This window comes from Abrus precatorius, unplaced genomic scaffold (genome assembly GCF_003935025.1).
Source record: "Abrus precatorius isolate BTA unplaced genomic scaffold, Abrus_2018 Scaffold11, whole genome shotgun sequence".
Lineage (NCBI taxonomy): Eukaryota > Viridiplantae > Streptophyta > Magnoliopsida > Fabales > Fabaceae > Abrus > Abrus precatorius.
Window position 1 is genome coordinate 21,451,073 of NW_020874303.1, and position 123,307 is coordinate 21,574,379.

The 123,307-nt window shown below is 31.2% G+C and overlaps 16 protein-coding genes across 25 annotated transcripts; 8 read left to right on the forward strand and 8 right to left on the reverse strand.

Annotated features, from left to right (window-relative positions):
* Positions 1-12,031: 12,031 nt before the first annotated feature.
* On the reverse strand, positions 12,032-14,552 carry LOC113856503 (uncharacterized GPI-anchored protein At4g28100-like). The gene is made up of 2 exons (XM_027488336.1): positions 13,839-14,552; positions 12,032-12,367 (listed from the first exon to the last, which is right to left on the reverse strand). The coding sequence occupies exons 1-2, from the start codon at positions 14,520-14,522 to the stop codon at positions 12,032-12,034; spliced, it is 1,020 nt and encodes a 339-aa protein (XP_027344137.1). The 5' UTR covers positions 14,523-14,552.
* Positions 14,553-25,678: 11,126 nt separating this feature from the next.
* LOC113856510 (uncharacterized protein At5g39865) lies at positions 25,679-26,629 on the reverse strand. Its single transcript, XM_027488343.1, has one exon. The coding sequence runs from the start codon at positions 26,627-26,629 to the stop codon at positions 25,679-25,681; it is 951 nt and encodes a 316-aa protein (XP_027344144.1).
* Positions 26,630-27,525: 896 nt separating this feature from the next.
* Positions 27,526-30,160, forward strand: LOC113855154 (pentatricopeptide repeat-containing protein At4g02750-like). Its single transcript, XM_027486658.1, has 2 exons — positions 27,526-29,044; positions 29,354-30,160. Exons 1-2 carry the CDS (start codon positions 27,569-27,571, stop codon positions 30,158-30,160), a joined length of 2,283 nt encoding a protein of 760 aa, XP_027342459.1. The 5' UTR covers positions 27,526-27,568.
* Positions 30,161-33,387: 3,227 nt separating this feature from the next.
* Positions 33,388-36,986, forward strand: LOC113855151 (pentatricopeptide repeat-containing protein At4g02750-like). The gene is made up of 2 exons (XM_027486653.1): positions 33,388-34,952; positions 35,595-36,986. Exons 1-2 carry the CDS (start codon positions 33,444-33,446, stop codon positions 36,399-36,401), a joined length of 2,316 nt encoding a protein of 771 aa, XP_027342454.1. The 5' UTR covers positions 33,388-33,443; the 3' UTR covers positions 36,402-36,986.
* Positions 36,987-38,023: 1,037 nt separating this feature from the next.
* On the reverse strand, positions 38,024-43,561 carry LOC113856312 (mitogen-activated protein kinase 9-like). The gene is made up of 11 exons (XM_027488086.1): positions 42,865-43,561; positions 41,720-42,128; positions 41,501-41,628; positions 41,298-41,357; positions 41,036-41,185; positions 40,664-40,819; positions 40,428-40,565; positions 40,262-40,335; positions 39,767-39,868; positions 39,005-39,215; positions 38,024-38,324 (listed from the first exon to the last, which is right to left on the reverse strand). The coding sequence occupies exons 1-11, from the start codon at positions 43,135-43,137 to the stop codon at positions 38,247-38,249; spliced, it is 1,779 nt and encodes a 592-aa protein (XP_027343887.1). The 5' UTR covers positions 43,138-43,561; the 3' UTR covers positions 38,024-38,246.
* Positions 43,562-49,178: 5,617 nt separating this feature from the next.
* Positions 49,179-52,940, forward strand: LOC113856315 (histone H1-like). The gene is made up of 4 exons (XM_027488090.1): positions 49,179-49,452; positions 49,548-50,369; positions 52,129-52,197; positions 52,286-52,940. Exons 1-4 carry the CDS (start codon positions 49,294-49,296, stop codon positions 52,547-52,549), a joined length of 1,314 nt encoding a protein of 437 aa, XP_027343891.1. The 5' UTR covers positions 49,179-49,293; the 3' UTR covers positions 52,550-52,940.
* Positions 52,941-55,109: 2,169 nt separating this feature from the next.
* On the forward strand, positions 55,110-59,004 carry LOC113856313 (histone H1-like). The gene is made up of 4 exons (XM_027488087.1): positions 55,110-55,397; positions 55,478-56,314; positions 58,229-58,297; positions 58,385-59,004. The coding sequence occupies exons 1-4, from the start codon at positions 55,242-55,244 to the stop codon at positions 58,697-58,699; spliced, it is 1,377 nt and encodes a 458-aa protein (XP_027343888.1). The 5' UTR covers positions 55,110-55,241; the 3' UTR covers positions 58,700-59,004.
* Positions 59,005-66,085: 7,081 nt separating this feature from the next.
* LOC113856314 (histone H1-like) lies at positions 66,086-70,420 on the forward strand. The gene is made up of 4 exons (XM_027488088.1): positions 66,086-66,383; positions 66,479-67,294; positions 68,083-68,151; positions 69,498-70,420. The coding sequence occupies exons 1-4, from the start codon at positions 66,219-66,221 to the stop codon at positions 69,807-69,809; spliced, it is 1,362 nt and encodes a 453-aa protein (XP_027343889.1). The 5' UTR covers positions 66,086-66,218; the 3' UTR covers positions 69,810-70,420.
* An 837-nt stretch (positions 70,421-71,257) lies between these two features.
* On the reverse strand, positions 71,258-73,443 carry LOC113855823 (two-component response regulator ARR14-like). Its single transcript, XM_027487452.1, has 5 exons — positions 73,326-73,443; positions 73,081-73,233; positions 72,625-73,005; positions 72,393-72,469; positions 71,258-71,965 (listed from the first exon to the last, which is right to left on the reverse strand). Exons 1-5 carry the CDS (start codon positions 73,441-73,443, stop codon positions 71,258-71,260), a joined length of 1,437 nt encoding a protein of 478 aa, XP_027343253.1.
* A 7,160-nt stretch (positions 73,444-80,603) lies between these two features.
* LOC113853633 (probable serine/threonine-protein kinase SIS8) lies at positions 80,604-90,017 on the forward strand. Of its 3 annotated transcripts, XM_027484116.1 has the most exons (14): positions 80,604-80,613; positions 81,520-81,968; positions 83,645-84,079; positions 84,324-84,427; positions 84,885-86,143; positions 86,285-86,325; positions 86,634-86,702; positions 86,972-87,072; positions 87,712-87,790; positions 87,889-87,987; positions 88,074-88,142; positions 88,543-88,592; positions 88,847-89,023; positions 89,445-90,017. In XM_027484116.1, exons 1-14 carry the CDS (start codon positions 80,604-80,606, stop codon positions 89,575-89,577), a joined length of 3,075 nt encoding a protein of 1,024 aa, XP_027339917.1. In that variant the 3' UTR covers positions 89,578-90,017. The 3 variants fall into 3 exon arrangements, with proteins under 3 accessions (XP_027339917.1, XP_027339916.1, XP_027339918.1); XM_027484115.1 differs by lacking the exon at positions 80,604-80,613 and having other exon boundaries at positions 80,765-81,968; XM_027484117.1 differs by lacking the exon at positions 80,604-80,613 and having other exon boundaries at positions 81,870-81,968; positions 83,626-84,079.
* A 935-nt stretch (positions 90,018-90,952) lies between these two features.
* Positions 90,953-92,888, forward strand: LOC113854174 (peptidyl-prolyl cis-trans isomerase FKBP17-2, chloroplastic). The gene is made up of 3 exons (XM_027485060.1): positions 90,953-91,384; positions 91,832-91,876; positions 91,968-92,888. The coding sequence occupies exons 1-3, from the start codon at positions 90,999-91,001 to the stop codon at positions 92,320-92,322; spliced, it is 786 nt and encodes a 261-aa protein (XP_027340861.1). The 5' UTR covers positions 90,953-90,998; the 3' UTR covers positions 92,323-92,888.
* Positions 91,057-100,898, forward strand: LOC113854172. Of its 7 annotated transcripts, none has more exons than XR_003502740.1 (12): positions 91,057-91,073; positions 96,421-96,512; positions 96,598-96,667; positions 96,798-96,865; positions 96,960-97,021; positions 97,923-98,004; positions 98,119-98,352; positions 99,418-99,546; positions 99,629-99,690; positions 99,771-99,884; positions 100,503-100,613; positions 100,695-100,871. XR_003502740.1 is itself a non-coding variant. In XM_027485056.1 (11 exons), exons 2-11 carry the CDS (start codon positions 96,462-96,464, stop codon positions 100,464-100,466), a joined length of 882 nt encoding a protein of 293 aa, XP_027340857.1. In that variant the 5' UTR covers positions 91,057-91,073; positions 96,421-96,461; the 3' UTR covers positions 100,467-100,874. The 7 variants fall into 7 exon arrangements, 4 of the variants coding, with proteins under 4 accessions (XP_027340857.1, XP_027340859.1, XP_027340858.1 ...); XR_003502738.1 differs by having other exon boundaries at positions 100,497-100,613; positions 100,695-100,870; XM_027485056.1 differs by having other exon boundaries at positions 100,457-100,874.
* On the reverse strand, positions 92,932-93,659 carry LOC113855824 (two-component response regulator ORR21-like). The gene is made up of 3 exons (XM_027487454.1): positions 93,533-93,659; positions 93,308-93,447; positions 92,932-93,252 (listed from the first exon to the last, which is right to left on the reverse strand). Exons 1-3 carry the CDS (start codon positions 93,657-93,659, stop codon positions 92,932-92,934), a joined length of 588 nt encoding a protein of 195 aa, XP_027343255.1.
* A 728-nt stretch (positions 100,899-101,626) lies between the features above and the next one.
* Positions 101,627-105,570, reverse strand: LOC113856229 (putative pentatricopeptide repeat-containing protein At1g12700, mitochondrial). The gene is made up of 2 exons (XM_027487963.1): positions 103,301-105,570; positions 101,627-102,545 (listed from the first exon to the last, which is right to left on the reverse strand). Exons 1-2 carry the CDS (start codon positions 105,360-105,362, stop codon positions 102,499-102,501), a joined length of 2,109 nt encoding a protein of 702 aa, XP_027343764.1. The 5' UTR covers positions 105,363-105,570; the 3' UTR covers positions 101,627-102,498.
* A 513-nt stretch (positions 105,571-106,083) lies between these two features.
* On the reverse strand, positions 106,084-112,753 carry LOC113853757 (golgin candidate 2). Of its 2 annotated transcripts, none has more exons than XM_027484351.1 (10): positions 112,472-112,753; positions 111,162-112,259; positions 110,552-110,662; positions 110,345-110,404; positions 109,789-109,846; positions 109,125-109,177; positions 108,531-108,620; positions 107,659-107,784; positions 107,265-107,312; positions 106,084-107,182 (listed from the first exon to the last, which is right to left on the reverse strand). In XM_027484351.1, the coding sequence occupies exons 1-10, from the start codon at positions 112,523-112,525 to the stop codon at positions 106,811-106,813; spliced, it is 2,070 nt and encodes a 689-aa protein (XP_027340152.1). In that variant the 5' UTR covers positions 112,526-112,753; the 3' UTR covers positions 106,084-106,810. The 2 variants fall into 2 exon arrangements, with proteins under 2 accessions (XP_027340152.1, XP_027340151.1); XM_027484350.1 differs by having other exon boundaries at positions 106,238-107,185.
* Positions 112,754-113,453: 700 nt separating this feature from the next.
* LOC113853993 (ras-related protein RABA6b-like) lies at positions 113,454-116,629 on the reverse strand. Its single transcript, XM_027484764.1, has 2 exons — positions 116,230-116,629; positions 113,454-114,102 (listed from the first exon to the last, which is right to left on the reverse strand). The coding sequence occupies exons 1-2, from the start codon at positions 116,445-116,447 to the stop codon at positions 113,673-113,675; spliced, it is 648 nt and encodes a 215-aa protein (XP_027340565.1). The 5' UTR covers positions 116,448-116,629; the 3' UTR covers positions 113,454-113,672.
* Between the last annotated feature and the right edge of the window lie 6,678 nt (positions 116,630-123,307).

Below are 123,307 nucleotides of genomic sequence, written 5' to 3' on the forward strand. Positions count from 1 at the left end.
AATTTTTGAATATTTTAATATTTAATGTTATTAATTAAAATCTATATTTTTAATAAAAAATTATATATAATGTGTTATACGCATACAAAAATATTAAAGTTTCAAATACTTATTTTTTATATGAAAAAGTAAAATATAAAGATATAAAAAACTGACCGTAGAAATAAATTGGTCAAAATGAAAACTAAGTCAATATTTAAGAAAGTATTTAATAATCTAGTAACAGCAATAAAATTAATTTAATCCTTTCTATGACATTTAATTTGCTGTAGTAAATTTATTTTAACATTATTTATTAAGTATTAGGATTTATTAAATTGCATATAAGTTTCATTAAACAGGAAGTAAAATTTACCTAGTTTTATAATTTTATTAAATTGTTTAAATTTTAAAAGCAATTATAAGGTTTTTTTCTTTTTCTATTTTCTCTACTCCTCTGTCCTAACTGGACTCAGTAATTAAATATTAGAAAAAGGAAAAAAAAAAAAAAAAAAAAAAAAAGAGTTTCATCAACAATAACGAAGTTCAACTGCGAGAAGAAGGGTAGAAAGAGCCCAGTAATAATAGCAAATTCTGACTAAGGGAGAAGAGGATATAGAAGACTTTACCGTTGTCCTAAAAAATTAGATGATAAATTAACAAAAAGACAATTTTGTTTAATTATGAAACTAGGAAAACTAAAATTGTGTAATTAAAATTAAGAGATTAAATTCGAACAAATATTATATTAAAAAACAAAAATATATATTAAGCATATTATATCTTGAATGTTAGTAATATATTTTTTTAACACACTTTTTACTGTTTAACTAAAAATTATTAAAAAAATTTAAAATATATAAAAAATTAATTACAAGTGAAAAAAAGTAAGAGATAAATATTAATTTAGAATGAAAAATAATAAAATTTATCGTATCATCAATACTTTTTAACCGACAGTTAGATGTCTGTCGAAATAAATATTTTGAAGAGTGTATTATTATTCATTATATTTTTACATTGAGGAACAATTCATTTAATGATATATATTAAAAATATATTTTTCATGTTTAATTTTACATTATTTTAATTAAAAAGGAGATATTTTTTAATTTGTTTATAAAAATAAGTAAAAAATTATAAAGGCTTAATTGATTTTTTTTTTAATTTGATTGAGTTCTTTTGACTTTTAAATTGTTCATATTTAATCCTTTATTAATATTTTTTCTATTTAAAATACTTAAATAAATTTTTTACTCAAAATATTTAAAAATTGAATTGATAAAATTATTGTTTATTCAAAATTAACCAAACAAAATATCATGTTTTATTTATTATTTTGTTAGTTTCTTAATTTAATTCTAATCTCACATCATGTAAAACTTTTAAAATTTATCAATTGTTCTTTTTATATTTTAAAATTTATATGGTTATTTTATTTTTAATTTTAATATTTAAAAATATTGAATAAAAATAAAAAAAATCAAGAGTTTTGAATAAAAAATCAATAGAAAACTAAATTTTTATAGTTTAAGACTTTGTTTGAATTTCATATTAAGAAAAGAGAAGTTAATGATAACTACTATTTATTTTAAAATTAATTAAATATGAGGGAAAAAGTTACGAGGTTTTTCTAAATTTTTAAAACATTCATAGCCTTATTTATTTTTAGTTTCCTCCTTTTGGAAGTTTTAATAATTCATACAATAAGGTTTATTAGTTATATTTCTATTTGATAGATTAAATATTTAGAATAATTTACAGTTGGAATAATAAGAAAATAATATATATATATATATATATATAATTATAGTTTTTATAATGAAATTTTTTTTAAAGTTATAAAAATTAGAAATATTAATTTTTAAAGAGAAAAAAAATTAATTTCTTTATTTTTTAAAAAAATAAAAAAATATATGAATAAAAATATAAAATGATAATAATGTTATTTACATGTTAAATTTTCCTTTGCCCTTCTCTCTCACTAGTAAGGAAGGAGTTTACCTTTCAATTCCTAAACCATTCAAATTCTTTTTTTTTTTTTTTTAAAAATTATAATTTTTTATTTAACTAGTTAAAAAAATTTGAAGAACTAAAATCGATAGAACCCAATCTAATCAAACAAGAGTATAATTAAAGTAAATTAAAACATCAAATGTAAAAATGATATTTTAAAATAGAGATAAACTTCAACCATTAAAAATGCATTTAATATAAAAATTATGTTAAAAACACTAATAATGTAAATGTAAATATTTATTAAACTGTTGTTTTATTATTGATTGTCATATTAACAAGAAAAATAATTTTTATAATTATTAATTTTAAAATTATAGTGGTAATGTATTCTGATTGATCGATAGTACAAATATTTTTATATTTATAATATGTTAAAATTAAACTCTTTAGTATATTTTATTTTAATTTAAGAATAATTTATGCTCTTAAAATAAATTTTTGAAGTAAATTTTATAATTACATGTATGAATAAATTTTCATCTAATAAAATCTTGTTTTGGAAAAATTTTAATTAAACATTTACTTGATATCTCATAAAACTAAAATGTCATGCCTTATGGAAGTAGTGGTATTTTTTTTTTAAGTTATTACACACGAAATTTAAACATAATTTTGTTATAGTAAATTTGTATAATTTTTTTTTGAAAGAATGAAAACTGACTACTGATTGAATAGATTTATATTCAATTGCTTAAAAAATTTAAACACTTCATTATACGGTAAATAAGTGAATTTTAAAGATAGACTTTTTTTTCATCAATTATAACTGGAGATCATTAGTTAAAAGCTTAATTATATTTTTTATTTTTATAAATATGAAACATTTTGCAATAAATCTTTATAAAAAAATTTATTAAAATTTAGTCTTTAGAAAGTTAAAAAATTAGGATTTAGTTTCTGCTGTCAACTTTTTTCTGTTAAGTGATGAGTTGGTCGACAAAATGTCAGCTCACGCCTACATTGTGACACATAGCATGCCACATTATTTAATTTTTTATTATTTAAAATTATATAATTACAAATAATTAAGTTTCTAAACATATTTTACATAATTACAAAAAAACTCTTTTAACTTTTTTTCTTTATTCTCCGTAGCCCCTCCCCATAACCCTTTCCTCCACCCTCACTCCTTCCCCCTCCCCACTCTCACCCATATTCAGACCACTTATTTTAAAACTTTATAATGTTTTAAATTAATTTTTTATCACTTAACATAAAACCTTCATACAACTCCTCAATATCTAAAACAAACAAAATTTTAATAAAAAAAAAGTGAGGAACAAGTTGAGAATGAAGATGATTGAGGAAAGGGAAAAAATTAGGAGTGAGATATGGGAAAGAATAAGAGTAAAATAATAGGAAAGGAGTTAAGGTGGAGGGAAGAGGAAGGGGTGAGGGTGTGGGTGTGGAGAGAGAGAGGGGAAATGGTGCAGATGGGGTAAGAGTGTGGGTGTTATAGGAAGAGGACTGTGTGAAAAAGGAAAGAAATGGTGCAAATGTGAGTGGAGGTATGGGTGTTAGAGAAAAATAGATAGTGCATATATGGGTGAGAGTGTGGTATTGGAGGAAGAAAGGGGGAATGAACTGGGTGGGGGAGAGGGGTGGTGCAGATAGGAGATTGGGAAGGAGATGGTGCAGACTAGAGACTAGAAGTGTATAGGAGAGAGAGGTGGAGCAGGTGGGGGTGTGAGGAAGATGAAGAGATGGAGGTAGGAAAAAAAGAAAGGGAGAAGAAGGGGAGTAGTGGTGTGAAGAGGGAGAAGGTGAGAGAGTGGAGGTGGAGGGAAGGGGAGGGGCAGGGGTAGGAATGAAGTATAGGTAAAAAAGTGTGAAAAAAAAAAGAGAGAGAAATTTTTTTTATACAATTATATAAAATAGATTCATAAACTTATTTATAAATCTTAATTTTAAATAAAATAAATAAATAACGTGACGTACCACGTAGAGTGTGCTGAACTAGTTCTCTAACTTAACACACAACAAAGTAAAGGTTAATAAAAATGACTAAATTTTAATTTTTTAACATTTCAGAAATTAAATTCTAACAAAATTTTTATTGAGACTTATCACAAAATGATTAATATTTATATGGATCAAAAATTTAATTAAGCCTTAATTAAATCAAAATAATTTTATATAAATTATTTTATATATTTGATGATAATTTTGTTTAGAACTTCGATACGTTTTATATTCTTTATAAAAAGTTATTACATTTAAAATTAATCTCTAAAAATAACTTATTTTAAAATATATATTTAATATTTCTTAAATCTATCTTGCTGTTCTTGAAAATAAAAGAAACGGTGTTTTAACCTCTATTTCATTTAATATAATTTTTTACAGTGATGTAACTGAAATGTAGTTCATTTAATGATATAATAAAGAAATTTTTCATTTAAAAAATAACTTTAAATTTTTATAACTATATGTCTTTGTCTAATTTTTCCCTTTATTTTTCTATATTTTTATTTAATATATATATATATATATATATATATATATATATATATTTCAACCACAAATAGTTTTATTTAAAAAATAACTTTAAATTTTTATAACTGTATGTCTTTGTCTTTAATTTTTTCCTTTATATATTTTTTTAAACCACAAATATTCTCTGTCGTTGAACTTAAGTAAAACAATTATATTTGACAAAAAAAAAATAGTATTTAATATAACTATTTTAGTTATAACTTGAATTTAAAATTTAAAATTACACTAAAATATTAATCAATTAATCTACGTGTTGAGTAGTATTAATATCCATTAAAAACTTCTAAAAATTATAATACAAAAATAACATAATTTTATACTTTTCATAATGAAATAAAAAATCTTTTCATTTCATTTCTTAATTTAAAGATAAAATATAACAATATAAAATATCAAATGTAGAAATAATATTTTAAAACCTTAACTCTATTAAAAAGTTTTGTCCTTTTGTCCTCATATCTTCAATGGGGGTGAGTGGTTGGTATTAATAGGAAGGAGATGAAGTTTTGAGTATATAAGAAGATGAAGATAAAAATGAGAAGGAAGAAAAAAAAGGTGTCAAAAACAATATCAGAGATCTGAGAAAAAAGATAATGAATAATAATACACATTACACATGATACAAAACGATAAAACTTTCTAATGAGTTAGAGTCTTAAATGGAAAATGACATGTTTGAAACTTTTTTAAAAGTTAGAAGATTAAAATGAAACAAAAAAAGTTAGAAGACGAAAGTAAATTTTACTTTAAAGTTAAGGGACAAAAAAAGTAATTTTGTCTATTTTAATGGAGATAAGTGCAAATATGGATATCTAAATACTCATCCCTCTCCATACTCACACTTGTGTGTGTCTATATAAATATATATTTTACTACTTATGTGAAATTATATAAATAAATTTTTCTTCGTAAATAATTATATATGACATTGATTTATCTTTTGTATGATATATAACATTAATAATTCATTGATTTATTATGCTTTTACACCTTTATTATTATTTAAAGGAATAAATGTCAAACATCAGTCATCTTCATAAATTTAGGTTTTATTTTCTTTATTTTTTTATTATATTTTTTTGTAGAATGTGTGTTTAAAATGTAAACGATTTTCTATTTATACAACACTACTAAAATACTCTATTAATATTGACTTCTATTTTTTTTTTTTATATTTTTAGTATAATTTTTAATAACAAACCTTATTATATAAATATTAAAGGAAGTCACCAAGTGAATACCAATATTTGATTTTAAAATATAATACTAACGTGTATTGTGAAAAAAGAGAATTTCTTCACAAAGTATATCGCATAAAAAAAATTATGCTTTTTTCTTCTTTCAAATATTAATTTTAATTTTAATTTATATATTATTCTGTAATAGACGACAGAAAGTCATGAAATAAAATAACTGAAAATTCATGAAAACAATAACTCAACTCATTTTTAGTTTTTTAGAAAGTTTTTATGAAATTTTAATCAAAATAAATATTTTATAATTTATTTCATATAATTTCATGTCATATGTTTTTTATTCAAAACTTTTTGTTGGCCATAAATATTGTGTATTTTTTAATAGACAAAATTTTTATTTTGAGTAATATCATCTTTTAATTTATAATTTTTATTTTCAATTTTTTTCTATATAAACTTAGAGATTGAGAAATTTAATATAAATAATTACGTTACTGAAAATATAAGAATAGATATATAAAGATATAAAAATTTATCTAATAAAAAACAAATATTTACATCACATATAAATAATTATTTTATAAGATTAACACAAAAATATATTTACTAATAAAATAATATATAATTTTTTTTATTTTAATAAAACATTTTATTTATTATTATTTATATCATTTAACTAGACAAATACAATTTAATTATTACATGATTGATATGAGATAAATTTTTTAAAAATTTATTTATATATGACACACATACAAATTATTTTTCACACAAATATTTTTAAAAAAAAAATTATATTAATAATTAAATCATAAAATGAATAATAAATAATCAGTATATTGTAAATATTTTATAAATTTTATAATCACCTAATATTAACTAGGTTTATTATTTATTAATAATATTTTATTTTTATTTTTATATTTAAATTTAAATAATATTTTTCTATACAACATATATCTTAGAATCACAACTATAATCTATTAAATTTAAATAATATTATTTTTTTATCTTTTTTTACATTTAAATAAATTTTTAAAAAAATATAAAATATAAAAAATATTTTTTATTTTTTATTTTTGCTTATTTTTTACTTGTTAAATATTTTTTTTTGGATAAAAGTGTATAATCTTTTGATATACATTTATATTTTTTTCATTACAAGATATGATTATAACCATTTATCTTTTATTCAAATTCTTTTTTTAAATTTATATACATTATAAATATTTAATTCATTAAAAAATTTTTTAAATAAATTTTTATTTTTGACAAAATACATTTGTGTAGTGCACGTGTTAAAAATATTAGTATTAATATATATAATTAATTATTAATTATATTATATTATTTCAATTCAATCTTTTTTTTTATTTTAGATTCAAAAATTAAAATGAAAATAATGTATTATATGTCAACTCTTTCTTATCGTTTAGTACTCACTCACCCATTGTACATATATATGTTGTCATTACCCATTGAGTGTTATCATGGTTTGATTAGATCCCACACAAGACAAGGTAATTGCAGGCAAATTATTTATGTATTTAATTTCACTTATAGTTTCTAAGTACTTTAGTTTATAAAATTATATTAAGATACACTTAATAGTTGTGATATTTAAATATTTATTTTTTATCTGTACTTTAATTTTATTCATCAACTATACATTAAATTTTTATATTATTATAATATTTATGTGAAGTTTTATAAACATATTTTTCTTCATAAATATTTTTTTTAAACAAGTCTAGGTACAAGTATGCAAATACTGAAATAGTATGTATATGAGGATTAAAGTTATTACTCACAAAAATATGAGACTTGATACATGTATTATTTTAAAATACAAATATGAAAATGAATATTACCTTACTCAAACCTTATTCATTATCATTCATATGTGAAAGTTTTTAAAAGAAATTGAATTATAATATTTATAATTATTTAAAAATATATAATTATCAACATTTATATTTTAATTTAATAACTATTTATATATTTTAATAAATTATTTTATCAAAAACTTTTAATATAATTAATTAATTTATCAACTTTCAATTTTTAATCATCTTTTAAACTTTACACTACTCTTTCAACTTTTAGTTAATACATTTATTTATTATTGTTGTCGAAAAATGATTTTTTTTGTGGGCTAACTAACGGACTTACAGCCCATTGTTAAACAAACTTTAAATTTATTTTGAGCGTTAGCGCAAAAGATGAAGATAGAAGTCAAAACTGAAAAACATTTTTTTTCAAATTTGATTATTTAATAATATTTCTTCTTTCAAAATAAATTTAAAAAAAAGTAACGTTTATTTCATTTACAGCACATTTAGATCTTTTGAAGTTTATAATTTTCAAGATGCAAATATCTTGGGCTCCTTAATTTGTTAAACACTTAGCAAGGCATCTTTGGCAGATAGAAAAATGTTAACTGCACAATAAATTTGTATAATTTTGGTTATAAAATTTTAAAGAATTAATAAGAAAAGGAAAGAGAGAAGAGAAAGTAATGTGCCAGGAAGAGATAGGAAAAAAAATATTATAAAAATGTGTTCTAAAAATATTTTCATTCCAAATAAATTATTCTTTTTGCTGCAATATATAATATTATAGGTAGAGATGAGAACTGGACTCTGATTAGATGGATATTTTTAAAAGAACAATAGATAAAATCTTTATTTATAAATATAATTTTAGTTCATTGAAAGTGCAAATTTTTTTACAGTTAATCAATCAAAATATATTATAAATATAAATTTTATATTAATTACTATAAAAGTTAATGATTCTTTATATAAAAATTTAGAATTAAATAATAGTGTTGAAAAAATATTTATATAATTAATGTATTTAAATTAAAGTCTTTATTACTAAATAAAGACTAAACCTTGATTAAGAGGATTAGAAAAAAATTGTATATAAATTAATTATTTTAGGAGTAATTGTGAAGAGAAAAGATAAATATTTAATAATGTTTTTATATTTAATCAACAATTAAATTCATTAAAAAGCATGATTTGATATTTTAATAAAATATAATTGATACAATTATTTTATATATTTTGTCGTGTGTATTTAACGCATAAATTAAAAATATTAAATATATACTTTTAACACTTGTAATTGCTTAAAAAAATTAAATAAATATTTTTTTAAATATTATAAATATTTAAAAATAAATAAATTTATATTGTTTCCTTCACCTACACATTTGATTCTAATAAATAAAATTGTTAATAAATTTTGATTATAATAAAAGCAAAAAATATCAAATATTAAACATTATCTTATTATGATAAATTTCATAATTACACTTTAAATTATAATAATATATTTCAAAGTTAGAAAAATATCACTTGTAACTAATCATGAATTATTGTAAATTCTTTTAACTCACCTTTATTTTTATCTTTATACATAACTTCTTTTTTAATTTTGATTTCTACACATAAAACATTTTTGTACTATTGTTTCAATAATTAATATTATTTTAATTTTAATTAAAATATATTTTTTATTTCTATAAAATTTTCTATGTTTATAGTTAGTTCTTAATTTTTTATTAGAATTTAATTCTTAACAAATTAAGTAAATAACAAAATTTTTCCTTAACATTTATTTTCTTCCTTAGTGTTCATTTGAGGGTACTGATTCTATGTAATTTTGATGTAAATTATATAATATGCACAGTGTATTTTTATTTAAGCTGAAATTTCAGCTCTCTTTCACTCCCTCCCTCTCTTGTACTTCTATCCACCCTTTCTCTCCCTTCTCCACCCACTTTCCCTTCCCTTTTCAAGCAAAATTTACTTATTTCTTTTGGGTAATTTTTTTGTATTAAACAAAATTGAGTATATCCTCTCACTCTTCCTTTCCTTCCTAAACAAAAATTTCTTATTTTACTTAAGTGAATTTTTAGGATTAAGTAAAAATAACTTTTTTTTTTTACTTATTTTGCTTAAACAAATCTTGATTTGTTTAAATAAAAATGCATTCAAAATTGCAGTACTGCAAAAAATAACTTCTGCTTTCCTCTCTCTCCCCTTCTCAAGCAAATTTTTTTTACTTTCGTAAAATGATTTTTTTAAAATTGAATAAAAATTAATTTTTTACTTATTTTATTTAAGCAAATTTAAATTTATTTAAATAAAAATGTATTGTAAGTTGTAATTTGTGCCAAAATTAGAGATAATTTGTATCCTTTATTTAATTAATAGATTTCTAAAATATTAATAAGTGTCTTTTTAATTCATGCCTATTTGTTGAGTTAAATAAAAGAGTTTCAAGATAACATTCTCACATGTGAAATACTTAATATATCATTATTTTAATTAACACAATTAATTTTTTAAAATTATATCTCTCATTTACTTTTATTGATTTGCTATAAGATACATGATTTACTTTTTTACTTACTTAATTTTTTAATAAATAATATTAATACTTTTTTAGGAATTAATTTAAAATGCAACAACTTTTACAGGGCTTAAAACTTTTTATTTCAAAATTTTTTCAATTATGTATGCTAATTAGGACAAAAGTCTACCATATGACAACACTTAAAAATTTATTCTTAGTTAACTTAACACTTAACTGATAAAAATTAACTTTAGAGACTAATATTTTTCTTTTCTAATTTACTAGAAATTAAATTTTAATAATTTTAAATATAATTTTTTTTTATGAAAGTCATTTAATTTTTGTTATAAAGACTAAACATCATTTAAACTATATTTAAGAAAATTGAGAATTTAAAATCATGTAATGGTGTGTGAACAATATATATATCAACAAAAGCAAGTATCTAAATTTAATAATTTTTTGTTAAAAAATTCTTATATTAAAAATGAAAAAGTGTAATTAAATATAATTTTCAATAATTTTTATTATTATTAATTACTTAAATTCAATTTAAAGACTTAACATTAAAATTATTCTAATATAAAATCACGTTGAAATAAATATGCTATTATTATTGATTTATCATATAACAAAGCTTCAATGAATTTGTAATAGGCAATATTTAGTTCACCAAAGTCCATGGCAAAGAAATGGAATTAGGTCATTTCACAAACAAAAATTTAATTTAAAAATTATTTTATGGTTTTTATTTAATCATTTATTGCCACATTATTTAATTTGTTTGTACTTTTTTAAAATAAAAATATTTTTTAAAAATATGTTAAAAAGGTTATAATAATTATATAAGTATTTTTAACAACTAAAAACCTAAAATACTCGCAAGAAATTGCACCATTTTTAATAAAGTATACCCAAACTCCTAAAAAAGTTGTAAAAGATTGCACCATTTTTAAAAAATATTTACATAGTAAAATTCATTAAATAATAAGTATGATAATTTTTTCTTATCTTTATTCAAAATAAACTAAAGGTCATAGATCGGCCAAAACCATTTTCTACGCAACTTGTTGATTGGCCAAAGGCAATAAAATGGACCCCAATTTCCCAAACTTATCATCTCTGGCTAGGACCTGTTTTGCAGCATTCTTTCTCAAAAGAACCTTTTCTTTGCTCGCCTTGAACGGCATTCGAATTTCAAGCACAAATTGTGAATCACCAAATATTCAACTAAAAATGATCTAAAAAGCTTTCATAATAATTGGCATGCAATTGTTACAAGATACTAGTAATTGTTTCGGTATTGTAATTGGTAGTCTGAAAAATTCGTTAGGTTGGTGGTTTTGGGCTTTGGCTTTTGAATGGTAAATTGCTTAATACACATACCAACTAGCTCATGTTTTTCCATTAAGCTAAAGTTTGGGTATAATTTAAGATTTTACTTTAAATACACTATCATTGTAAAAAATTATATCACACTATTTTAATTTAACAAAATATGGCTTTTTTCCAACATTAACTAAATGAAAATATTTTTAAAGATTAATACCACGATAAGATCTTACCCTTCTGCCGTTTTCCAATTTGTCCGTGTTGAACTTGGGATTCGTTCTTGTCCTTGGCATAGTTGAGACGACAAATCACTTACCACAGTGAATTGACAATAGAAGACATGAGCATTGTGGTGAAGAAGTAAACGTTCCATAAATGATAAATCACCCGTGAAAAATACAACTGTCTAAATATAATGCCACAACAATGAGTGAAGATACATCCAATTTTGTCCCTTCAAAACGAAGCACTGGTCGCTATTAGCACATGGCCACGCAGGCCCACCAAAATAAAACCATTAGGAATTTTGAATCAAACACAATTTCAATTGATACCTAAGAAAAATTACATTCCTAATAAGAGCAAAGATTAAGATTTACAAATGCCATGTTGGAGATCAATCTTTTTTGTTCACATTGGAGTTAGGTGGATAGTACTATGAAATGCATGCCTAGTATCAAATATAAAAATAACAAATGAAGAAAAATTGGTGCTTGTAGCTTGGTTGATGAAGATTGATCTGACATTTCGGAGGAATCAACGGCAAGAGGCATTCCATCACTGTTTAATGTGCATGATTGTGGGTCAGACCCATCAGTGCTTAACATCAAAGCACGAAGAACCCCAGAAACTGTGTGAATGTAAGCTCTCCGATTCTTAGCCAAAAGCCATGTCAAGCCCATGAGTTCACAGTCTTTGTTATGGATCTTGGTGGTCCTATCTTCTGATTTGCTTGAATTTGAAGGCTTCTTTCTAAGCTGTATAGAACCAATATTTTTTTCAATTAAAATTTTTAATACCATCTTTATTCATATATTCATGTGTGTGTAAGGGGTCTTATTTTCTAATGTGCAACAATTTTTTTTTCTTTTTCACATTAACAACTTTAACCCTACAATTCAGCATGTAACACTTGCTTATTTTTAACCATCTACCACTAAAGTCATTCTTACATAAACGCCACATCATTAAGCATAAGCAGGTTTGGTGCATCTAGATTTGTTAAATTGCACTCTTGATTGGTGCAACATTCACTCAGAAAAATGGTCAATCTGCACATCGAGGCTGTTTATTACCAAAAGAACGCCTAGGATAAGTTTCAACTAACTAATTATTCGGCTTGGAAAGGTGTATGAGTTTTGGTTAGAAAATAGATGGGGTTGTGAAGATTATAATAGTGGGACATTATGCTATGATTAATTTATTTTGTGTGAAGCAATACTCAGAATAATATCTTCAAATGCAACAAGCAACATTTAGAACACGCTGAAGAGCCCAACAATTTTCAAATAATAAATTTAAGATTCTTAAAAAATGCGTGGATTTTTTTTACATGGAAATAGGCACAATCGACAGCAATTTTACAGACTGTGAACTATAAATCAGAAACAGGAACGATAAATCCAAATATGAAAATAGATATTATATCATATAATGCCAATGACTATGAGTTAAGTAGCAAGATGTGGATCAAACTCGTGTCAGGCAATGTGTGAATAGAATAGTTAAGAAGACTCAGAGGGATAATCAGACATCGGTTTTACTCCTTCACAGTCAATTTACAAGGTAGCAGCAAGTGACAGGCAAAAATAATGGATTAAATGTACAACTATGTCACTGCAAACCATCATTAATGAATGAGTTTGTTGCATTTAAGACATAAAACTTTTGTCGTAAACAATAGCTTATTTTACGCATGACATAACTATTTTACTTATATAGTTATCAACCAAGGTTATCAAGGGTGGGGAGGAGGAGAACTAGCAAAAAAGGACTAGTGCCAACAAAAATTGCTTAACACCAAGAATCTACAAACTTCTATTTATTTTGACGACAATGTAGTGACATTGCATGTGCTTAATCTATTATTATAGGCACGCATGATATAGATTTTTTAAGGACCTTGATTTGAAGACATCCAAATCATTTGACTAAACTGTAGCACTAATGGTTCTGTTAACGTTCGTAAACTACATATAAAATTAAAGGCGCGTAAAGGATAGTGCCAAAGCTGACAGCAACCACTATCCCAAGTAAAGGAAGGCAAAGAGATAACTTTCCCAATCACAAGGCATATTTAGATTGAAGATTTCATGAAGATGAAATCTTGATCAACTTGATCTTCTTCAATTTTGAATAAAGATTCGTCAAATTCCAAACAAACAAGTACTAAACAATGCTAAAAAAAAGAACAGCAAAACAAAATGAGAAGAGAGAAGAACAACTTACCAAGTAGAGACTACGCAAGCATTTGGAACATCCTCCGAGACCCGGAAATTTGTTGACATTGGTGCTGCTACTCAAGCAATTTCTCTCCAATCTCTTCACACTTTCACCCTCAACAAGATTCCCACTTGGAGTAAATGAAAATGATTCAGGACAGGTCAATGGATGCAGCCTAATGCCACAGTAGCAATACACCACATCACAGGTCTCATTTGGTTGAACAAGCTGAATTCCTTTCAGTTTCAAAGCCTTTCCCAAGTCACTCACACAGTTTTCAGAGTCATCAGGGAGCAAGGGCATGTCATAGGATGAGGCATGGCTTTGTGAAGCATGTTTCAGTCCACCACTAAGAGCAGTGGCAGAGTAAGCAGAATAGAGCCATGCAGCAAGCACAGGACAACATCTGCTACGGTGGAGCTCTTTATCTGCACCATCTTTGTTGGACCCACATGCACTCTTTATCCCTTCATAGTGTTCATCTGAGAGGCTCAGAGGACACCCTTCAGTATCAGCTTGTTCTGGGAATGCTGGGATTGTTCCTGTTGAAGATGGGTTTGGGATGATTGGTTGAACTGTTGCTGCTGCTGCATCTGGGTCTGGGAGAGCCAGATAGCATGGAAGGAGAGTGCACAAGAACAAAAGGGTCTTGAAAAATGGTAAATTTGGAGGTAGCAGTGTAAATATCATAGTGAGTTTAAGAGGGTTTAATGTAAAACTCTGTGGTGAAGGGAAAGGAGGAAGGTGGGAGTGATGGGGTAATGTTTATCTCAGTTTCTTTCTCCCAACAAAAAAGAAGAGAATATTGGGATGGTATGGGCGTGTTAGACTCTGTTGGGTCAGAGCTCACAACCAAGGAAAGGGAAAGGGAAAGAGAAAGGGAAATGAAGGGCAAAAGTGTGGTGGGGTTGAGCTAAGTTTGGCAGTATGCTACCTCGTTTAGATATAAGCTCAGTGTGCTTATGCCACCTCTATAAAGTTTCAGACAGTTATTAGTAAATAGCTTCATGATGAAATCATTCCTGGAATAAATAAATTTGATTGAGATTGAGGGTGTAGGTTGGTTGGTGCGTTTCATCTTTTTAGAATTTTCACTATGGTGGTAACTTTCTACCTTTTTTTTCTTCCCTTTTTTCTGTCAGTTTCCGAAATCTATCAATTTTTGTTGCCATCACTCATCAGGTATTTTACTATCATCATGTATAAACGTAAGTTTGCCAACAATAAGGTAATATTTTACACCATCTTGCATAACCTAGAATTACAATTATCCATGGTTTAACTATTTCCACCAGTGATTTTGTTGTAATATTCCTTCTCCAGATCCTTGCTTGAAGTCCTACACATAATAATGGGAAGAAATTGTGTACCGTGACTAATTGACTATCGTCCACCCATTTTCTTGTTAGTATCTAGGAGCTGGTAGTACATTTTGGAATGTTTGTGTCGTTAGTAGTGTCATGCTCTCCAAGCCTTGACAATAACTTGTGTTTCCTTGTGACAAATTATTCGAAGGGGACAAAGTTAAACAAAATACAGTTTTAGAATACAGTCTTATACAGCTGCGATTAGGTTATGAATTATTGAAGTTTCATGGTAATAGTTGTTATATTCGGAAGATAATAAACAAAAATTAACTTGAGACCAGTCAATGCTCAAGAACTAAATCAATTGAAATCAATTTTTAGAGTTATGGTGATAAAAATAATAATTTACTTGTAATTGTTATGAAAGTGTTTACATGAGGAGGGGATTGTCAATTCCCAACTCACGAGCTTGAGTAATGGGCCTTTTTCTCTTTTTTCCCCTCACCATTATGTCTTGGTCTCTTGGAACAAAAGTGGGGATATGGTAGCATATCACATCACATGGCCTTATTACATATTTTATATTGTAATTTTTTTTTTTGAATCAAATTCTGCTCCAATGCTTGTCAATAAAGCTAGTTGTTTATTTGAATTGAAAAAGACACGACTGTCTGATGTTTGCTTCTTTATGCATATCGAAAATGTAACAAGGGAAATTCCAGCTGCTAGTTTTTCATATCTCCCCTGTGAATTTTATTGTATCAAATTCAAGGTAATTTTCAAATTACTCTTTTTTTAAAGTTCATATACACCTCCTATTTTATTAATACTTATATAACTCTGCAATTTACATTTACTAATTTGTATATGTCAGCTTAATGTTAGTGTATTATAATTGTTTTACCCTGCTTTTGGGTCTACGTTTTGCAAAAGGTTGTTTATACATGAGCCTCTATCTAGTTGGTGATAAACAGCACTTCTCCCTAATCACTTGAAATAGCGGAAAAAGAAAAAGAAAATCTTACTAATATGTGTTTTAAGAATATCAATTAAGAAACTAATAATTTTTTTAATAAATTAAAATGGTACCTTAAAAATTATGATAAAATATATTAATACTGTTTTTAATAAAAATTTGTCACTTTTAAATCCTTAAGTAGTATCTTAAGAGTAGTAGTTAGCAGAAGAAAAAACATGTTATGAACCTGCCTGATCAACTAAGTTAAGCAATCCCATGGAACTTTGAAAAATCTTTGTAATATAGTAATAATAATCCTCAAATCATAGAATTTAGTAGCTGTGTGTGTGCTCGCTAATTTCAATCATGAAATCGTGAGAATTTCCAATATCCATGAAACTGTAAGGCTTAGATTGATTCTTAAGTTCCAATTTAGTAAATGTTCGTCTGTCCTAAAATATTTTATGCTTTTGAGTTTCTCGGATGCATATATAATTGTGTCCCCACCCACACAACCTGTAAAATATTTGACATCTGTAACTTCAAAAAGACGAAAGTGTTTTTGACTGTTTTCTCCACAGCTCAAACCTCATTCAACCATTTATTCATAAATAGAATTGTGCCATTTCCCTTCTGTAATCTAATCACTTTTCTAAATCCTAATTGCTTCACAACCAAAAAGTGACAAAAAGAAAAGCCAGCTGTTGCCATTGCGTTATCTTATATTCATTATGGGCTTTGCCATGAGCTTTTTGGTTTGTTTCTCTCTTTCTTGTTTTTTCTTTGGTCTTCTAGTTTCTGCCTTTAATCCTCTCTTCTTATACAAACATATATAATATCTCTTATGATCTTCTTTGGTTTTGGTATTTGTTTTATCATTTTTTCATATTACTCATTATATAAAAAAAAATATTAATAATAATCGTTATATGTCAATATGACTTTCTATTTGTCACTTTATCGTTGCATGTCAAATTAGATGTGATGTGATAAATTTGGTAAAATGTACAAAATAAAAGGAAAGAAGATGGATCTTCAACAATATAAACAGTAAAGGGATGTGATACCGAATTCAACTACCCAATGATGAAACATTTTTAAGCTAGAATTTTCCTACAACACGAAATGTGCTGCGAACCTAAAATATTTTAAGTATAATCTTCTTACTAACCCACTAATGCTCGGTGAAATTTTCTTTTCTCTGTCGCAGGCTTTGTAGTGTCTAAAAGCTGCTAAGGAACTCATGGTAGCAAAGCAAAAGGCCTGATTTTCTTTCTCATTATGAAACTTTTATTTCATCTACCAGTTAGTGGTTTCCTCATGTGAACACCTTTACCGCATATTCAGCATAAAAGTTTTTTTTTTATTTTGTTTTCATATTGGATCCTGGTGTTGTTATTACTAGTACTAGTATACAAATATGATACCTGTTTTATGTTCAAGTTTATTCATATTTTTGGGTCGGTGTTGTGAGAGAAGGTTAGCAAAGCAAGGGATTTATTTTAAGTTAAACAGTTTGATTTTACAAAGGCATTGATGTAATGAGAAGATCTTTCATGAATCTAATTTGTTTTAAAATATGAAAGGTACCACCCATAGAGTGAAATACAACATTGTAATGTTAGACTAAGCCTGAAACCACAAAACAGAAGGGAATGTCAATTTCCCTCCCTTGGACAACTCATACCACTCGTTGTAGCAAAATGCTGTCTTCTTTATTGCAGAAAGTTGATTAATGATTAACTTTTGTTGGCTTTGGAAGCCAACAGCTGAAGTGGCGTAGTTAGTGCAATTTTAGAAATGTTTGCTACTTTTGCAACATTGATATAAGGGAGAAAATACTAAAAGAGTAGAAAATATATAATCTCAGCTTAGGTGAAGGTCAAAATAAGTCTTTATAAAAACAAAATCAATATAAAAATAAATATTTTTTTTTTCATTAAGTTAAAAATAATTTATTCAATAATATATATATATATATATATATATATATATATTCTTTTATAACAACTTACTTAAAAGTTTATCTAAATTTAATTATGATCAACTCTCAGCTGGTGCTTCTCTTGTCTTTTTTTTTTTCTTACTCTTCAATCATATCAATGAAGTTTGAAAAACTTGAATAACTTTCCTAAGACCAACAAACCTAACGCAATACCGTGGTAGTTACACAATTTAACCCCAATATAGAGATCTTGAGAGCACCTTACTAGGGAATGAAGGAAAAAGGAATGGGCAGTCTCAATCCCAACCTCCACATAAAACATTCATTGTACTCCATTGACTTCTCTTCAGTAATATTAATTATGTTAACTAAATGAGGGTCAATTCTCTTCAGTAATATTGATCAACCACCAAAACTGAGTTTTTGGGCCAACTACCAAATTTGTGTTTGAAGAGAAGTAGTAAGTTGATGAACAGAATGCTACTACCTTTTTTCACTACCTTAGTTGTGTAATCACACGATTTTTAAATTAGCAATAATGACGCTTTTATTTAGCAACTTTTAATCATTCCTAGTTGCACTACTACTTGTCTATCTTTTGTTTATAAATTTATTCAATGTCTTTTGCGTCTACAATGGTGGAATGTTATTGTGATCCCCTGAGTTTTTATTCTCAACTATATTTATGTCTTAGCATAACTTCTTTCTGGGAAATCATTAACCTAAGCATGATATCTTTTTATAAAGATTGACATAATAAATTTAGTGAGACTAATTACAAACCCAAGTAATCATTCATCAATGAAATGAAAATATGATCTATAAGTATAATAAAATTCTTTTGTTATGTTTTGAGTGATTTTTGTGAAAGAGAAAGTTATGTCATTTAACACATTTACCTGTTTTTTTTTATCATTTACTTATTTACTGTATATAAGTATTAAAAAATATTACATGAATAATGTATTGTGTATGCCTAAAGATCAAGGCCAAAGAAATCTAATGCGAAGTTCCCAGAAGTATCCACCGACTTAAAACCAAAATTATAGTCTTGTTGACTAAATTAAGTCTAATTAAATAATATTTTCATTAATTTAGTTAGTTTGAAATATATTGTTAGTTAATGAACTTGTATATACATATGTATGTATTTGTATTTTAGAAAATAAAATTATTGTAATTAATGATTTATAACTTAAATTATTTTATAATGTTATGATCAAATATTTAATTTTTAATTATATTTATTACATATTGGATATTCTATTACATATTGGACTGTGTGGTCCAGGGATTTTGCCTAGTTTTGTTTCTCTGGGCCTTTTAGCCCCTTTTTGCAGCAAAAAAATTAATATTATGTAGTGTTTAAAAAATAATAACAATCAAATCTAATGCAATCAGCAAAATATCGGATGGAATGCCTTTTATGTTTTTAACCGTTTGTTTTTACATTTTTGCTTGAATACTTTCCAAGGAATGATAATCAAATTGTATTATTGATTATTTATTAATTTTTGATATTCTTGGATAAAAGTATGTTAATTAATTTGAAATTTTCTTAAGAAAGACGACAGGTTTATAAATAACTCAAATGTAAAATTTAAATTTTCTTCTATTGTAGTAATTTCCTGCAGGATCACTATTCGTTTTTGTAACTACAGGGTAAGCAAATTGTACAAGATTATAACTTGTATTTATCTCCTTTGGAGGATCAACAAGATTATAATGTGCCGGGTCCCTGTAAACATTGTATTTACCCAACCCCTGCCCAACAATGAAGAAGTTGTGACCATGAACATGAATTGGATGGTTCTCCACTTTAAGGAAACCAGTACCTGGTATCTCCAAATTGTGCCACAAGGTAATGCTAAAGTTTTGTACCAAATTTTGTGTACAGTGCATTTAAATAATGTTTTTTAAAAAATCATTTAGTAAAATGGATAAATTCAATAGTGTCCTAATAATATTAAGTAAAAATAACAGACATTACACACAAAAACATGAGATTGTGCAAGTGACCCACCCTTCTTCAACAGTTAATAGTTCACTCCGAATGAAAAATGCGTTGAGCCAATTGTCTTTTGCCCAGAGAAGAATAGAAAAGAACGTTGTCAAATAAGCTGAAGAGACCTTGAATAACTAAAAATATCAAGAATAATAGTCATTGAGATATCAAGTGCGTAACAAATCAAGGATTATATATGTAAGAAGCTTCAAGTCTTAAATTGCTCGGATCAGGCCCACGTTGTAAAATCCTAATAATAATATCCAGGTCAAAGGTATCACCTATACTATTTCAAGAACCATTGTCAATATCAGCTTTGCCCACCAAGTTCTATAGTGGGGGGGCATGGTGCTTTAATAATGGGTTAGATCATCCAACAAATTGAAGAAATGCCCGTTTTGTCAATCAACAATATGTTTTCTTGTCAATACTCCCACTCCCCAACAAAAAAGAGAACAGAACAACCTTAATTGATAGACCAATATTTGATACGATGTTACGGGAATTGCTAGAAGTGACTTCACAAAGCGTCCAAGACATGGAGTAATATCGAAGAGGGGAAGATTCATCAATGACTGGCCTGGAAAATGAAAAACTTCTCTATTTCCTAAGCTAATTTAAATTCACAGATACATTATCGCATAGTTCATGAGTGTTTTATGTTTGAAAAAAATAAGAATCCACATTTCACAGTATTCAATCTAAGATTGCTTTAAAAAGCCAGCAATCACTCATAATACTTCATAATTTTTGTCCTATATACTGTCAAATTAAGAAAATATTTGGCCAAGAGCTGTGTGTCCTTCTCATTCAGATTGCTCATATAAATACAGTAATATTACAAGCTGTAACGTTGATTTCAGCCCAATAAATCAGCTAAACTACCATATATACATTTATAGCTAATTATGTTAAATAAAAGAATAACCGTTACAAATAATTGTGCAATCAATCCCATACAATTCTGTTTTCCATTAATTCCCATTAATTCCGTTGACATCCCCCCTCAAATTGATGCTGGTAAATCTACAAGCATCAATTTGCCAAGTAGAAAATTGTGTCGTTGACGTGTCAAGGATTTAGTGAAAATGTCAGCGATTTGAACAGATGTTGAGACATGTGGTAGATTGATGACTCTTCGATCATAAGCTTCTCGAATAGAGTGGCAATCAACCCCGATGTGTTTCGTCTGTTCATGGTAAACTGGGTTTGCTGCAATCTGTATGGCACTGGTGTTGTCAGCATGCAATGGAGTTGGTTGTTCTTGAGAGAATCCAAGCTCTGTAAGAAGACCACGCAGCCATATAATTTCAGAACAAGCGGCAGACATTGCGCGATATTCTGCTTCAGTGGATGCCTTTGAGACTGAATCTTGTTTCTTACATTTCCATGAAATAGGAGCATTTCCTAAAAACATACACCAGCCGGTAGTAGATTTTCGGGTGTCTGGACATCCAGCCCAATCAGCATCACTATATGCTTGGAGTTGCATTGATGAACCAGTAGGAAAAAATAAACCACGCTTTGGAGTGCCAAGGAGATATCTAACGATTCGTTGTGTTGCTGAAAGATGGAAATGTCGTGGAGATTGCATGAACTTGCTTACTGTATGGACAGCAAAAGAAATATCGGGACGAGTGATAGTTACATAGATGAGACTTCCCACCAGCTTGCGATATTGAGTGGGATCATCTAGAAGGTCACCTTCATCTCGTCTATATTTAACATTAACTTCTATGGGAGTGTCAACAGGGGTTGTATTTGTGAGTCCAGCTAGCTGGACCAAGTCTTGAATATACTTTTGCTGATTTAGAAAAATGCCTTCATGATGATAATGCACCTCTAAACCCAAAAAATAAGTGAGTTGGCCTAACTCTTTCATATGGAAAGTTGAATGCAGTAGGTGTTTGATTCTTGAGATAGCATCTTGATCGGAGCCAGTTACCACAATGTCATCCACATAAACGAGAAGAACCACAATTCCTTGAGGAGTCCTTTGTAGGAAAAGAGATGGATCATACTGACTTTGAGTGAATTCAAAACCAAGTAATGTCGATCGAAACTTTTCAAACCATACTCTTGGTGCCTGTTTCAATCCATATAAAGATCGTTTTAGTTTGCAAACAGTATTAGGCGAAGGTGTAGGCATACCATTAGGAAGTTTGATGTAAACTTCCTCCTGAAGATCACCGTGAAGGAATGCGTTTTTTACATCCATTTGATGTAGCTGCCAAGATTGTGATGCAGCAAGAGCAAGAATAGTGCGCACAGTTGTCATCTTGGCGACTGGGGCAAACGTCTCATCATAGTCTAGTCCATACTCTTGCTTATTTCCAAGCACAACTAGACGAGCCTTATAACGATCTATAGAGCCATCCGAACGCAACTTTATAGAGAACACAAACTTGCTTCCCAAAGGTTTAATAGATGATGGACATGGGACTATGTCCCATGTTTGATTTTCTTCCAAGGCGAGAAGTTCAGCTTCAATAGCTCGCTGCCAACATTCATTCTCCATGGCCTGTTTATAAGATGAAGGAATAGGAATAGAAGATAACGATGCTGTCATGGAAGTGATATACCTTTCTGGGGGCTTACGAACGCGTGAGCTGCGTCGTAGAGGAGCCGATTCTGGTTCTAGTTCTTCTACTGGACCAGCAGCCAAGGAATCATCCATGAGAGTCAATTGGTTGAATGTGAGTGGTAGTACTACGTCTTTTGTATGTCAAGAGAGGTTTAGGAGATTGTTGACCTGCATGAGAGTTGGAAAACAATGGCAAAACAGAAATCGGAGAAGCAACATGATCATGATGTGATGCGAAAAAATATGTATGTTCTTGGAAGATGACATTTCTAGATACCCGAATTCTACGAAGGTTAGGATCATAACATAGAAAGCCCTTTTGATGAGGAGAATATCCAAGAAAAGCACATTGAACAAATTATGCAGTGAGCTTGGTGTGTTCTTGTGGAGGAAGATGGACATAACACACACAACCGAAGATACGAAGAGTGGAGTAATTTGGTGGGTGACCATGTAACCGAGTGAATGGAGATTCATTACCTAATGATGGAGATGGCATTTTATTTATAAGATGGACTGCAGTGGAAAGGGCTTCACACCAAAAACGTGAAGGCACATGAGACTCCAATAAAAGGGTGCGAACAACATCTAGCAAATGGCGATTTTTTCTTTCCGCTACCCCATTTTGTTGTGGAGTTGAGGGGCATGACCTGTGAGATAAAATGCCATTGGATTGCAAAAATTCCTGAAATGAGTGTGACATGTATTCACCTCCATTATCAGAGCGAAATATTTTTATTTTTGATGAAAATTGGGTCTGAACATAAGCATGAAAATTTTTGAAAGTGGAAAAAACTTCATCTTTTGATCGCAAAAAATAGACCCAGGTGAAACGACTATAATCATCAATAAAAGTTACAAAATATTTGTAATTAGCATGAGATATAACTGGTGCCACCTCCCAAACATCACTATGGATGATATCAAAAGGTTGTGTTGTATGAGACTGATGAGTTGGAAAAGGCAGAATTTTACTCTTACCAAGCTTACAAGGAATACAATCAAAATGAACAACATTAAGAGATGGAGTGTGTTTATTTCCAAGAAAACCAGATTTTAGCAAGTCATGAAGTACATTTGCATTTGGATGTCCAAGACGCTTATGCCACACTTGGTAATCAACAAAGGCAGAATTACAAGAAACTAAAGGCAAAGAAAGACTTGGAGGTAATGAGAAACGGATTGGGAAAAGATGTCCAACTTTAGGCCCCTTCGCGATGATCTTCCCTGAGTGTTGATCCTGCACAAGACAACCAGACTGTGAGAATTGTACTTGACAATCATTTTCGACTAATTGACCAACTGAAATTAGATTACTAGTGAGGCCAGGAGAGACAAAAACATCTGTGAGAGATGAAGAAATATCACCCGTGGCTGTGATAGGCAATTGATTTCCATCAGCGGTATGTATGTTGAGAGTGCCCAAATATTTTTTCACATTTGTAAGAAATTGAGCATTGTTGGTCATGTGGTTGGAAGCCCCCGAATCAAAGTACCAAGATGAAGAGGATTTACCTGAGATTCCTAAAGCAGAGAATGCTGAAATAATCATCTGTTGAACCATTTCAGGAGTCACCGTTGAAGTAGTAGCAAGAGGATTTGGTTGAACTGGTACTGCATTGACTGAATTGTCAGGAATAGATGAATCAATTGCGGCGGTAAAGGCTGTGACATTTCGCTTTGGTGGCCTTATTGTGCATTCCTTAAGAATATGTCCATGCTTTTTGCAGTAGTTGCAGAATTTTTTTTGGGCAATTGGAAACATAATGTCCAAATTGCTTGCAACAAAAACATTGAACAACACTCATGTCATGACTTCTTGACTTCCCTCGTGCCACATATGCCATTGGAACAGTAGATGATTTTTGATCTGCAATGATGGACTGTGTATGGAGGCGTTGTTCTTCACGTAACAGATCATTGAAACACGCATCCAAAGATGGTACAGGGTCACGATGCATGAGATTAGACCAAATACCTTCAAAGTCAGATCTCAATTTCATAAGAAATTGATCTCGTTTAGTCGTTTCATAAATAGTTTGTACTGAACTTAGACCTTCAGAAGTTAAGTCTGCATAAACTATATCAGTGTACTCAGCCCAAAGATTCATGAATTGAGAGTAAAAATCAGAGATGGAGAGACTATCCTGTTGAAAGGAAGCTATGTCGTGCTCAAGCTGGAATCGTCGTGCAGTGTTCTTTTGACTGTAGACTTTTTTTAAGTAATTCCACATTTTGGCTGCTGTCTTGTAAGGACGAAGATTCAAAACAATGTTGGGGTCAACAGAACTAAGGACCCAGGCCATGACCTGAGCATCTTTGACTACCCACTTGGCATGTTCAACCTTATCTTTGTCTTTGTCAGGGATTGGAGTGTTGCCATCAACATGACCCCACAAATCTTTTCCTGTAACGAATATCTTGAAATGGAATGACCAAGCTGAGTAGTTTTTACCGTTAAGGCGAACTAACAGGACATCGTGCTTTTCGATAGACATGGAACTAGAGTAATCTGGACTGGGAAGCAAATGACTGAGAAATAGAAGTGAAAAAAAAAACCGAGAACGTAGGCGAGGTTCTTGGATCGTAACCTAAGCTGATACCATGTCAAATTAAGAAAATATTTGGCCAAGAGCTGTGTGTCCTTCTCATTCAGATTGCTCATATAAATACAGTAATATTACAAGCTGTAACGTTGATTTCAGCCCAATAAATCAGCTAAACTCCCATATATACATTTATAGCTAATTATGTTAAATAAAAGAATAACCGTTACAAATAATTGTGCAATCAATCCCATCCAATTCTGTTTTCCATTAATTCCCATTAATTCCGTTGACATATACGTCATCTAATAACCAAAGATAAAAAAAAGAAACACTAAAGCAAGATTGCTAGTAACCAATGCAGATATAAGAAAGAAGGAGGAAGATCTGTTTGTAGCTTCACTTTAAAAATGGTGAATTGGGGGACATCACCATCACCATGACTATTACAAGAGGGGACAAAGCCCATATGAACACATTATTATTATAGTAACAAACTAATCAGCTACAAACTGGACACAGCACTAACCCATTCTCATTACAATCAGTGCACTTCACCACAACTGTCCTTCCCTGTTTGCAAGGAGCAGAAACGTCTTCCTTAACAACCACCACCATCTTACAACTCCCACTACAATTAAAACAAGGCAAAAACCTCATATCCCCACAACCCTCACAAACAGACCCAACTTTCTTCCTCGGCAACCCTTCAAGCAGGTCTCCCAAAAGACCCTCTTCCGCAACCTTCAACATCTCCTCAGCCCCACCAATGTAAAAACCCTTCACGAACACTCTCGGAGGCACCATCGCCTCTCTCTCCTTCCCCTTCAACAATGTCCTTAGCTCCTCCCTGAACCCGCTATCCATTGACACGTCACGCTCGCAGATCAGCACCCCGAAACCCTCGAACGCCGCTCTCACGCCGTTGCAGGCCTCGAAGGTTCTCCGAACCCCACGCAACGTCGTCGTATAGATGACCACTCTGTTGTCTCCGTTTGGAGGACATATCCTCTCGAAACGTTCGGAAAGCGACGGTTTTGCTGAACCGGGTTTGTTCAAAACTCTGGACCCGGTTGGAGGAGCGAACCGGTTTAGGTTTGGGTTAGTGTTTTCTTTGTCGGTGGTGATGATGAGGGGTTTGGGAGGAGGGAGGGGAGAGAAGCGGAAGCTGTCAGCGTCGAGGCCTGACATGAGTTCCCAGGAGTTGATGACTTCAGGTTCGGAGCGGATGGGTCGTGGCAGGGACATAGGTTCGGAGAGCGGGGTGGGGAAGATGGAGCCGAGGGTGAAGCGAGGGGGAGGGGTGGAAGGGGTGGTTGAGTGTGGAGGGTCGAGTGTGAGGAGACCATAGGTGGTGGATGTGAGAGAAACTATGTGGTGGCCGAGTGCTGAACTACCCAGTTGGGTGAAGTCTTCGTCTTGGTTTAGCAGGTTGGAAGAGACGCAACCCATGGCTCTTTCTCTCTCAAGTTTGAATGTTGGGGAAAGAGAAAAAGAGTGAGTGCAGTTTGTAGGTGATGATGACAGAGGAATGAAACTGATTAGGTTAATTGTATGTATTGTAAGAACTAAGGAGTAGTTGTCTTTTTAGTTTGAATGGGATTTGGTCCTTTGTCGGATTCAATTTTCAAAATGGAAGTGGAGCGCTAAAATTTAATGACTTGGGAATGTGGAGTTTCATTATTTAAATTCCTCATTCCCTCTCTCCTTCTCCTTTTCCATCGTCCTTGTGAATTGTGCTATTGGCCTCATTCACAAATTCAATCTTACACGAACACCTTTTCAGCATCATTTCAATTTTGTGAATTATGTTATATAAATAACATTTCACATTTGGATATGTTACCCAACTTCAACTGAAGATATAAACAAATCAACTTACGTAGATTTAAAATGAATGACCTGACTTGGCATGTGTGTAAATCTGATTGGTTTGTAGTTAAACTATGAAAATTTATTATGCACAAAATAATAATAATAAAATTTGACTTACAAATTATGCTAATCAGTATTTTTAATTTCTTAAACTTCATTACACTGGGGTAACGCAGAACTAAACATAGCCTCCTCTGTTTACAACATAGATACATTATCATGATTTTGTAAATTTAATTTAAAATTTAACTAAATTTTAGTTTAAATTAAAATTGTTTGTATTTAGCTTGATATGAAAATTTTAATCCAACGTTCAGATCTATTTTAATTAAACTAAACATACATTTTTGTTTAATTTAGATTTATTTAAAACGTGAAATAATTATCAATAATTTGAACTATTTATTCAATTTGATAGATAGATTTTTGTAATTTCAGGGTGCAGTGAATATGCTGCTAAACTTGGAAGAAGGTGGTGGCTGGTGCATCCACAGTTCAACAAAATATGAGTGACACATGCAAACGATGCGCGGCAAGTATAATCTGAGACGGTTACGCAGCAGCAGCTTCCCAATCCCAATCGCAACCACTTATTCAACATTGTCATCCCCGACAACCCAAATCAAAGACCCACACATTGTGAAATGCACCAAAGCCATCTCTACCCACATGCGCAATGGCCACTGTCACTTGGCTCTCCGTCTCTTCGACGCCATGCCTCTTCGAAACTCTGCCTCCTACAACGCCATGATATCTGGCTACTTGAGGAACGCCAAGTTCTCCCTTGCACGGGACCTGTTTGACAAAATGCCTGACAGTGAAAGGGACTTGTTCTCCTGGAATCTAATGCTTACTGGGTATGTCAGGAACCGCAGACTCCGTGAGGCACGCATGTTGTTTGATTCAATGCCTGAAAAGGATGTTGTTTCCTGGAATGCCATGTTGTCTGGGTATGTCCGGAGTGGCTGCGTTCATGAGGCAATGGAAGTTTTTGATACCATGCCTCATAAGGATTCCATCTCTTGGAATGGGTTGCTCGCGGCATATGTTCGGAGTGGGAGACTTGAGGACGCTCGTCGCTTGTTTGAGTCCAGATCGGAATGGGAATTGATTTCTTGGAATTGTTTGATGGGTGGATATGTGAAGAAAAGGATGTTAGATGATGCTAGGCGGCTTTTTGACCAAATACCCGTTAGGGATGTAATTTCCTGGAATACCATGATTTCGGGTTATGCGCAGGATGGAGATTTGTCGCAGGCTAGGAGGTTGTTTGAGGAGTCTCCAGTAAGGGATGGCTTCACATGGACAGCAATTGTGTATGCATATGTACAGAATGGGATGTTGGATGAAGCGAGAACAATTTTTTGTGAAATGCCAACAAAAAGAGAGATATCATACAATGTGATGATTGCCGGTTATGTGCAATACAAGAAAATCGATATGGCAAGGGAGTTGTTTGAGGCAATGCCTTGTCAGAATATAGATTCATGGAATATAATGATAAGTGGCTATGGTCAGAACGGTGATATAGCTCAGGCTAGGAACTTGTTTGATAAGATGCCTCAGCGTGATTCTGTATCTTGGGCGGCTATTATTGCTGGTTATGCTCAGACTGGTCACTATGAAGAAGCTATGAACATGCTTGTGGAGATGAAACGAGATGGAGAAAATTTAAATCGATCTGCCTTTTGTTGTGCTTTGAGCACGTGTGCTGATATTGCTGCCTTGGAGTTAGGAAAACAAGTTCATGGGCAGGTGGTGAAGACAGGGTATGAGAATGGGTGTTTAGTGGGGAATGCACTTGTTGGAATGTATGGTAAATGTGGCAGCATAGATGAAGCTTATGATGTGTTTGAAGGAATACAACATAAAGATGTCATCTCTTGGAACACAATGTTAGCTGGTTATGCAAGGCATGGATTTGGCAGACAGGCTTTAATGGTGTTCGAGTCAATGATGAAAGCAGGTGTTAAACCCGATGACATTACCATGGTACATATTTTATGCATTTCTGACAAGTTACAGTGTTTTCCTCATCTATTTGGTATTTTCATTTCTAAAGTTATCCCCACCTTTCAGTTAAGTTTTCTTTCCACAGGTGCAAATGAGTTAATAATTGCTTTATGTGGTTTCCTGCTTGTAAACAACTATGATAACAACCATAAAGCATTGGCCAGTAAACTAGGAATGACTCAATGAGGCATTAATAATATTATTGTTTTATCTAGAATACAGCAGCATGACTTGACTCTTCTCTACTAGCAAAACATTCTGCTTATTCTTCTTTTAATAATGTTTCAGGCTGGTGTGCTGTCGGCTTGTAGTCATACTGGCTTGACAAACAAGGGAACTGAATATTTCCTTTCAATGCATAAAGATTATGGTATAACACCAAATTCAAAACATTATACTTGCATGATTGATCTTCTTGGCAGAGCCGGACGCCTAGAAGAAGCACACAACTTAATAAGAAACATGCCTTTTGAGCCAGATGCAGCAACATGGGGAGCTCTACTAGGTGCAAGCCGGGTTCATGGCAATACTGAACTGGGTGAGAAGGCTGCTGAGATGGTTTTTGAGATGGAACCTCATAACCCAGGAATGTATATCCTTCTTTCAAATTTATATGCAGCTTCTGGTAGATGGGTTGATGTTGGTAAGATGAGATTAAAAATGAGGGAAGTTGGTGTTCAGAAAATACCCGGATATAGTTGGGTTGAGGTACAAAACAAGATTCATACATTCACAGTTGGGGATCATTTTCACCCAGAAATAGGTAAAATATATGCCTTCTTAGAAGATTTAAATCTAAAAATGAAGCGTGAGGGGTATGTTTCTTCAACAAAGTCGGTTTTGCATGATGTGGAAGAGGAAGAGAAGGAGCATATGCTCAAGTATCACAGTGAGAAATTAGCTGTAGCATTTGGAATCCTGACTATACCAGCTGGCAGACCAATACGTGTCATGCAAAACTTACGTGTGTGTGAGGACTGTCATAACGCCATCAAACACATATCTAAGATTGTTGGAAGGTTGATAATTTTAAGGGATTCTTATCGCTTTCACCACTTCAGTGACGGTGTTTGTTCTTGTGGGGATTATTGGTAATGATGGAGAATTGTGGTGAAAAATCAACATAATTTTAAGTATAAATTGTACCCTCCCTTAGGATGAGTAAGTAGAAACTATTTTATCGTGACAGATACATAATCATTAAAAAAAATTAAAATTGATAAAATTCTTATTTAAAATAATTTAAAGCAAAGTGTACTATTCTCCTTGATGAATGTTCAAATAAATAATTATACTTTATTTCAAATTTTTCACTTTTTTCCTTGAGAGATAAAAATGTCTTATACTTTAATCTTTTAAAACGTACTCGAATCTCGTAACGGCGACAATTTCTATTCACACTTTTCCTCTCTTTGCTACTCTTAATTTTGAAGAGCAAAACTTAATTTAAATTACTTATAGTTTTATCACTAAGTTTTCAAATCAAATGACGAAATAAATCTTTTTAAAAATATTAAATTTATTTTTTGTTAAAAGTATATATTCAAATTAGGGAAAAAAAAACATCCATTCATTTTTTTTATTCAAGAACTTCATGATTAGATACGTAATAAATTTAATCAAAGTTTTTTTTTATTTTTTCTAATTTTGAAACTTTATTAACTTTATTAGGGGAAAATGAAGTTTTAAGCACAGAAATTATTGACTTTGAGACTAACTAAAATTTTTATTTCATAATTTAAAATACTAAAATTTATAGTATGGGTTTAAAATTAGTTGTTAATAATGAAGAGAGGAGATAGCAAGAGAGAAAAAATGTTAAGGAAAATTTAAGACATTAAGTGCATGTTTTAATTAACTTTTTCAAAAGAAAATAATTATTTATTTTTGTATTCTTGTGTTATAAAAAATATTAGTTTTATTTTTTAAACAATTAAAATAAAAAAGAAAGTTCCTCACTCCTCTAGTCCTCTTATTTAACACGTTTTAGGCAGCATATTTTTTAGTGGGTCCCTTCACCCTATTTTCTTTCTCCTTATATTTTTATTAAAGGCGAAGAATCAATCTAAATCATTTTAAACTACTAAATAAATTCAACAAAAATAAAAAATCAAATAAATTGTTAATCAGAATAGTTAAAGAGCATAAAGTTATTATTTCCTCTTACAATTTGGTTTAATTTCGACTCTCATCTTCAAAATCAAATTGAACCACAAGCATTCTAATTTTATATTAATTTGTTGCTTATATCCTTATATAAACACTAATCTAAAATATACTTTATTAAATATATTTGTATTTTATTTTATTTTATGATTTGTAATTTAAAGTAAGTTGAAATTTATAATCATATTTAACACTTATAACAAGTTTTTTTTTTCATTTTTATTATATATTTAACTTTTTATTTAATAAGCTTTATCTCTTAAATGAAATATTAGCTACTACAATAATTTATATACTAATTTGAGACTCATACTCTAATTAATAAAAAATTATTTATGTATTAACCAAAAAATAAAAATTATCTCTTAAAAGTTTAAAAAATAAAAAAAATCCAATTTAAATAGGAAAATATTAATTTAAATTAATTTAATGTTAATATTATTCTCAAACCAATTCAAACTGAACCACATATTTTATTTATAATTGGTTCAAATAATTTTTCTTTTTTTAGACTACGAATTTATAACTAACTTAGCAATAGAAAAATACTGTCTTCTTTTTGTTTATTTTATCATTATGTATTTTAATGAATAGGCTAAATAAGTAAATACATAATTTTATTTTTAAATTAGTGATCTCTATTAAATTAATTCTTTAATATTTATGTACAATGAGAATTCAAGAAAGTCCAATAAAGATTTGAAGGTGTTAAAAGAACTTTAAAAACTAACATCAAGAATAAAATAAAAAAGATAATTATTGTTATATTTAAATATAAAATTATTTTAAAATTAAAATAAATAAAGATATTACTCAATAAAAATATAAAATATTATTATAATAAATTGAATTAGATTTGAATTAATTTAATCATTATTATCTTTTATTAATAAAGAGTCATGTTGATTGTGACTTACTTGTCTTTTCTTTTTGTAAAAAAACTTGTGTTTTATTGCATTCAAATATTTTTGGACTTTAGACGGCCTTATTAAAATAAAAACAATTCATTTAGTGTGTATGCTCAAGACTAAAGTTAGCATGAAGTTCATTTTAGTTATAATAATAAAATATTATTATTTTTTTATTATATATACAGTATTTTGATGTAATAGTTTATTTAACAAAGGTTCTTGATTAACTTAAAAACTTGTTATCATAATAAAGATTGAAAAAATAAAAAACATCTTTCACAATTTAATCTAAATTATTCTTTATTATATGATTATTATAAATAGAATATTAATAATTCAGATAGATTAATATATATGTAATAATATTTATTGGATAAATATTAATATATCGTATTTATTAATTTATAATTGATGCATATATGGATGTGGTTATTGAACTAACTCAAACTAAATTTTTATTATTATTAATATTATTTTATATTATCAATAAAAAATTCTTTAAAAAAATATAAAATTTCTTTTAACTTAAGATTATTTGAAATAATCAACAAGTCATGTGTTATATTTTAAATCTAGACACAACCAGATAATTATAAAATAGTAGAGCAAATGAGCTGACACAAAAAGGAGATCAGTGTCGATATAAATAGATGTGAAGTCTTCAAATTATTAAAAAAAAAATTTATAACCTGAGAAATTATTATTTTATTAAGAGACCAAAACCACAGTTTAAATAAAAATAATCTCTATCAATTTATCTACATGCTTGATAATTTTAAATATGTCAAGTTGATAATAAACTAATTAGATTTAAAATAAAAATTATGATAAATATGACCTCAATTTTGTTTTACTTCATGTTATAATGATTAATTTAACATAAAATTATTAAATTCCAAAACTAAATTATATACACAAAAATTTCCAAAAATTAAATGAACACAATATTTTTTTTAGACAAAATTACATATTTACTAAAACTAATTTTAAAGGATTTTTTTTTCATGCCCACTTTTTATTATATTTTTTTCATTTTTAACCTTTTAATCACAATATTTATTCCTTGTTTACTTGGTAAAATAATCACTATTGATTATAAATGAAGATGGTAGCAGCACAAAGATTAACTAAACCAGTACTGCACTGGTCGTATTCCTTTCATGTATCATTATTTTCATCTTTAAAATACGGTCTTAAATTATATTCAAATACAATTTATACTCACTAATTTGAATAAGTTGACGCTGAAGACAGCACAATAAGAAAGTCGAAACACAATGTTTGTATAGTGGTGGTTGTTGATGATCACATTCAATATAATGCACAGGAACTATGTTGTGAGACACTTGCGTACGTGCAACTCACATTCTGTGTGTATGAGTAAGAGTAGGAGTAGGAAACCAAGCAAAAGAAGCCACTCTGCATCTTCCAACAACTCCGTGAAATTCGAAGACCCTGACATTGTGACATGGAACAAAGCCATTTCCACCCACATGCACAATGGCCATTATCAGTCTGCTCTTCGTGTCTTCAACTCTATGCCTCGTCGGAACTCTGTTTCCTACAACACCATGATATCTGGGTACTTGAGGAACGCCAAATTCACCCTTGCAAGGGATCTGTTTGATAGAATGCCTGAAAGGGACTTGTTTTCCTGGAATGTTATGCTTACTGGGTATGTCAGGAACTGCAGACTCGGCGATGCCCGCAAGTTGTTTGCTTTAATGCCTGAGAAGGACGTTGTTTCCTGGAATGCCATGTTATCTGGGTATGCGCAGAATGGGTTTGTTGGTGAGGCAAGGGAGGTTTTTGATAAGATGCCTCATAAGAATTCCATCTCCTGGAATGGGCTGCTTGCAGCGTATGTTCAGAATGGGAGGCTTGAGGAAGCTCGTAGCTTGTTTGAGTCCAAATTGGACTGGGAACTGATTTCTTGGAATTGTTTGATGGGTGGGTATGTGAAGAGGAAGATGTTAGGTAATGCTAGGAAGCTTTTTGATCAAATGCCTGTTAGGGATGTAATCTCCTGGAACACTATGATTTCGGGTTATGCCCAGAATGGAGATTTGTCGCAGGCTAGGAAGTTGTTCGATGAGTCTCCGGTGAGGGATGTTTTCACATGGACAGCAATGGTGTCTGGATATGTTCAGAATGGAGCATTGGATGAAGCCGGAAAGGTTTTTTATGAAATGCCTGTAAAAAATGAAATTTCTTACAATGCAATGCTTGCAGGCTATGTCCAACACAAGAAAATGGAGATGGCTAGGGAGTTGTTTGAGGCAATGCCTTGTCGGAATATAGCTTCATGGAATACCATGATTACCGGCTATGGTCAGAATGGAGGTATAGCTCAAGCTAGGAAGTTGTTTGATCTGATGCCTCAGCGAGATTGTGTATCTTGGGCGGCTATTATTGCTGGTTATGCTCAGAATGGTCATTATGAAGAGGCTCTAAACATGTTTGTGGAGATGAAACGGGACGGAGAAAGTTCAAATAGGTCTACTTTTAGTTGTGCATTGAGCACATGTGCTGATATTGCAGCCTTGGAGTTAGGGAAACAAGTTCATGGGCAGGTGGTGAAGACAGGATTTGAGACTGGGAGTTTCGTGGGAAATGCACTTGTTGCGATGTATTTTAAATGTGGAAGCACAGGTGAAGCAAATGATGTGTTTGAAGGAATAGAGGAGAAAGATATTGTCTCTTGGAACACAATGATAGCTGGTTATGCCAGGCATGGATTTGGCAGGCTGGCTTTAGTGGTGTTTGAGTCAATGAAGAAAGCAGGTGTTAAACCCGATGAGATTACTATGGTAGACATTCTGTACATTTCATATGCATTTAGATATTTAGAGCTTATCATTTGCATGAATTTCTACTATTTCATCCAGTTGTGTGGAAGTTTGAACCAATATCATCACCACTTTATATTTACTTAATTACAGTTTCATTTATAAATGGCCACTTTACAACTTAGTCAGAATTGAAAAAATTCTTGATTAATATGACTAATCATCTCCCGTGGAAATGCCTAGTTGGTATTATAGTGCATGCACAATATGGAGCCTGAGTCCTGTCACAATATAATTTCTATGAACAGAATAAAGTTTATTGTTTTCCTGTTATATTGTTACTTTCATCGTGGACTCCTGATACTTTAATTTTTGTTGTTACTTTGTCATTTGTCCATGAAGAAATTGACACTGCTGCAATATATAGTGTTAATGTTCTTGACCTTAATAATTGGATAGGGTCAGATAGGTGGTCCCAGCCCTTATAGAAGTTTCCCTTTCCTCTGTCATGTAAACAAGCCTGATAACAATCATCTAGCACTGAGAAATGAACTAAAAATGACCTGTTAATGTTGTTTCATCAACAAATCAGTGGTAGAATGCCTATTTTTTCCCTTTTCTACGTGTTATAACTTTCTGCTTGTTCTTCTAATCATATTTCAGGTTGGCGTTTTGTCTGCGTGTAGTCATTCTGGCTTGATAGACAGGGGAACTGAATACTTCTATTCAATGAATAGGGATTACGGTGTGACGCTAACTTCGAAACATTATACTTGCATGATTGATCTTCTAGGAAGAGCTGGTCGCCTGGAAGAAGCAGATAACTTAATGAGAAACATGTCTTTTCAGCCAGGTGCTGCATCATGGGGAGCACTGCTAGGTGCAAGCCGGATTCATGGAAATACTGAACTAGGTGAGAAGGCTGCTGAGATGGTTTTTAAGATGGAACCTCATAACTCAGGGATGTATGTCCTTCTTTCAAATCTATATGCAGCTTCAGGCAGGTGGGTCGATGTTGGCAAGATGAGATCAAAAATGAAGGATGTTGGTGTGCAGAAAGTAACTGGGTATAGTTGGGTTGAGGTACAAAACAAGATTCATACGTTTGCAGTCGCAGATTGTTTCCATCCGGAAAAGCATAGAATATATGCCTTCTTAGAAGAGCTAGATCTAAAAATGAGGCGCGAGGGATATATTTCTTCAACAAAGTTGGTTTTGCATGATGTGGAAGAGGAAGAAAAGGAGCATATGCTCAAGTATCACAGTGAGAAATTAGCTGTAGCGTTTGGAATTCTGACTATACCGCCTGGCAGACCAATCCGTGTCATGAAAAACTTGCGTGTTTGTCATGACTGTCATAATGCCATCAAGTACATATCCAAGATTGTTGGAAGGCTGATTATCTTAAGGGATTCTCACCGCTTTCACCACTTCAATAATGGTGTTTGTTCCTGTGGGGATTATTGGTAAGAATGGAAAGACGTGGTGAAACTTGATTAGTTGCAATATTTGGGTCTACTTTTATGTGATCGAAGAAGTGTTAAGAGCAGTGATAAGCTCATTTATGATTGCCATGCTCGTTATGGAATCAGTATCCACGTGAAGGAATAGAACGACAAAGTTATCAGAAAATATTAATTACTGAGACTTTTTCAGTCACAAAGTATCATCGTCTGATGAAAGTTGGAATCCGGCATCTCCTTGAATTACATCACAGAGAAGTTAATAGAATTGCATCATGTATGACATGCAAAGAATAAATCCAAGGGTAAGCTGACACCTAGTGGAATACCCTTCATAATACAAGCAACTTGTCGAAGTATGGGTACCTAAGAAGTAAATCTGATCGCGACAGCAACTACTTGTTTACATGGGTTGCCACTTACTTCCCACCCCCACCTCGTCCAAAAAGAAAACTATAATAAATATAAACCCACACCTTGTGCGGCAAATTTAAAAGTTGGTAGATTTTATTTAGTTGGGTTTTGTTTTTTGGTGTACAGCAATGATATCTTCTAGCTAACAGTCACATACAGATCACAAAAGTGGCTTTATCTCTTCTAACCAGGCATTTTTCAAATTTTCATATATGCGGCCAAAAAATTATTTAAATTTGCAAAGCATGTGACTTGAAAACTTCTTTGAGTTATTGGATTTATGCAACAAGTAAAATAGGGTGTCCTTTAGGAGTTAAGGTGAAATACTTTAACAGCACACAGTGCCATGTACCCAAAAAAATATATATTCAGCCTAGTAAACACCAGTTCGCCTAGTCCCATGGTCAAACATACCAACTTGTATTTGCCATCGTTTTAGTTATGTATTTCACAAATTCATGTAAGCCTGAGCTTAATTAGGCCAACTCATAAATTCATTTACCCATCTAGACTATTGGCTACTTGGCATATTAACCCAATGAAGTGAAACATGCCTAGGATATTAAGTGGATCATCTTCGGCCGACTCTTTCCTATGAAGATCACCAATTTTCTATGCAAATAAAGACATAACATTAATTAGTGGCAACTAATAATAGGAAACATTCTTACCCAGTGCCATAATAATAATAATTATAGTTGATAAGTGATATAACATATAAATCAAAAGAGAAGTATTCATTTATTTTAGTAGATACTAATGAAATAGGTATAAAACAAATGGACCAATCATATTAGGTAAAATAATCAACAATGCAAAAGAGAAAAGGTGTAATCCAAAAAAAATAATCTCAACTACCAATGATACATTGAAAAATGTTAAAGTGAGTGAAACTAATTTTGGTGTCATCCAAATGAGCCCTACCGTGGATGGCACAACACGCAATTTTTGAGAATTATTTGTACAAAATAGTTCTTTGTTATTAAAAAAACACATACTAATCATATTTCTCAATATGTGTGTACCTTAAACACACTTCAAAAAGAACAATGAGCATAAGCACATGACTAACCATGAGAACCATGTAGCATGGACCCTGTCGCTGTGTTAACCCATTCCCAACCAATACCGGCAGAGCAGCACCCAAAACTACTTGTTGTGGTTAAAACATAAAATTAATAATAAAAAGCTAGAACAGTAAAGAAACTACCGTAACTGAAATCGTTCATTCGTGTTGCTTCATTATAAATTATAAGTAGTATACATTGCGTTTCGGTACACAAATTAATGCTTAATTACAAAACTTACAGCAGTAATACAAAACAGCATTAGCAGTTCATGACTATGGAGTCCTAGATTACGCTTCTACCACTAACAACGTAAAGGATTTCCATGTAGTTCTTCAAACCACCGGCTCTTTCCCTTATCGGAAAGGAAGCTACATCAAAGCATTCAGAGCAGCAACCTCATCTGTTAATTCATCCACTGTCTCCTCATTCACCTCCGCAATTGACTCCTGCTAGTGCAAAAGCAATAATAATATGACAAATGTATATATTCTTTTTAGTTCAAATTTGAATGTAAACACCAGAAATCGTTATAAGATAGATGTGTGATGTTCTTGCTCAGATAGTTTACCAACATCGGCATTGAATAAGCCCGAAAGATATGTGAGGTTTAAACAAGTAGCAAAAGATAGAGAATGATGTTATGTAAGGTTTCATTTTCGCTATATACATGAATTCTAAATATCAAGAAATGTAAGATGTCAAAAAAGCACTAGAGGTGGCAGCAAAATAGGTTACTCCGCATAGAGCCGGCCCACTTCAGGGTCTATCGGGCTGGGCCAAAAAAACTTCACTCCTTTTTCAGGCCTAAACAGTACAGCCTAAGCCCTATTTTAGCAAGCTTATTCAGGCCAGCCTATTTTGCTGACTGACTTAGCAGAACACCGAAACTCAAAATGATTTATCTTTCAACATTCTTTACCATATTTATTAGGCCTCACGAAATAATGTGGATTCCACTTATTAAATGAGTCTCACTCATTATTTCATAAGTTCCAATAAATTTTAACTAATAACAGATAATGTGTTGGAAAGAGGAGGTCAGATAGTGTGTTGCAAACCCCTCTCTTCTAATTATTTCAAAACCTCTAGCTAAGAGCCATACAAGTGAAAAGGTATAGTAAGCTACCTCTGGATCTTTATTTCGTTTCACTTCTATACACTTGGAGGCACTGATACTGGCACTCTTCAACAAGCTACGTGCACTACAGTTTGGTTTTGAGGTTCCATTTTGCGCATCTGTTACTTCAGACCCTGGAGGACTTTGAAGATTTGATCCAGTCGGCCTTTCAAAATCGTTATTTTGATTATTTTCATCCTTGGGAGCACAAACTCGTTCTCTGCAAGAAGTGAAATTTCAATGGTCAAATGCATATGACAGTACCACACAAAAGGTTCACAAGCTTGTCTGCCAACCAACCTGTCTGTCAACACACATTAATAATCTGAATTTAAATTTAAAACCCATCAGGTAATGTTTGGCTAACTTTTCCTGAATTTATATGTTACTATAAAGTTTAAAGTTTATAAATAAGAGAATGAGAAGTAGAACCCAGAAGCTCCAAAAACAAACTTTCTTAATAGCTTCTTTTCATTAAGCTATCTTTATTAAAAACATACTTTTTAAAAGCCCCTTTTTTAAAAATCTATTTGGCCCAATTTTTCCTTTTAAAGAAAAGAGAAGTCCAGAATAAGTTGAGCTAAACATTACCTGAGAGTAATTACAACATATAAAACAAATTAAATCTTCAGAAGAACACGACAAGAGTAGTTGTTCAATGTGCAAGTTGGCAATCCAGTATTTGAACAGGTTCACCAAGTTTGGACCGAGAAAATAATTCTGAAAACACTAGGAACTGCTTAGAGAACCAAATGTTTAACCAACATTTACCTAGGTAAGGAAGCATGCTGTCTCTGCAACGGAGTACTTCGTTCACCTTTGCCATAATGCTCTTCAAGATGTGCAAACTGTCGCTTGAACCGATCAACCCCACTATGCAACAAGATAACAAAGAATTACCAACTAATAACTTAAACATGTAAACTTAATTTTCAAATTGTGCACATTCCATATTAGAGCACCAACAAAAATTTATTCACAAGGAATTATGATTTAAAAAGTATGCCAAGTAAAATAAGCATGCTGGTGCTGTGTTAATTGAAATTCTAGCTCGGTATGGATATTTGCAAGAATCTCAGTGCAAGTGTGCAACAGCAATAAATGCATGCAGGGGCTCCTAATAACATTTATAAAGTTAGGTACAGTGAAAATTATACAGCAATGAAAGACTATGCCTAGTCCCCTGTGACAGGACAGGTGGTCAATGGATGCTTTGGTACATGCATCAAGCCTTCAATAAAATGTCAAGCATACTAAAGCATCTACCTTGGATACATGAAGTTAGTTTGCTCTCCACCACGAAGATATTCTTGGAGCATCTGAGGATGATACTCCAAAATCTGTTCAGATTAAAATAGTCAAATAATTATTATCACAGCACAAAGAAGACAATAAATTGACGCAAGAGTGACTGATAAATGTATGATCATGCCTCTTGATAAATCAACTCTCTAACATCATCCTTGGTCAATTTCCTTCTCTCAAACTCAAACTCAAGTTTTGAAATGGGTTGAGTGGATGGTTCCCGGTCCACGTTCGCCAAACCATGGAAGTAAGGATCAGCTAACGCCTGAGACCAAAAGCATAAGACACGATGAAATACCCTCTTAGGTAATTGTCAATGAAACTTCCCCTTAGACAATGATATTTAGGTGATAGGAGATCAACCTCTTCAGCTGTTGGACGGTCTTTAGGATCAAATGCAAGTAGGCGCTCCAGCAGATGAAGAGCCAACGGATCTGCATTTGGAAATTTTTGGGACAATGGAACTGGTTGCTTTTTTCGCATGTTATTAAGATACCTTCTAGCTTTCTCGTTTCGAATCTGTAAAATTAAGATTAAGAATTTATATAATAGAGGACAGGGGAGAGGAAGAAAAATTAAGCCCGAATGGTATTTATTACAATACACCACAAAGTGTATCTTAGAAACACAAAAATGGAAGAATTTTTAAAAATAAAATGCTAGAAATTTAGAACTACTCTTATTGCAGGATGTATTGGTTTCAGAAAACTGCAAATTAGATTTTGATAAACTAACCCTCGAAATTGACTCAGGAGGAGGAGTGCCAAGCAAATCAGTCATGAGGTCCAATTGGTGCACAACATTTTTCCCAGGAAATAATGGCTTCCCAGTGAGCATTTCTGCAAATATGCATCCAATGCTCCAAATATCAATTGCAGGGGTATACTGCAAAAGACAGATTTGAAAATTACATGCATATTTCAATACATCAAGCGTGTTCAACTTATAATCATACACAAGCCAAGAGAAGATGTTGTTAAGAGAAGAATAGGCTTACTTTTGAGAAAAAAGAACCGCATAGTTCAGGTGCACGGTACCACCGAGTTGCAACATAATCCTTAGTTAAAGTAGTAGGTAAACTGAGTCAGCAAGAGGTTTAGAGAGATACCCAGATTGCAATTTACTACTGAAAATCTTAAAAAGTTGGCACAGAATTGATAAATGCAATAGTTCAACATGGTTATGCAAGGGAGCACTCACAGTCCAGAATATAGCCGATGGAGCATCATTAAATGAAACTCGAGCAAGTCCAAAATCACATATCTTCAATTTGCAATCAGCATTAGCAAGAATATTTTTTGGCTTCAAATCACGATGAAACACATTTGCTGCAAAAGAAAAAAGGAAAAAAAAAAACACTATATTAAATTAATATTGCTATCTGAAAAGGTCAAGGATCTGGTCATAAGGATACCATACCTGTATGTATATATTTCAAGCCCCGGAGAAGTTGGTACAAGAAAAATTGGTGGTGCTCCGGAGTAAGATCATCATTTGCCTTAATTACTTGATGAAGGTCAGATTCCATCAACTCAAACACGACATAGATATCCCTGAACTCTCTCCGAGATGGAGGAAGCATAATATGCTTAATTTCTACAATATCAGGATGTCTGAGCAACCGCAAGAGTTTAATTTCTCTAAGGATCCGAGTGGCATCCGATACATGTTCAAAAACATCATTAATTTTCTTGATTGCAACCTTTTCACCAGTATGAGTGTCAATGGCAGAACCCACAACACCATAACTTCCTTTTCCAACAACTTCTTGGATCTGGTATTGACTTGCCTCCCCATACTCTGTAAAAAACTCTGTTTCTGGTGCACCCTTGTTCGATAACCAGAAACAATTATATAATATTGTTGGAAACAGAATTTGAATACTGTAACTTAAGCAAATCTCTTCATTTGACCTACTGCAATTTCTATGGTGGCAATGTATGAAATTCACATAAATTGACAATGCCAAAAAAATCAGTACTTCGCAGAAAACACACAATTAAACTAGTGCTTTAAGAAAAGTGGCTGGGAAAGGAAAGAATCAAAAAGGGTCGTGATTGACATCAATAAATTTCAACGATCATGGTATTAAATGTTACATTTTCCCATAATTTTTTTTCAAATTTGATTCCTTAACATATGTCCTCACACCACTGGTTAGCAATCTCCAGATCAAAAATCCTTTGCATCAGGCAATTGCCGACTGCTAGGTGTCTTCTCCAGCAATGAAAGTAATTACAATCTCTACTCTCACATAAAAAAAAAAACAACAGAGCACGTAATTTCCATTCATCTCCCTAACATTTCTTCCCCTTTCCCATATTCCTAGACAAAACTTGAAACGTAACCATAAGCCATGATTTTTAGAGAGAGAAAGAGATAGGAACGCCAATACAACCAAATCGATCCAGCAAACGATAAACACAAATAACAATGAGACAAAAAGAGAAAAAAACGAAACTTGGGCAGTACCCAACAAGGCAAAGAATAAAACAAAAGAGAACAGAAGCAGATCGCATAAAAAGAAAAATATATTGGGAGATGGGGTGAAGAAAAAAAAAAACCTTTTTGTGAGAATCCATGAAAGAAGGTCTGAAGAGGGCTTGCGTGGGGACTTTGATGGGCTTCAAGGAAGAGAAATCAAAATCAAAATCAAAATCTTGTTGAACAGTAAGGTCTGTTTGGCGATCCTGGTCGGGAACCGAGGCTAATTGCGCGCGCAAATCTCTCACGTAAACGCGGCTATTATTGGCATTGCTGTGGTCTTCAGCAGAAGCAGAAGCGCGTCGTTGAAACAAGCGTCGAATCCCTTCCACGAGTGTTCCTCCACCACCCATGTAGATAGATCATAGATTTACTATTTCACTCTTTCTTCGCCTTTGACTCAATCCCAGCATCGCATTCCCCTCTCCTCCTTTTCTATTTATTTATTACCCCTTTCTTTACTCTCTCTCTCTTACTGGAAATGAATACACTTTATTGTTTCTCTTTCTTCTTTTTTTATTTATCTTTCACTGCCCCAATGATGCGAAAAACAGAGAAATAGATATCGCAGCTTTTGCTATGGACGTAGCTCGGATTCATATTTGTATGCATATGTTAGCATCATGTTGTGTTATTTGGTTTTGGGTGCAAGCTTGAATCTTGCTGTGCCGTGAGTGTGATTGAGCTGTTAGTGACTAATAACTATGGATTTCGATTCTCTTTGATGAATGATGATTGCGTACGCGGTTCTTTCTTATGATTGTTCATGCATAATTTCAAAGGTTAATTATAAATCCTTCTACTTTTATATTTTTTAATTATTAAATCAAAATATTAACTGTTTTTTATTTTAAGATAATAAGTGTGTGTTTGTGGTGTATCTATAGATACATAAAAAAGAAAAATTAGTATTTTCACGTTGTGTCTTCATGTACACATAAGAAAAACCTCATAGTTAGTTATTAAAATATAATATTAATTATATTAGTTAATAAGAGATAAAACTGTTTTTATAAATCATAAATATACAAATAATTTTCAAATTAACTTTTAAATGTGTATTCATTGAGATGGGAAGTTTTGAAATTATTTTTTTATGTAAATTATTTAAAAATAATATATACCAAAATATAATCTTTTAAATAAATTATAAAATATAAAATTCAAAAATCACTAAATGGTAATTCAGAGATAAAATAATGAAAAGTTACATAGTATAAAATTTGCAAATGACAATTTTAAAAAATTAAAATTTGTCAACAATAATTTTTCAAACAAAAATCAAATATTACCAATAGTGATTTTTAAAAAATAAAATACCAAAAAACGTTATTAACAATTTTTTGTTAAAAATGATCATTGAAGATTTTTAAAAAATTTCTATATTCTTGTAATTTTTTCTTAAAACATCATATTTGTGTAATTATTTTTCTAATATAAGAAAAGCAAGTTATTTGACCTACCTTGATAAATAAATAAATAATATATATATAGACCGCGTGTGTATAACCTGTTTTATGAAAATGATATGTACTCACTTCTCTGCTTTTTGTTGGCTGTTTTTTCCTTGTCTCTTTTTACTAGACTTTTATGCCATGGTGGTATGTATTTTATTTTTTTATCTTGAAAATATGATTTATTTAAATTATTTGAAAACGGAATTGTTTATTTATGATTGTCTTATTAAATTCTGAATTATAATAAACTATTAACTATCTAATAATTGCACAAAGGAATTAATATATATATATATATATATATATATATTAAAATCAAGTGCTAATAAATCAAATAACTTGATTATATAACATGCTGAAAATATATAATAATATATATATATATATATATATATATATATACTTAAATAGAAAGAAAAATAGGAAAAGAAAAACATATGTTTAAAAATTTAATGTAACATGCTTGACAGATGGTGTCTGCTATAAAAATAAAATAAAATAAAATAAAAAGGCTTTGTCAGCAGCCGAACACAGAATACAATTATTGAGCACATTTCAACAACCTCCAATCACATTTTGCAACGTAACCCAACCTGAAAAAGTTTGACATTTCTAAATAGCTTTTGTCATGTGAAAGCTATTATTAATATGCAATGTAAAAACTAGGGAAAAAAATTGCTTCACATTTTTTCAAGACATATGCATATCGTTCATGAAAAAAAATAATAACATATAATAAAATAAGAGTTTTATTTATGCCCAAAAAATAATAACATATAATATAATAATAACACATATTGCATAAGCAATCAGAGCCAAGTCATTTATGCCCAAAATATAAAACTGAACCTTTCCTTTGACACGAAAGCCTCTCCACAACTTTATTTTAACATATAATATGTTATTAAAAAATATAAATAATGTTAAATGTTTGATAATTATTTACAAATGTTCAAAGTATACAAAATTTTATATGCGATGTAATTATACAAATAATATTACACGGTTCAGCATTTAAACTAGTGTGTTTTATATTTTATAAAAAAATTCGAGTAAAAATTATTGATTGTATTTTATTTAAATAATGTATATATATATATATATATATATATATTCTTATCAATTTTAACTTTTAAAGTTTAAACATTTAAAAATCAAATCTTTATTTAAAAAAATATTTAATATAATTTTACATTTTCAATTATGAATACTTCATTTAACATATATTATATGTCATCTCATACTAACATATGTATGTTAAAAATAACTAGTTTTGTTAATTATTATAATAAAATAAACTAGTCTTAGAATACTTCAATAAAAAATGAAGTTATGGCAATAGTTTGGTAAAAAGTTAATCCAGTTAAATTGGTTAAAGATATTTTCAATGAATAAGGATACTATTAAAAAAAGTAATAAACATTTTATTGATATTTTATAGTGACAAATAATTTATTATTGAATATATAGACTATCAGATAAATAATTATTTTAATATAATATATAATTTTAAATTTTAAGTTTAAATAATATAATTACATTGAATATTTAGACAAATAATATTGTGATTTATAATAATTCAATTTGAGTTGAATAGGATTGTTTGTTTTTATGTATAATATAAAAAAATGCCAAATAATAAATTGCAAATAAAAAGTGTTTAAAGGACATTTATATAAAATAGATAGAATAGTGCTTTATTTTTTTAAAAAAATTAAATATTTTTGAGTCCAGTCACACTAACTTAAATTAACAAAATTATAAGAATTATGCTTAATAATTTTAAAATAACCGAAGGTATATTACCAAAAAAAACAAGTAGTCTACCTATCATTAATTTATTTAATATCGAGAAATAACTTCTATTTGGATAAGGAATTTTAATAAAACCAATCTACTTGGTTATCAAATAAGTTAAGAGGAGCAAGTCAATAAAACTGACACTTAACGTAAAATTTACTTACTTTAAATATAAATCTTATTAAACTTAGTTTATTTAACATTGCTTACAACTTTTATAATAAAAAAATTATCAATATTTTTTAATTTTAAATATAAGAAATAAAGTTTAATTTTGGAAATATTAATTACTAATTCTTTATACCATTATTTATTATAAGATTTGTGTTTATAAAACACACATTCTTTATTTATAAAAGTGTATTTATTAATTTAACATATAATACATTAACTTGATCATTTAATATTATATGCATTTTAAAATAAAATATAAATTCATAACATGTAATTATTTTTTATTAATTTTAATTATTATATCCATTTCTTATAAAATGACTAAATATAATAACTTATTGCATGACTTGCATGAAGACATCAAGTTTGATAATCTAAATTAAAAGTTCTATATAAAAGGCCATTATAAAGCTTTAAAAGAATATTTTATATTTAATTTTTAAAAATACATGTGTACAATACTACATCTAACTTGTAAATTTCTTGTTAGTTGATGAGGCATAACAATATAATGTACAATTTATCATTTTTAAAGTGAAATGGTTGACAATTTGATTGTGTAGGTAAAGATCTAGTATTTCCTGAATCTTTATTAGTAACAAAGTGAAAAAAATAGATTAATCATTCCATTTCCATTCTAATGGATTGAGACAAAGAACTAATGTCCCCTTCCATTGTCTACAGTTAAAATACCAATAAATTACCATATAGTAACTATGTTTGACTATAACATAGCAACACTATTTCCTTCTCTTAGTGATGGTTTCGTGTAATTTCATCTATCATAACTGATCCAGAACTAGCATACTGCATACAAACAAAGGTGGTGACTAGAATAAATCCATTCAAGAGTCTGCTTCTACAATGATATATTTTGTAATCCTTTGTGACCGCTAAGTTATAATTCACAGTATACACTGCAAGTTTCGTTGGTTAATGCTGAGTTAAAAGATAATTTGATAATTTTAAAAAAAATCACAATTAAATGACATGAATTTATTCTTATTTATTTGAATATCAAACAAGAGTAATTGAATTAATGAATTTGAAGGAAGAAAGTATTTTTTTGAGAAAAAAAATAGTTATTTGGATTAAGAAATATAAAGAAAAACAAAGAAAAATCATGCATTATTCTCATCTATTTGTAGAAAAAATTATTTTAACATAGAGACACTTTTTTTTTTATATTTAAACATAAGTTATATTTATTTTAATTAAAACAAACAAATTTTAATTGAAAAATATTGGTTTTCAAATTAATTAATGTGACTGCATCATATAACTTTAGCAGCAACTTATAGATCACAATGATCTCAAAAATCTCTAAATATAATTTTAATGGCGTGTTTATAAATAACCACCCAACAAGCAAGAAAAAAAAAAAAAAACACAACACATTGGATAAAATTGTCAATAGATAGTTGAATAAGTAATTTTTCCTTTTTCTTCACGTAAAGGAGATATTACATTCTATACAGGTCCTACTATTAATTTTACATGATTCTTAAACTCTAAATGAGAACATAATTTTTTTAAAAAAATTAGAAATAATTATTTGAAAAAATATTTTTTTTATTTCTTATCTAATTTAATTAATATTCGACTGGAGTCATATATGTAGATGTAATAGTTAAATATGCAGTAAGAGATTTTTTAAAAATACACTTTATTTACTTATTAGTTCTTGTTATATGTTACCACCCCACAGGCCCCAACAAATTAATTTGTAACGGTCTAATTTTTTATGTTACTGTTTACGTGACAAATGCAATTGAAAATTGTTTGGTCCTTTTCATTAGCTAAGAAGACCCAATCTCTTCCCAAAGCATGCTGCAGACTGATACACCCATTCACAGACTTCCTTGCCAGAAGATTTTAATAATAAATAATGTCAATAAGTATAAAATGACAGAATTTATGTCTTTTTTTAATATATTTATACAGTACAAGTCAGTATAATTTTTAATGAAATTTAATTTCAATGAAATAAGCAGATCGCATAACATTTTAACTCTCTAACAAGGTGACATTACATTTAAAAAGCAAAAATACAACAGCATTTTGCACTCTTAGCAACATTCCAACAAACAGCGTATAAATTACCATGCTTCAGTGTTGTTTATTGATCCAATCCAAAATTCCAACAGGGAACTCTAGTAATTTCATAAGACAACAACGATAGTAAACATTATTTAGTAGACATGTCTCTGTACTGTGTCTTGCGGGACCATTTCAAATAATTCCAACATATGCACCACCACTAGTTTGAAAAAAAAGAGCGGGAGAGGGAGAGGTTGGGGTCTGTTTAAATTTTAAAATTTGTTCTCGTGAACTAAAATTTTGAATATTTCATTGATGTTCTTGCCCTCGCTTTAATTCATTAAAACCTCCAACCACACAGATACTTCTATTCATTTATGATGATAAGAGAAGGATATATTTTTTAAATCTTACTTGAACTTGCATAAATACACACACACACACTAATCTAGCTATAAGAAATTTTTTAAAAATTTAACTAAAATAAATAAAACAAAAAACACTTTATCTTATAATATTAAAAATAAAATGATATTTAAAATAAATTAAATTAGGCTAAATATTTTAAAAAATCAATTATTTCTCAATAATTAAAGTGAATTGTCATTAAAATAAATTTAAATCATTAAAATAATTAAAATGTAAGTGTAAATTAATTAAAATTAAATATTTTCGATTAAAAAACAACAAACAAATTTTAAATTCCTTGTTTATACTAAAAACATTAACAAAGTTTCTATAAAACTGAAAAATTTTCCTTTCGGACAACTGAATTGAACAAGAAAACTAACCGGCAGAAAGCATGAACAGTGAACACAAGGAGTTTTTCGGGCCAACCCGCGGGTCCTAACCCGACCCACATCGAACTAGCCCGTAAGTTACTCCCTTCTTTTTATAAAAAGGAAAAAGCACTTATTAGAATTATGACCTAACCCCCTTTTTCTCACTCTATCTCTCTCTTCCTTCACTTGGTTCAGTAATATCTATCTCTTTCTCTCTCTCAATCCATTTCTCTAATTTCGAATCTACCCTCTCACCATGGACCCAACTTGGATCTCTCCTCCACCTCCTGCTCCGCCTGCTCCTCCGGCGATCTCTGCCAGCGTCCCCTTCACCCTCGAAGCAAACAATCACATGCCCCCCCTGGCCGACAACGCCACCGAAAACCCCAACCCCAACCATCCATCGTATGACGAGGTAAGATGTGAAGTGAATCAGTTGCTAAATTATGTTGTGTGGGAAGAACAAGTTAGAGTAAATATTAACATGCAGTGAATGGGTTTGTGTGACAGATGATACACGCAGCATTAGGGGCCCTGAAAGAGAAGGATGGGTCGAGCAAGAGAGCAATAGGAAAATACATAGAGCAAACATACAAAGACCTTCCACCCACTCACTCAGCTTTGTTGACTCACCACCTCAACCGCTTGAAGGCTTCTGGACACCTCGTTATGGTCAAAAAATCATACAAACTTCCTGGATCTCATCCCTCCCAACCTTCTTCTCCCCAAACTCAAAGGCCACGCGGTCGACCCCCCAAGCCCAAACTCCCAACCCAGCCCCAATCCCAGCCCACCGAACCAGTCTGGGCCGCCCTAGGCCTTTCCGACGACCCTGCAGCTCAATCCGCCAAAAGAGGCCCTGGTCGTCCTCGAAAAATTGGAGCTCTGCCTGTGGGCTCTCCCGTCCCTGGCAGGAGAGGCCGCCCTCCTGGCTCTGGGAGATCTAAGTTGCCCAAGAGGCCCGGCCGTCCTCCCAAGCCCAAATCCGTCTCCGCCTTCTCCAGTGGGCTCAAGCGGCGTCCAGGCCGCCCGCCCAAAATCCAGTCAAACCTAACCGTCATCCCCTTCGCTGCTCCTGTTTCTTCTGTCACCGCCGGCCTCCCCACAGTACCGCCAGCTATTCCATCTGCTTCTGTACCCAATGGGTCTCCCAGACCCAGAGGGCGACCCAGGAAGAATGCTGCTGTTGTCGGAGTTATGTCACTGAGTACTGTCGGTGCTGCACCCCGCGGTCGCGGCCGCGGCCGCGGACGTGGACGCAAGGTCTTGCCGGTGATGAGGCAGGGCCGTCCTCCGAAGCTTGCTGTGGGAAGGCCGGTGGGCCGCCCTAAGGTGATAGTCTTTGGTGCATACTTATATTATGCTTCGAAGTTTTAACCTTTTTGGTTATGCTGTCAGTTTTTCTTAAACTTCCAACTTAAGCATAGCCGCATTTTTTGTAGCCGGATAAGCTTATGTATTCTACTTTTTTTTTTTTTTTTGGTGTGTGTGTGTGTGTGGATACTTTAAGTACGAAGTAGATTGAGTGATTAACTGTCTATAGTAAATCTCATCTACGTTGACTTTTCTGAAGTAACTCTTTTGGAAACATTTATCTGCCAATAAAAAATGTGGAGGGTTAGTCTCTATTTTTGCTGTAGGTAAGCTGAGACTAGTTTTTTGTTGTTTATACGAAGCAAGCAGTAAGGGAAAAACATAATCTGTATTATTTTGAATAAACAGAATTTTATTTTTGTACAATTCATATGTGATATCTTCTGCTATCACCTTTGTTTTTTGAAAGTATTTTTGAGATATGCATGCGAATTTAAGTCAGTGAAAGAGATAATTTTACAATGTCTTATGTCGTTGAGTTCAATTTAAGTGATTTTATGGTTTTGTTTTTGTTTAGTTGAATTAAATTTGCCTTGGAGAAAAGGTGATTTTGCTGCCACTAGCATCGGTTATTTTTGAAGTAAAAATTAGTTCAATTCAAGTGATTTTTATGGTTTTGTTTTTGTTTAGTTGAATTAAATTTGCCTTGGAGAAAAGGTGATTTTGCTGCCACTAGCATCCGTTATTTTTGAAGTACAAAATTATGTTTGAAGTAAATGGAGTAGACGCATGTTAATTTTAGTGAGTATTTATTTTAGGTTTTGTAGCACTGATTTTAATAAAATTAAGTTTGAACCATCGAACATGATTAAAGATGCATGCCTAAACTAAATTAATCCAAGTTATATATTTTACAAACAAGTATGTGTCAGGATGTGTGAAATTGATTTTGGCAGTAAACCAAACTAGCCCTTAATATTTATTAAATTTATATCTCCAAACTGATTTTTATTTTCCAAACAAAATTATTTCTTGTTAAGAATTTTTAAATGTTATTTCCTAGTATAATTAATTATATGAAAGTAATTTTACTAAAATCTAAATCAACCAAACCCTTTTTCTGACTAATATAACACTACCAATTATAATATTTCTGCACCCATTTTCTCTTTCATTGTATTTACATCTGCTTTTTCTTTCGTTCTTTTCTTTTCTTATGCACCACAATTGTACTTTCCTTTTTTACCTCTTTTCTCTCATTTTCCTTCATCTATTTCACACCCTAGCATAGGGGTGGGAACATATCATTACTCATAACAGTACTACATCATTGATCTCTCTCTCTCCCCTGGGTGAGTGCCTTTTTACATTTTCTAACATAAAAGTTTCTATTTCTAATTCCTTAACCACTGTTCTAATGGCAGTGGTTAGCATTTTCCTAAATGAAAATATCTTTTTGTAATGTCTCCTGAGAATGTGTGAATTTTATGTTTGGTTCGAGAGTTGACTATTAGAATGAGTATAACCCTGGACTGAGTTAGCTAAAATTATAATTATAATCCAGGCCTAGAAGATGAGAGGATTATGCAGTTTGATTGAATAAGAAATTTGGACAGCTACTGATCTATGTCAATATTTTCATGTTATTTTTAGATATAGTTTGATCTCAGTATTATGAATTTCAATTACTTTACTGCTGTTGTTTCAATTACCTTTTTTCCACTTCATGGAAATTGCTCTTATTTGCATATTGCATTGCTTGGTGTTTGTGGAATAGGGAGCAACAGATGCTATCACAGCACAGAAGGCTGCTAATGAAGAGCTAAGGGGGAAACTTGAACACTTTGTAAGTTGACATAATCTCCCATTTGAATGTTCAATTGTTTATTATATTTCCAAGAAATTATATTTGATTGGTTGATTCTTTATTGCAGCAATCTAAAGTGAAGGAATCTCTTGGTGTGCTTAAGCCTTATTTTAACCATGAAAGTCCAGTCACTGCAATTGCAGCAATTCAAGATTTGGAAGTACTGGCAACTATGGACCTTAAAGCACCATTAGCTGATGAAACTCAGCAACTTCAGCAGTCCCCACAGCAAATGCCACAGCCACAGATGTATGAACAGCAATATCCCCAGATATCTACTCAGCCACAGCTACAGCAATTTTTCCAACCACATACATCAGCCCTGAGCTAGAGGGAATTTTATGGACCAGAATTTGATGGAGAACCACTTGTACAAGTGTTTTTAACAAGGCTCAAGAGGTAAAAGATCTGTAAAGGGCGTAGGAAGTAGCTGTACTGATTTTTCTGTGAGTGAAATGACTGTGTCCATGTTAGTTTGCTGTTGTGCACCTTTAGTTTGACCCCTCAAGTATTTACTTGAATATAACTAGTAGGTACTGATGATTCAGTTGTTATTCAAGAAATATTTATTCGAATTTTACAGCTTACTGTAATCACATTAATGTGTATGTTGGTCTCATTTAAGCTTATTATTCTTTCTATCTGTCTCCCCGTCGTTTGGGGTCTTATTTTTTAAGTAGTTATTGCCTGCTATTTCTAATGATTGTGTGGTTGTACTTGTATGAACTTTATTTAGTTTCTCCGCATATATTTTCTCAATTCTTTCTGCCCTCTCCTTATTGCTCTTGGAGAGGGTCGAGGGAACCAATAATTCAGAGGAATTTCTCATATGTGAAGATTCCTATAAATTTCAATCGGATTAAATGAGCCATTATGAAAGTAAACTTTTGCCCGGAGTTTTATTTATATTTTCATATATATTTTCTCATTACTTTGCAGTTTTGTTAAGTTATGGTTGGATGATTAATTTCTCAATTTTAAAAAATATGAAAGCAATCAATGTTTAAAGTAGGAGTAAAGCGTGATAGTAGATATAAGTAATAAATACAAAAAGTTAAGTATAATAGAGAGAATTTTAAATTTTTAAAAGAAGTTATTTGAAATTTTTTATATTTGATATAAAATTATTTAATTAAATTTTTTTGGTATGTTGAAATTACTCTTTCTTCATATCTTACATGAATTGTAGAAATTTTAAAATGTCCTATAACAGCATTTCTCCAATTATGTGATTTTAAGTGATCGGTATTCTATTTGTAGGCTTTTGAAATGTTTATGTTAAAACGCCTTCATGTTTTAAGTTTAAAGTGTATTGGGATGTACTGTGCATCGAGAGCAATACAATGATTCTCTAGCCTCGTGTAAGATAATATGACCTGAAGGAAAAGATATATGATTTGAACATAATTACACAATTTAACAAATGCCATGATTATATAATTTTTTAGAGGCAATTTTTAATTAGATTTTAGAGGAGTCTATCTTTATTTTTCATTGGTGTCACGAATAAATTTTGTTTCTTAATTATTATGATTTTTTAATTTTTTTTATAAAAAATAAAAGACTAAATCATCAAGAACAAATAAAGTAATTAAATTAGTTATATTTTATATAAATATAAATTTTATTTCAAGAATATCTATAATATTAAATGGTATATTTGGTAATTTATATATTTAATGATACTAATAAAAGAAGGGTATAAAAAAAAATTAGCAATTAATATATTTTGAATCTATTATTTGTTCCTTATAATAATAATCAAGAAAATGTTTTATTTTATTTCTTATAAAAAAACTAAAGATAATATATACTAAATTGTTGATTTGATTGCAAGAATTATCTAAATATTTTATATATATATTGGTCACGCCCATACATATATTAAACATGATTTTTAATTGGTCTAACATGGGATTTCTTATATATTTATGGTTGTGATGCTACTTAAGGTTAATCAAGACATTTTTTTATTTAATTAATATAATTTTTAAAACTATTTCTTTTACTACTATTATCATCATGATAGATGTAAGTAAGATTACTTGGATACTTTTAAAGTGAGATTCTTATCTCCATGTTAGATGTAAACAAAATTATATGAGAGGCTGGTTAGTGACATGAATTAAAAAATATTTAAATTTTAAAAAATTAATTTGAGCAATATAATATATTTTAAAAACTAAAATGAATGCTTAATTTTTTTTATTTATGCATATAAGCATATTTATTTTTTCTTATTTTTTTTAAAATAATATACTTTTTGTTATACTTTTATCTCATTTTTTTTTCTATTTTATCTTCCATTCAAACATTTAGGGAAGGTTAAAAATGTGTAACAACTATTATATATTGAAAATTGAGTTTAAATTGTATTTTTTATTTCATTTTATTGACCAAAGTTTATATTGAAGATTCAACTTTGAATTCTTTTGATATTAATTAAATTTAAACTTTAATTAAAATAAAAGAAAAATAAATTTAAACTTTAAATTTAATTATTTTTGTTATTTAAAATTTTTTAATCTAAAAGTTTAAGTTAAAGTAAATAAAATTGTTAATTTTATTTTAAATGGAAAAAATTGAAATTGAAATTGAAATTTTTATTATAAAAATTAAGAGGTACCATACATTAAAATGCGTCATGTAGGAGACATGTCAGTTTGTATTGCATCGTGTTTGTTACATTTATTCATCACTATTAAATTAACCAATTTTAATAATTATTTTTTAAGTAATATTATTTTAAAACTGCATTATCCGAAAAAAAGAAGAAGGCAAGTGATAAAACAACATCAACGGTGGAGAATTGCCCTAATAGCTGACATCATACTCGCTAGGATAGTCCCCTTAGTTTACAAGAAAGAGAAAACATATGCGAGTTATGACCTAACCCCCTTTCTTTCTCTCTCTGCTTTCACTGCACTTCTTCAGTAACATCTATCTATTTCTCTATCGTCAATCTATTTCTCAAATTTCGAATCTAACCTCTCTCTCTCTCTCTCTCTCTCTCTCTAATAACCATGGACCCAACTTGGATCTCTCCTCCCCCTCCTCCTCCTCCGGCGATTCCCACCAGCGTTCCCTTCACCGTGGAACCAAACAATCACATGCCCTCCGTCGCTGACAACGTCAACGAAAATCCCAACCCGAACCCCAACCACCCACCTTACGAAGAGGTAAGATGTGATGTGGATCAGTTACTAAATTAATTGAGGGAAGTGAATACTAACATGCAGTGAATGAGTTTATGTGACAGATGATACAGGCAGCAATAGGGGCATTGAAGGAGAAGGATGGGTCGAGCAAGAGAGCAATAGGGAAATACATAGAGCAAACATACAAAGACCTGCCACCAACTCACACAGCTCTGTTGACTCACCACCTCAACCGCTTAAAGGCAGAAGGGAACCTCGTTATGGTCAAAAAATCATACAAACTTCCTGGATCTCACCCCGACCAACCTTCCTCTCCCCAAACCCAGAGGCCCCGCGGTCGACCCCCCAAGCCCAAACTCCCAATCCAGCCCCAATCTCAGCCCACCGAACCAGTCTGGGCGGCTCTCGGCCTCTCCGACGACCCTGCAGCTCAATCCGCCAAAAGGGGCCCCGGTCGTCCTCGAAAAATTGGACCTCTGCCTGTGGGCTCCCCCGTCCCCGGCAGGAGAGGCCGCCCTCCTGGCTCTGGGAGATCTAAATTGCCCAAGAGGCCCGGCCGTCCTCCCAAGCCCAAATCCGTCTCCGCCTTCTCCAATGGGCTCAAGCGGCGTCCGGGCCGCCCGCCCAAAACCCAATCAAACCTGACCGTCATCCCCTTCGCCGCTCCTGTTCCTTCTGTGACTGCCAGCCTTCCCACAGTGCCGCCAGCTGTTCCATCTGCTTCAGTACCCAATGGGTCTCCCAGGCCCAGAGGGCGACCCAGGAAGAATGCCGCTGATGTGGGAGTTCCGGCACTGAATACCGTTGGTGTTGCACCCCGTGGTCGTGGCCGCGGACGGGGACGCAAGGTCTTGCCGGGGATGAGACAGGGTCCTCCTCAGAAGCTCGCCGTGGGAAGGCCCAAGAACCCTGCAGGAAGGCCCGTTGGACGCCCAAAGGTGATACTTACTGCTACATAGTAACATCAGTCTTATGCTATGAGTTTTCTATTTTTATGCTTCCACGTTAAGCATGGGCGCATTTACATTAGGTTGATGATGAGTTTATATATTGTACTTTTTTTTTGGTGTTAAAGTACGAACTAGATTGAATGATTGATGGCCTACAGTAAACCTAATCTTCGTTGACTTTTTTGAAATAATCCTTTTGGAAACATTTTGCCTGCTAATGAAAAATGTAGAGGGCAGGATTGGTCATTTGGTCTCTATTTTTGCAATAGATAAACGGGGACCAGAAACTAATTTTTTATATTTTATTTGATGCTAGCTGAAAGGGGAAGACATAATTCGTATTATTTTGGATCTTTTTTTCATAGTTTGGATTTTACATTGTTCTCACCTCCCCCGTGGACCATTTGAATAACAAAATGCTATTTTATTTTATTTTTAACAATTCCTGTGTGGTAACTATCACCTTTGTTTGGGGGAAGTATTTTTTATGTGTACAGAAGATGTAAAAAGTATTTGAGTGAGTGAAAGAAATAATTTTACAATGTCGCGTGTTTTCTTTATACCGTGAAACTTGTTTTGAGTTCAACTTAAGTGATTAGTACTTTTTTTTTTTTTTTGGTTTTGTTTTATTTGCCTTGTAGAAAAGATGATTTTGGTGCCACTACAATAATTTGTTTTGGAAGTGAAATTTTTTAAGTTCTTACTTTCATCAAAATTATGTTTGTAGTAAATGGAGTAGATGCATGTTACTTTTAATGGCTATTTATTTTAGGTTTTTATAGCTCTGATTTTAATAAAATTTTTACTACAATTTGAACCATAGAATATGATTTTACATTGAAATCCTTGTTAGTTAGTAAACCATACTAGGCCTTATTAATTATTACAGTTACTATGCTGCTTATAATACCATCTTGGGGATTTTATCAGTCTTTTTTATAAGACACCTTCCAAGTTATTGCTTGCATTGATTATTTTTTCACCTCAACAACCTTAGATAAGACAAAGTAATTAATTATGTGTAAAGAGAGTTTTTTTGGGTCTCAATAATTTTAAGGATGGATTTGTAAAAGGCACCAAAATTGTTGATAAATTTCATGCCATTAATGAAAATACCCAGTTTTCTAAATTCTTGTGAAGTAGTTAAAAGGTCTTATATTTAAAACCAGAGGTTGGATATCTCAAAACTGATTTTTATTTTTCAAAACAAAATTAATTCTTGTTAAGAATTTTGAAATTTTTTTTTCCTAATATATTTATATGAATCAATTTTTTAACACCAAATCTTCTAAATGTAATTTTATTAATATCTAAAATATAAAACCCCCTTTTTTCTGATGAATATAACATTACTAATAATAATATTCTCATATCCACTTTCTCTTACATTCCATTTTCATTCACTTTTTCTTCTCTCTTTTTCTTCTTTTCCTATTACACATCCATCACATCTCTAGTTTGTTCTTTCCTTTTTCTTTACTTATTTGTCACTTCCCTACATCCATTTCAGACCTTTTCATGGGGTGTAAAAATATCCTTACTCATACACTACAGCATCATTGCTCTCTCTGTGTCTCAGAGAAGGGGGAGGAACACCTGGGCTGGGAGGGTATAATACATGAAAATATCTTTTCATAATGTCTCCTGAAAAATTGTGAATTTTATGTTTGATATGAGAGTTTACTATTAGGATAAATATAACATTCTAACAAAGCAAAAGATAAGAATTATCAGTATTTTTTATGATATTTTTTAAATATATTTTGATCTCAGTTTACTTAATGAAATTATTTCTGATATGACTTCAAATTACTTAACTGGTGTTGCTTGGATTGCCCTTTTTATCTCTTCATGGAAATTGCTCTTATTTCCTTATTGAATTCCTTTGTATTTGTGGAATAGGGAGCGACAGCTGCTATCACTGTACAAAAGGCTGCTAATGAAGAGATAAGGCGGAAACTCGAACACTTTGTAAGTTGAAATAATGTTCTGTTTGCATGTTCAGTTGTTAATTGTATTTCCAAGAAATTATATTTGATGTGTTGATTTATACTACAGCAATCCAAAGTGAAGGAATCTCTTGGTGTGCTTAAGCCTTATTTTAACCATGAGAGTCCAGTCACTGCAATTGCAGCAATCCAAGATTTGGAAGTACTGGCAACTTTGGACCTTAAAGCACCATTGGGGGATGAAAGTCAGCAACTTCAGCAGTTCCCACAGCAGCTTCCACCACAGCAGCAGCAATTGGCGCCTCAGCAATTGCCGCCACAGCAGCTGCCACAGACACAGATGTACGAACAGCAATATCCCCAGATATCTACTCAGCCTCAGCTGCAGCAATTTTTTCAACCACATACATCAGCCCCGAGCTAGGGTGAATTTATACTGGCCTGGATTTGATGGAGAACCACTTGTACAAGTGTTTTTAACAAGGCAAAAGAGGTAAAAGATCTGTAAAGAGGTAGGAAGTAGCTGTACTGATTTTTCTGTGAGTGAAATGACTCTGTCAATGTTAGTTTGTTGTTGTGCACTTTTAGTTTGACCCCTCAAGTATTTTACTTGAATATAACTAGTGGGTACTAATGATTCTGTTTTCATTCAAACAATATTTATTCGACTTTTACAGCTTACTGTAGTCACATTAATGTGTATGTCATTTAAGCTTGTTATTCTCTCTATCTGTCCTACCCTCGGTCGTTGTCTTATTTTTTGAAGTATTTATTGCTTTCTATTTCCCATATTGTGCTGTTTTACTTAACTTCATTTAGTTTTGTCATTTTATATTTTCTAAAGCTGTTCGATAGGTTTGGGAGAAGCAGTGATCCAGGGTAGTTCTTAAATGTGAAGATTCCTAAAAATGTCATTCAGATTATGTGATCAGTTTCAAAGGGAACTTTTGCCTTGATTTTTTTCATTACTGTTTATAGTTTCTCTTTTACCTTCAGTATAATATTACCCAAATTCTGTGAGTTTAGCGATTAATTTTTTATTTTCCTGTGATGTGGTGTTTAAATTGAAAAATAGAACAAGCGATCAGTATTCCATTAAATGCAACTGTATACGGAGGAGTCTGAAATGTTTTTGTAAAGAGCTAAGCAAAACTGTCAATTCCAAATGTTCGTGTTTTTTTTTATTCTTCGTTGAGATGCAGCCTAGGATACTGCTTTAGAGAGAGGGTAGAACACTGTTTTTGAAGTGCAGTGGAATGTACTTCACTCACTTATTTGGTAGTTCTTATGTGTGGGCATCAAAGGGTCTTCGATCTAACGATTCTCTGGCTTTGATAAAGCTAATATTACTTGTTGAACATTATTCTAAAACAAGTTAAAAATGCTACTTGGTAGTTTTTAAGAGGCAACTTTTAACGAGTTTCCAGAAGAAAGTGTGTATTTTTATTTTACATTCTTTGCTACCATGAATGACTTTTATGCTTAATTACTGCTATCCCTTGACTAATTTTATTGGTTTATTAAGTTAAGATATATTAAAATAAAGTTTGCCAATATTGCCCAAACATTTCTGCTTGAAGGTTGCTTTAAGCATATCGTAGCAAGCAAAAGAATATTAACATGTGACAATGTCTCAGATTATATGATCATTTAACAATAATTTTAAAAAATATAAAAACTACAGAAAATAATTTTATAAAGATTAAAATTAAAATATAATATATTTTAAAAAACTAAAACTCTAATTTAAAACTTAAAAGCAAATACATGTGCATATTTATATTTTATTTTAAAATTATATATATATATATATATATATATATATATACACACTTATCTATATAATAAAAATATTTTAATTTAACTTTATAATCATGAAACATAAAATAATAAGAAATTTCTATAAATGTAAGCATAAGTATTTTTAAAAATCTAAAAATTTATATATAATAATAATAATAAATGTACTGGGAAAGGAATCAACTCGATTCCATCCTCAGGAAAAAGAAACCGAATACCTACTCGGCATTCTAGACTGGATACCCCTCGTTAGGATTAAAAGGTAAATAATCCAATCAAAGATAATCAAAATACTATGGGCCTCAATATAAAAGTTGACTCAGGCCCATTAACCCAATAGAATGTCTATAAAAAGAAGGTAAGAAATACAGGTAAGGGATTGACTTTCCATCATTAAATAACATTTATTGCTCAGAACCAAATCCTGACTTTACCATCGGAGTGCTTTTTGCAGGTATTCTCCCTATCCGCCAATCAACAGAAGGACGCCTGATTAGAGGTTTGAAGACAGTTGTTTCCTAAGAAGGAACAATAAATAATAACTTTATCTCTAAAATTTATAATACAATTAAAAAAACTAAATAAAAATCAAATTAATTAAAGTATAGTTCACAAATAATTCGTATAACTTTAATTTTAAAAAGTTCATGTGAATTATGTTTCATTTATTAGATAAAAGACCTTTACTTACAACTTACAATAAAGACATTGATTTTAAGAGCAAGTAAAGAATAGATAAAAATAATAATGACATTTAAACTTTTTCATTCAATACAAATTTAGCATTGCAATCATGCTACTAACTAAATAGGAAAATGAATAAAATCCAACATCTAAACTAGTAAAAAAAACGTTTAACTATAGAACTCAAAAATACTATTTAAAACACAATCATTTCGACGTATGAATTCATGATGGTATAAAAAATGGGAACCAAGACATTAGGTAAAGCAGGATATCATAAACAATACGGACGAGGGGCAGTATTTTATTCCTTACATCCAAATGTCTCTGTTTTATTGTTAGTGAGTGATGGTTTAGTCACAACATGTCATTATGTCTCTTTGTTTGTGCTTTTACAATACTTGTTTCTCAGATAATGTCAACCCATAGTGAGAATTGCATAAATACGTAGTAAACAAAATGGGAGGAAATAGCTGAATACTCAATTTTATTAGAGTTCTTCAAAAATAAATTTTAAAATTAAAAATTAATTATAATGATTTAATTTAACAGGAAGTTAAGAAAGTAGATAAAAAACTAATTTAAAATTTAAATTTAAAATCAGATTTAAAAATGTCAAAGTAATTTGTAGATTTTTAAGAAAATAGATAAAAAAAATTGATTATTGATTATTAGAGAGTAAGAAAGTTTTTACTAAAATAAATAAATAATTACATATTAAATGTTATTTAGAGTTTCAAAAAATACTTAAAAATAGAAAGCTTAAATCTACTAAAACAAAAAAGAGATAACTGAGACCTCTTTGAAAGAGAATTAAAACCTCTTTGAGAGAGAGTTTTAGAGAAAACTTGAAAAATAAAAGAAGGAGATGAGATCAGAGAAAGCTTAACAACATAAACATTCTAAAGCACATCTCAAAGTCAATTATAGAGAACAAATAGAGATTCAACTGTGAGGAGAAAAAAAAAACTTTCATCAAGTAAATGTTCTCCTTTTTATTTCTTGGTTTATTTTTCATTATTCCTTTTATTTAATAAAGATTCTCCTTCTTTATTTATTTCTCATCTTCCCTATATTTATTAAGGATTCTTCTTTTTTTATTTATTTATTTTGTATGTTCTTCTCTTATCATGATCTAACATTTTTTACAAGTTTAATAAATAAATAAATGAAAAGAGAAAATTCAATAATTTTTTAAAATTTTTTTATAAATTCTAATCAATTTTCTAACCCTAAATTTCTTCTCCCTCAATCAAATCCTGGAAAATAAAATTCAAATCAATGAAAATTTATTTTTTTCTAGCCCTAAGTATTCCCTTTCTTGCAAACCCTAAAAAGAATTAATTTTTTCTAACTCTAAATTTTTTTGCAAACCCTAAAAATAATATTTTTTTAACTTCAAAATCATTCGATTTTTTACAAACTCTAACATAAACTATTTCTTTAACCCTAGCAATTTTATAAATTATAAAAATTTAATTTTTTCAAATCTTAAAAATTCTTTCCTTCCATAAAATCTAAAATTCCTAATTTCTTTACAAATCCTAACCTAAAAAAAAATTAATTTTGAAATCAAATAAAAGTTATTTCCTCATCATTTTTTTTTGCTCTTGTATTTGTTTATTTATTTTATATGTCTCTTATTTATTCCTTTTTTACATGCAAAAATTCCATATTAATAGGTATATCGATTTTTTGTTATCTAATTTTTTTTTTTGAATCCACGAAACGACTAAGCGATTTTAATAAAGTAATGGATCTACCATTAAAGTTGCTTAGATCGTAAGGTTTATTGAGTAGCAATGTGCTAACCTGTGCAGAATCAAGTTTTTCAAACAAAAAAAATCTTTAAAATTTATCCAAAACTCAATTTTCAAAAAAGAACTAGCAATAACTTTTATTCTTTCTTTGTATAAGGAAAATACGTAGAAACGGAAACCTAACCTATCAAATCTAATCTTTTAAAAAAAAAATTCCTGTTCAAAATATTTTTAAAATTTTAAACTAAAAGTAATTTTAAGCATATTTTCTTTATAAAAAATAAAAAAACAAATATTTTATTTTATTTCATAAAAAATAAAAAAGTAAAGTGTGAAGATAAGTTCTCTTTTTTAAAATATATTTCTTCAATACAAAAATAAAAAAAAAATATTTTTATAAATAACATTCCTTTAATTGAAATAATTTTTTTATTGTGTTTTTTTATTTTAAAAAATAAAATTAAAATCTTTGAAAAATTATAAAAATTTGAAATAAGTCTAGAAAATAATAATAACAAATTTAAAAATAGTAAAAAATATTAATTATTTTCTTTTAGAGTAAAATAAATATTTTTAAAGTTAGAATAATTTTTGCATAATTTATTAAAAAGTAATCATTTTAATTAAGTGTTCTGAGCTTAAATTTAGTTTTAAAGATTTTTTTAAAGTTTTTAAATATTTTCTTTAATAAAGTTTAGTGTCGACTTCCTATTATCAATTTGTTTAAAATTGATTGTAATAATTTTTTTTTTTGTACACGATTGCTGTTCCGTTGTTACTCTGATTCCGACATCAATTTTCTAACTTTTGTTTCTTTGTTTTACTAAGTAAAATAAGGGTATCAAAAAAATTCTGTATACATATTCTAACATTTTTATATAATGTTTTTAGGGGGAGGGCATTGCTACCCATTTGATTAAAAGGAATTGTCCTTGTTTGAAAAAATATAATATAATAGAATAGAATAAAATATTATTTTAGGTATATATGATGTTTGGTACTTATAAAACTAAATAAAATTCTTTATATTACTTTGTGTTCAGTGTTTATTATATAAATTTAATGAAATATATCGATACTATATAAGTTTTTTCTACTGATATTTAACCACAGTATGCATTACTATGCACAGACGCAGGAATATCCTATATAATGTTTAATTGGAATTTTTAAAATTAAATTGCAACACTTTTTATAAGCACGAATGATGAATTTTAAATTTTTTAAAAATATTTATCTAATAATATCTTTTGATGTATGAAAAATATAATAATTGATGTAAAAATACATTAAAAATTATCTGTGATCGTAAAGGGTTGAATTTTTTTTTTACTGTATTATTATATGTTAGACTATCTTGTAAAATAGTAAACAATAGATTGTAAAGTAAAACACAATAAAGGGATGAGAATTGTAAAAATAAAAATATTAAAATAAATGAGTGATGATATAAAAAAAGCAAAACAACAATAGATTTTGGTTCGAGTTTTGGAGGGGCAACCTTGTGAATGGTTTGTGAGTGAGTGATTTCCCTAACTCTTTCGCTGAACATAACAAACATTCTTAGCGAAATGAATGATCGCAACCTTGGGAATATCCCGCGTTTCCATCCTCATACTCATGTCATGTTATCAGAAAGATGCATTCTTGCCACGTGTTGTGACAATCATTTAGCTGTAGACTTGTTGTTTTCCATGTCTTCTTTTAGTTCTTGTTTTTCTTTCCTCAACCACAAAAAAATACCATAGCTTTGGCAACTGTTTATACCCATCTCTGAGTGGACTTTGTTACTTTTAAGTAGGGATAGTAATGGGTATTTTATCCTTTGGTTGCCCTAAAAATATTTGCCATGATAGGAAAATTATCTTTTCAATGGGTTTGAGTTTGAGCACGAGTATGAGCGAATGTCCACCAAATTGTATAGATATAGATATTATAATATCTATAATTATTTATTTGCATCCTTTGTAAATATAAAATATAAAATTTACATTTCTTATTTATTGTTATATTTTTACTTTTTACATTAATTAAATTTCAAATAAAAAACATTTGAATAAGAAATGTAAATGATAATGAAATTTTGAATACTCTAAAATCTACCTGCTGTTATTTCTACCTTATGCTAGAGCTCAGAAAATGGGCGTATCTAATGTGTCTCAATTCCAAGTAGGACTGAATAATCAAATGTGACAACTGTACCCTAAACCATATGTAAGGAAAAAGGTTACTTTTTACGTTCCTTTTTTGCCAATGACACCATCTATATTAATTTTTTTGCATTTTTTCTGTCAAAAGCATCCCTTAATCTTGTTTCTCGCATTATATTCATGAGATTATCGTCAATGTCTGTATTTACTTGCTTATTTCCCTTTCATTCTTAATTTCTTGCATCAACTTTAGCATATTAATATTATTTCTATTGAAGTCACCACGTTCAATCAACTATGGCTCTCTTTGGGGCTGATTTTTCACTCTTCTTTCCCTTTTCTTTTTACTTTGTACACCCTCTATGATAATATGACCATACAAAATCTTGTATAGGAATAAAAATTACTCATCAATAGTAAGGTCGTAAAGGATAAATACAATGAAGATGCTTGAGTAAACTCCCAAATTGATACTGAAGATGTTTACAGTACCAAAGCTATAAAACCAACCAACCAAATGCAATTTCATAAATTTCAGAACAATGGTAAAAAGAAAAAAGAAAACCCCAAATAAAAACCTCAAAATTGAGACAAGTGAGAACGCATGTTTTATTTTATATAAATGGACACTCGGGTTTCCTCTTTACCAGTTTGTTTCCTTCTTGTTAGTTCGAATTCGATACCATTGAATTTTAATTATTTGATTCTTTCCAACCTTGCAAAACCACTTATTGCACTTCCCAGATAAAGGGTTCGCAAGTTTTAATAATGGAAAGGGTGAGAGAGATAAGAAGGAAGCATAGTCGAAAATAAGGGAAGAAGACGATGAAAATGGACACACATATTTAGAAAATTGTTTAATTGGAAGAAGATGAAACTTTCTTTTCTAAAATTATAATTAGAGATATTTTTAAAACAAAATTACCATAAAATAAAAATAGTAGTGTAAAAAGCAATTCCCTCTTATAAGTATTTAAAGTTAAACTAAATCGTTTTAAAACTATTATATTATATTTATAAATAAAAAAAAATCATTCTCTTAATTTTATCATAATATTTTATAAACATAAGATACACCCCTTTTATTTACTATAAATTTTCACTTTGTTTAATCAAATATTATTCTTTATTAAAAAATAAATTCATAATTGTTTAACATTTTTATCAACATATTTTTTTCTTCTTCATCAAATATACTTTGATTAAACTACTTTTTATTTTACGTTTAAATTAAATTAAAACTCATAAAAATAAAACTTTAAAAAATTTATGAAAAATTATAAATCATGCAATAAAATATCTTAATTTAATATTCCACTTAAAACAAAGATCGAGATAAATTTTGAAGTAAAAATTGATCTGAAACGGAAGTTCGAACAGCCCCAAGTCACTCCCCTTTTGTCTTTCGAGATGGAAAAACGCTTACGAGTTATGACCTAACCCCTCTTTCTCTCTCTCTCTCTCTTCCCTCACTTCCTCAGTAATATCTATCTCTTTCTCTCTCTCATCAATCTATTTATCAAATTTCGAATCTACTCACTCTCACACCATGGACCCAACTTGGATCTCTCCTCCGCCACCTCCGCCACCTCCGCCTGCTCCTCCGTCAATCTCCGCCAGCGTCCCCTTCACCCTGGAAGCAGACAATCACATGCCTCCCGTCGCCGACAACGCCAACGAAAACCCCAATCCGAACCATCCATCGTATGACGAGGTAAGCTGTGATGCGGATCAGTTGTGAAATTGTGCTGTGTGGAAGAACGAGGTAACAGTAAATACTAACATGCAGTGAATGAGTTTATGTGACAGATGATACAGGCAGCAATAGGGGCATTGAAGGAGAAGGATGGGTCGAGCAAGAGAGCAATAGGGAAATACATAGAGCAAACATACAAAGACCTGCCACCAACTCACACAGCTCTGTTGACTCACCACCTCAACCGCTTAAAGGCAGAAGGGAACCTCGTTATGGTCAAAAAATCATACAAACTTCCTGGATCTCACCCCGACCAACCTTCCTCTCCCCAAACCCAGAGGCCCCGCGGTCGACCCCCCAAGCCCAAACTCCCAATCCAGCCCCAATCTCAGCCCACCGAACCAGTCTGGGCGGCTCTCGGCCTCTCCGACGACCCTGCAGCTCAATCCGCCAAAAGGGGCCCCGGTCGTCCTCGAAAAATTGGACCTCTGCCTGTGGGCTCCCCCGTCCCCGGCAGGAGAGGCCGCCCTCCTGGCTCTGGGAGATCTAAATTGCCCAAGAGGCCCGGCCGTCCTCCCAAGCCCAAATCCGTCTCCGCCTTCTCCAATGGGCTCAAGCGGCGTCCGGGCCGCCCGCCCAAAACCCAATCAAACCTGACCGTCATCCCCTTCGCCGCTCCTGTTCCTTCTGTGACTGCCAGCCTTCCCACAGTGCCGCCAGCTGTTCCATCTGCTTCAGTACCCAATGGGTCTCCCAGGCCCAGAGGGCGACCCAGGAAGAATGCCGCTGATGTGGGAGTTCCGGCACTGAATACCGTTGGTGTTGCACCCCGTGGTCGTGGCCGCGGACGGGGACGCAAGGTCTTGCCGGGGATGAGACAGGGTCCTCCTCAGAAGCTCGCCGTGGGAAGGCCCGTTGGCCGCCCTAAGGTGATACTTATTGCTACATAATAATATCTTTGAAGTTTGAAATGCTAACCTTTTGGTTATGTAATCAATTTTTCTTGTTCTTCAGAGTTAAATAAACATAACAACATTTAAGTTAGTCGTTAGCTTGATAAACATTTTTTTTAAAAATAAATATATTTTCAAAATAAATATCTAAAATGATAAATTAACATAAAAATATATTAAAGATGAATTTATCATTATAAAAGATATATAATTTTTTAAATTCAAATTGAAAAATATGTTCCCTCATCCTAAAAATCGATCTCTCAAACAATCTCTTCCGAATTAGATTGAATGATTGATTGCTTATATTCGTTAACTTTTTCGATATAACTTTTTTGTAAAAGTTTACCTGCCAATGAAAAATATAGAGCAGGATTAGTCTCTATTCTTGCATTAGGTAAGCTGAAAAGAGAAAATAAATCTTTCATAGTTTATACTAAGCAAGCAGAGAGGGAAATAAATAATTTTTATTAGAATGAATATAACATTCTGCCTCAGCGAAAGATAAGGATTATCATCCAGACGCAGACTTCTGTGTGAGAGGATTATGTAGTTTAATTAAATAGGAAATATGGACAGCTACGAGTTCTATATAAATAATTTTATTTTATTTTTAAATATATTTTGATCTCATTATACTTAATATCATCATTTGTGTGCTATGAATTTAAATTACTTTACTTTTGTTGCTTAGATTACTTGTTTTTCACTTCATGAAAATTCCTCTTATTTGCATATTGCATTGCTTCGATTTGGTGGAACAGGGAGCGACAGCTGCTATCACAGCACAAAAGGCTGCTAATGAAGAGCTTAGGATGAAACTTGAACACTTTGTAAGTTGAAATAATCTTCCATTTGAATGTTCAATTATTTATTGTATTTCAAGAAAGATTTTAAATACTATTATAGAGCCTATATGTAATTCGTTTTTTTGTTTTGGTCCCTGTACAAAAATGTTTATAAATAAGTCCTTGAATAAAAATATTTTAAAAAGTCTCTAATGCTTGCCTCTGTTATAAAACCGTTATTTCATTTCCAAATATTTTTTATTTTGATTCCTACACATAATACAATTTTTTCATTGTGATTATTATATATAACACATTTTTTATTCTAGTTTTTATAAAAAATCAATTATCAGAATCGAAATAAAAATTGTGTTTTATAAAGGAGACAAAATGGAAAGAATTTTTTTTTATATAGAAGTAAAAAAATGTTACGACAATTCGTGATAGATTATAAAAATGATTTAATGATTTTAAACAATATCGTTATAGTCTAATATGATTATGAAAATTATTATGAGATAGTTTGAGACTTGGGTAAAAAAATATTTTACTTTTACGGATCACGAAAGATTATCAAAAGGATGTGAATTGATTTTCAAGTATTGAAGTCATTTTTTTTAACTTAAAGAGTAGTGATTATTTTCTTTTCAGTTTTGTTTCAATCACTTATAAGCTAAAATTTATAACTAAATTTGCATATACTTTTAAGAATAATTACTGTGAATTGCTTATTTTATGAATAAAATTTAAATACTGTCATTAAATGCGGGTAGAATTAAAATTAAAATGTTTTCTCAATAATCAATATAATAATGTTAAAAGTTAATACTAATTTCAGAGATAAATCTTTAATTTTAGTTGGAGAAAAGTATCAAAAACTGCATATAAGTTTTATTTTCAAACAATCTCTTAAATGTTTTTTAACAAAATTTGCAAACAATAACTTCTATTAGCATTGTCCATAACAACATTAATCTACATTTACATCATGGAAAGTTAGCATATAACCTTTTGTAACTTGACATAAATCATTACTAATCCCTTTTAACTTGTTTCAATGGTTAGTTTTATTTTAGTTTCTATACTCCGCACTTTTATTTGTTCACTTTAGTACATAAGTTGTTTTTATATGTAACATATTCTTTTACTTTGATCCTTATAATTTATTTATTTTCGTATGAAGACTAGAATAAAGAATGTGTTATGCATAAAAACTATAATAAAAATATGTTATATATAGCAATTATTTTGAAAATGTTTTTTCATTTGAATACTAATTTACAAACTCTTTTGTATGTGATCCAAATAAAAAACGGATTTAGTACAGAGACTAAAATAGTTTCTAGACTTTTCTAAGAAATTGTATTTGATGCGATGATCTTTTATTACAGCAATCAAAAGTGAAGGAATCTCTTGGTGTGCTTAAGCCTTATTTTAACCATGAGAGTCCAGTCACTGCAATTGCAGCAATCCAAGATTTGGAAGTACTGGCAACTTTGGACCTTAAAGCACCGTTGGGGGATGAAAGTCAGCAACTTCAGCAGTTCCCACAGCAGCTTCCACCACAGCAGCAGCTGCCACCTCAGCCATTGCCGCCACAGCAGCTGCCACAGACACAGATGTATGAACAGCAATATCCCCAGATATCTACTCAGCCTCAGCTGCAGCAATTTTTTCAACCACATACATCAGCCCCGAGCTAGGGTGAATTTATACTGGCCTGGATTTGATGGAGAACCACTTGTACAAGTGTTTTTAACAAGGCAAAAAAGGTAAAAGATCTGTAAAGAGGGTAGGAAGTAGCTGTACTGATTTTTCTGGGAGTGAAATGACCGTGTCAATGTTAGTTTGTTGTTGTGCTCTTTTAGTTTGACCCCCAAGTATTTTACTTGAATATAACTAGTGGGTACTGATGATTCTGTTGTCATTCAAGTATTATTTAATCGACTTTTACAGCTTACTGTAGTCACCGTAATGTGTACGTTGATCTCATTTAAGCTTGTTATCTCTATCTGTCTCTCCCTCCCTTCCTGTCTTAAGTTTTAAGTAGTTATTGCTTGCTATTTCTAGTGATTGTGCAGTGTATGAACTTTATTTAGTTTCTGCCCGAGCCTTATTGCTGTTGTATGGGTTTGAGAGAACCAATGATCCAGAGGAATTCTCATATGTGAAGATTCCTATTTATGACATCCAAATTCAACGATCCATTGCCAAAGGAAACTTTTGGTTAGAGTTTTGCGTCACTGTTTATAGTTTCTCTTTTACCTTCTGTATAGTAATTTCCCCAATTATGTGATTTTAGCTATTAAAGTTTTATTTTCCTATAATGTGTTGTTTAAGTTGAAATATAGAACAAGCGATCGGTATTCGATTCGCAGAATATAAATAGATTAAAGATGCGTTGGGAAGAGAGTTTATTAAAGAAAAAAGTAATTTTTACAATTTTAAAACTTTGTCGATAAGTTTTTTTATCCAACTTTTTAAATTAAGTTTCTTTTTAATCTAATCTATGGTAATAAGTTTAACTTTCTGGTATAAACTTATAATGCAGTACCAACTTATTGAAACATGTATTTCTACTGTTTATACAAATCAAAGCAAAACAAAATTCATTAATATAAAATATTAAACTTAATATTATACTCTCTTTATTCCTTTTTATAAGAAATAAAATAATTTTTTTGTCCTAATTATATAAAATTAAGATATATTAATTGTAAAATAAATTATACCCCTATTTTATGATTAAATATATGTTTATTAAGCCGTGACTACAGTAGTTATTTTATTTAATATTGTGAATATATTTAAAATAAAATTTATATTTATAAAATATAACATGCACAAAAAAAACTCAAGAAAAAAAAATTCTATTATTTATCTAATTATAAAACATTATTTCAAAAATAAAAATCAATATTTAATTAAATATTAAATAAGGATAAAATATATGAACGGTGAATGTGCCCCACAGTTTGGGAAGGGTAAAAGTAACCTTTCATGGTTGTGCAACGTTATAAGACACACGTCTATGGTCCAAGTAGGAAGGGCACTAAATGTCTCTTCAAAGAGATGGGCAGCAGAACATTCACCTTCTTAGCCCAGTCTTTGGAAAATATTTTCGTCAGACTCTTGAGGACCGAATCTAGAATCACAAGGAACCTGGTGAACGAATAGTAGGAAAACATCTCATAGCACCCCTTGTCAAAATTGCATTTCGACGACGATGAGAAATGGAAGGTAGGGTATCAGTAGTAACAACGCAATCATAGAAAATGCTGTTTTCAGCACCTTGAACACCACCAAGTGAACTGCTAGGTTGAGGTTGATGTGATAGTATTAGAGTGTTTCGTTCAAAGTTGCAATTATGGATAGCAGGGCTTCTAGAAACCGTCATGGGAGGGGGTTGAATATGGACACGATGATGTAAGAGTGATAGTTGATTCCGTTGCCTTTGATCTTGCAATAATGTGTCAAAGTTTCCTACTAAATTATCAATTGTATTAGATGGAGGCCAAGTTGTTGAATCATGGTCTAAAGGCCTGGCAATGTTAAGAGGAGCATGAGCATATGCTATATTGGACTGGTTGGACCATCTTCTGAGTGCATTCTGGGCCTCTACTGGCATCATGTTGGGAGGAAGGTTTAGCAGTGTTTCATAGGGAAGATTAACAGCAGCAGCCAAAGCTTGAAAGTCATCAGCATTGGTTTCTGTAGAACTACGAACGCTGTTTGGCATTGGCGTCTCTCGTGGGACTTCAGCATTGGTTTCTGTAGAACTAGGAACAGTGTTTGGCACTGACATCTCGTTTTGTTGCTGTGTAACTTCATTTTTCCTTTTCAAATGAAGTCTATATTTCTGTCAATCAAGGGTAACAATATTAACTACTGTTTAAGCCACACAACAAAACAATTCTGTTTATATACAATACATGTTGCCAAACAAGCTCAACACGTTTTTATTCATGCTTCTTTTCAAATTTCAATTAAATATGAAAATTTAATGCTTTTTTCAAATTTAAATTTAAGGTCTCTTTTGATGATATTACCTTATAAGAAAAAAATAATTATCATATTTGAAGTGAATGGTTTTTTTAATGTAGAAAAGGTACTTCTAATAAATGTTTATTAAAAATTGTAACGTTTAATGTTGTAAACGTATTGGATCTTCCGATTTCTTGTTATTCCCAGTAAAAATTGACTTTATATAAATTCTTATGATGACTCACCTTAAAAAATCATACAATAAATGCAAGAACATAACTCAAATGCATAAAGGATCGAACCTGCAAATGACTAGCAACATTCTCTCTTGTCAGATTAGGGATATTCATCAATTCAAGAATTCTCTTTGGGACAGCTTCTGAAAAAACAAGGAAGAAGAAATCGATATATGATTAAAATATTAATAAATTTTAGTGTGTGATTATATATCAATACCACCAAAGAAGTATTAGTCATTGGATGAATAAAGAAAAGCATATAGAAAAGAGAAACAAAGTTGTTGAAGAATCATACTGTCAGCCCCAAGTTGGTTCACAACATCAATAAAATGATTATGCAATGTTGATGTCCACACTAGACGGGGCCTCCTTCGTGGAGGTTGATAATTATTTTCCGATTCATCAGCTTCGTTTGAATTGCTATTTCTTTGGACTCCTTCCGTTGCATTGATAACAGAAGAATTCACTTCCGAATCACCATTCCTCTGATTTTGGCCATTATTGTTATCCAAACTGCCAAGATTATCTTGTTTTTTTTTATCATTCAAAACTTTCTTTGCAACATGCAACCAGATATCCCTAATTTGCTCCGGACGCAGTGGTTTAGTCCAAAAATCACAAGCCCCGTCATTAATTGACTTTAATTTCGCACTTGCATCATTATCATCTGACATCACTGCAAATTGCACATCATTAACAACACAAGTCTAAAACTTACACAATAATTAATTCAACAAGTTTAGTTTCATACTAATGACAGGAACGTCGATATCTTGGCAAACATGGCGAAGAAATTCGTAGCTATCCATATTTGGCATATGAACATCAATGAGTATGATATCAAAACACCCTTTTCTTTCATGAACAAGATTCAAAGCAAGTGAACTGTCGGAGCATGTGATGACTGAAACATATAAATACAATCATTACCAAAAAACAAAATTATATCTTTTTCTAATAAAAATAAAATAGGATATACTTGACCTCGAAAATTACAATCAATGCACACTTGCTTGATGCTTTCAAGGACATCGATGTCATGGTCAATGGCAAGGATCCTGAGACCTGCTTGTAACGTAGAAGAAGTCACGTCTCCATTGGAAGAGTTGGCCATCGTGAGAGAAGCAAGCAATTGAGTGAGGAATGTAGTCTTGTTAAGGTTTGATGTGTTTCTGTTTAAACCGTGCAGTTTAGTGTTTCTATTTAAAAGGGAGATGAAGTGTGGTTTCTATATTTAAATTAGGCTTTGTTTGAGAATTTCGACAAAAAGGATTTGAAAAGGGTTGGAAAAGAGAAGAAAAAGTAGGAAGAAACTGATTAAATCATTATCTTATTGTTTAATATTGAGAGAAGATGAGAGAATTTAATTATATAGATTATATTTTATATCTTTTATTTATATTTTTTATTTTTATAAAAAATAAAAAAAATATTTTTATTTTTCTAAAAATTAATTATTTTAAAATTATTATTTTTATTTTTTATGATTTTTTTAAAAATCATTTAGAAAATTAATATTTTTTTAAAAAATTATAATTTTATTTATGAAAGAGTACTAAAGTGAGAAAGAGAAAATTTTCAAAATCTAAGAACTCAAAAAACAGGGATCACGAAGATTTTGGAGGATTTAGAAAAATTTTAAATTTTTTTTTCCTAATCAAACAACTCTCAACTAATGATTAATCACTCTTAATTACTTCTTTCTCTTCTTCTCTCCTCCTAAACACTTCCAAATATAATCTTAGTATTATTGAATTTAAATAAAATATATTTGTAAAGATTTCTTTTACGGTCATTTAATTATGAATATCATAAAATTAAATATTATTAAAATTTAAAATAATTACTTTAAAATTTGTATTTAACATATTTTTTAATTAATTGGAAGTATAAAAAAATATATTAAAATTACGTTGAATAATACTTTCTCATCAATTTTATAGTTTAACATTGCTTTAATTTTTTATTTATGCGAATCTGGAAATCTATGTTTTTCGAGTGTAGTCTATCAAATTTGCTACACGGCACAAAATTAGTTCAGCCTTTCAGAGTAGTCTATCAGTAATTTTATTTTTTTATCATTAAAAAAAATAAATATATAATAATAAAAGAATAGTTTATTAAATTACACAATAAATTTTGTTGCATGTAAAATAACTTCATTCAAAAATTTTTTAAAAAAGTTTATTTTTATTCTTAATTTTTTAGATATTTAAATTTTGATGTTTCTGTTTAGAAAGACTGTTACAAGCCAATTTCAGAACATGCGGTTTAAAATTTTTAAAATTTTTTTAAATTTAAATTACAGTTTTAATATTTAAAAAATTTAAAAAACTAAACTAAAAAAATCTGAAATTTAAGGATATGTTTGTTTTTAATTTTTAAAAGAGTTTTCTCCTCTTAAAAACTAAAAATACATGTATTTTTTTTAAAAAAAATTGAATTTGAACTTTAACCTATCTAAAAAACTAAAAACTGAAATTTAAATTTTACTCGATCTACAAAACTAAAATCTGAAATTCTATTTTAAATTTAAATTCAAAACTAAATTTTAGTTTTTCTTGCAAAACTAAAAATTAAAATTCAACTTTGAATTTAAAATTTAAAGTTTAATCAATATAAAAAACTAAAAAACTGAAATTCAAATTTGAATTTAAATTTAAAATTTAAAGTTAAAACTTTAACTGATGTAAAAAGTTAAAAACTAAAATTCAAATTTTGTTTGCTATTTAAATAACCTAGATTAGAAATTTAGGAAGCCAAATACTTAGAGAATTTATCTTAAAAAAGGAAACTAAAGAAGAAAAAACTTTATTAAAATAGAGAAAATATAAATCACTTTCACTATTCATCTTAACCTATCAATTCGTACATTGATTAGTTTCTTTTAAGATATGACTAAGTTTGATAAAACTAATATTTTTTAAATGAAATTCAAATTTTAATTAATGTAAAATTTAAATTTTAAATTTAAACTTTAATATTAAAAAATAATATTAATCAAATATTTGAAACATATTCCCTTAATTTTATAATTTAATGTTTTCTTTAGTTTTCAATGAACGGGTGTTTTGCCAAACTTGCAAGTTTATGTTTTTTTAGTTTACTTTATCAAAGTTGTTTACAGGTAAAAATTTAGTTTACTACTTACTACTTCCTAGATTAATCTATCAATTAGTTGAATATTTATTATTAAAAAATATTAAAATAAAGTAACATGTTTACTAATTAAAATTGGTTTGAGTAACAAATGATTTCGCTTAAGGTAAGTTTCGAGTTTAATTTTTTTTGTGTATGTAAAAATTTTTTAATAATAAACTTAGGTTATATCAAGATTAAATTGAATTGAATTTAAATTTTTTTAAAAATTAATTAATTAAATAAGTCAAATTTAAATTTAAAAAAATTAATTTAGTTTGATAAAATAGTCTATTTAAAATTTATAATAAAATGTTAAATAATTTTATATAAAATTTATAATATAATATAATATTAAATAAATTAAAATTTAAAATAAATAAATTTTTAAACTAAAAATCTTAATTATTTTTGTTGAAATTAAATAGTGCTCCTAATACATGCCCTAAAAAAAAAATAAAATACTACCGTTGCTTAATCTATTTTACAATGTTGATCTGCATTTATATTTATCTTAAGTTTATTGATTTATTTGTTTAAACTAAGTATGTTGATATTTCTTAGATTTTTATCATTTTATCTTATGATTTAGTACATTAATGTTAGTTTTTTCAAGAAGTGTTCTCTTTTGATGTTTTGTAGCAGAGGATTTACTTCAATTTTATTTGTAATTCTTTGTTATCCCTAATAAACTTTTACTCGTTTAATCACTTGTAAAGTTAAGATAAACTAAAATAAAGTTTTTAAATATGGCCCAAACATATATTAAATGGGAATTTTAATTAGTCTGACCATGAAAATTTTCTTAGCAGACTTGAAGGTTGCAATCATCGGAAGCAAAAGAATGTTAAGCTTCCATTACATTATTATTGCGTTAAACTAGAATTTGGAATTAAAATATATTTCTGAATTAATATATTAATTTAATTATAGATTCATAATAATTAACATTATACAAAGTTTAAAATACAGTAAAATAATATTCATCTAACAAAGTTAAGCTTAATGACAATACTGTGAAATCAAATTTATTAATAATTAACTCTCTTAAAAGGACTATATATATACATATATATTATCTACATAAAATTCATCATTTACTCTGTTTCAAAGTTTATCTCCATAATTTTTATTGTTTAAAAAGCTTTTCTCAGCCATTACTATCGAAATTACAAGTGTCAAAACAACACTTGAAAAAAATACAGCTTTTTATGACAAAAAAATATAAATAAATTCATATGATGATTGTCTAAACAATTCCAAAAAAATAAAAAATTAAACATAACACTTAACACCAAAAAGATGTTTACTAATAAAATATTTTTACCTCGTAAAAATTATTAAAAATTTAAAGAGCGTGAGAATAGATAAAAAGAAAAAACGACAGCAAAGATGAAAAATGACATTTAAACTTTCTGTTTCTTCTTCAAAGACTCAACAAATTATTTGTTAATCCAATACAAACTAAGTGTTGCAATCATGCTACAAAATAAATAGGAAAATACGTAAAATCCAACAACATAATTAGCAGAAAAATGTTTAACTATAAACTCAAAAATACTATTTTGTTTATGCTTTCAGAATGCTTCTGAGAGAGAGGGCTTAGTTAAGTAAATTTGAGTGGTAACTCTCCATGTTTAAAAGTAATTTAAATATTCTAGTCTACGTAGAACAGGAGCTAGTAAGTTAAAAAATAATTTCTTAAATTATAAATATTTATAAAAAAATATTGTGGTGTTTAAAAGTTAAAAAGATATTTTTTGCAAGTTTTAATAAAAACATTTTAGTAAAAATTTTATAGTTTAGTTTTTATTTCTATCATGTTTAACAGCTCAAATGGACACTTGGAGATTAGTTTCTTTCTTCTGGGTGGGAAAAAAAGAAGAAGAGAATTTACACCAAAAATATATTTATATAATAATTTAGTAAATATGTGTACATTTTACTTAACAATTCGGTGCATTGCATAGTGGTTAATATGGTTTAAGAACAATTGTGGTTAGAGTTAATTGGAGTAGAAAATTGACAATGACCAACATCCAACTTCATTAAAGAATTACCAATATTTTATTATTCATGTCCTTTATTAAATTGAAGGCAATATGTATTAATTTGAATGAAAATAAAGTTAGAAAGGTAAAATTTGAATAAAGAACTAAAAGAATTAATAGCCCATAGGCATAGGTGAACATATTTTATGGTTGAAAAGACATGAAACTTTAGAAAATAAATTATAGAATGTACGAATAGAATTTGCACAATGGTTGCTTTCTTCTAGGTCTATGTTTATGGACAAAGTGCTTGAATTTGCACAAAATTCTAGCATGTTGTGTTGTTCACGCAAATCACAGTTGGCTTGAAAAGAACATGTATCATGACAAGGCCATGCAATGGGATTTCCACCAAAAGGAAACTACATAAAATACTTCAGTAGGAAAGTTTTCATAGAAACTACTAGTAGATTGTGACTAATAACATCAATGGTAGGGCAACAAAACCATATATTATTCATTATTCTTAGCAAATTTGCTTTCCTTCTTGTTTCATCATCTCATCAACTATCACATTAAATTAACTATTTTATTGTATTTCTTGTGATATTAATTTAAAAAATAAACACAACATATTCATTCATAATTTTATAATTTTGAGTATATTATCATGTCTTTAAATTTATTTAACTTACCAATGAAAGTTGATTCGAATAACAATCAGCTTAATATTATATAGTATGCATATTGATTATACATATATTTAAATAACCTTATCTTGTATTTAAAAATTTTGTTAACAAAGAATTTTTAATATTATGACGAAATGTGCCTTCCAATTCAAATATTGCTTGAACTGGGAAAAGAAAGGTTTCCAAATTAAGTTTGGCAGCTGTGGCCAAATTTGACTTTTGAAAAATTTTGAAATTTGATTTCAATTGGCATAGATACTTTTTCCACGTCATCGTTATTTTTGATGGAATTAAATAATTATTTTGATTAAAAAATAGTGAAATAAGAGGATGAGAAGCCCCGAAGAACCCTATTAATTAGGGCACCGCAAGAAAGAGAAAGGAGAAAAGGATAATCCTTATGCATTGGCGTTATCCTGTCCCAATCATCCACTTTTCCAACTCACCCTCATTTGGAAGAAAATAGGGCATCGTACCCAACCCACATTTGGTTAAGATTCAATAATTTGTAAACTCAGTTTTTATTAAGTCAATGTTTTAAAATATATTATAAATTATTTGAATTTATTTAAATTTATACATTTGTGAAGAATTTTTAGAAATATAATTGCATTTTGCAATAATATAATATAATAAAATAAAATAATATATAATTAAAAATCAATTTATATTAATATAAGTTTCACTTACTCTTATATTATTTAATATTATCCACTTAATTCAAGAATATAATATTTTAAATAATTAAAAAAATTTAACACCGTAGTAGGCATATTTCTTTTAAAGATGAATATTCAAATTACTCCTTAAAAAATGTTGGAGACACTTTGATCTAAGTAACTATTTTAATTTATATTTTTTTGCTAATAACTATTTTAATTTCTAACAATTGTAAAGAGGAGATACTTTAATTCTTATATTTATAAAAAATACTAAAAGATCTTACATTTATATTTTTGAGAAATTATTTAATGACTTATTTAGAAACTAAATTAAGCTGAGTAATTTTTTTTAAAACTAGATTGAGTATTTATTTTTTTAGGAAAAAAACCCCACAATCTATTAATGTACTATAAATAACATTAAATTAAAATATTTAAAAAAGTGAAAGATGGAGAACAGAATAAAAGTTAAAATTTGAATACAAGTTTTAAATTTTTTTAATTAAAATTCAAATATTTCTTTGATAATTAATTATAATACTAAATATTACTCTTTACATATTAGAATAAAGTTTTTATTTTAATTAAAAGATAAATACTAAAAAATATTTAACAGACTGAACTTATGTTTTATCTTAAAATTAACGTCATTATTGACAATGAGTAACGACTTTGGACTATACATTGAGGAAGTTTTTAGCCAATAGAATCAGTAGTCAACAATAAAGTAGCAATAAATGTTGAATACCAAAATAAGAGCCTACCTCTACTTTCATGACTTTTTTTTCTTTCTTCTACCCCATTCATTTTATTTTAGATTCTGATAACAAGTATTTAAAACAATATTTATCTTTAGATTATTTTATAACCTTTTAGCTTATTAAATAAACACATATTGAATTATCTTATTTTTTATATACCATTTAAGATTTTAGAACGCAAGTTAAGAAACATTTTTTTTTCTTTGACAATAGAATAGTTTTAGTTGTTTTTTTTAATAAAATTAATTAATAATTATTAATGTATATAAGATAATAAATAAGTGAGATATTAATTACTAACATATTAGGCAAAAGATAAAATAAAAATTTAATTAATAATTTTTATGGAATTTATTAATGGTTTTCTTGTTTTTAACAAAAGATTTAAATTTTTAAAAATATAAACAATTAAATAAAATTAAAATAAATAATATTTAAAAAATAAAACTACATAAACAAATAAAATGTTCAATGCACAAGAAGTTATATAATATAATAAGAATAAAACTAAATCTTAAAAGCATTTTCATTAAATATTTTCATTAGAAAATGATGAGTCAAATTTAATACATGAAAATAATTAAAGGGAGATTAAACTAACACAATGTACATTTTGTTTAAGCTAAATTGACATGTATTTATCTTGAATAAGCAAACCTGCTTGTGTCCAGAGAAACGGTACTCACGCTGGAAAATATGATTCTATATCTCTGTTGGAACAAGAAAGATATATTTAAACAATCAAAATCATATTGTGTAAAAGCATGAATGGTGACTAATAGCTAAAGTTGAAATAGTACCAACTCTAGTCTAGTCGACTCTCCACCATAAAACAATGATGCAATATTTTAACCTATCATATTGTGTAGCACTAGCAGTGCAGCACACATAATTTGATGAAAAAGGGAAAAAAGAAGGGTAATAATGGGATACCGTTATCCGCGAGTAGTATTGAACTGAAATGAAGCATTAAAAGGTGGGAACAGAGTGCGGGCTACTCAAGGAGAGATGAGATGAGGCTGCACATGAAATGAAAGTGAGTTTTTTGCCACTTCCACTTCAAACCCATTTGTCTTTTAGTTGCAATTCACAAAGGACAAAGATTGGGTTTGCTTGAAATAGTAAAAGGTAGAAGCTCCAAGCAACCATTTTTTTTTCCAACTTGTTCATTTCTATATGCCATTTCTGATCAGTTCAGTATCACCACAAACACGAAACTCATGCCACCATCACCACTTCCATTTGGGACTCCTCAAAACACACACAAACATAGAGATAAAGAGGAAGAAAGAAGATGAAGAAAGAAAAACCAAGTTGGTTGCGTTTCCAAGTCCCACCCCCACCAAGTTCACCTTTTTTTTTTTTCTCTTTGGGACTGTGAAATCCTTCTGACCCTCTCTCTACTCAAGTGGGTCATGCTTGTGGCCCCTACCCTCTCCCACTTGCTCTTAGTCTCTGCTGTCTTAGCTTCTGTCCTTTAATGTTCTCTTCAGAACTCTCTTGTCTCTTCCATTTTAGTGCTCAGCTTCCTCCCATTTACAGAAAGAAAGATCCATTCTTTCTTCATATGGGTGCTCAGTGATTTTGGTTTCTCTTGTTTCCTAAAGGTGATGAATGGTATTAAACTTCTGTTTGTGTTCTATTATGATGTTTTTAGTGTTGTCTGCTCAATAGGAGACTGCTCAATTTCAATTCAGGCATCTGGATCACCTTGATTTGGAAACTTGTTAAGATTGTTGATTGAAATGGCTTATATACACTATTTGGATTTGATTGTTTTGGTTTATGGGTTTAGGAGCTGTTTTCAGAAAAGGGGTTTCTTGAATTAGTTTATAGCTACCTATCAGTACCATTCATTCTCTGAGACTGAGATTCATGCTTGGTCCAAGAACCCAATGGAGAGCTTTCCACTTCTTTAGCATTCGGTACTCTTGCTTAGTGAAAAGATATGAAGAACATTCTTAAGAAGCTTCATATCATGTCTAATCAATCGGAAGATGCACAAGGGGCTACTTCATCAAGGAGCAACAAGTCTAGTGATGGCTCATCTTCATCCCCTACCCCAAAGAGGCTTTCTAGTTGGTTGCATTCAGTTTCTAACAGGCAGAGTCCCAGTCCTCCATCTCCCAACCTGGCAAGAGGAGAAAGAATGGAGCCATCTGATTCAGTGAGCAGTGGTGGTTTAGATATTGTCTCTGATTATGCTAGGCGTGATTCGGGGTCTAGCACTTCCAGGGATCCTGAAGTGGAAGAAGAATATCAGATACAACTGGCTTTAGAGCTGAGCGCTAAAGAGGATCCTGAAGCTGTGCAAATTGAAGCTGTTAAGCAGATCAGTTTGGGATCTTGTGACCCTGATAGTACACCAGCTGAAGTTGTGGCCTACCAATACTGGGTAAGTCACTTTGTTACTCCATTGACTTAAGGTTGAAGTCACCTTCTTCTTGTCATATGTACGATGGTGCTACCAGAACAAAAGGCTTAAAGAATTTTGAAAAGAATTTCTGATACAGAGATGGTGCTTCATTTTCATAATCTGATTCATGGAATTGTATTAAGTGATCAAGAAGAGAAGGGAGGGGGATTATGGAAGGAAAGGATCTGGGACTCTCTATATTGCATTTGACCTCACTCGTGTTTTTTTCCCCTATAACCTTTCTAATCTATGTGAAATGAGACGGACATCAAATCATGTTCATTGGTAGAATTTTGTCATTGTTAAATATATCAATAACATTCTGAATGGCGTTGGAAATTTCAATATCACTTGGCATATTTGCTCATAGAAGGTGATGTTTTATAATCGCTATGACATCAGTCCTACCACCTATATTGAAAAGGGATGCTGAAGTTGCAATTTGGAGGCATTAAATACTTGCATTTTGGACTTATAGGATGTACTTCTTGGAATGATGTGAACATCTGTTGATATCTTAGTTTGAGATATAGGAAACTTACTTCAGAGTTAATGATCCATTATAGATTCAGATTATTCGCTTTTAATCTTGGACTTGATGATAATTATGTTGTTAAAGACATCGATATCTATCCTTATTTTTAAGTGCTTTATCTTTGATATTATATCTTGATTATTGATATTTTTACGTAAGATTGTGTATCTAATTAGGATATGTATAGGATTTCTATTTATCTCTGATTTTAACCATCTATGGGTGATAAATACCCTTTAGGTGCCTGATGTAATATTGACTTTTGCATAATTGATAATTGATATTTACTTTATTAATAGAACATTTGATATATATGTCGTATGAACACTCTGCTCTAGTGGAGTACTTAGTTTAGTACTCCTGTTTTATTTATCAGGGGAGTGCCTTGTCAAGGTGAGAGTACCTTGCTAAGAAGAGTCCTCTTGGATTGTCCTACAATCAGTTAAGATTGCATTTCAGCACTCGGATCAAAATTTGCTCTGGTTTTAAGCATTAGGTCTTTGTTCATTGCCTTAAATGTTGTTTTACATCAAGGATGGCCTTCCGTTGAGATTTTGCAATTGCTTTGATATATCATGTTTTTCAGAATATGAATGTCATCTATTCAGATTTGAATTAGTCCAAAGACATACTTTCACCATTCAACTTTTTTATTTTCAATTGTTTTGTCATGCATATTGTTAGTTTATGACGTGGCTACCTAGTATGGTTTTCTGCTCTGATTTCCTCAAAGTCTACAGTTGTTGTGGATTATTATTTAACCTCATTATACGATCTATAGTTATGGGCTTGCAATCTTTGTTATGGAAATAATTCTGGATAGTCTGTGTTTGCCTTTTAATGTTTGGTGTCAAATGCAGTTTTTGGTTCTTCACGTTAGGAGGATTAGAATTCACTTAGATTGCTCTGTGTTGTTTGGATTGTCTCAAGTGATCCATATGTTGAATGGTTCTGTCATAAAATGACTGATTCCTTTATGTCACTTTCTTTTGACACATTTGAAAGATAGACGACCAGAATGCTAACTCCTTCCTTGATGTCAACTTGGTTACTTAACTGTATTTTGTCCAATTTTCCTTTCTAACTTATCTCATATCGTAGATTTATCCGTGCTTCACAGAATTACAATGCTCTTGGTTATGATGACAAAATCTCAGACGGTTTCTATGATCTGTATGGGATCTCCACTGAGTCAACTCCTGCAATGCCTTCTCTTCTAGATCTGCAAGGAACACCAATCTCAGATGGTGTCACATGGGAAGCAGTCTTAGTCAATAGGGCTGGCGATTCCAATTTGTTGAAACTTGAACAAAAAGTCCTAGAGATGGCAGTCAATTCAAGAAAGGATTTTGAATTAGTTGTAGATAGTAACTTGGTACACAAGCTTGCAATAATAGTGTCTGACTATATGGGTGGATCAGTTGAAGATCCTGAAAGCATGTCAAGAGCATGGAGGAGTCTTAGTTACAGTCTAAAAGCAACACTCGGTAGCATGGTTTTGCCACTTGGTTCACTGACCATTGGATTGGCTCGGCATCGTGCACTTTTATTTAAGGTGCTGATCTTGACATTTTCTTTTTCAGTTTGCATTTCATTGAAGAATGGTCCCATTTATTGGCTGATGTAAGCCTAATAACATTAATTATGGTTAGATTTACACCCAAACAAAATTCTTTGATAATATTAAGACAATGTGCAGTCAGGAGTTGGGACCACAATATACTATGAAATTTTCATTATACTCTTTTAGAAACTTCCATGATTCATGTAATAAAATCATTTGTTCTGTATTAATGTAGGTTTTGGCTGATAGTCTGGGCATCCCATGTCGATTGGTAAAAGGACTACAATATATAGGTTCTGATGATGTGGCAATGAACTTTGTCAAAACTGATGATGGAAGGTAATTGCTATTAAAGTTGTATTTTGGTGGAATATAGGAACATGGGATGAATGATTTAGTTCAAATATTGGTCTCTACAATATGGCTGCGTATATCTATCTACCCTGCATTGGGCAGCACTTTTATAGTTCTCCCCTTGTGGACATTAAAACAAACTTTTTATGCACATATCAATCAATAGCCTTGCTTGTTTTCTATCGTCAATGCTCAGTTTGAGTAGAATGTGTGTGAAATCTTGTTAATGCTTCTTTTGTCTTGTACTATTCCAGACTTGAAGATTTAATTTTATCTTGGTTTGCCTTTCCTGTTGTAGCATTTTGTTCATATTTTCAGTTAATCATTTAATATCTTTTATGGCTGAATGTTGTCTCATTCTCTATGTAACTTTCTTTAGTGGCAGTTGAAAATTCTTGATTGTTATTATGTATCTATAAGTTTTGATTGATATGAATGTCAGGGAATACATTGTTGACCTAATGGCAGCTCCTGGAACACTTATTCCATCTGATGCAACTGGATCACATTCACACATTGAGTGTGATGAATCTTCCTTTGTAGCCAGTCCTTCGTCAAGAGAGCTGGATTCGTCTCATATTGCATCATTCAGTAGTGGGGTTGGAAGTTCATCTGAAGAAACTTCAGACCACGGAACTCCAGATAAAGGAAACATATCAAAACGTTTTGCTCATGCAGGGAAAGAATCTGATGTAAGCAGGCTTGTTACAGGCAAGGAAGAATTAAAAAAACCATCAAATGAATTCGAAAATACCCCCTATGGAGATAGGATCACGGTGAGGGAATCACCTAGCAGACCTAATTATCCATATATGCATGGAAGATCTCCTTCTTGGACTGAAGGTATCAGTTCTCCTGCAGTGCGTAGAATGAAAGTCAAAGATGTTTTCCAATATATGATTGATGCTGCTAAGGAGAACCCTAACTTGGCTCAAAAACTTCATGATGTTTTACTTGAAAGTGGTGTTGTTGCTCCTCCTAACTTATTTTCTGAAATTTATCATAACCAGTTAAGTACCTCAACTGAGGTCAATTTTCCAATTGAACAAAAGAACGGAAATAAACAGGGAAGTATACAGCAAGAAACTAAAGCTGATGACAATCTTGGCCCCTCTCGATTTTTGCCTCCTTTGCCTCACTACAGAGTTCCTCCCAAAGCAAATCCTAGCAGTCACCTGGAGCATTCCAAGACTGTAGAAGGCTTAGGAATTGACCTTCCTCTTGATACAGGGGAAGCTGTGGTACAGCACATAACGTCTTTGGCAGAAGCAACTCAAGTAAAGTATGGGAAAAATGTCCCAGTTGCTGCAGCTGCAGCAGCAGCTGCTGCTGTTGTTGCATCTTCTATGGTAGTTGCTGTGGCAAAGTCAAGCACTGACTCAAATCTTGAAATTCCTGTAGCAGCAGCTGCTACTGCTACTGCTACTGCTGCAGCTGCAGCAGTTGTAGCAACAACTGCTGCTGTCAGTAAGCAGTATGAGCAGGGCAGTCGAAGTGATGGAGATACAGAGGGTGCTGGTTATGAGCCAAAGGGTAGTGGTGACGGAGATCATAATGCTTTAGGAGAAAACTCAGAGGGTGAAAGAAAATCTGATAGATCTGTAAGTAATGATAGTTCAAAATCTGATTCTGCGCTAGACGATGTTGCTGAGTATGACATTCCATGGGAGGAAATTGCGATGGGTGAGCGTATCGGACTTGGTATTAACTGTACATTGTTCTTTGAGAGTCATTTAAATTATTCTCTTAGAGGGTGCTGTTATGTATAGCAGCACTTCTTTTTCATCTGGTGTTATGTAGAAAAACTCAATGGCAATTTTGTGGCCTCTTTTTGGCATGCAGGATCATATGGGGAAGTTTACCGTGGTGAATGGCATGGAACCGTGAGTTTCTTATCTTCATGAACCTAATTGATTGCATTTTTTTTATCATACTGCATACATTTTGTATCTTTTATTTATTTAATCATTTTTGTTTGAAATGAAATTGTGAATTTTGTAAGGCTTTTCATGGCTACAATTGCACCTTTGTGTATGGAAGTGTGACAGATTATAAAATGTAATTTGTTACCTTACGTGACTGCTACTCATTTATGTTGTCACTTGTCAATGTTTATATGGGTGGTTTCCTATTATGTTGCAGAATATAGGGTTTATATATTTACAGCATGTTTCTGCTCTTTGCTTTGTAGGAAGTTGCTGTGAAGAGGTTTCTAGATCAAGATATCTCTGGGGAATCACTTGAAGAATTCAAAAGTGAGGTACAGGCCACCTCTACTACCCCTTGGTTTTTTCTTTGGCATTGAGAGAAAAGATTATATCTAGGCCTGGTTATGTGATAAGGAAGATCAATAGAGGCTTCAGTGTCTTAGTGGGATAAGTCGATCAAATGGAAGATAGTTTGTTTACTTCTTCAGACATTATGTAATATTGGTTGTTTTTGTTGTCCCATCATCTCATTTACTTATCTAAATGGTTCCCTGTAAAATGATGGAAGTGCTTATTTAATTTATGATATAATTTGCAATAGGTCCAAATAATGAAAAGACTGAGGCATCCAAATGTTGTTCTCTTCATGGGAGCTGTAACTCGACCTCCGAATCTTTCAATTGTTACTGAATTTCTTCCTAGGTAACTTGAGTTTCTTCATTTCCTGAGCTTCATGAGACTGATTATTGCGGGTTTGTAATTTTTTGAAAGTTGATACTTGCTTGCACTGCCAATATAATTAATGAAAAATACAGATAGTTTCTATTGTTCTATTAGTCAAAAAGGATAATGCTACATCTATCAAAATTGCTTTCTGAATTTCTTTACTGAATAATGTGGCATATGCCGTGAGAAGGAGAAAATATGTATTGGAAGGTAAAAACCACTAAGATTTCTTTTTGGTGAAATAGGATTGAATTTGTATTTATACCTATCTTCTCTATATTTCTTAGATTACATATAAAGCTATAGTAGTACCCTTAAATACATTTAGTATATCATTTTCATAAAAAAAATATGATTGTGCTTCATTCCATGTGTTAATTGATAAATGCTATGAACCGAATCTGTAGGCATGTATTTGCAAATGTACAATATACAAGTTGTTGACTTAAACCAAACTGTTTACTGATGCTTGTCAGATACTTAGATTAATAACTTAGAAAGTCAGAAATTTTAGATAACCATACTCAAGAGAATATATTTTATTTGATTAGTGTCTTTTTGGAGAACATTAAAGTTTGATTCTTTGCATACTGAGATATAGATAATCTTTTGCAGAGGGAGTTTGTATAGATTAATTCATCGACCTAACAATCAATTAGATGAGCGAAGACGGTTGAGGATGGCCCTTGATGCTGTAGGGGATTTATTAAGTCAATGCAGCTTCATTCACCAAATTATTGCTGTAATGATCAGTGAATCTCATGATATAACTTGTCTCTTTTGACTATTCAGGCTCGAGGAATGAACTATCTGCACAACTGCACTCCAGTGATAGTGCATCGTGATTTGAAGTCCCCAAATCTTCTTGTTGACAAAAACTGGGTTGTAAAGGTGCAAATTGAATCTTGTGATTAATGTTCTTTGATTGTGTTTACTGCTATTTTTTTTAAATGTTATCACTTTTTCTTGTTCAACAGGTATGTGATTTTGGTTTATCGCGAATGAAGAATAGTACATTCCTTTCTTCCAGATCGACAGCAGGAACAGTAAGCTATCATGATTTTTATTTCCTTAGTCCAACAACTACTGTATTGTCTGTCCCCTTTTATCTATTTATTCTTTCATTCTCTTGTTTGATTGTTTATGCTGTTACATATTTTAAATGAACGCATGCTAATATATAAATGTTCACACACAAATTCAGACACATGGTATATCTTTTAACAAGAAGCTCTTTTGGAGAGGCCAAGAATTTTCTTCCCTGTAAATTTTGAAACTACTTCCTGTTACCTTTTGTGTTTTGTGGTTTCTAAGCTCTTAATTTGGGCAATATTTATGACATCCATTTTTTGCATTGTCATTCTGTTATTTGTATTAATGAAAGGCAACTTAAAACTCATTGGAATTGGATATATTAGAACTTACTTCATTTTGTGTATGTTTCAGGCTGAGTGGATGGCTCCAGAAGTGTTGAGAAGTGAACTTTCAGATGAAAAGTAAGCTTTGCTATTCTTGATATTTGTTATTTTTCTTTAGGAACAGGAAGGTGTTGTGAACCCAAAAAAAAAAAATGCTTGTTTATTTACCAAATCCTCCGGAATCTATAGTCTTAGGGAAAACAATAATTTTTCTTTTCATGTGTAATATTGTTCTCTGGCTTCCTTATCTCAAATCTATCTTCTGTTTGGCTTTTCTACTTTTTAAAACTCAATACTTTTATGATAGTAATAAGTTGTGATTCATTGTCTAGGTGTGATGTTTATAGCTACGGGGTCATATTATGGGAGCTCTCAACTTTGCAGCAACCCTGGGGAGGAATGAATCCTATGCAAGTTGTTGGAGCTGTGGGTTTCCAACATCGCCGTCTTGACATTCCAGATAATATGGACCCTGCTATTGCAGATATTATCAGACAATGCTGGCAGACGTGAGTATAATTTTTAGACATTTTGTGCATCCATTTTGAACTGTGACTCAAATATGTTATACTCTTCTATTGAACCAGATAGAGTACTCTGGTATATTGCTATTGTTGCCACAATTTTGAGAAATTGTTCTTCTCATTCTGTTCAAGCTGTTTGATGTTCTACAACTGTAAGGTGCATTTCTTAGTAAGTTATGTGGTGTAACAGTTGGAGATGTAATATGATTCATAATGTTTCTTTACAAATAGATGCAGAGCTTATGCATGCAATCTTTTAAGGGGTATAAACATGCTTTTATGTCTTTGGATACATGAATTTGCAATGATGTATCTCTCTTAGTTATTGCATGTAATAAATATATCCTTGTGAGAGAATTTATTCAATAAGATGTTTGACTAGATATGTTACTTTTTTTAATTATAGAGATCCAAAGTTGAGACCTACATTTGCTGAAATCATGGCTGCTCTGAAGCCATTGCAGAAGCCAATTACCGGCTCTCAAGTGCATAGAACAAGTTTTCAGTTATCAAGAGTTGCTGAAGATCCTGCAGGCTAGGAGACAATTATACAGCTAACAAGTTTTTTTCTCCCTTTTTTATTTTACTGCTAAAAAATGTGAGGGCAAGTTGTAGAGTATTTACCATTTGGGATTGATAAAAGTGATTGGTTGAAGACCATCAGCTAACTTACATTCTCATTCAAGGTTTTCACTCCTATTCCTTCCCTTTCTTTGTTTACGTCTGTTTCCTTGTCTCTTTTGTAATCTACAGTGTATCCATTGTCAGACTGCACCATTTGTTTGTACAAAATTCTTTGGAAAATGTTGTAATCAGCATCTAAATTTTGTTGTGCCTTAGTAGTTTTGGAAAATTGCAGCTGTAACTTGTGCTGAAGAAATGATTAATTATAAGTGAAACTAGCTTTCTGCTGTAATTATTGACCATGTGAATTGAGTAAATTGTGTTAAATATTCTAAATTCAGTTGCTTTGTGCTAGCAGATCACTCTGGGACTTGCACACTGTTATAGGAAAAATGTTATTTTATTTTCTGCTGGGTTGGCAATTCCATTATGGTTAATGTATTTTAGGGGTTGTATGGCTTACAGTTTGCGAAGATAATGTAAGGTAGTAACACATGAATAAGTGACATGAAATCAAACCACTTTCCATGTGCCAAAAATGAGCCTTGATCATTTAGATGAAATGATCATCTAAAGATAGTGCAACATCATAGGAGTTATATTCGACTGAAGTATCACTTTGCCTTCTGGTAATACTGGTTATTCCATTAAAAAATATACACTCCTATTCTTGTTTATTTATTTATTCAGAGAGAAAATAAGTTACATAAAAAATGAAATTTAATTAGTTTATTATAATTATTTAACAAGCCTTTTGACTTACCCTTTATTACATTATCTCTCTTTGAACTTTGGACTAGTTAAATATTTTATTATTATACTTAAAATTTTTATATGAATAAAATAACCATGATTTATATTATTTTAAATTTTTATATGAAGAGATAAACTGAAGTATATATATTTTTTCTTTTAATTTGCTGAAGACCACGTAAAAACAAGTATCTCTACAACTAACATTGCTTGGAAAAAGTTATATATAGATCTTATTCGGGAATAGCAAGGGGTATTCCAATCTCCTGACATGAAGTACGTACATTTACAATTACTCGGTTGCAAGAAGCTTTTACCTTCTTTTTTTTTTTTCAAAGAAAGAAAGAAAGAAACGTGCCCTATGTTTAATAGAAAAGCAGAGAATCAACTCTCATAATTTATGTGCAACATCTGAGGTTTTCGAGTTATTATCAACAGTGAAACGTGGAACTAAAGGCTAAGATGGAACCACTACATGGGCACCTCACACAAAGGATAAGGTGGGGACTAGACCCTAACTGGACCATGTAAGATATTTCTTTTTTACCTTTGTATCTAAACCAACCTTCTAGTCATCCTCAACATGGCTACTTTCTTTGGTTCCCCACCAATTTTCTCCCTCCCACTTACGAGAACTCATCACATTTCTTCATCATCACAAACACCACCACCAACACCTTCACCAACTCCTCCCTCACAGTCTCAGCCCCCGACTTCATCTCCACAGCTAAGAACAACAAATTTGAATGAGGAATCAGTGCAAGTGTCTACTGAAGCACAGCAACAGAAGCCCATCAAACCTGTCACTTCATCAACTAAGGTTGAATCCACAGATTGGATTGCCACTTCTTTGACCAGACGGTTTGGACTAGGAGCTGGTCTTGCATGGGTTGGCTTTCTTGCATTTGGTGTCATCTCAGAACAAATTAAGACCCGCTTTGAGGTTTCTCAGCAAGAGGCAAATACAAGGTCCGTGTTCCAAGTGTCTCACAAACATGTGTGCTTTTATTTGTTTCATCCTTGGAAAATTTTTTAAGTTACTGTAACATGTTAGGAATAAGAGCCTACATATTTCTTCTTGTAAGTTACTTACTCATGTCTCGTTTTAGATGCCGCTTAATACTAATGTGCATATTTTAAAAAAATGATTAATTTTATCAATTACTTTAGCAAAATAAATTAATTTTATTAAATGTTGTTTAAGTTATTACACTAGTTAGTTGGTATTAATAAGAATGTTATTGAAAAAGTAGTTAGTATATATTCTAAAGTGATAAATAATTCAAGAATAAAAAGTGTTAAAATGAAATTTAATCTGAGCGAGGGTATAAGAAAGTTGACAATCCGCTTAACATTCATCAAAATTATATGAGTTAATCCTTTTAGTGATGGCTGATGGCATTCTTGTCTTCATAGGAACGTTGAGAAAGAGGAAGAGGTGGTGCTTCCTAATGGCATAAGGTTCATTATCTTTCACACTGTTACAAGCTATGATAATTTTATACAGTAATATGATTCATCTTGTGACCTCACAAAATGTCTTGAATTACAGGTACTATGAGTTGAAAGTTGGAGGTGGCGCTTCGCCAAGGCCAGGTGATTTGGTTGTGATTGATATTATGGGAAAAATTGAAAGCACTGGAGAAGTGTTTGTGGACACATTTGAGGGTGACAAGAAACCATTGGCTCTAGTAATGGGGTCAAGGCCATATAGTAAAGGAGTGTGTGAAGGGATAGAACATGTACTAAAAACCATGAAAGCTGGAGGCAAGAGGAAGGTAATTGTCCCTCCTCAATTGGGGTTTAGAGAGAATGGTGCTGATTTAGGCACTGGTGTGCAAATTCCTCCACTTGCAACACTAGAATACATTGTAGAAGTTGAAAAAGTCTCCATTGCACCCGCTTAATGATTCAATGCAAGCATGTAAATTATGGCCAAATCAAGTTTTCCTTTAGTCCTAAGCATTGTTGATAGTTCCTTATAATCCAATAATGCATGGTGCTGAGCATGTATCATGTAAAGTTATCCATTTCTTTTCTCATTCTTTTTTATGGGATTGAAAGGTAATTTACATTTTAACTATCAATAACTGAATTTTGGAGGCCATGATGGGGCTTTATCTTTTACTTGACTCAGACACTCTAAATTTCATCACATCTTGTTATGTTCAACTTGTATCGAACTTCTTGTTACTCCTATGCATGCAGAATTTGAGTTTTATATTCAAATAATAGTATCTCGGCTTGTATCTGCCAAGTTGGTTCACAACATAAACAAATTGATCATGCAATTGTGATGTCCACAGTACACGGGGCCTCCTTGGTGGAGGATGATAATTATTCTCTGTGAAAGACTATAAAACAGAATGAGAAAACATGGTGTATTGTATATTGAATTGTATATGTACACTTACAACAGAGAGATTTATAACAAAAGGAAATGGAAAAAACTAACAGAATTGATACATTTCATCCTAAAACTTCAGCAAAAACTAACAGAATTGATACATTTCATCCTAACTCTCTGATTCATCAGCTTCGTTTAAATTGCTATTTGTTTGGACTCCTTCTGTTGCATCGATCACATAAGAATTCACTTCAGAATCGTTATTCCTTTTATTTTGGTCATTGTTATTTTCCAGACTGCCAAGATTCGTTTGTTCTTTTTTATCATTCAAAACTTTCCTTGCAACATGCCGCCAGATATTCTTAATTTGCTCCTCACGCAGTGGTTTAATCCAAAAATCACAAGCCCCGTCATTAATTGACTCTAATACCACATTTGGATCATCATTATCGGACATCACTGCAAATTGCACATCATTACTAACACAAATCTAAAACATACACAAATTAGTTGAAAAAGTTTAGTTTCATACTAATAAAAGGAACATCGATGTCTTGGAAAGCATGGCGAAGAAATTCGTAGCCATCCGTATTTGACATACGAACATCAATGAGTATGATATCAAAACTCAATCTTCCGTCATTAACAAGATTCAAAGCAAATGTACAATCGTTGCATGCGGTGACTGAAACATAAAAATACAATCGTTAACAAAAAAGATTATATCTTTCTTTAGCTAAAATATTATAAATAAAATAGTTATACTTGACCTTGATAGTTATTCTCCATACACATTTGCTCGATGCTTTGAAGGACTTTGATGTCTTCGTCAATGGCAAAGACACTGATACCTGCTGGGAACATAGAAGAAAGCACGTCGTTGGAAGAGATAGCCATGGTGAGAGAACCAAGAAAGCGTAAAGAACTGAACCAAGATTTGTCGTTTATTCTAAAGTCAATTATTAGTATATGTATAGATTTTACGAACTGTTGATTAGTTAAAAATATGAACTATATTTGTTTCTTTCTCCTTCTAGAAACTAAGTAACTCACCTCTACCCATGAGTGATGAATTTTATGAGATAAACAAATAAATATAGTTATATAGGTAATGAGTAAATGTGTCACTAACATTAATATCACAACAAATGTAAGGTATATTTTTTTTATTAATATATATTTATATATTTTAATGAGACATTAACCTTGTCAATAATTATTTTTATTAACTTTAGTCTTAAGCAAACTTAGTCCTAAAAAAATAAATATTATTTTAAAAATATAATATATTTATTAATAAAATCTTATTATTATTACTTAGTCCTAAAAAGTTGAGTTTAATAAAACTATAAAGAAAAGTTTTAAATTTTTAATTATTTGCTATACTCTTATGTGTTTATTATAGTTTTATTTCAAATGATATTTATTTAAAATATTTGCTTTTCTATTAACTAAACTAATATTTTAGAGACATTTCATAAATTTTAATTAACTTTTTGATATTATAATTTACTTTTCTTTTTAACAATTTTCTAATTATCAAGTTATTTATCAATTAATTTCTATGGAACATTGAGAATTTATTTTTCTAAAAATAGTTTTTAAAATTAAAAGTTGCAAATATATATCCGCATTACTATATTTCTGTTTACGATAAAAAATGACAGTTTTGTAAACAAATAATCCAAGAACAATATGGAAACTGAATTACCAATCTGGGGACTGAATTATGTTCTCTTTGAGTTTTTTTAAGTGTGTTGTTAACGTAACAGTAAAATAGACATTTCAGAATAAATAGTTTAGCAAGAATAGTGAATATGAAACGCGTAAAACTGAATCACAACGTAGAAGTTTTTTGCAAAAAGTGCTAAATAGGAAACAAATTGCAGAAACAAGAACTATATTTTGCGTACAAGAAAATAAGCAAAAGGAATATAAATTAAAATACGGAAGGATAAACGTGTACAAATGTAAACGTACGACTCTTCATAACCACAAACAGCGGCCACCATGAGTCTCCTTGTAGCTGATGTTTGGCGCGGTACAGGATTTCAGCGTACAGAGAATTTTAGGTGCGGTGTCAGGGTGCAAAAAGTCATCCTTTGTAAAATGACGCTTTGGAATATTTATAGGCAATAAGACCACCACCGTTCTCCTCCTTTTGCGGACACTTCTTAGTAACTACTTTCAATTGTTGATGCCTATTATCCACGATTGCTTGTGATCGTGCTGTTGGTTGGGGCTTCTTTCGTAACCGCTATCGCACACGATCTCCTTTGCATAGTGGTAAATGTTGATGACTGCTGGTAACTGCTTTTGGATTTTGCAATGACTTATCCTATCAAGACTTTTGTTTTTCTATCTTTCGAGTGTTTCTAGGAGAAATCTAAGAGGCTCATTTAGTGTTATGGCCTTAAAAAAAAAATTTCTTGACTTCTCTTTTCGACTAATTCTGGAGTTTTGAGAGCTTGTCTTGGTCTTATGGATTTAAAATATTTTCTTTGCTCATTTATGTTTTTAGAGCAATTCTGGAGTTTTGAGAGTTTGTCTTGGTCTTATAGACTTAGAATATTTTCTTTACTCATTTCTGTTTTTCGAGCAATTCTGGAAGGACTCTGGAACTCAATTAGACTGGCAGACTTAGAATATTTTCTGACCATTTCCTGTTTTTCGAGCAGTTTTGGGTGTTAAGGACTTGGAAACTCCTTAAAACTCCTCGAAAAGCCCATCAGTTTTCTAGACTTAGAATACTTTTTGACTATTTCTTGATTTTTGAGCAGTTTTTGATGTCAGGGACTTGGAAACTCCTCAAAATTCTTTGAAAAGTCCATAAGTTTTGTGGACTTAAAATATTTTCTTATCAGTCCTATTTTTCAAGTAATTTTGGGTGTCAGTAACTTGGAAACTCCTCAAAAAAAGCCTTTAATTTTGTGGATTTAGAATATTCTTTTGTCAGTCCTATTTTTTGAGCAATTTTAGAGAAAAATCAACGAGGTGACAAAAACTTCTAAAATAACTCGAAATGTGTCCTTTTTGGTATGAATCAATAAGGTCTTGAATAACTTTCCAATACTCTTCAAGCTTAGATCTATTTTTAGGTTCCTTCTTGATTCTCAACATTTTGTCGAAATGTAGCTTCTTTTTATATAATTTTTAACTTAGAAAATTTTCCTTACTCTAAACAATTTTAAAAGAATAATTAATTTTTACTAATTATAGTTTTTTTTTTCAAAACAATACATGAGAAATATTCTTATATTTATCTATAATTGCTCAACTATGCTGAAATACAAAGATAGCTTTGAAATACATTTTTTAATATATATTTTTAGTATGTCCTTTTTAAGGACTGAAATTTCATTAAAAATATAATTTTAATCGATGATAAAAATATATATTCAATAATCTATATTAATGTGTTTGTACTATATTTTAATTAAAAAATTATAATTATATGTTAAAAACTAATTAGTTGTGGATGAAGCAGTTAATGAGTAGTGTTTGACTGTTCTAAACAAGTCGCGCGGGCACCCCGTAACCATACATACATTCCATAAAGTGTATGGATAATGGTTGGGTTGTGTCGTGCATTCAACGTTACCAAGTAAAACGATTAGTCGTATATACGTCTTTGAATTCCATTTTGAACGCACTCTCTTCTTCTTCTTCTTCTTCTTCTGTTACACAAAACTGCAAAGTATGGGTACTGTCATCGATTCCCATTTCTTAGCCCTCACCGCCATTGTCACTGTAATCAATCTCCTTCACTTATATTACTTTTCCATTCATATATTATTCATCCCAAACATCATACTCATTATTTTCAATTTTGCAGATTGCCTATCAGTTTCTGTTTTTCGTCGTCACTGCGCTCCTCAAATTCGACAAAGTCACTGATTTTGCTGGTATTGCATTCTTCACCTAACTTCACTTTTAAATTATATACATGTAGTATTAAGGAAACTAGTAGTAATCTATTATGTTAATAAACAAATGGTCATTAAAAACATTCTTCTATGCCTTTTATCTTTGAAGGAAGTACAAATTTCATTATAATTGCTGTATTGACCCTCGTGCTCAAAGGTGCTTGGCATTTTCGACAGGTAACATTAACATTGCATTCTCTTTTTTATGTATTTGGAAGTTGGAACATAGTTTTTAACCCTCGCTAATGGTAAATAAAATCACTGTTTTCAGATAATTCTGACTTTGTTTGTTGTATTATGGGGACTTCGTCTCGCGCTTTTCCTCTTATTCAGGTATGAATATGATCTGGGATATATTGCTGCAGCTATAAATAAAAACCGAATAGTGCTGCCTTGGGTGGTTTTCGTGTGATTTAAATCTGAAAACTATGGAGCTTGATGAACTTGTGATGGTAGTAACGGTATAGATTATAGCTTTTCACAAAGTATGTGATTGATTTCATTAAACTCGACGGTATAATTACAAGTTATAACCCCCCTTGTCCCATCTCCCAACCATGTATCTCGTACCATTGGGACCAATATCATTCCAAGTCCTTTTTTCTTTTTATTTAATACCTTTACTTTACTTTGCCAGACCCTGTATATTTGATCTTCAACTTTAGCGGAGTTGCTTGCTTCTCACGGCTACACATTTGTCTCTGTTGCATATCCCCTTTTTTCATATGTTTGAATTGAACGGATTATTTTCTCTTTTGCAGTCTTTACCCTTTTTTTTTAATCTTCTTTCTTTTGAATAAAATTGCTTATTATTTATATTTTACAACTTCAGAGCATGTAAATCAGTTGATTTGGGGCTGCTCTAGTTTAACCTGAGTTCTTGAGTTCATGTATCATATGTAGGTGCGTTAAAAACTCGAAAGGAAAGTTTTGTTGTCCATAGTGGTATCCAAAAATATCATAGATCTAGAAAAAAATTGCTTATTCTTTAGAAAATATATTTCCTATTACAAGTTTTAGTACTGGGAATAAGAAAAATAAAAATAATCTATGATATGATTGTCCTAGGTTGTTAAAAAAAATTCTTAATTTTTACTGTAAACATGTCAGTTCTTCCCATTTTTCATGCTCATCATAAGCCTTCAACATTAGCATGCAACTTAATATCAAGACTATTTCATAGTGACTTTGTGAATGTCTTCTAGTTGATCTAATTTCTGGATATGCTTGTCAGGATTTTGCAGTGGGGAGAGGACCGACGCTTTGATGAAATGCGCAATAATTTGGGCAAATTGGCAATATTTTGGACATTTCAGGTTTCTTAGATTTTTATCATTTTCTTTTATGATTTAGTAAACTGATCTTGGTTTTTATGAGAAGTGTTCTCTTTTGATGTTTTGTAGTAGAGGATTTACTTCAATTTTTTGTAGGCTGTCTGGGTGTGGACTGTGAGTTTACCTGTTACAGTGGTTAATGCAAGCAACAGAAATCCTTTTCTGGAGGTTGTGGATATAATAGGGTGGATTTTGTGGTCTGTGGGTTTTATTGTTGAAGGTACAGCAGATCAACAAAAGCTGCGCTACAAAAAATCTTCAGGAAATAGAGGGAGGTGGTGTGACGTCGGACTTTGGAAATATTCTCGTCATCCTAACTATTTTGGTGAGGTTAGTGCTGTTATTGCTTTCAAATGAAAAATATTTTGGATTTGAAGGTTGTTCGGAAGAGCTTATACAAAACTTAGTTCAATTCATGGATACGGCTAGTGACCTTCCTATAAACTCTTTTTAACTTATTTTAATAAATTTTTTTGTGAAGCTTATCAAAAAAATCATTTTTAACACTTATTATAGTAAATTACATGGTTAAGCTTATGATATAAGTTCTTATATGATACCCTTAGTAAATAAGTGCTTAATTTAGTTTTGTACTCAAATACACTCTGGGTACAGCAACAGCAGCAGCTGGATGTCTTTCTTTGTGGTTCTATAGTTCTGTGAAAATCCTTTGTTTATGTTAAGTATAGTATCTTCATGAGATTAAAATTTCTTGTTATATTGTCTTTTCTTAAGCAAAGATCTGTTTTAAACATTGATTTGCCTTTTTTTTTTCTCATTTATGTTGGTTTATATGATTTGGGATCAGGTCCTGTTTTGGTTGCCCTTTAAAAATCTTGCCCCAAACATTGCATTTGAACTAGTACTATCATTTTTTTTCCCTTTGACTGGGGCGTGGACATATTATAGAGATGAGTGAGGAGTTTTTACTGTTCAGTAGAAGAGGTGAGATAAATCTACTTTGACACTTAGGGGCTAGTTGAGTAATCTCTTTGTTTTGGGGCGGAATAAAAAAAAAACACTTGGAGGAAATCCTTTAAAAGATAACAAGAAAATAAAATAATAATAATGAGAATTTAAACGAATACCCTTGTACAGGTTCGAGTTAAATGCATACACAAATTATTTGGACAAATCACTAAATAATGACTTTCTATGTTGTATAATAATTGCCGGCAAAATGTGGATATGGTTGCATGCAGGGATTTGTCAAAATAAGCTGATTATTTACATTCCTGCTTCTTTTATAAGATAAAGTGATTTCACCCCCCTTTCTGGTGCCCAGCTAACGTTTATGGCTAGTCTAATTGGGGTTTCAATGCTCTCATAATGTTTCTTCTTTTATTAAAAAACTAATGTAAAAAATTAATGGAATTTGATGAATGCTTAACTTAGATATTGCTTTGGTGGGGAATTTTTGTGGCATCTACACCTGTACTGAAGGGTGCTGAATGGCTGGTAATAACTGGACCAATCTTTCTCACCTTGTTGCTTCTTTTTGTCAGTGGCATTCCACTGCTTGAGGTTTGCTCCTTACCTCAGATTTGATAACAAAAAATGTGCTGTAATTTTGTGGTTTTCCTGACGAATTGTATAATGGAGACAGGATTCAGCAGATAAGAAGTTTGGCAATGTGGATGGATATAGGGTGTACAAAAAGAGAACCAGGTTAATTTACCTCTCCATGTTATTATTTGTTTTCAGTGTGACGTCATTAAGGAGAAATAACTAAGTCAAATCGTTTTCAGCCCTTTAATCCCGTTGCCACCATCAGTCTATGGGAACTTGCCTGCATGGTTCAAAACTATTCTCTTCGAGTTTCCAATCTACAGTCGTAATCTTCCACAAGAACAATCAAACTGGTGAGAAGTGATTTTAATTCAACTTGATTTTTTTTTTGTGTGCGCGAAATTTTATAGGAATTAATATTCAAAATTGTGTTAATGACTTATCAAGTACCGTTTGTTTGAAAGAAGAATGAGATTGTTTGCACCTTGAAGTTGATTCATGACTGTTATGTGGATTAGAATATCATATGCCATAGATATACTGGAAGCATAAATTATGTCATTTAGAACAAGACGATTATGTTTTAAACTTGTTGGTTATTGCATCCTAATGTCTTGGACCTACAACTAAATGCTGAAGTTGACCCTGCAGACCATCGTAAAATCTGGTAGTTAATTTAACATTACCCCACAATGATGTTGAGAGCCTTACAATCATGTCGCAAGCTTCTGCTCTGCATAGACAATCTTAAATCACATACTTGTATTTTTTGGGGTTAAATTATAAACTTGGCTCAGAGCCTTGTATCTCTAAAAATCCAAGTGTCGGACTAATACATCAAGGAATTGCTATAGAAGTGTCAGATTTGTTGTCGCTGAATGCCTCGGAATGCTTTAAATTTCCTTATTGCATCGCTGCATTGTAGGTTGACGTAAACGGTATTAAATTATTTACTATTGCGCAAGGTGTAGAGTAAGCAGTGAGAAACGCAGTGATGCTCTGAAAATTGGCTAGCAATCGGTTTCTGAATTTGTTTGATTCCTATCTTACGTCAGACCAGAATTTGCAGCAGCCATCGTCATCTACCTTTGTTAGGGATGTGGCCTTCTAATGTTGTTGCAGGTTTCCTTCTAGTTTTTCATTCTTTTTAAAGTTTGCCGTTCTCTTTTATTTATGTATAATGTACATACTAAATATTTTGTGCAAGTACATACTGTGTTTCTCATTTAATTTCTTCAATTTCAACTATCATTTTGGACTTGCAGCATGCTGACGTCGGCAGATATTGAACCCAAATATTTTGCCAAGGCATGCTAATATTGTATGCTTTAGCAAATATCATTTTTAATACAATTTAGTTATAAACTCACAGGACGCTTCTGTCTCGTGCATGTGCTGAGGAAATCAGTCATCGAGCATCTATATATATATATATATATCAATATAATCACTGAAAATTAGACATGAAAGTGGTCTCTTAAGTGTGCTTTTTAAATGGAATAAACAGCAAATTTTAATTTTTATGATGTTAAAGTATCATTCAAGGGCTAACTTGATATAGTAATAATCTTTTTGTACCAAAAAGTGTTTTGAAACGGGGATCAAAATTAAGGTTACTCATTAATCTCCATTTCTTATTGGAAATTTGAGCGATCAAATTTTGGGGTCATTTTCTCTTTCATAGAAAATCATTGTAGGGATTTTCTCTTCACGAAGAATCATGTGTCTACATAGCCATACATGCTCACAGAATTGTATCGTGAAAGAACTTTAATATTTAACAAGGAAAATGGACATTTCACGTTTATTTATTTGGCATTCAAACTATAAGAACGTATAAAATGACACTACTAAATATGTAAATCACCGAGCGTATGACCCACAACATCCATAAAAGTTATTACTGCAGAACACAAGATGTGAAACTGAAATTTCTTTTACAACAGATCTATAATTCATTCATATATGCTTAGGCAGCACAGCGGCACAAACTATGACCCTGAGTATGCTACGCATATAAAATAAATGAAGTATAAACTTCACAGCCATGCTCTCGAAATACTATGCTACAATTATTTACTAGAGTAGCATTGCAGATGAATCAAATTTATTGTCTAGTTCTCAACTTTTCCATGGTCTACTATAATTTTATTCCTGGTTGTCTTAACATTAGAAAGACAGATAAACGACAACCAGGCCTTAACCTATTACATAGGATTAGTTATATGAATCATATGATTGCCATAATGTTCTATTGTGAATCATGTTCATAGACAAACCATTGAGTTCTAAATTCTTTTCTTCATGGTTGTTCCGGTAGTTTTTTGGGCCTCCTTCAATCTCTAGTGATAGTACTACCCTCCATCTGATCTATGATCCTAATTCAGTTCCACTAGTTTTCACCAAACAGCCCATGCAGCATATATCGTGACACTGGCTTTTGGAGTTGCTTAGTAAGCACACGTCCATGACCAAGGTAAAAAAGATTGGGGCTCACAATTGGCCTTTGATATATTCCTATAGTTATATGAAAATCTGTAGGGACCCTTCTTTTATGTTCTCAAGCTAGTTGCAACCTTGACTGGTCGAATATAGGCAGTGTGTACCTTCTCTACGGCCTTTCACAATACCTTTCTTGGCACCCTATTGTATGCCTTTTCCAAATTAAAGAACACCTATGGTTAGGAGTTCAGTTTTTTAGTTGGAATAGAATAGGCTAGTCTGGAGAGTAAGGTATCTCGAATTACCTCAGGTTATTGGAATCTTGTAACAATTCTTCCTATTCCTAATCTGTACCACCTTGGTGTAGCATTGGGAATTAGGTTCAGTAATAAAGAAACATTCTTTCATATTCAGTTTAACATTTGGTTCTATCACGATATCACTCTCCATCAATCAATGTGACAAGTATGTTGAACCCATATACACCCTACTCACATATCTCTGACAGAGTCCACAACCACAAGGCTATGCACTGAATCTCCACGAGCTCCAAGGATGAGAAATCAAGCAATCTGATAAATGAAGTACAAGATTGTCAAAATATTGGTAATAAGAAACTCACAACCCCAAGAACTAAACAGCCATTCTTCTCTGATACCACTGAGGTTTTAACAATTGCAAATGAAATATATAACAAACATGCAATGAGGGGCTCAAGATTCATCATTTAATCAAATATTGTGGCAAAAAAAAAGCAAATGGAAAAAAATGCATGGTAGAGAGATCATGGAAAAAAATGGAAGCAGGGAGAAAGGCAGGATTGGCAGGGAAGGAAACAGCATAGGGTTGGTGTTGTTGACTCCAACCGACTGTCGCCTGTACAAACATTGAAAGTATGCAGTCTTCTAGCATAATTGCTAAGGAATTCACAGTCCAGACAACCACACATGCCCTGCTTGCTGTATGCAGTAGAACAAGAACAGCAAGTTTAGCGGTCACAGATTCCCTCAATGTTCATCAATCTGCCAGGGTTTTTCATTGTTAAAAGGTTTTCCATTTAAATGCTAAAATCCAAGAACTCAAGTACTCATCAATTTGACAACTAGTCAGATTGCAGAATGACCAAGGAGCTAAGAGTTAATGCATGGCAAGTTTTTAAAATCAACCAGCAACAGTGACAATGACACAGTACATTCATGCCTACACACACATTTATATATATTGTTATTTTACCCAATTTCTCTGACACAAGAAATACACATTTTCTAGGCATTTATAGAGTGAAAGATAACATAAGATAATAAAAAAAAAGGAACTGACTACTGACCTTGTTTCACATTTACTAGACCTCTTGCAATCATTTCTTGCCGAAGATTCTCTGCTTTATCGGTCTCATTTCTTTCAAGGAGAGCACCAATAATTGTTTCAAAAGTTACGGCATCTGGGGGGCAATCATTGTCATCCATTTTTGAAAGCAAGGCTATAGCTTCATCAAAAGAGCCATCTTTACAAAGTGCATTGATCATAATGGTATATGTTTGGACATTTGGACAACAGCCATGTATCAAAAGATGTTGAAGAGCTTTTTCTGCAATCTTTAATTTTTCACCTTTGCAGGCATCGTACATGTAAAAGTCAGACCAAATTCTTTGGACAATTTGTTGAAATAATGAGATTGCCTCGTCAAAATGTTGGGTTTTGAAAAAAGCATCTAACAAAATATTGCAAGTGACTACATCAGGGGGTTGACCTCTCTCATGCATTTCATCAATAAGCTCCTGGACATGTGATATTCTCCCTAATTTGCATAAGCCATCAATAAGAGAATTATAAGTAGCAATGGAAGGTACTAAATTTTTACGAGGTATCTCTTCAAAAAGAATCATGGCTTCATCTACCATGTCAATGTTGCAGTAACCATTAATCAAGACATTATAATTTAAGACATCAGGCTCCAAGCCTCTTTTGACCATCTTGTTGAGTAATTCTTTTGCCTCACTAACATTATCGCTTAAACAATACCCTTCCATCAACGCACTATAAGTAACAACATCAGGTTTATCCCCCCTTTTCATCATCGTAGCAAACAAACCTAGAGCTTCTATAATCCTTCGTTCTTTACATAACGCATTTAACAAAATATTGCAAGTGACTACATCAGGGGGTTGACCTCTCTCATGCATTTCATCAATAAGCTCCTGCACATGTGATATTCTCCCTAATTTGCATAAGCCATCAATAAGAGAATTATAAGTAGCAATGGAAGGTACTAAATTTTTACGAAGTATCTCTTCAAAAAGAATCATGGCTTCATCTATCATGTCAATCTTGCAATAACCATTAATCAAGACATTATAATTTAAGACATCAGGCTCCAAGCCTCTTTTGACCATCTTGTTGAGTAATTCTTTTGCCTCACTAACATTATCGCTTAAACAATACCCTTCCATCAACGCATTGTAAGTAACAACATTAGGTTTATCCCCCCTTTTCATCATCGTAGCAAAGAAACCTTGAGCTTCTATAATCCTTCCTTCTTTACATAACGCTTCAACCAATATACTAAAGGTATAAACATCAGGATTAATGTTTTGCCACGCCATCATAGTCAGCAATCGAGTTGCCTCATGCCATTGACCCACACTACAACAACCACAGATCAGAGAATTGTAGGTGACAACATCAACCAAAATTCCCCTGGCAGTGATCTGAGAAAACAAACCAAGCGCAACAGCAACAAGTCTATCTTTACAAAGACCATCAAGAACCGTACTATACATCACTAGATTAGGCCTAACCAAATCTTTCTCCATCTTATGTAGCAACTGAAGTGCAGCCCTTGTTTGTCCACTTTTACACAACCCATTAATCAAAATCCCATATGTAAACTCATCCAAAAGATACCCTTTTTCCATTAGTTCATGATTAAAGGTGAGAGCTTTAGAGATCATACCATTGATACATAAACCATTGATAAGAGTATTGAAAGTTACCATATTGGGTTGATAACCCATCTTGAGAATAGTTCCCAAAAGAGAAAAGGCAAAAGAAACGTGACCCTTATGGCAATAACAATTGATCAAGATGCTTAAGGTAGCAATGGAAGGGGTGATTCCTCTAAAGTGAAGTAGCCTAAAGAGTGAAATAGCAGTGGGAAAGTGTCCCATTTTGACAATGGCTCCCAAAACCTTGTCAAATTCAAAAATGGGTGGGGGAGGGCGCGCGCGAACCATGCGATTGAAGGAAGCAACGGCGTCATCTACATTATCAAAATTTGGGGGAAATCGGCGTTGCAAAAAACCAAAGAGCCTCACGTGTGGAGAAAAAGGGAAAGAAATGAGTATGAGAAAACGAGGGAATTTTGGGATGACATACCTTCCATTCAGCATCCTATCAATACAATGCACAGTGATTTTTAAAAAATGCTTTTGGGTTTGGATGTTTGTTCACTCTGCAAACCAACAACCCTCTGCCGCTGCGGAACCCTGCCGTCAGCCGCTATTCTTCCGGCGGAATGTTCCGAATACTATCAAGTTTTTCATTTTTCTTTCTCCTTTACCTTTTTCCTTGTGCACCCTTCGCAATTCCCTTCAATTTGGAAAAGGATGATAATAATAAAGTGCTTATATAAATTTTCATAAATTAGAATTTCTTTATAAATTTTATTAAATAAACTCAAAAAATATTATAAAATCATAAGTCATTTTTACAAATTTAAATGATTTTTTAAATGTCACCGTAATCTTAATTTTTTTTTGCAAGTTAAATTAATTAAACTAAGTTTTAATTTAACTTTCAAATTAATTATTTATATTACATATTACTTACTTATGATTTAATACATTCTCATCTTGTTCTCCTAATGTTATTAATTTTTACACGTTGCTATCTTAAAAGGATGTGTTTGAATATATAATTTATGTATGCATTTATTTAATAAACTTTTATTATTTGAGTTACGATATAAATTTGATTATAAATTTATTAAAATAAATTAAAAAAATCATTTTAATAAGCATATAAAATTTATTGAAATAAAATAAAAAGGCTTATAATATTGATATAAATTTGCGTAAGCTTTTCTAAACATATCTTAAATAAACACATGCTATGAATACTTGGGAGAGTTTCATTCTAATTAGGACGACAGCTCATCCTTGTTGCCAACTCGACAGCTTTGGAGTTACAAAAAATGTATACAGCGGACCCAGGCAACTTGATTAATGGAACTAAATCTACGTGACATCACACGAATAGAAAATAAAATCCAAGAGGTTACAAGTCTAGATTATGTTATAATCATGCTATGTCATCTAGTAAGTGGTTCCAATCCATTATATAATTGAATAAATATTTATTCATACTTGTATATACCAAAATACTTGTATATACAAATAAAAAATGATTTTTTTTCTACAAATTCAAGAGATAATAACTCGACACTGCACGCAGCATCTTTGGCTATTAATGCTAAGGTCACAACAGAGAACTCACAACCAAGCCTCTTCCACTCCCTCATCGACTTCAGGCTCATTCCGTGAACATATCTGTTGCTACACTGTACATGCAAAATACTGCTACTAAATCCCTACGAAAAATTTTCATCATTGTCAATACAAATAGCAGGGCATTGCTCCTCTCATGGAGTTCCTCGTTCCAAAGCAAAGTTTCACGATGTCAAAGAGTCGTAATTCATCGAAATAGGAAGACTCGATCACGTATTTTTCTAGTCATGGCGTGGTACCGGCATTCCTACATGTCCACAGCGGGAGCTTGATGTATTGATGGCCTCCTAAAAGCTGCGGTGATCGACAAGTAAAGAGTTATCACAACACAATCATACTCCACCAGTGTTATTAATGTTCTCCAATGAGATCACGGCACCAGATCTTCCCTCATTTGATGGACCAGAATGTGATATTAGAATATAAATCACCCAGAAATGAAGGCAAACAAGATATATCAAAGCCCATACTTTTGCCGTTGAGTTTCTTTTCAAAAAAAGTGCACCAGTCACAAAAATATAATCTAATTGTTGAAGCAATGATCCCAGCTGTCTCTTGCCAGAATGAATTCTGGCTTTTAGCATAGGCTTCAACTTTGAATTTGAGAGCTCCCACAATCCTGATTCTATGTCACTTGATGAGGAGGCAGGATTCATATTTGTTGCACCCGATGGCATATTCTCATCCAGCAGCCTTGATACAGCCTGCTGAAATGATTATGAACATTGAAAATCAAGTATATCATGATTCCAACAATTAGTATGATGGGCTCAGAAGAAAGCATACCTCAATTCTGAATATAAGACTTGCCTTCTCAGAAGAGAGTGATTCAACCTGTTGACAAGCAGAATAAATTGTTTGAATATAGGTAGGGGTCAGAAACTAGGAAGTCCCAATTCTTTCACCCCCCCCCCCCCCCCAAAAAAAAAAAAACCCAACCCTGTATTTGAATGAATTTTGGAAAAAACTTTGTTTGCATTCTTAAACTGATGAATTCTGAAAATCAGATCCAGTAAATTTGTTGCTTGTTTTGGTTTGACTGCACAAGAGGATGTTTTAACAAACTGCTAATGAGTTTAGTCAACTGTTGAACTGATCAGACTGGCTGGTTCAGTCTGAATTTAAAACCCTGATCCATAAGCATACACATTAAAGCCAACTGGATGTATGAAAGACACACCTTGGCTTGTTTCTGTATTAAATGATCAGTCATTTGATGAAGCCTTCGTTTGAGCTCAATTTCAATTTCTGTTGGCTCTTCAATCTCTTTCTTTGACATTTCAATGTCAGCTTCAAGCTTCCTTGACTATAATGTACACATCAAATAATTTCACAGAAAAAGTAAATCACATTAACTTGACATGCCCAATGCAAGACTTAAATCAAAATAGAGTTAAGCAAGCACCAGTGATGCAGGTATAGAGAAGTTTTTAATTTAATTATGATATCAAGACATTTTTATATTTTAAAATCAAATTTGAATGGAAACTGACTTAAAAATTTGCAATTAATTTAAAATTAATAATTTCAAATCGTTCCTTAAAACTAGGAAATATGTCCAAGAGTTTGGCCAAGGTAATTGATTTTAAATAAATAAAATGATTTCTGCCCACTTTCAATTATTTAAGTAAAACATTTCAATTTTTGAAAAAGTAAAAATGGACACCAAATGGGTAAAATAGTATTACATAACTGGAGGCATAGTCGAGTAAATTTTAAAAGCAAGAAAAAGGACATAGACAATGCAAAAATTCCACAACTTGGAATACAATATCATGGAGAAATTGGAATATATAAATCACAAGTATAATTAATTAGGAAACTTGTTTTGATTCTTCCGGTACTTCCTTTCTATAAAACATAATTTGACAAGAAAAATCCCTATTTAATTAATATAAAGAAAGAAAGAGACACCAAACTTCTAGATAGAAAACTCTAGGCATTACTAAAAATCACGATTCATGAAATGCATGGCATCTGTAACATCGTAGCTCTTCAAGGGAAAAGATGCAAATATATATCAGTACAATAATTTAAACTTTAAAACCTTACCTTTTCCTGCAATTGTACAACTTTATCATTAATTAAGGAGTGCTCTGCCTCAAGGATTTCTCGTTCAAACTCAACACCTTTTGAAGCTAGCTACAACATCAGCATAGATAAACAGATGTTAATTTTGGAGTATAGAACTCAATTGAGATTTAAGTCTAGCTTCCTTGTAAACTGCATCAGTTAGATGTAGATAAAGCTGTTCATGCAGCCGTGACTTTCTGTTAGCTGTCACAGGATGTGACAGTCATAACAGAATACTTGTTACCTTTCTGTTAATAGATCTGAGTAGTCAGCTGCCTATATGTAGTTGTTTGCCATGAACACTTTGTAATTTTTCATAGAATTATGTATTCATTTTACACTGAATAATATTTTCTGTTTTCTCTCTACCTTTCTCTCTCTTCTTTCTAAATCTTCAATAGTGAAGAATATCCAACTAAAAGACAGTGACCATAGAAGTTTAAAAGGGGAGTATAAAATAAAACAGAATGAAGATACCAGATACTCCCTCTTAAAATCTCCCACTCAAGAAAAAAAAAAAAAAAAAACAAAAATATTTGTATACCAGTTTTAGCAAATAATAATATAACTTACTTGATGTTGTGAAGGTCCAGTTTGATGAGGATTCTTCATGCTCCTTCTGAGTTCTACAAAAGGTAAAAGGATCAACCTATTAACTGATTAGCTCATTTCAACATAATTACTTACAACTATTCCTGGTCACTAAATATAACCCAATTGCAACATTACATAATAATTTAATTTTCAATGATGAATGAAAATCATAGCTATCATTGGCCAGGAAATGCAGAAATAAAGCCAGTACTGCTACATATTCTTCATCAGAGATATTATCGGGAAAGAGAAAGGGACATCTTGGTTGACAAGGTTTCTGAAATCCCTACAGCAGCTTAGCACCATTTTGCTCCAAAATCAAACCTAAAATGTCCTTTGATCACGTACTGACCACCTATTCTCTCCAAAACATTTTATAGCTTTAAATCATGAATATTCACCAGTCTCTTTGTAATTGAGTATACCCAAATTAATCATTAATTCACTATGTATATGCTGTTCAACGAGATTGAAATTTATCCCACTAGTCTTTTGCCATTTTTTTAAAAATATTCATAGATTAATCTTTAAGGTTTTTGTATAAACCTAGGTAGTCAATGAGTCCCGTGTAAAGACATTATTATCTGTTGGAATGAAATAATGTATCTAACAGTGAGTCAACAACTTTGCGAAGGAGTAGTACCTTCATGAACCAACTCTTTTGATGCAATTTGCTGTTTGAGTTCTGCTACTTGTTTAACCTGTTCAAAAACATATTAGAGTTAACACACAATAACTTAGTAGTCTTTTTGTCCAGATACGAGGATGACCCAAGGATGAAGGAAGCATGGAAATTGGAGCAAAGAATGTGATTTGGTTAATTCAATTTTCACACAAGGGAAGGGACTCATTCTAATTGTTCCAAAAAGCTACACTTGTAATCACAACATCTTTATGAAATTGATGGGTCAATTCACTTTAGTTTTTCAATTCAGTTCAAGCACTATTTGGAGATTTTTCTAGATACTGTTGGAGTCAATAACCAAGACATTGGCCCTTATTAGCTACATTATGATGTTAGAATGGTCATATTAATTATCTTATCAATTATGTTGTTGCTAATTTTAGGAAATCATAAATTGCCACAAAATTAGGACTAAGTCCAAATCCTTGAGATACGTAACAGCAACTGGCAGGCAAGTTTATTTTCCTATAGATCATGTGAAGTGGAGGGAAGTCATCTAAGCATCTAAACATACCTCTACTTCAAGATTCCACTGCACAGCTGCGAGGGATCTTGCAAGTTCAGCATTGACAGTCTGCAATCAGTACAGAATTATCAACAAGTTTATCTAGATATATTTGCAGAACCTAAACATAATAAATTATTTACAGAAAGGGGTAGAAAGTTATACAATCATATATTTAGTATAAACAAATGTCTTGAATAAGTTAAATCAACAAACCTCCAGTTTAGCTAAGCGTGCAAGAACTTCCATTCTAGTATTATTATGTTTCTGCTTTTCTAACTCAACAGCTTCCATTGTTTCCATCATAGTGCTCTGAAGCTGTGAAGCCTGAAGGAAGGAACAAAGAGGATCAGATAAATAATCAACAGATCACTAACATTAAGTTCCATCCAGAACAGTCATCTATCCAAAAGTTAACTTTGAAGCAATTTCAGATCATTAGAAGAAACTCCTATACTATCGTAGCATTAGGTCAAAGGGTTAGAACAAAACGGAACATATTTAAATACAAAACAGAACCGGACATTAGATTATAAATAGTGGTATATTTGATTCCACTAAAAGGGTGAAACCAAGAGGAAGAACTCAGAAAATAAACATTTCATTCTGCTATGTCAGCATGATAAATACTACCTATAGAACTTGAAAAGACATCTTATTTTTCCCACCAAATCATGAAGAACATCAAGCAGGAAGAAATATTCCAAAAATTTGTCCAACATTATCCATATCCTACACTAGACATCATGTTGACCATAACCAGCACACCACAGCAGTGAAAAAAGTGAACATAAAAGATCAGTTCTAATAATTGTCATGATGCTACCTCTTGTGCTTGTTGTTTAGCTCGTTCCTCAAGTATTTTCTCTAGACTTTGTTTCTCCCCCTCTAATTTGGCAACCATATTCTCCCTTTCCTTGATAGCGTTTATTGCTTTAGCTGCTGCTTTCTCAGCCAGAATCCTTTCCCTCCTCTTTCTCCTTTCCTCCCTCTCACGTTCACTTTCAGAATCAGATGTTGAACCAGAATCAGTATCTGAAACAGAACTTCCATCACTTGCAATGGAAGAACCCCTTGTCAAATTTTCAGATGTTGAATTTCCAGAGACTGAATTAAGCTCATCCTTCCCTTTTATTGCACCTCTCAATTGACTGCCTACAACATCAACTGAAATCTTAGCTTCTTGCACCTTATCAACCCCCAATGCTGGCATCGTTTCTGCAGCCAAAGTTTTTTCACCTTCCTGCGAGGATTCTGGTGGAGAAACGTCCCTATAATTAAAACGTTGCTCATTTACTTCATCTTCCCTTTCGTTCACAAGCTTCTCAGAACTGTTCTTACCAGCATCCTCTAGTCCTTTAACCAATTTACCGTCAGTCCCTGATTCTACAGTCAAATTCCTCTCTGTGGAACCAGAAGAGGTAGATTTCTTCCCATCATTACTGGTTTTCCCACTCAATTTAACTTCTTTGACAGAGCCTGACCTCTGCAACGACCTCGGACCATTGTTACCACTTTTAGAATTCCTCTTTACATCCGAAACCAATAACCCCGAAGCCAAACCCTTTTGTTTCCTGCTATTTTTGCTTAAACTACGAGCTGCAGGCACCCCGTTACCATGATTTCCCCCAGAAGCGGAAGCTATAGATTGATTAGGTGAACTAAGGAGTTCAGTCCAATCTTCATCTGTGAGGGTAGGGCTAGATTTGGGAGATAATTTAGGTGCAGTTGCAGTAGCTTTAAGCACACTAAAACTGGGATCACTGCGCAATTTTCCCTGATAATCATTGTTCTCCGAGGGTTTCCTCTTCAATTGATCTTTCAGAGACACACCGCTTCCAGATTTCACAGGAGCATCAATGCTGGGTTCCTCGGACCGAAGCCTCTCGTTCTTGCGAAGCGATTCAGCTGCTTGCTGATCGATCTGAACCGTCCGTTACGCAATTGCCAGGGAAAAAAACAAATAGCATCCATAAATTACATAGAGAACTAAAAATATAAATATAATCATGCCGTAAATTAAAATTAACGATGATAATTACAATTTACAGCTCCTATGGTTAGGGATCCAGAAAAACCGAAAATGAATTCAACAATGGGAAAAAAAATGGGAAGCATTTTTATAGTTGGACTTGCCTGGTGGAGAATGTTCTCTGCGGCTTTGAGTTTGGAGGAGATCCAATTCGCCATGGCTTTCAGAAGATGAGATGTGGCGTGAAAAGATTATCACAGAGCCACAATTAGCGCGTGTATTGCAAAACGCAGCGTTTTAAGGAAGTTATGCGCGTGCATAAAAGAAGATAGAAGAAGACGTTGATGATGATTTTAGAGACAGATCCATGATAGTGAAGAAGAAGAAGAAGAATGGCATTAAAGCTTTTAGGACTTGGGAAGAAGATCGAGAGTAAAAGTTAGAGTGACACACGGGTCGTGAAACGTGTCTCTTGGGCCAATCAATGTTGAGTGGATCACACTGCTTCGCTTTGGGTCCCACTCGCCGTTACCCAATGATTTTGCCCTGACAACTACCCAACTACCTAACAGGCTTCAACGCCTTTTGAGCCCAGTGGGTTGTGATGTCCAATACAAGCCCATGGGCTTGCACAAAATTTTGTTGCTATATATGGTCTTCCATATGTAAAAACATTAATTTTATATACTTAAATTCAGTATTAAAATTTGAGATTAAAAAAATTAATTTATATATATTCTTTAATAAAAATTGCCCCTTTTTTACCTGAAATGATGTTTCTTCTACAAATTGAAGAGTTCTCGTGTAAATGCTGGCGAAGCATAAAGGCCAAATTTGATTTCCAGATTTCCTCCATTTCTTATTATAAAATGGGTGTCAATTTAATCATTATAAAATTATAATTAAATTGATTCAATACAAATGCAAGTCACATCTTTTCTTGATTTGGAGAGGAGCATGATCCCATTTTCCTAAAATCTTATGCCCCAAAAAAGCGTCTTAAAATACGATTTATTTGATCAAAAACTAATTTGAATTTCAAAGGTGTATTATTGTAATCTAACAACTGGGTGTCCTTGCATAATCCAATAAATGGGTTTCGAAATGTTTCTTAATGTAGCAAAATTAGTAATACTAATCATCTACCTGCAAAGAGTTTATATAATCTATGTATAATATTAAAATCAACATTTACATTCTACCAGTGAGTCATCACTTGTATTGTTTAAAAATTAACTCCATCGTCACCATGTAACAAATAAAATAAGGGGAGAAAAAAATAAGTAAAGTGGAGAAAATTGGAAGAATCGATCACTCAAAGATTCTCACAAAATCCCAAATTTTCCCCCACAAAAGCTCCCATATTCAACAGCAAGTACTAGGTTGTTTAGTCGCAGTAACTTCATCAGTAATATGGATCTCTTTGCCACTCAAAACATTGATGGGTTTCTCATCCATTTTGGCTTCCAAATTTTTCTGGCTTGTCATGTCATAAATCTTTTTGATCATTTGTAGGAACACTTCCTCAACGTTCAGATTCTTCAAAGCAGAGGTTTCCATGAAACACAATCCTTCTGTTTCTGCAAACCCTTTTCCTTCTTCTTTCTCAACTTCCCTTGATTGACCCAGATCACATTTGTTTCCCACTAGAATAACCACCATGTCTTGCCCTCCAAACTCTCTAAGCTCCAGTAACCATTTGCTTACATTCTCATAACTTGATCTCATGGTTATGTCATACACTAGCAATGCCCCTAAGGCTCCTCGGTAGTATGAACTTGTGATAGCTCTAAACCTGCCACAAAATTTCTTTTAGAGTGAACATATAAGATCAAGAGGATCAAACTATAAATTAGGAGTTCTTACCTTTACATAACACAAAATTATAGGTATATTCACTTTTAGAACAATACTTTCCCATTAAAAAAAGGGTAATGTAATTATATTTTTTTAGGATATATATATATATATTTCTTTACTTACCACATAAGAGTCCTTGCATGCCTATTAAACTTCAAACGAGAGTTTTTTGAGAGATTTCTTTACTTAAAATATCTTAAACAAATTTAGAACAAGATTTTCTAACTTAGATACATCTGATATATTGTTCACACACTAATGTGGGACTTAAATTTAAATATGTATATACTATTTGTATACATTCCCATGCATGATTTTGCTCTGTATCGGGGGTTTGCTGAACTGTCACATGGGCTTTTTTTCTTTTCCACACACGAATTTGTATGTATCCCCTAAGCCCACATAAAAGTTATAGTTTAGGTGAAAAACACTTCACGTAAATGAGTAATGCACATCTATATCTCCTTGAAGTGCCTAAGAATTGTTATATGATTAGAAATAAGAAAATGTTTGGTTATGTGGTTGGCCACCAAAACCTTCATCACCTCACATGCATTTCTCCACCCGACTCATTGATTGTCAATTTGCTTTTATGCTCTTTCTCTCAATCACTTTCATATTTTCTTTCTCTAACATAAGCTGAACAAGTCCACGTCCCGGACCCGCCTCGCCTAATAGTTACGCTATTTAGATTGCATTGCATCATGGAAACAAATGTAGAAGAAAAAAGAAAAGAAAAGAAAAGAAAACTTGGTTTCTACACTTACCCAACCGAGAGTGACCCTTTTTGAACTCATTTTCCATTCACATCATTAAAATCAATAAATGGAACATAGTACAGTAACATATTCATTATGAAAATGCAAGGAAAATAAAACTATAAAGGAAAAAGGGTAATAAAAAATAAAGAAATTGGAAATTGTGCGCATGGAACCCAAAGGCAAAAAATCGTGAAATTCTTTTAATGGGATGGCAAACAAAAGGACTTCACGTGAGAGACAATGTCATTATTCAAATTTCAAATCTATTGAAATTTCCCTTTAAATTGGAAAGAAAGAAAAAGTTACATGAAGCACCCATGGAAAAGGAGGAAATTACGGCGAGGTTCCAATAAAGCACTAACCTTAGAAGGAAGACAATGCTTGGATTTGTAATGAGATACTCTGCATTCATTTTCGTGAACAAGTTTTATGTATCAAAACCACAAATCCAAATCCGAGCATGGAATTCAATTCATGATAATCCTAGTGTCTTCAGGGTCCCACTAAATGAATTCTAGTTATACTTTTCCATTTTCTTATCCCCACGTAATTAAACTAGCACTCAATTTGTAATTAGCAGTCATGACTTTTTTTAATCCTCAAATTCAATAGATCATCACGGATGAACAGTGCATTAGAAAAATGCTAAAATAGTTTCCCTCCCCTTTATGTGTTTTTCTTTACTTTAGTCAATAAACAAGCGCAAACCCCAGAACTAAGCTTGCTTACTTAACACAACTACAGCTTGAAGTGGGACAACATGTTTGCATGCGCAGAGTAGATAATAAGGGAAGAAAACCAAAAACTGACTAGTCTAATATGAGTCAAATTTGTTGAATTCATATTAAAATCTTCTAGACTGAGAAAAGTAACAAACACCGTGGACACCCACTTTGAAATTGAATCCCCAGATAGAAAAGCCTTAATCTTTCATTAAAACATGAGAACAAAGACACTTCAAGAGAAATAATCAGGTAGGAAATAGGACAAGTCCTATGGTGGCATGATCTCATCTACCATGCAACTGAATTCTGATCTGAAACTCAAAAAAAAAAAAAAATTAACGTTGCTACGGGTTAATGAATTTCGCGCATCCTTGAAACAAAACGGGTATGATCAAAACATTAAAATAAATAAATTTAAAAACAATGATCACACATAGACTAACAAAACAAAGGAACAAACAAGAGAAAACGAATAAATAAATAAAGTTGAAAGTGATGACCAATTAAAGGGAAAAAAGAGACTCATTCATTGGAAGTGATGTAAAAAGAAACAAAGAGGAATAACGAGTTACCAACCTTTCTTGGCCGGCAGTGTCCCATATCTGAGCTTTGATGAGTTTGTCTCCAACCTTGATGTTGCGGTAAGCGAATTCCACTCCTATGGTGGGTTTGGAATCCAAGCGAAATTCATCTTTTGCAAACCTTGAGAGTAGATTTGATTTCCCAACTCCAGAGTCTCCAATCAGTACAGCCTTGAAGAGATAATCACACTCTTCATCAAATGCATCAGCCATAAATATGAGCTTTCTCTGTTAATCTCCACCTTCACCTCTAAGGCCTTTTTCCTAATACCCAAGGAGAATAAATTCAAAGGGAACAAAACTAATGCGGAAATGAAAAATCTTAACGATAAAGAAATGCTGATCATAAGCTATACGGTGAAGGAAGAAAGGTAAAATAGGATGTGCAAGGTCATGATCATATTTATACAGTGTTAGAATTTATTATATTAAAACAAAGGGGGCACCATATGGTATTAACTTTGGAGGGTGTTGAGTAATTACATGTGAAACCATAGAAAAAGACATGATGGACAATCCTTGATGTTGTCTAGACCTGTGGATGTAATTAACCGACTGGAAGAGCCAACCATGGTTTTGCCTCCATCTTCAAAGAAGGTCCAATGGCATTGTTCCACCTGTCCCTTTCCAATTTTTCAATTGAAAAGTTGGCATTTTCATGCTTATGTGGCCTTCCATGATTGGCAAACACTACTTTGTGCACATCACTCAACAGATTGGTTATCAAATGACATTGTTTACATCATAATCATCTCATCTCATCTCAGGGTGGTTAAAAAATTGTACAAGGGTAATGATTCCGAATTATATGTATCTCATCTTTGGGAAAAAAGAGTTTTACTAGTGATCATAATTGTTTGAGGTTAGTTGCTGCTGTAATCATCAAATTGATGAAAGTGGGTTTGGCAAAAAAACCTATATCTTTGTATAACAGTTAACTACCCAAGAGGACTTGATTACTATCGATCCTTTTCTCCAACTTTAGGCTATATTCTTGGTTGACTGGATTATCAGATTATTTTGCTGTCCTATTTTAGGAAAGTTATGTTTGTAATTTTTCTAAACAAACAAGGAGAAGATAATAGAATTTTAAATCAATATCTCACTTTCTATATATATGTATAAGAATGGCATGAATTAATATATCATAACATCTTTATAAGATTGATATATTAAAAAATTATTACTATCAAATTCAACATAATTTAATCCTTTGAATTTTACAATTTTGAATAATATTAATGAAGAATATGAGCGTGCATGTGCGTCAACTGATAGACATCTAATTAACCTTGTATAATAAGTATATGAGAAAACATTGTACTTAATTCTTCAAAAAATTAAAAGCGTTTTTAAGTACAACTTTTAAAGATTTGAGCTGTTAAATTAATTTTTAAATTATTATGACGCTAGTCTTTTAAAATATTTGTCATTGAATTAGATTTTTTATCACTTCTTTAATTCTCAAAGATTTAATATGTGATGAAATTGAATTCTTTTTTGACCACTTTAGTCAATTTTAAGTCTAACATTGTAATATTTTATATTTATAAATGACTATTTTAAATAAACATTTATTTATAAACTATCTTAATAATAAAATCTTTAAAAGACTAATATAAATGATAGTTTAATGTTCTTAAAAATAATTTAATGACATTTTCATAGAAGACTAATTTAAGTTTTCCCCTAATATTTCATTGCATGTAATTGATCACCCTACCACTAGCATGACTTTGTAAACAATAAATTTATTAATGAGAGAACGTTGATTAAATCTATTTGATTCATATAAATTACAATAATATTAAGAATGTTTATTTATTTGATTGTAGTATATATCATAAGAAAATCAATATTGTACCAAAGTAAGTATTTAAAATATTTATTTAAAGATAATACATGTTATAACTTTATTATTATTATCATTATTATTATTTATGCTAGAATAAGATTTAGGACCTTCAATTATAGTTATGGGCACTAAATTATAACCACTGTTTTCAATAATGTCTAATTATTATTATTAAAGGCTTTTTACTTAACTATTTTTGTATTGCTGTAACTCACTAACTCGAACCTTATTTATTATTAGTACAATGACTGGCATGTTTTTAGGATGGCAACATTGACGAGGAGTAGTATACCACAAGTAAATATTTAACTACAAAATCATTGAATGATCCTAGTTAAACGGACATGTTCTTTTGTGTAATGGTCATGATAAAATTAAAAAAATTAATTTTTTATTCCATCATGAAAACAGTGCTTTTTATGAAACTAAAAAGGTGAAAAAAGTGAAAAAGTATATTTTTTTTTATTCATTTGATTTAATTTGAATTTGACCCAGATCGTACACTTGGATGTGTTGAGTGATAGATAAGTTTATTACAGAAATTTTTTTGCATACATACAGATTCAGACTCAATACTTTACTTAAGTGGTATTGAGACGCTTAACACTCAGACCAACCTTTATTGATAGAAAGTATTGTTTTTATGTAGATAAAATAGTAATTAACATATATTTTTAATAATTTTGATATAATAAAGGTAAATTAGTTAGATTAGGAATTTTACATATGTAGAATATATGTGATTTAGAGATTAACTCCGAACATGTTTAAAAAAATTCTAAAGTTACAACTATTTATAATTTCAAATTTTTTTTTTTAATTTTCTAGCTATTTTCATGGTTTTTTTGGGGGGAGCTATTTTCATGGTTCAAGTGTCTATATTTTCAAGAAAAAAAAAATCCACGTTCCCTACATTATTCCAAAGGATCTTGTGGAGCAGGGCCTGGACTAAGAGAAGTTGTGGATCGGCAATTATCCCGACAATGACTCGTTAAATTTGGGCTCATATTTATGGGCATTAAATTGAAGACTCTGGACTTTTCAGAAACAGGCCTAAAGATATTTACTTATTAATAATTGGATTGGGTCTTTTTGGAGGTATTGATTTTTTTTCGCTGGAGGTTTAATTAAAGGTAATTTTTATGGTGACGGTAAGATTAACAAACAGAACGTTTAATATAATTTTTTATGTGAATTAATTAATATCGTTAATATTATATTAAATATATAAATGGATAATAAAGTAAGTAATTTATTTTTAAACTGTAAAATATTTTTTAATTTTTAAAATAATTATAATAATTATAATTATACGATAACGAACACTTAAAATACAAGCATTCTTTCTTTTTCAATAAACAAAATTTATATGACACTTCCATATCAATTGATCCTATTCATTGCCTCCTTCTCTGTACATGTAAGGGAGTATGTCAAGGGAAAGTGTTAAAAAAGGTTGTCTTGATTAGAGAATTATAACATGACACTTAAAATTGAATCAAACCATTCTTATTACAATTCACTTCAATTTTAGGATTAAAACTCAATTAAATCATGGCTATAATATATTTATATATTTTTATTACATTTTCATATACAAATTAATTTTTTCTCTTAAATCTTATATTACTTTATTTATTTTAGATTTTTACACTTGTTTTTTAATTGATTATCTCTTATATATCATTTGTGATAGTAAATAAATTATTAATTTATTAAGTTTAAGATATCATAAGATAATTTTTTATTTTAAAATATTTTCAAATTTAATCATATTTATTTAAAATAAAATTTTGTGGACTCTTTTTTTTTTTTTCTTCTAAATATCAAAGTTTAGAAATTCTCAAGGTGGAAACAGATTCAAATAGGAATCAACTAGAAAAGAAAAAACATCTATTAATAATATTCAACAGCATAATTCATATGATACCATTAGGACTGAACAAAACTCGGATGAGAGTCAAAGTTATAAAACATTCTATAACTTAAATAAAATGGTATTTTCAAAAGTTCAAAAAAATAAAAGGTGCATGCAGAATATATCCAAGAGAGCTGGATCAAGATTCGAAACAAGATTTGAACCAATCTTGGCCATGAAATCGGACATTCTATCTTGATTCAAGTATATATTTGAAAGAGCAAGATTCCAACAAAAATTAAGAGTTATGTGAATCGCCACACGGTACACCTGAATTCAAAAATGTTAATTCAAACCAAAATTCAACATTAAATCAAGACAACCTTCAAAAGACAATGTAAAGAACTGATCAGATTTTAAAATTCCCAGACAAAACTTATCCAAACTTTCCTGTATATTCTAGCAAGTAAAATAATGATAGGAGGAGTTTACACTCCTTGGAATTTTTCAAACCATTTTATCTTTGAAAAGTAAAATCATATCAAAGGACATTACTTCAAACTAATATCTTCTCTTTGATATATTAGAGATATGTGGCAATTGCCAAAGTATGCATCATTAATGTTTTTCTCCCCTGATTAATAGTAAATTATATGCCAGTTTTAGAGCTGATGATCCTTTTAGAATGGAATAGTAAAAAACGTTAGCATCACATTGATGCTCCAATTGAGTGTTAAAGGGATAATACCAACAAAGACAATCATAGAGATCCTGCCTGTGGAACCCACGCTAGAATTAATTCATAATGCAAAAGATCATTGCAAGTAGCAGAAGAAAATGAAACATTGAAAGTCATGTCAGTTTGTAAGGTAATATCATATTAAAGAATTCTACAATGTTAAGCTAATGCTCAATAAAATTATTAGTTATTATCAGTTGTCTAGAATCTAAAGTAGATTAAAAAAAAGGTTTGCAGGTTGAGTTTTTTGTTATTTACATAAATAATTAAAAATAATGATGAGAAAACATAATAGAACAACAAAATTAATTCAATTGCAGTTTAATGAGCAAACACACTTAACCCTGTTTCCCTTAAATCTCCAGGCAAGCAGAATTAGCATGCATATGAGAAACACAAGCTCATAGCACAAAAGAAGCCCAATGTAAGACCCTACTTATCATAAATTTTTACAATAAATTTTCCTCCATCAAATCCTTCATTTTATACCTCCATTGACTCTTTGTATATCATTTTAATTCATACAGATAATTGTAAATATTTATTATATAATTATCACTTTTTAGCTCTTAAATATGAAGGTAAAAGAATTAAATGCAGATTCGCTCCACTTAACGTGGGAACTAAATGTCCAATTTTATTTTTGTTTAAGTGAAAATACAAAATTAGTTTGAACACATTTTTTTTAGCTTTAATAAATCTACAAGATTCGCTTTAGAGAATTATTTTGGTTTAAGCAAATTTTACGTCTTTTTTCTTCTCTTTCTTTTTGTGTCTAACATTCTCTTTTCAATCTCCATATTTAATCTTCTTTAACTTTCATACTCAACATTTTTTCTTCTATCGTCCCCAACTCTTCCTCTCTCAATTGTTGGAGTCAAGCACCAGCTCCCTCTTCCCTTCACCTCATGCCTAACTCTTATTTTCTTTTTCACGCTTTCACTCTACCTTATTTATTTCTCCTTCTTTCCTCCATACCCAACTTCCCACCTTTTTCTCCCTCCACTAACACCACCCTTATAACAATGCTCTTCTTATTTCTATCTATCCTCAATTCTCTTTTCTTCTACACCTAACTTCCATATTTTCAAATGTACTTTCACTTAAGTTAAAATTATTTGCTTATACAAAAAAACTAGTTTAAGTTAATTTTATATAAATTTTTTTTGTCATTTTATGCATTTTCGCTTAAGAAAAATGAAATTGAACTTCCAGTTCTCATGTTAATTAAAGTGGATACACATCCAAAAGAATCAGAGTAATTGTCAATCAAAATAAAAAGAAGAATGAATTTATATCTTACATTAAATAATGAATCAAAAGTCAGGACAATAATTCAATCTAAGGATGAACTTAATCAACAAAAAGTTAGGGTTAAAGTTGATTAACTCAATCTAAGGATAAAGAAATATGATAAAAACAAGTGTAAAGACTCAATCAGTAAAAATAAAATAAAATTTTGGTTTAATTTTTAAATATATTTATATTTTAATTTATGTGTAATTTTAATTTTCAAATTTTTTATTATTTACATTGAGTTTTCATAATTTTATAATTATTCAATTTTTAATTTTAAATATTTATTCAATAATCATTAGAAATATAAAAAATGTTATATATCATTAATTTATATAAATTTACAAAATAATCGAATAACAAATTATTTATTATTTTTATTTAAATAGTTCATATACCTTTTTTTATTAATTTATAAAACTCAATAATATGTTACACTTTAATTGAAATTACTGTTAGTTATTGAACAGAATTTGGTGTAAAGAATTAAAAATTAATATATATATATATATATATATATATATATATAAACACTTAAAATTTAACGTAGAATAGGAGTACTAGAAATTAAGCCCACAAATGTTTAAGCACAAGTATTCATTCGAATCCGCGTAAGAAATAAACAAATTTTTTTATTAATATACTATTTAAAACGTAATTTTTAATTTACTTTTTAATAGCTGATTGATTAGTTTTTTAATATAGTTTAAATATTCATTAGAAATTAATGGTAATGCATAATTTTGTATTATGTGTCGTTAGACACATGTTAAAAAATTGTTCGATTATTTTTAAAATGTTAAAACACTTATCTCATGAATTATTTATTTATTTTTAAAATTATTTTAATTAAAAAAACCAGTTTTAAAAAGTATTTAAAATAATTATTGGTGCGAAAATTGGTTGCATTGCAAATATTGAATCCTCGCGCAGTTTTATAATTTTAGTGAGTCTTTTTTCTTTTTGTCCAAAATTTTAAATTTTTTTTACTTCAATGGTCCAAAAATTTCTTATTGTTAGTGTGTTGGAAAATTGGGTCTAAAATAAGAACATAGTAATAATAATAATTCAATAATCAAGTTTTAAACTGTTATATTTATCTATTGATTTTAGATCATGTATATTATTGTTTTAAGTGTCCAAGTGTTACTTTTATTTAGAATATTTGTATTTGAAATGTTTTTTTCTGAAAAATCTTTTAGATAAAAATCAATTAAATAGAATAACAATAAATACTGCTTAATTTTGATATTTGACAAGCATATCAGATTGCATGCATACACCCGAATATTGGTTTTCTTTCAAAGACATCAATGCAGGCTTGG

Coding starts and splice junctions, on each gene's coding strand:
- LOC113856315 (XM_027488090.1), top strand. CDS start 49,294: ATGGACCCAACTTGGATCTCTCCTCCACCTCCTGCTCCGCCTGCTCCT. Junction 49,453..49,547: donor ACCATCCATCGTATGACGAG/GTAAGATGTGAA, acceptor TTTGTGTGACAG/ATGATACACGCAGCATTAGG. Junction 50,370..52,128: donor GGCCGGTGGGCCGCCCTAAG/GTGATAGTCTTT, acceptor TTTGTGGAATAG/GGAGCAACAGATGCTATCAC.
- LOC113856503 (XM_027488336.1), bottom strand. CDS start 14,522: ATGATATTTACACTGCTACCTCCAAATTTACCATTTTTCAAGACCCTT. Junction 12,368..13,838: donor GCTTGCGTAGTCTCTACTTG/GTAAGTTGTTCT, acceptor GGTTCTATACAG/CTTAGAAAGAAGCCTTCAAA.
- LOC113854174 (XM_027485060.1), top strand. CDS start 90,999: ATGGCTACTTTCTTTGGTTCCCCACCAATTTTCTCCCTCCCACTTACG. Junction 91,385..91,831: donor CAGCAAGAGGCAAATACAAG/GTCCGTGTTCCA, acceptor TTGTCTTCATAG/GAACGTTGAGAAAGAGGAAG. Junction 91,877..91,967: donor GTGCTTCCTAATGGCATAAG/GTTCATTATCTT, acceptor CTTGAATTACAG/GTACTATGAGTTGAAAGTTG.
- LOC113856510 (XM_027488343.1), bottom strand. CDS start 26,629: ATGGGTTGCGTCTCTTCCAACCTGCTAAACCAAGACGAAGACTTCACC.
- LOC113856313 (XM_027488087.1), top strand. CDS start 55,242: ATGGACCCAACTTGGATCTCTCCTCCCCCTCCTCCTCCTCCGGCGATT. Junction 55,398..55,477: donor ACCACCCACCTTACGAAGAG/GTAAGATGTGAT, acceptor TTTATGTGACAG/ATGATACAGGCAGCAATAGG. Junction 58,298..58,384: donor GGCGGAAACTCGAACACTTT/GTAAGTTGAAAT, acceptor TTTATACTACAG/CAATCCAAAGTGAAGGAATC.
- LOC113853633 (XM_027484116.1), top strand. Junction 84,428..84,884: donor GTCAAAACTGATGATGGAAG/GTAATTGCTATT, acceptor TATGAATGTCAG/GGAATACATTGTTGACCTAA. Junction 87,791..87,888: donor TGAGGATGGCCCTTGATGCT/GTAGGGGATTTA, acceptor TTGACTATTCAG/GCTCGAGGAATGAACTATCT.
- LOC113855823 (XM_027487452.1), bottom strand. CDS start 73,443: ATGGCCAACTCTTCCAATGGAGACGTGACTTCTTCTACGTTACAAGCA. Junction 72,470..72,624: donor GAACCAACTTGGGGCTGACA/GTATGATTCTTC, acceptor TTGTTTTTTCAG/AAGCTGTCCCAAAGAGAATT. Junction 71,966..72,392: donor ATGTTGCTAGTCATTTGCAG/GTTCGATCCTTT, acceptor CTTGATTGACAG/AAATATAGACTTCATTTGAA.
- LOC113853757 (XM_027484350.1), bottom strand. CDS start 112,525: ATGGCGAATTGGATCTCCTCCAAACTCAAAGCCGCAGAGAACATTCTC. Junction 112,260..112,471: donor CAGAGAACATTCTCCACCAG/GCAAGTCCAACT, acceptor CGGACGGTTCAG/ATCGATCAGCAAGCAGCTGA. Junction 107,186..107,264: donor GTCTTATATTCAGAATTGAG/GTATGCTTTCTT, acceptor TAATCATTTCAG/CAGGCTGTATCAAGGCTGCT.
- LOC113854172 (XM_027485056.1), top strand. CDS start 96,462: ATGGGTACTGTCATCGATTCCCATTTCTTAGCCCTCACCGCCATTGTC. Junction 96,668..96,797: donor CAAAGTCACTGATTTTGCTG/GTATTGCATTCT, acceptor TTATCTTTGAAG/GAAGTACAAATTTCATTATA. Junction 98,005..98,118: donor CAATATTTTGGACATTTCAG/GTTTCTTAGATT, acceptor AATTTTTTGTAG/GCTGTCTGGGTGTGGACTGT.
- LOC113856314 (XM_027488088.1), top strand. CDS start 66,219: ATGGACCCAACTTGGATCTCTCCTCCGCCACCTCCGCCACCTCCGCCT. Junction 66,384..66,478: donor ACCATCCATCGTATGACGAG/GTAAGCTGTGAT, acceptor TTTATGTGACAG/ATGATACAGGCAGCAATAGG. Junction 67,295..68,082: donor GGCCCGTTGGCCGCCCTAAG/GTGATACTTATT, acceptor TTGGTGGAACAG/GGAGCGACAGCTGCTATCAC.
- LOC113855824 (XM_027487454.1), bottom strand. CDS start 93,659: ATGGCTATCTCTTCCAACGACGTGCTTTCTTCTATGTTCCCAGCAGGT. Junction 93,448..93,532: donor TATGGAGAATAACTATCAAG/GTCAAGTATAAC, acceptor TTTATGTTTCAG/TCACCGCATGCAACGATTGT. Junction 93,253..93,307: donor ATGCTTTCCAAGACATCGAT/GTTCCTTTTATT, acceptor TGTATGTTTTAG/ATTTGTGTTAGTAATGATGT.
- LOC113855151 (XM_027486653.1), top strand. CDS start 33,444: ATGATCACATTCAATATAATGCACAGGAACTATGTTGTGAGACACTTG. Junction 34,953..35,594: donor AACCCGATGAGATTACTATG/GTAGACATTCTG, acceptor ATCATATTTCAG/GTTGGCGTTTTGTCTGCGTG.
- LOC113856229 (XM_027487963.1), bottom strand. CDS start 105,362: ATGCTGAATGGAAGGTATGTCATCCCAAAATTCCCTCGTTTTCTCATA. Junction 102,546..103,300: donor TCTAGTAAATGTGAAACAAG/GTCAGTAGTCAG, acceptor TTCATTTATCAG/ATTGCTTGATTTCTCATCCT.
- LOC113853993 (XM_027484764.1), bottom strand. CDS start 116,447: ATGGCTGATGCATTTGATGAAGAGTGTGATTATCTCTTCAAGGCTGTA. Junction 114,103..116,229: donor GACACTGCCGGCCAAGAAAG/GTTGGTAACTCG, acceptor ATTTTGTGGCAG/GTTTAGAGCTATCACAAGTT.
- LOC113856312 (XM_027488086.1), bottom strand. CDS start 43,137: ATGGGTGGTGGAGGAACACTCGTGGAAGGGATTCGACGCTTGTTTCAA. Junction 41,629..41,719: donor CTTGAAATATATACATACAG/GTATGGTATCCT, acceptor TTTCTTTTGCAG/CAAATGTGTTTCATCGTGAT. Junction 41,186..41,297: donor GCGGTTCTTTTTTCTCAAAA/GTAAGCCTATTC, acceptor TGTCTTTTGCAG/TATACCCCTGCAATTGATAT.
- LOC113855154 (XM_027486658.1), top strand. CDS start 27,569: ATGCAAACGATGCGCGGCAAGTATAATCTGAGACGGTTACGCAGCAGC. Junction 29,045..29,353: donor AACCCGATGACATTACCATG/GTACATATTTTA, acceptor ATAATGTTTCAG/GCTGGTGTGCTGTCGGCTTG.